Source organism: Marmota monax, unplaced genomic scaffold (genome assembly GCF_021218885.2).
Source record: "Marmota monax isolate L192 unplaced genomic scaffold, Marmota_monax_Labrador192_F-V1.1 WCK01_AAM20220418_F8-fsc00063, whole genome shotgun sequence".
Lineage (NCBI taxonomy): Eukaryota > Metazoa > Chordata > Mammalia > Rodentia > Sciuridae > Marmota > Marmota monax.
This window is the reverse complement of record NW_026693726.1, coordinates 3,662,084-3,806,262: the sequence shown is the minus strand read 5'-3', so window position 1 is coordinate 3,806,262 and position 144,179 is coordinate 3,662,084. Positions and strand designations below refer to the sequence as shown.

General features: G+C 36.8%; 1 protein-coding gene across 1 annotated transcript; it reads right to left on the bottom strand.

Annotated features, from left to right (window-relative positions):
• Positions 1-47,912: 47,912 nt before the first annotated feature.
• Positions 47,913-106,749, bottom strand: Trpa1 (transient receptor potential cation channel subfamily A member 1). The gene is made up of 27 exons (XM_046460561.2): positions 106,516-106,749; positions 100,734-100,893; positions 98,271-98,446; positions 94,572-94,679; positions 92,061-92,169; positions 91,737-91,882; positions 90,643-90,779; positions 89,759-89,807; positions 87,985-88,084; positions 86,745-86,845; positions 85,057-85,226; positions 84,807-84,971; positions 83,219-83,333; positions 82,161-82,327; positions 80,727-80,820; positions 77,702-77,761; positions 77,111-77,209; positions 74,001-74,071; positions 73,298-73,460; positions 69,857-69,946; positions 68,198-68,367; positions 66,517-66,646; positions 65,788-65,970; positions 54,517-54,585; positions 51,210-51,320; positions 49,397-49,494; positions 47,913-48,700 (listed from the first exon to the last, which is right to left on the bottom strand). The coding sequence occupies exons 1-27, from the start codon at positions 106,621-106,623 to the stop codon at positions 48,484-48,486; spliced, it is 3,366 nt and encodes a 1,121-aa protein (XP_046316517.1). The 5' UTR covers positions 106,624-106,749; the 3' UTR covers positions 47,913-48,483.
• Between the last annotated feature and the right edge of the window lie 37,430 nt (positions 106,750-144,179).

The window sequence follows — 144,179 nt, the reverse complement described above, 5'->3', positions numbered from 1 at the left end:
ATTTAGGGGGTACAATTATTTAGGTTTAGTAATCCTTTGGGAATCAGGTAGAAGGTAATACTTCATATTAGCTTTGAGCAGATGGAGATACTATTTGAAAGAATAAGGATTAGGGAATATTAGGTTTTAGGGAGACATGGAGCTTTCCACATGGAGGTGGGTTCAACATGTAAAGGTATTGTGTTAGTCAACTTCTCATCACTGTGACCAAATACCTGACAAGGACAACTTTGGCGGGCACAGTATCACACACCTTTAATCCCAGTGACTTGGAAGGCTGAGGCAGCAGGATCACAAATTCAAAGCCAGCCTCAGCAAAAGCAAGATGCTAAGAAACTCAGTGAGACCCTGTCTCTAAATAAAATACAAAATAGGGCTGGGAATATGGTTCAGTCCTTGGTAACCTCCTAAAAGAGAAACCAACTTAGACAAGGAAAAGGTTATTTTACCTGCCTTCTACCATTTCAGAGGTCTCAGTCCATGATCAGCTGACTCCACTCTTCTGGGCCTGGGGTTGAGGCATCACTGAAAGCATTTCCAGGAGAGGTATGCTATCAGAGTTGCAAGAAAACAGACTTGAACATAATTCTAGCAAGATACTAGAAGAGCCATGGTAAACATTGACACTTAAGAGGGTCCTTATTCTGTGTCAGGTACTATTGTAGGCAATTTACACTTCCACAGCAACCTAAAGGGTCAATGCTAACATTTTTTTTTCTTTCACAAATTTACATAAACTGAAAGGTACTGTGTTAGTCAATTTTGGTAGAACATCATGGTAGAAAGGTGTGACGGAGGGAAGCTTCTCAGCTCATGGCAGCCAGGAAGCAGAAGAGAGTAGGAAAGGCGGCAGGGACAGATATAGTTCAAGACCATACCCCAGTGACCTTATCTCCTCTACCCATTCCCCAACTGCCTACAGTTATCATTCAGTAGTCCATTCAAATGATCAGTCCATTAAATGGATTAATCAATTGATGCCGTTACAGCTCATCATCATTGCCTAAAAGCCCCACCTCTGAACTTCACTGCACTGGGGATTGTGCTTTCAAAATGTGAACTTCTCAGGGGACATTTCTGGATCCAAACCATAACAGGTAGTCATGTAAAACAGTGGCAGAGTGATGCCTTCTGGGTTATGAGTACAGCTTTCACAGAGGAGGAAATGATTCATTCTGCTTGAAGAAGGCTCAAATAATTCTGCTGAAAGAGAAAGGAAAGAAAGGGTATTACTGGCATAGAGGACATACTATGAAAATTAAGGCATCATAAGTGAGCAGGGTGATTCCCAGGACACTGTGAGATTTGGGCAGGGTACATAGTGCATAGCAGGAAGGGGGAGGAAATGAAGCTGGAGGTGAACCAGGAGGGACTGGGGAGGGCATTCACATGATTATGAGCCACTCACTTTTGCACACATGCCAAAAATACCTCATGAATTCCCGGATCCATTGTAGGGACCTACGTATCATTGTACCTTTGGAAGTTCACAGCCAGGCGACTATGAAAATTGCTGGCCAGCTTTAAGGAATCATGAAGGAATGGAAAATCTGAGCTCACAAGCCAGCCAGCTCCAGAAGAGCCTCTTTTCTCAACAGAAGATTCTGCTTTGCACTCTAGCTCTAGAAGGTACCATGGTCGCAGCTGTCAACAGGATATCATCTTGTCTTACAGATTGCTTCCCGGCCAGGGAGATATTACTTCAGAAGAGTAGTGGACAATGACAAACCCTATTTCTGAGCCCCCTTCAGGTTCCTGTGTCTGTCTCTAAGATCTGCTACTGAGGATAAATAAGTCTAGTTTATTGAGCAACTTATTATGCCCTGCTAGTCACCTTGTGTATTAAAGGGCACATTCTCCTCTTTCCTGCCTCTGCCCCACTGCCTCTTGGTTCAGTTCAGAACCTTTCCTTTATGCTTTCAAATGTCACAGCCTGTCAAAGCCCTGCCCTGCTAGGATCCTGGCATGCAGCACACCTGATTTAAGTATCTACTTAATTCTTTGGCTCCTCCCCTGGGCTGTGATTTTTCTTGTCCCTGCACCTAGACCCTATTTCTGTATCAGTTTCTAGAATAGCAGCCAGCACATAGCAGGTACTCACTAAAATTTCTTGTTGCAAGATATTGAGTAGGATATACAAAACAGGGAGGTTTATTTGCTTATCTACCACCTAGATTTCTCTCAGTGTGATTATTAATCAAAACCTCCCACCCATAGTCAGAGCCCCTCCATGCAGGCTTTGGAAATGCAATCCTTATGGAGCTCTATGCTTGGCTACTTTCACAGTGGATCAAGACTACCCCTATTCCCATATTTCAAATGATAATTTTTCTTAATCATGTGTGAAATGTGCTTATCTGTGGAGGAATCCATCATTTCTGATTGTTTATGCAGTTTGCATCCACAGGAGGAAACTTTTACCCAAATAAGATACAGCAAGTCAAGAATCTGTGAAATCCTTTTAGCCCAATGAGTCTTTGTGCCCTTTGTTCATGGAGATTGTGTGAAACAAAGCACACAATATTTCACTAGCCCCACTGAGAAAAGGGGCTTTCAAGTTGTGTTTTTAAAAATCATTCTTGCATATGGGAGAAAACAGAGAGAAAAATGTAGGACAGGGTGCAGACCCTTAGTGGAGAAGGTAGCAAAACTCAGTTCTCTTGAAACAGGGAGTGCATCCATTTGGCTTTTGGGGGGCCTCAAATTTGACCATAAAAGGGGAGGAGATAGATGAACTGGTACCTAGAAGGGGTATAAATTTATGGATGGTAATTTTTACTTTTAAGGGAAACAATGATATTCTCTAAAATAGGAAAAATGTGTAATAAAACGGAGAGCTTGAAGATATTGGTGAGAGAAGAGATCACTGATAGAGCTCTGGCCAGTAGAACAGGAACCACCTGTTAGATACAACCACTATGCAGAGATAAAACACCTGCAACATTTCCCTTTCTCCAACTAAGGCCAATGTATATATTGGCCTTAAAAAGATAAAAGAAAGGCTCTTCTGGAGCTGGCTGGCTTGTGAGCTCATGGATGAGCATGCTAAGCACAGCGGTAAGTATCTGTTTCTATTCACTCAGCCAATAATGACTGGGAACATGTTTAAATGAATAAGTAAATAATTATAGAGGAAATAATTATCTATTGTGCTCACCAGGAGCTTCCAGCCAAATAAGGGAAACCATTCATTATAGGCTGAATGAAACTCACACCCCAGTACTCAAGGTATAGCACAACTCATTAAAAAGTAAAAATCAATCTCATTAAGCAGTAGCAATCACTTGTTTGTAGTATGCATTGGTGTGGAGATATATAGCTGGCAGAGATCATAGGTGTTAGAGAATAAGAAAGCCTTTTCTGAGGAAGTGTTACCTTTAAGGATGGGTATGTTTGGACATGGAGAACTGATGGAAAATGGGCATCAGCTGCAGCTACCCTCTGAAGCACATGGAGAAGAGTGGCAGAAGATATGGAGACTATGAAAGGCCAGGGGACCTGCCCTTTAACCAGGAAACAGAAGTGAGATCTTTACCCTTTATTTTGCAGAATGATGCCCGGAGACTTTCTGTTTCATAGGTTTTATCTTTCCAAACAAAATGGAGTGTAAATTTCCCTTCCTTATTTCCCATTATTGGTTAGGAGACAAATAGGAAATATGCCAATGATTTTATGACACTCTGTTCGGGACAGAGGTCAGGTGAATCCTAGTGTGTAGTAAAGTGGTAAAGATTTGCTCATGGTGACCTGGTGTCTGCAGGTGAGAGCAGTGTTCACCCCATCCCCACCCTGTTCACATTCTGACCTCTCCACTATACTTAACACTTTGTAAATAACCAAGAATTCCTTCATTGAGCAGCTTAATTGCTGCAGATCTGATTAACCGTATCATCTTATTGGCTATTGCTTCTGATTTTCACTCACCAAGCCCTCCCATTTTCAAAGAGAGAATTTCTTCTTGTTGATGTCTCATGGTTTTTCTCATTTCTTGGGCCTGAGTAAAGAGCCACCTTGAATTACAGATTTCATGACAACACATGATTGGAATCATATCAAAAGATCTTAATGATTTGAGGATAAATTCAACAGTTACTGCAGAGTCACAGATTTTTTCTTTTATCTTTTTAGCACAAAGAAGAGAAACAGATTTTTTTTTTTTTTAAACAGGACTCACAGAGCTGGCCTTGCCTCCTTGGACACCCTGTGGATTTTCATTAAATCATGTTACTATTTCAGTTTTTTCTTTCCTGTGGAAGAGAAGTCTTATGATTAATTAACAAGTGATGGGAAACTTTAAGGAGTTTCAAGGTGTTTGGAGTATTATGTTTGTCACTAAAATCATCAAATTTATATTATTGGAAAGCTTTAAATTAGCTTCCAAGAGAGGAAAGATACTTAAACGCTGATTATAGTGTGTTGAAGTTCAGTGTCAGTACTGCTAAGAAATAGATGGTTCATTCAATTTGATTGCCTACAGTTTTGAAGAGCCCCTGGGTAAAGTAAGCTTTGGGGTTCTTGAAAGGGAAGGACAATTACAACATGTGAGAGCTCCAAATACTAAGGGAATGTTAAAACCTAGCTCAAATTTTCTTAAAATAATCGAACTCCAAACTTTAGTGCACAAAAGGAAAAGTAAATCCAATTTTCAGTTCAGAAGTAAACTTGTGAGATTGAAACTCAAGACTTTATTTACATCTAAGTACTAAACTTTTAAAATGTAATTAATTTCAGACAAGACCTTTTGAAACTGTGCTTTCATACAAGTTGCACTGTTTTAATAAGTGACCTGTTGGTTCACAGGAGCAGAATTTGATATCAAATTACATTTTTCTTGAAGAGTTTACATACTATACTATTATAGAGTATGTCTAGGTTAGATATATCTTTGAACAAATTTCTGATTGTGTTAGCATAATTCACACAAATGTATGTTATAATTTTTTCTAATAACAAAATGACTTTTAAAAAAGATATAATTAAAAAGATGGAGGTACATCTTCAATTTCCAATTAAAAAAACATGAGGCAGAAAATAGCTTGAAAAATGCCAGAGCTATTATGCACAAAAGCACCATCTAGTGACCAGAATGAGTAATTGCATGCATACAAAAGGTAAAGCAGTGTGAGGCCTCAGACAGACTTAGGGATCTGTTTTCTCACTTTCCTACCAGTCTCACTGTCACTATCAAATGTCAACAAAAAGTAATTGGTCAGTAAATATTCTCAATTTCACATTCTTATCTTCTTTCATAAACCCTTAAGGATTTATGCACTTTCCTCCTTTCCCCCATCATTTTAAAATGACTTAATAATCTATTAAATTATAAATGACAATAAACTTAACAATGCTCCTCCCAGAATGTTTTTGAATTTTGAAAGACATGACTCTACTATTAAAAAGAGAATTTAATGGGTTGGAAGGCCTTGAGTTATTTTTTTTATAAAAAAAAAGCTTCTCAATTTTTCAAGATAATTGGCCAAATCTTCACAGCAGTTCTCTTGATTAGATGGCATGATTATTAGAAAACCACATGAAAACATAATCTATGAATTAAAATTGCAGATTATCAATACTTTTCTATTGCTTAGAAAGATATTATCGGGGGGGGGAGAGAGAAGTTGGGAGGGGATGGGAGGGGAGGGGGGATAGTAGAGGATAGGAAAGGCAGCAGAACACATCAGACACTAGTATGGCAGTATGTAAAACAGTGGATGTGTAACCCATGTGATTCTGCAATCTGTATACGGGGTAAAAATGGGAGTTCATAACCCACTTGAATCAAATGTATGAAATATGATATGTCAAGAACTATGTAATGCTTTGAACAACCAATAATAAAAAATTTAAAAAAAATAAAACAAAAGTAAAACAAACAAAAAAAGAAAGATTGGTAAGGAATAAAACACTACAGAGTTAGGTCAACAGAATGTGTTATGTGTTATTTTGTACGTAATACCACAATTTTTGTTGTTGCTTTATAATCCATGATGTAGCTTATCCAAAGCTCAGAGATGACTGATGCCTCTTATGAAAGAGAAAGAGATTTCTGAGAGTATAGTCAGACAAGTGCGTTAATTTTTTTTTTTTTTAGTGCTGTCTGGGTTTCTCTTCTATATTTGACGTACAACCTAGTTCTCAGCATGTTTCTATATTCTTCTATGGCTTGGAAAAATGTCATTTTTGTCATCGTGGGGAATCCTCACTATTTGTTAAGAAAATAGTGTCCACAAATGAAATGTAAACAATAGAGGCAGTTAAAAAAACACTGCATTTATCTATCCTAGATCACTTTATAGACCACATAACTGTTTCATATTATTCAACAACATAGAAAGATGCTTCCGACATATTTTGATGAGTTTTTTAACCTCAATTGTATTTTTTTTTCCCAGTGGACACAACATCTTTGTTTGTATGTGGTGCTGAGGATCGAACCCGGGCCGCACGCATGCCAGGCAAGAGCACTACCGCTTGAGCCACATCCCCAGCCCCCTCAATTGTATTTTTAATAAGATCTCAAGTTTTTAGGTGGGGGAAGGATTTTTATATTCCTGAGAAAGTCCTGGAATGATATTCTGTTTATTAATAATGTTTTTCTGTGGATGTTGAGATGGGGGAAACACATTTTAATTTCCTATTTCTTGTCACTTGTCTTTTCTAAAATTTTTGCTGCTGTTTTTTTCCAGATGGTACTTATGTCTCCAGTTATTCACCCATTTTAATATTCACATACTTTGCCATGTAGTTTGTAGTTTTCCCAACAAAGAGGTAGAACATTTTCCCCACACCTTACAGTGGTGCCTTGCTTTGGTCATTGAAATGATTGTTGTAAACAAAGGCCAGGCAAATGCCTTTGTGCCTTCTTACACCTCTGCCACCTCCAGGAGACAGGCCAAACAACCTGCTAGTCCAGGGGCAGGAGGAAACACACACACGGAGCAACTCCCCAGCCAAGCCCAGTCAACACCTGCCTTCCTACACCTCATTGTCTGCTGCTGCAATTTTAGAAGTTGATTGTTATACAGCATCATACTATCAACAGCTACACAATTCTCTGTTGTTCAAGGAGAAAGGTATATGTGTGATACAAAGAAGCAATGTCCAGTGTAATTGTGGGCAGAGAACAGAGACCCCAAGATGGATCAAATGTCTCCTCACAGCAAAACTGTTGTAAAGTTGCTCATTCCCAGGGTGTCCTTCCCATTCTATTTTACAGATATCCTCTTATTTCTTAACCATGGTATTTGCAGGTAAATGAACAATGGATGGAATTGGAGAATATCATGATAAGTGAAGTAAGCCAATCTCAAAAAATCAAAGGCCGAGTGGATAAGTGGATGCTGATCCATAATGGGGGTGGTGATGGGGGTTCGAGAACATGGGAGGAATGGAGGAACTTTGGATAGGGCAAAGGGGAGGAAGGAGAAAGGAGAGGGCATGGGGGTAGGAAAGACAGTGGAATGAGATGGACATCATTACTCTAAGTACATGGTATGAAGACATGAATGGTGTGACTCTACTTTGTGTAAAACCAGAGAAATGAAAAATTGTGCTCCATTTGTGTACTATGAATTGAAATGCATTCTGATGTCATGTATAACAAATTAGAACAAATAAATTAATTAATTAATTTAAAAAAATAACATATTTTGAAGTCTGTTATCCATATATGGAAAGATTGCTAAGACTCTGGTTCAATTCAATTCATGCATGTGCTTTTTCCTAGGATTTTTCCTCTTGCTTTCCTGGGATTAGTTGTTCAAAAGGAAACATATCAATGATATATTCCTTGTTAAAGAAGCCACTGAACTATTTTTCAACTTTCTGTCCTGGGATGTCTACTGCTACCCTTCTTTCTATCTCTGGCCTGGTTCTTCCCTTCCATTACGGTTTTATTTATTACAACAATGAAAACAACACAAAGGGCAGCAATTCTGGAGGGTTCTTTTCAAAGATCACTCCTCTGGAATGATTCAATTTAGTACAGGAAGATTTCAATCATTTTTTTTTTCTGAAGGGGTTAATCCTATGTACTGTTCTATGGTTTATGGAAATTCAGAGTTTTTATGGGAGATATTTGACTACATTGACCAACCAACCCAAGGGAAACAAAGCTAATCGCTGTTCCACTTGCCTCATTCCAAAGGGAATAGCATTTTAGTAGAAGCTGAAGACTCAACTAAACCCATCTATTCAGAGTGGACTTTGGGTCCACTTCTCTCAGAGCCTAAGGTGTTCGAACTGGTCCTGGGTTGTTTGTTCTTTTACTGAGGAAACAATAGTGTACCTCTGTTCTGAGCCAGCTGACACTGGGACACTTGATAAACAGAGAGATCTACCTAAGAGCCACTCAGGGCTGCACAGAAAAGTCCTCACCAAAGACAGAAAAAGATGGACACCTCCTTATGGGACTATGAGCTAGCTGACATTATCTCAGATCCTCTGTATTCCTTCTGCTCACCTCCAACGAGTGGATATATGGAAGAAGGGACCCTATTCCACCTCCACTTAAGTCTCTTCAGCCTGTGCTGATTTGTGGATGATAAGACTCAAGTAAAAACAAAACATTCGAAGTTCTTTTGAAGGACTAAAACAAAATTGTCTTAATTAATTGAAGGAATGGACTGAGACCTGGAAGAAGGACTTTGGCAATGAATAGTGGAGAATAGTTTTCCAATAACTACGCCACATTCTCTTTTCCTTATGGGTCTACTTTCCATATTCTGAATCCTCCTCTTGTGTTCACATGGTAGAGGGAGGAGCCTGAGAGAGTATATGTCTCAATTGCCCAAACAGTGCTTGAGAAATCTTCAAACTTATAATAGGATATAATAAGCCTCTGTGTCCTCATCAGTAGGCTGTAATAGGTAATTCCAGGATAAAAAAGGGGGGGGGGCTTTCCCAGCACCTCATCCTGGCCTGGCAGAAGTAGGCAGAGATCACTGTGGCCTGGTACTACATCCCAGGGCTCACCCACACAGCCCTTCATTTGTCCACTCAGCCACTTGGCTTGGCCAACCAGCTTGGATTTGCCTTTATTCCCACTGTGGCAGCCACTGATGATAATGGTAGTGCATAAAATACTACAAGAATGATGATTCTACATGAGGTGCTTTACCTGCCCGTTGTCAGGTAGTTCTCACTGCAACTCAAGCTTGAGTAGTCCACTTAACACAGGAGGAGTCTCTGGCTGTGACTGCAAGTTTGTCCCATCTAATCTCGGAGTTCTCGTATTTACTTCCTGAGCTTGTGTCCCTCTTTGGCAAGGTAGAGGGACATACCCTGCCCAGGGATACAAGGCCACCCTGTCTTTATCTATCCTTCCTGCCACAGAAGGGTCAGACAGGAAGTAATTTTCCAGATTAGTTATAGCATTTCACAACAGTGATATCCAGATATTCTGTGGACAGCAGCATAATAGACTTTCTCTTCAAAATAAGGTAAGACAGATGCCCTATCATGTGGGCAAGAGGTCTCCTCCCATTCTGGTGGCTCTTGGCTCCCTGCCTCTACTAACTGAGGATTCCCTTTGAGGTGGCCCCTGCTTGGCCATCTTCTCCATGCCTTGCTTCACTCCAGAAGCTCACTCTCCTTTTTTGTCCCCACTTTAGATGACACTCAGAAATCTATAGATGAGACCATATGAGCTATCCATGTCTGTAGGTCAAAAAGTCCAATATTGGGACCTTTCTGTGTTTCAACTTTAAAATCCCAATGCGCGCTTACCAATCCTAGGGAAAATGTAGTGGGGGCTTTATGTCATGTGAGGTCAACAACTGTACATTTTATCAGAATGGAGTTACAAGAGCCACTATTTTAATAAAACTAACAAAAGTCTTTTTATCTATTCAAGTTTTTTTGTATGACATGAATAAGTGTCTTACAGCCTTTCTTTGTCACACTGTGATTTTTTTAACGCCCCTTTCTGAAGTCAAGTTCAGCAGTGTCTGTTTAGCAGTTAGTTATGAATGTCATCTATCCTATTAAATTGGATTTATATCAAGTTGAAGAATCAATAAAAGAAACAGCAATAAGCCTTTTTAAGTAAATGCTAAACCTGAAGAAATCAAGTCAGAAAGTCTTCACACACTTGTTTGAGAAAACCTAAAACCATTGTTCGTGGACAGTTACTTTGATTTATTTCAGGTGTCCTCAATTCTGAGCAATTAATGTCCTGAGAAAGAATAGAGCTTAGCCTTTCAGGGAGTTCTCTTGGAGGAGGGTAGTTGTCCTGAAAGGTTTTTTTTTAGCTTCAGGGAGTTCTGTGCTGCTGCTTGCTCCTCTGGAGTTCTAACCTGAAGCCTCTGGAAGTGCATTTTCCTTATAGTTCAAGTCACACATCCTAAAACCCTGCAGCTGTTCACCTAAGATTGCCAGTAAGATAGCAGCTATAAAACTCAAACCAGAAGATGCGAATTTTTGCACATTTTCTCAGTTCTAGCCTCACCCCCATATACTGCATCCTTCTGTAGTTCCTAAAAGCCCTTGTGAGGGTTTATGACTGTTCCCAGGGAAAGAAGATTTGCAAACCAGTTGGGCTCACCATGTGTCTCGGCTTCTTCACAGCCTATAGTTTGCACAGGAGTGACTTGGTTTACAAATGCTGTGTTTGTTTTAAAGGAAGGTCAGTGTTCATTCGAAGGACCATTCTTGAAGTGACCGGGTCCAGACCACCCTTTTGTTTTTGCCAGGGAACAAAAGCATGGCCTTCCTAGTTCTAACGGTTTGCACTAATACAGTGTGAAAAACTAAATATAGAATACTTTTGTTAAAATCAGATTAGACTAATTCTATATGAAGTGCTTTAATGAAAAATGTTTAATGGTTGAAATACTATAACTCTGGAGCTAAAGTGCAGGTGCAAGAATGATATTCTACACTCCCTAGAGAGCAAACTAGTACATACTGTGAAATACCAATTAGAGGGTACAGTTGCCTGGGTTGGCTAAATGTCTTTTTTCATGGGAAATTTTCATTCTCTTATGAAATAATCATTTTGGGTTAAAATATGTGCCGAATTATGTGGGCATCCTGAGTTATTAAGGAATGGATTTATTTTACAAGTGAGCTGTAAGCATTCTTTGCTGTTTTTATGAGGTCATCGACATGACTTTTAAATGGGGCTCCAGGCCAACTCTGATTCTCACATCAGTTCATTAATTCACACAGCTGTCTCTGAAAACTACAAGAATAATATATACTGCAGACGGAGGGCCAGCGAAGGGGGTGGGTGAAATTTCAAGGCCGTATTTCAATCGGGGGATCCTGCTGACATCATAAACCATGAGAAGACAGCTTAAGCTGTTTGGGGAACAGCAGCAGCCCCCCTGATGGAAATATGGCTGGTTTAATTGATTCTTTTTAGTTTCAGAATATATAGAGTGGGGACACCCAGTCGTTTTTATTCCCAGCAAAATCAGGACATAAAAGGCAGGCACTGCAGGAACGCATTAGCAGGAAAACCCAAGCAGCGACTTAAGGTGTGGGGATGGATTTGATTGTGCTGATGATATATGAGCAACCGTACTGACACATGAAGGGCCCAGGCAGAGTGACCACTCAGAGGTTTTGTTTTATAGGCGATTGTGAACTCATCACCTTTGGGAAGTGTTTTGCTAAATGAGATGTGACTAGGAAGACATGCTTGTGGCATGAGTGAGCCAACTGGAGGACCAAGACTCTTTCTACTTCCTGATTGGTAGCAAAAACTGAATGTGGAAGAATAGATACACTCTGGGCTGGGACTTCTGACAGCTTTTGCCACTTAGAAACGAGAATTGCTAATATCTACACTAAAAACTCTTTCTGGTATGAGTCAATCTTTGGAGGTTTTGACATTAAACTGAATTTGGAGGCAGCTTCTACACAACTAGTGCTTATGAGAATGTCCTGGTTTCTGATGCTTTATTTGGCATTAATACATTTTCAAAAAAGTATATCTGCAGTTGCATATCCTTTACATTCCAAATTTGTTTCGGTTGCGTGGGAAGGTGAACTAACCCTCTCTGAGAGTAATTTTAGTTTTGCAAATAAATCCAGCCAAGTTTTTATGTCTTTAGGTGGGGCAAGGTTTTATGAAATGTGACATTTTAAGTGTGCTCTTCAGTAACTCTCCATTAAAACACTGACACCAGTGTGCATGTGGGTAGTGGAGACTCAGTTGCCCTTATCTCATTTGTATATACAAATGTCTTTCTGTACATGTGAATTGAAGCTTTGCATGAAAAAACAGATGTGTTCTTCAAAAGTATGAGGCTGCTAACCTATAAGAGTGAAAAGATTCAAATTTACTGAAGAGATCAAAATTGAATCTTCTATAGGTACCACTACCTATGTGTTTTTATAGTACTCCTGTACTTAGTTATTTCAAGGACAAATGCTGGGATTTTTTCTCTTGGAGCTTTGTAAATATGTAAAAGCCTAGAAACATATATTCTGAAATCACCAAACACAAATCGGCTCTGAGCTGGCACAGCTGGCTTTACACCCAGTCCCCATTCCTGAACCTGTCACAGCCTCTCCCACCACAGAGTAGTGATGGCAAGGTGCTGAATCCATGAGAACTCTATCTCATCATGGAGAGCATTAGAAACCTTAAGTAGGAAGGACCACTCTCTGATAGTCACATGCTGAGAAATCCAAGTTTAGTTAAATAGATGGTAGTTTGCTTTAAAAGATGATTTCTGTTACATTTGTGTCAAAAAAGTAAATAGAGCATATGAGCATGTTTTCATTTGCCAAAAAAGAATGTTTCTCAGTTTTGCATGCCACAGGTGGGTGGGATAAATGACAGCTTTCATGGGTGAGGAGAACACCATTAGGCAAAATTGGGCAATTTCAATTAAGATAGACTAACCTCATAAATTTGACCAGGGATCAGGAAAATTTATTCCTAGTAATAACTTTAAATATTTGTTCAGCAGCCAATATTCAGAGAGTTGGTTAAAATCAGAAATTGACCAAGTTAGTTTTTTCAGGGATAAACCCCTGAAGTGCAGGTATCATGGAACTGAATACTTACATCCCTCAAAATTCTTATATTGAACTCCTGTCCCATAATGTGATGGTATTTGGAGCTGGGGCCTCTAGGAGTTAAATAGGTCTGCATAAGGTCATAGATTGGGGCCCCCAAGATAATGTTCGTGTCCTTATGAGAAGAAAGAGAGACACCAGAGTACTCTCTTTCTCTCATAAAAATCTTCAGATTTTAGAGTCTTGAATTTTGGATTGTACTAGGGATGCTCAACTGTATGTAGTTCACACCTTACAGCACTGGTATCCACAACATTGGGATGAAAAGATGACAATGAAGAAATCAAAATAACTCTCATAACATGGAGAATATTCTAAACATGTGGATCTTTTATATGTTCATCCAATTAAAAAAATGACTATAATTTTCCTTGGTGAGTAAAAGGTTAAATTAAAAATCTAAATGTCTCTTGCAAGAATATATGATATTGATTCAATATTGATGAAAGCCCTGTTTTGCTCCTTGGGGAGGACTTCTTGCTCTTGAATAAAAAACTGCTCTGGGAGAGAAACAAAGCATTGTGTCAATTGAAACTGTGAATAGTCCCTATTTCCTCTATTTAATAATAGCAAATCATTGAGAGCTTGATTTCCAATATTTTTTCATGTAAGCAATAGTCTAAAGCTCTCTTGAGACTCATATTTTCTAACAATTGACCATTCCTTCTGAGATTAGATTGCTTTTCTTTTTTTAACGGACTGACATAATCCTCTGACTCTTTGTTGGAAAGACAGCAGACCACTTTTGATAGTCAAATTGCTTTTTTGAAAGGATTTTTTCAATATCAATTCTATTTATCCCCCAGAAGCAGCTAGAAATTATTCTTCAAACACACATGGTGGGCTCTATTAATCTGGTGTCTAGCATTGTGGTTCTGTGATGAACTAGGTGTGGAGACCAACTGGACTTCAGCCTTCCCTCCCTATTACGGGCCTCCCTATTCCCTATTGCCCTGTGTTCTCATGTGCCCCTGGTGTGGCTTCCCCACTGTTCTGGAACCCTGAGGAGCAATGTTAAGTAGTGGATATAATCTTTGGCTCTCGTTTCAGACAGACACTGTTGAGCTACTTCAATATACGACATTGGGAACCACATATCTTCATCTATGAGATGGACCTACTGCCTCACGGAATAGTAGTGGTGCAGGATAAATGAGACAATGTATGTGAAGTACCTTCATCTGCACGTAGAGGGCACTCAGGAAATATCAGTTCTGTTCTGTCCCCACACCTGGACCCATTTCTTCTGTTTCCTTTCTCCTTGGTTTCAATTCAAAGCTAAAGGTAGTCATCCCATTGGAACACATATGACAAGGATTTACATATAACTATCAATAACTAATGAAATGGAGTTCAAGGCAAGTGATGCAGCTTTCCTAAGATGATGGAGTAAATGGCAAAGTCAGACTCAGAGTCTTAGGACATCAAGTTCCAGACCCTAGATGTAAAGGTTTGCAGGTGCTGCTGCTGGGATCTACTTCCTCAAAGCATTTTGAGATATAAGTGGTAAGATAAAGCAGAGTGGATGCCACAAATACACACATATCCTTTAGCAAAGGTTTTAGAGGGTTCTCTCTCACTAACAGTGGGGAAGCATGCCTATTTCTCAACACTAGCCATCACTGACTTTTGTTAGTTTTGACTTTCTAAAGGATGAAAAATGTCACTTTGCTAGCCATAGATATTCCTTGTTCAGTTGTAGATCTGATTTACATGTGACTGACTTTTAATGCCCATCTACTCAAAGGCATCTTCTAAAGGAAAAGGCTTACTCTCTAATGGCATAAGAAAATAGCTTAGTGATAATATGTTATTTACAGTTTAACAATGGAATTCCATATACATACAAAATTTAGAAAAGAGTGGCAGCTGTTTTTTGACTAATGAAGTGAAAATAATGGAATCAATGAGCTTGTTGTATGTTTTTTTTTTTTTTTTTCAGAATAGGAAAAGAGATTGATAATCCTTAGAACCTGACAGTAGATTCCAACAGACCTACACAGACCAGCCTTAGGACTCTGGTCGGTGTTTGGTGTAGTTATGAAAGTCATTTTTCTCTCTTAAATAATTTTGTTTTAAGACGTGCCATTTTCTTAATCTATTATAACTTCAGCATAAAGAACTGAGACTCTAGATAGAAGTAGTATGCTTTAGAAATTGGTTTTTCACTAATTGTTATTATAGAACTTTGGGATAATAAATCCCCAAAACACAAAATCAAGTATATACATTTACATATACTTGTATAACTATGTAAATATCCATGCAGGTATTTATTAGTAGAATGTGGCACTGGGACAAATGTGACATTTACAAAAATATTTCCTGTGTTAAAGCAGCAATAAATCTCAACAAATATTGTACCAAAGAATTTTTTTTTTGTATTTGAAGACAGATGATATTCTCTGGATAGAGGACAATTAAATTAGATATTTTCCAAACATCTTTGGAATATTAAAATCACTTCTAAGTAATGCATGAATCATAAAAAAATCATAACAGAAATTCTTACTTTTGAATACAGAATAAATTCCAAATAAAATATTTGTATGTTTTCTAGTATGTAAATACATCAGTATACTAGAAAAATATATCATGGCCAATTATTATGTATCATAGGAATACAAGGGTAATTGACATTAGAAAATCAATTAAATTAACACATTAACAATTTGTTGTGATGTTGCATTATAAAGTAAGAGGAAATTAGGTTTGATCCCCAGTACTGCAAAAATAAATAAATAAACAAACAATTAAGTTAAAATTTTAGAAAACTGGCCATGACATGGAAAAAATAAAAGTAGCTCCTAAATTCACACACAATATCTTAAAATGTTTTACAAGATTCAACTTAAAAAGTAAACTTTTAAATTTCTGAAAAATAATTAAATTGATTTATGACATTAGGATAATGAGAGATTCCTTAACCACAACATAAAATGAATAAAACATAAAGGAATAGATTAATAAAATTTACTACATTATAACAACAACAAAAAACTCTGAGGAAATTAAAATGTCCCACTACAGTCCCATTATTGTGACAGTATAACAATCAAACAAACATATACAGACAAGTCACAAACTGGGAGAGGAAATACAAAATCATAAGCAAAAAAGCATTCACATGAGGAAAATAGAAGTTCAACATCCAACTGGGTAAAAAGGAAAGGATCTCAATAAACAAATTAAAATATGCCCCCCTTACTGGTAATAAGAAATATTTCAATTAAGATAACAATGTGATAAAATTTGACACTCAAAAAACTTTGGCAGGGCTTCTGATAATGCTGATAATTGGTGAGAAGGGAGGAAATGGGGACTTGTCTGCTGCCAGTAGGAATATAAGTTGCTGCCACCATTTGGAAGGCAATTTAGAAATATCCACTGAAATTGAAAAGGCATGCATTGGGAGACCAGGGACTATTATATTTGTAACCATCTGTGTAGGACTGATTCTCTAAACCATGAAGAATACAACTTACATAAAATTTTAAATATTAACTAAAAATAAACAGATTAGAACAAGAAACTGTGCCTAGAAATGCAGACTGAAGCCAAACTTGGCAAGTCCCTGAATATCAAATTAAATTATTTGTAATCAATTGAAGTAACATTGGTAAGCCACTGGATGGTTTTGGAAAATGAAGTAAAAGCCAAAGCTGTTCTTTAAGACCATCTTGCTGAGATGTGGACATCATTTGGAGGAATCAGTGTCATCAGGAAACACTGTATTTATCTGGGAATAGACTAGAGAAAGCTGAATGGGGTATTATGTGAGGAATTGAGAAGATAGACTCAGAAACATCTCATCTGCAGAGTCCATCTCTGTCTGCTGCCAATTCACTGCCATCACTTTCTTACCAATGTAATGCCTCTGGCCAGTAAGAACACTCTGGCTCTCACTAGTCCCTACTGACCTCTTAGCTACCTGAACCTCCTGGATGGCTTGTACATTGTAGCCTTTAAGACCATCCCTGACTCACAACTTCATTTTCCTGGCCTTTTCTGAGATCTGCCTTTATGCTCAATTCATAGCATCTAATTGTTGGAATACAGCTTTGCTGAATTCCCTCACAGGTTAAAACCAAAGAAGCGAAGAAACTGACCTCTTGTCTTTATTGTACGAACATTATATATAATCTATCTTCAGAATTCCAATACTTTCATAAGTTAAACACAATGTCAATGATTAAAGGCATCATATTTGCAAGAAAGTTACTGTCTCTTGCACTAGCAAATACCTTCAAAATATATGTCCTAGAGAATCTTTCACACATGTGAACACAAACACATGCATGAGAATGTTCATTCCAGTATTGTTACTTAGCAAAATATGGATTTCAATTTAAATGTCAATCAAAACAGGATGTATACAATGAAAACATACAATGAAACACATAGAAGCTAAATGGAAGATAATGAATCTCTGTAAAGTCAAGTAGGAAAAGTGATAACTGTGATTTTAAAAATTGAACATATAAGTAATAAAAGCATAACAACATACAAGGGAAGAATTGACATCAACTTCAGGCTAGCAGCAACTCTGGGGAGTGAGATGAGAATGAGACAAATTGGGTAGAGGTTTGGCTATGTCCTTGATGTTTTAGTTTTCAAAAGAACATGAAACCACTTTAAATTTTATTTTAATTAATGTTCTTGTTCTCTTTTTAAGTTATATTAGTTGCATATATATTTATATAGGTATATGTGTGTGTCCATGTGTATGAATATGTACATCATTTATATGTATATATATATATATATATATATATAAAAAATATTTATTTATTTTAGTTCAACTTTTAAATAAAAAAAAAAAAAACAAAGAAGAGACACCTAAAAAAAGTACATGAAACCAATGTGACCAAATGCTGCTATTTACTTAAGATAGGTGTTAGCAAAACAGAGCTCATTATATTATTTTCTGTACTTTTCTGTGTGATCAAAACAATTTTAGTGAAGGAAACTCACAAGCAAAAGCATATGCTTTGGAGTCAAGATGACCTTGGTTTTAAAGAGAGTATCTCCATTTAAGAGCTATATGATTTAGAGAGTAATAACAGCTCACTCTAGTTTTTGAGTTAAAGGAGAAAAAAGTCTGTCACAGGGTCTGACATACAAATAGAGGCTCAATTATCATTACTTTTTTCTTCTTCTCCACCTCACTAGACATGTAAGTGTCATAGAATTTTTAAAGCTTATCTACCCCCCCACACATAAATAATTTGCACATTATTAAAAAATTTTATTTTCCATTGGTACCTGACAGTTAATAGCACCTGATCTGTTCTAAATTTTTATAAAATAAGTTACATAATTCTTAGTACATAAAAATGACCCCCAAAATATTTGAATGTCTGTTATGTTATATATAAAAGTAAATTTAAATTATTTGGATTTTTATTCTGTATTTAGAAAACAATGTATTTTTAAGGTTAACCTTAAAATCTTAGAAAACAACATTTTCTGTGAAAGTGCATTAGAGGAAACTTTTCAATAAATCTAATAAACATACATTTCAGGAGTAGAGGCTAAACTACTACCAAAAAGTCATGAAAACTCTTCTGAAAGACTTCAAAACAAAATTACTCAGATCCCTTCCAAGTCTATTTTCTGGAATCATTTATTCAGTTTAATTTTAGGTAACCATAAATTCTATGAGTAAAACTCTCAAACTTCTGATGTGTATGTAAAAATTTCCATTTTACTTGCAAGCTGCACTGGACCCTCAATTCTTCCTTTTCATTTATAAAAAGGGGAAAGCAAAGCCTAAAGCAATGCAGTTTAACCTTTTATTTAGACATACCCTAAATATAAAAGTAGAGTTTCCAGCCTTCTTCTTTATGTTGGGTTGGAATATTATTAGTTTATAATATGCATATATTATAATATGGATTCCAATTTATTATGCATATAAAGACAATACATTATAGAAAATTGGGAACAAAATTTCAAGCCCATTTTCAAATGTCCAAATATTTTAATTTCAAATTGGCAGGTTAAAATTACATATTGGTCTTACTTTTGATGATTAAGAACCACATTAACAATGTTAGCTTTATTAATGACTACATAAAATACTTATTTTATGTTTTTAATACTTTCTGCAATTTTTTTATAATAGAAGAGATTTCTTCATCCTGTTATTATAAGAAATTCATTAATTTTTATAATACACAGGTTGATTTTTAAAATGTTGACTTATGCAAATGTTTTCAAATGATTATTTTCCCAATGAGAGATTCTATTCTAAATTTTATATTGCCCTTATCTGGTATTATTTGTAGCACAACTCATGCAAATAAATATATTTAACTTAAATCAGTTCATCTCAACACTCACAGAGGTTAGTGTTGTGTTATTTATGGCTCTCTGTAGTACTGCTAATTTTTTCTCTACTTTTGAAATGGGTTGCTTATAATAGAAATGTTGTTATAATCACAACAAAACCAAATGAAAGTCACCTGAGATGCAATGTACCTCTTCCCTGATGTCTGTCATCTGTGACCATGAGGTAGATGAACTTGACCTATCCATCAGATGCTGGTTGTGAAACCCATTGCTTCTTGCAGGTAGGAACATGCACACCTATGCGTGGGTGCAACTTGTCCAGGATGGAATTTTACATTGAAAGAAGTACTTTATTGCATATTTGACCAATTAGATAAAGTATTTCAGAACAAAAAAGTATAATACCTTCTGTAAAATTTTTTTAGATAGATATTCTGTGCTATTTTAATTTTTAACAGGGTTTATGTCCCCAACCCCCACCCCCTCACACATACTCTCTGGTCCTTATCAAATAAAAAATATTCCCCATCAGACTAAAAATGAAGTTGCATATTTTGAAATTTAATCACATTTGCACTTTCTATGATTCAAAGACTGAAGCTTATTTTGGAATTTAAATGCTAATTATGTAATTTTGTAAAATGATTTGTAACTATTGTCAAAATCCCCTTTCAAAACTAACTCCACATGATTGGCAGTGTGAGTTGTTAGAGTCCTGGGTGGTAAGGGATTTGGGGGTCCTCAAATTCTCATGATTTCACTTATATGTGAAAACCACTTTTTAACTCAAATATATAGAGATAGAAAATAAAACAGGGTGGGGTGAGAAAACAGGTGATATAGGTCAGAGGGTATAAAGTAGCAAATATGTAGGATGAAAAGTTGAAAGCTCTGATGTAGGACATGAGGACTATAGTTAACAATGGTGTCTTGCATTCATGATTTTTGCTAAATGTATAGATTATAGCTGCTCTTGCCACAGGAGGGGGAAAATAAGTAATTATGTGAGATGATTAATATGTTAATTTGTTCCACTACAGTAACTATTTTATTATTTAGCTGTATAAATTATATCATCCTGTTGTACACCTTAAATATACACATTAAAATTTATTAAAATACAATAAAATACACCACTGATTGTGGTGTTTGACGCTAATTCTTTTTTTTTTCCTGCACTGCTAAAGTTGTTTCTAAAGTAGGTACAGTCGTCAGTAATTTGAAAGAAGGTATTCAGTGGCCTCAGAGAAAACTTTCCTACCCTGAATCCCTGTCCCATACAATTGCCATATAGCATTTGGTTTCTGCTATTCTAGATTTTTCCCATCACTTTCAACAAGAACTTAGTCCATCAGGGTGACCACCTCCCTAGTTGTTCTTGCTAAAATCTGTGTCTTCAGGCCCTCTGTCTCCCACTTACCAGTGCCCACACCCAGTTGATCCTCTATTTCTCCCTCCCACAGCCACTTGCTGCTACCTCTGAGGATTATACCTCAACCCTGGCTGTTGGAAGTCTGCTGCCATCCTCTTTCTCCCTCAATTCTCACATCTCTTTTGTTCCAGTCACATTAATTCTTCTCTTTCCTGAAATATTTCTGACTGTTTTAGAACTACTTGACTTTCTCTTCCTGGCTGTAATTTTCTTCTGCTCACACTGGAAAAAAAAAAAAAAAAAAAAACCTACTCATCAGTCAATTGTCATTTTAAATGCCACCACTTCTGTGAAGACTTCCCTGACTGCTCCGGCAGCACATCTCCTACAGCATGTACCATATTTCATTATGATTGCTTTTTAACCACAGCCCTCTCTCGCATGAGACCAAGCTGCCCCTGGCCTGTGGGGAACCTCTTACTCAGCTGGGTCACCTGCCGGGCTTCATTGTGCATTGCTGCACCTGGCATACAGTGTGCCTGGCAACAGCAGGTGCTCCATACATGCTTGGTGAACAAATGGCTGACCAAATTCCAATTTAGGAATAAAATATCCATACACTACATCCAAATGTGTTTATTATTTCCCTGGGATTGGAAGTATCAAGTAGCCAGGGGACACTGGGGACTTGGGTACCCTTGAAGGAGTGAAGAGGAGGATCAAAGAGACTGAGGAGACCCCCTGGCCAGCTACCTCACAGTGGTTCTGGGGCCAGGCCAGGTCAATGGGATCACAGTAGGAAGTTTATAAAGTACCAAAAGGAAGAGAAAGGAGAAAGGAAGAAGGAAGGAGGAATTATTTTACAATGTTTAGATCACTTAAAAAGACTGCCTGTGGATAAATACATTTTTTAAATTGAGGTGAAATTCACATAGCATAAAAGTAACTATTTTAAAGCGGAAAAGTATTTGTCAGGATTGAACCCAACTATGATGTATAAACATTAAGCTCTAATAGAAAAGTAAATTTAAAAAATTTTAGAAGTGGAAAATTCATTGGCATTGAGTATATTCACAATCTGTACACTAACCAGGAGTGATGGTGTTTGGGAACTAAATAATGCTTTTTTTTTTTTTTCTATCAGGGATTGAATTTAGGAGCGCTTAACCACTGAGTCACATCCTCAGCCCCCCCTTTTTTTTTGTATTTTATTCAGAGACAGGGTCTCACAGAGTTGCCTAGGGCCTTACTAAATTGATAAATGCATATTTTTAATCCTACCCCCCCTACCTCTATTCCACACAGTATCTCTTCAGCAATTGAATTTATGCCAGAGCCACCTGCAGCCTTCACCTTGAGGCCAAGTGGATGTGAGAAGTCTGAATGCCTGAGAGCTCTGACTTCAGTTTACTTCTGGTACAATTGTGTGATGCTGAGAGAGGAGTGGGACATACCAACTGGGTGGGCGATAGTAGATCCAGACTGAAACCTACCTGTCTACTCTGGAGTCTAGGACAAGGAATGCATTTATTGTGGCTCACCTATGTTTGATTTCAGAAGGAAATGACACATAGGAAGAGAACCCCCTTATTTCAGGGAGGAACAATAAGCACAACCCACATGAACAGGTAGAATTGGGCCAGCTTAATTTCTACCTGGTCTTCCAAAGAAATCTGTGCTTGTCTGCATGTGTGTCCATGGGTGTGTGCAGTATGTGATTACAAACTGGGAATTAGATATAGATTAATGTGTTCTCTCCAGAAGGTGGTAGATATTGGTAAGACTTGTAAATGTGTGAATTAGTTCTATCTTCTCCACACTAATTGCTAAAACACCCCATACAGAGGCATGCAAAGAACAATGCTGGCTAGGAAAAGGAGAAACATACAATAATACAGTCTGCATCTGTTTAAGTATCTGAAATGTGATAAGCACAACCAAAAAACATGTTTCTCTAAAAACAAATATTGGGACCACATAACTATGAATCATGATGCATTATAATGAATGCAACAAAGAATACAAGAGGAAATACCACTGAATATAAAAATCACAACTGGTCACCTATGTGGATATATCACATCAATTTTCTCTTTATTTTTAGATTATATTTATTTCATAAGAAATTCATTTTTGTTTATTACTATTATTATTGTTATTTTAGAAATAACCACAGATATGCATTTTTAACTAATTTATTTATTTTAATTAGATATATATGACAGCAGAATGCATTTTGATTCATTGTACACAATCGCAGCACAACTTTACATTTCTCTGGTTGTACACAACGTACACCATATGTGCAGTCATACATGTACCTAGGTAATGATTCCATCTCATTCCACCATGCTTCTGCCCCATGTTTGAGCCAAGGAAATACCTCTCAAACTACCCTAACTATCCTAACACCATGGTAAGGTTGTTTTCATGTTGTCCATAAATGCTTGGTTCCATGTAATTTCAAATGTCAAAAAGGAATATGCTTCCACTGTCCCCAAAGACAGCATGCCATTGCAGTGGGAATAATAGGCTGTTAGGAGATTTATCTTGATACCCAGTGTGGAGTTTCCTTCCAATAACATTTTCTATTGCTTGCTCATTTTAAGGCATAACCTAATGGATGCTGTGAAACTAAATCGCGTTTTCTAGCTCCTGTAAGAATTCTGTGTGTCTAAATATTAGCTTTGGTTGTCTTAGTGACAATAGTTTGTATTAACATCTCTATGAGGAATTCCGTTGTGAGAGGAGAGTTAAACTGGAATTTATATTTATTCTGAGTTTCTCCTGGGCAGAATTTTGATGAAAGAATCTGAAAAGATAATTCAAAAAATCAAAACTTGGACACTGTCATAGTATAACCAGTTTCTCTCTCACTGTACCTTGAGAGGGGTTAAAAGAATATTTTAGGTAGAAGCAAAATACAAGAGAAAGAAGGAGTCTTTTGGGTGAAACTGGGAACAAATGAGAACTCAGAGTGCTTAGGTGAAATGTATATTCAGGGTGTACCAATTCTCCATCTTCTGGCTTCCTCCACTTCCCCACCATTTTGACTCCCCCACCTGCAAGATCAGCTGCTCCAAGGAGCAATTTATAAAGTTGCAGCTCATATTGTGGTTGCAGTTCCAGAACTGACATGAAATTAAATCAGTCCTGAGTGCTGTAGGATACAAAAGCTACCTTCCTAGTTTACTGAGCCCTTCAAGACTCCTAATAAATCTTAGAAAGGTAGCATTCCACCACCGACTGCCAGTCTCTCGCCTCACAAAAGGACCTTGAATGGAAACAACCAAGTTTTCTTTGAGTCCATATTTCATACTATGGAGAGAAAGACATACATGGAAGCCACATTCTTAAGCTCCCTTTTCCAACCCTGGGGCAAGCACTTCTCATGAGACAATGTAAAATGAGCCCTTAACTTACTCCTCCACCTTCCAAATTGCTGAGGCCACGTGGTAGGAAAACATCCATGAAAAGTGGACTGTACCCACAAAGGTTCTTTATTGCTTTCCAAGAGCAGAAGGCAAGACTTAAAAAAAAAATAAAATAAAATCTGTGAACTGATAGATATGTCTTGGCTACAAATAGGGAGCCCCTAAATTTCCAGGGATACATGAAGCTCATTGTTGAGGGTTGAACACAATGTGGCTGAGAAGGAATTGGAAGCAGATGCTCTCAGGTGGCCACGCTGAATTTATCAGTGGTCAGTCATGTTTTCCAATATTTTAAAATTTAATCTTAACCTTTAGTCTAATCCATCTAAAATCTCAAGGAACTGGTCAGTTGTTAAGTCTTCACTTGATGTCCTGAGAAGCTATGAAGACCATATTATAGGAGGGCTGGGGATGTAGTTCAGTTGGAAGAGCACTTGCCTAGCATGTGCAAGACCCTAGGTTCAATTGCCAGTATCATCAAAAACAAAATAACAACAGCAATCAGAAAAACCAACAAAAACATATTACAGGTATTGGTACTTAATTTTCCACGAACTTCTCTGAGTCAAGTATTATTATGTTCCCCTGTGATGGTTAGTTGATGTGTCCATGATGGTACCCAGGGAACCCAGGGTTTGGGCAAACATCAGAACAGAAATAGCTTATGCAGTTATACTTAAATGTGATTAATATTTAAATCATTACAGCCTGGAGGTGTGGCTCCATGGTACAGCATGCACTTAGCATGCATGAGTCCCTGAGCTCACTATCAAAAAAAAAAAAAAAATCAGTACAGTTTGAATGTAGCAGGATACCCTCAAGCTCCACAAGATGGGTGAGCCTCATCCAATCAGTGAAAGGCCTTAAGAGAAAAAAAGTGAGCAAGGAAGAGGGAGTTCTGTCTCCATGCTTCCTTTGGACTTTGTGCAATCTTATCTCTTCCCTGGTCTCCAGCCCACCAACCTCCACAATTGCACCCACCAATTATTTAACAATTTTTCACCAAATAGTCATGTATTTATACATCGGTGTATCATTGTTTTACCTATATCCATATCTCCTATTGGTTCTATTTCTCCCAAGAACCCTAACACAACCCCATTTTACAAATGGTGACATAGAGGCACAGAGAGGTGGTACTATGTTCCAAAGGCAATGCAGCTTGTTAGTGGCACAGCAGAGCGTGAGTTGCCCTTTCTTTCTGGCCATTCTCCTCTGGTCAGGCTGCAGCCCATGTTCCTCCCTTCCTGTGACCATGCAAGGGCATGCGAAGAGTGGGTTGCATTTAATCCTTTCATCAGTTTCATTGGAAAGCTTTTTCCCTGCAGCCCACATGAGGGAAACTGATTTGCTCAGGATGAATGTGGCCACCAATGCGTTATTTCCCTCAATCTAAACAGAGCCTCAGGCACACTTCATTGATCATGCCTCCAAGCTGAAAGGTCCTCTTAATGCCGGCCCACAAATATTATGTTTCTCGGGCAGCCCTTGCTGTCAGCCACATTTCCTGATCTACTCTGATTAGATATATAAACAGCTTCAGTAAAACAGAGTCTGAGCTTTGCTGTTAAAAATGGAAGATAAGGCTTCCATAAAGATTCATCAACAGCCGAGGTGCTGTCTAAGTTAGGCCTGAGCTCTCAGAGCTCACAGTTCCTTTTTTTGATGTTGTAAGAGGGGTCAGTGGGCAAACCACCATGATTTATAATCATGTTTTCCTAGAGGCTGGTGAACTGGCCAAGGGAGACCTTGGGGAGAAGAAAGGGTTAAAACAATGTAGTAAGCATTTCACAAAGTGGCCTTGCATTAGTGGCCAAGTACAGGTTTGTCATCACTCAAGGTAACCCAGCCATTTTGCATGTGCCAGGAAGTGGCATTTTGTCCCGGCTAAGAGCAGAAGAGGCCTGAAGCCTGCAAGGTGCAAAATCTAATAGAGGAAGATGAAGAACTGTCCCGAAGCTCAAATGAACTGTTCAGTGAGGGCAAGGAAGCCATCAAAGCCAGGTGTTTCCACCTCCAAGCCTTCTCGCCCACTTCTGATACATCCTTGCCCAGAACACGTGAAAGGCAGGAAGAGTTACCTGACTTTACATTTCATTGACATGTGTTTCCAAACCCTCCCCTGGCATTCCTACCAGAGATGAAGTGGGTGAGCTAAAGGATGTTTTCCCACTCCAACTTCTTGGAGAACAAATCCCTTTTGCAGGTATTTTTGGTATAATCCATTTTCTAGAAGGAAAAATAGGATGATCAATATCAGTCTTAAGGTTAGGTGAGTAAAAAAGAGGCCTACCTAAAAGGACCTGATAGGAAAATGTAAGAAGCTAATATAGTGAAGTTTTAATATTAGTATGTATTAATATTTTAATATGTCAACATAATTTCTAAAAGATGTCTTGCTCAGTTAAAGAGATGAGTACTCCTTACTTCAAAATCCACTGAAGAGTTTTCCTAATGAATACACTGTCTACTCAGTATTAAATTAATCGCTCATAGAAATGTAAAGTGTAAATATCAACCAAAAAAACCACCACCAAAATAATAATAATCATAGCCCAGACATAGCATTGCCAACTTTCTTTTTCCAAGTATTCTGTGTTTAAATTGCCTCTGGTTATCATTTCCATTAAGAACATTTTATTATTTTAATTTTGACACTGAAATTGGGACAGACATTCTCTTAGGATAAAGAGCAGTCTTTAAAATGGAGTAAATTAATAATTTTTGTAGAAATGAGCTTTAGAAGTGGCTTCACATATTTTTAAGAAGATTGAAACCCATAATTCTTTATTCATAATGCCAAATATGCCAGTTCCTTGATCTGGGACTTCTTAGTTTCTAGAACTGTGAGAAATAAATTTTTGTTATTTAGTATAAAAAAAATAATTAATTAATTTCTCACATTTATTGAGCACTTACTATTTAGCAGGTACTCTTCTAAGTACTTGACTCAAGTTGGCAGAGAAAATTCTGCCAGCAACTGGAACTTGCTGCTTTTCTCCCTCTATCACTCAGCCTATAAAATTAAACATGAAAAATTTAAAGTTTATTTGAATTCATAGAGTGTTTTACCATGTTGATGCCTGGTTTGGGATAACTAGCATCAAATATAAGCACATTTTTAAAAATTTTTCCAAGATAATATTTTATTTTTATTTTCTTGAAAATATCCTAACAGGTAGTTTCTGTGCCTGGCTGTACCTCAAAATCACATGAGAATTTTTCCAAAGTGACAGGTTGCTGGGCCACATCCCAGACTGCTGAATCTTTGGGGCAGGACCAGGAACCTCAAGCCCCAAAACAAAAGGCTGATTTGATCTCCCACTGAAGAGGTAACTGAATCTCATTAAAAAAAAACAGGCTGAAGTTACACTGAAAAGTAAGGAAGAGCTATAGGGCATTTTTAAGTTGTATTTTAGTTGGTTTTATGCTATTTGTGCTCCTGTGACAATGTATTTCCTTGCTACAAGGTACTCAAATACTAAAAGCTAAAGTGAAACAAGGCTGCATTGAGGAGTAAGTACTCTTGAGAAACTCCAGCCACCTGTCTAAAGTGTTCAGAAAACTGTGTTTTTTCATTTAGGTTCCATATTCTTAGTCTTATTTTCCACACAGAAATGGATTTAATTATTACATTAACTAGACACTTTAAGACTGATGTGGTTCTGAGTGCAGCTATATGAACATGTGGGACTATTAGTATCTCTGGTGGGCAGAGCGAATATACCCCTGAATCTGGAATCAGAAGCCCAGGGTACACTCATTTCCTGTGCACCTCAAATCTGCTCAGCCCTGAGCAAATCCCAGCATCCCTTTAGAATCCCTTCTAGCTTTTGCCTCTTTAGGGATTCTCTAATGTGTAGAGCAACAGCTCCCCGAAACAAAGACTCAAAATAGAGGCTCAGGGCCAGTATTTGACGATGTCTTTAATAAAGACAAATATTTCATTTGGAACAAAAAGTAAATCTCTGAAAGGATCCAGAGATGGATCCTTTGGTAGTCAGTCAACAATGTCAGGGCCCCTACCTATGCTAGTAATGGTAAGGTTACAAAGGAACTGTAAGACTCAGCTCCTTTAATTAATTAATTAATTAGCTAATTAATTTTTTTATAATAAATAACAGAAATTTATTTCTCACAGTTCTAGAAACTAAGAAGTCCAAGATCAAGGAACTGGCATATTTGGCATTAGGAATAAAGAGTTGTGGGTTTCAATCTTCTTAAAAATATATGAAGCCACTTCTAAAGTTCATTTCTATAAAGATTATTAATTTACTCAATTTTAAAGACTGCTCTTTATCCTAAAAGAATGTCTGTCCCAATTTCAATGTCAAAGGTTGGACCTTAGAAAAGGTTCTCAACTTTCATTCAACCCAGCTTGTAATTGGTAGAATGCACTTTGCTTTTATCTGCAGAACCAATGTCTTCAAGCTATTTTAAATGTCCCCACAAAATAGTTATCCACATTTCTTAAGCAAAAAAGGTTTATATTACAAATATTACACTCAGGAGCTTTACTATAGCAGTTAGTTAGTCATTTTGTCTTAATTCCCAAGTAAGCACTGCTGAGATAAACAGACCTAGCAGTTTACTGTTTAAAGCTCTGAAGTACTAATCTGTAAATTCAGAGAGCATTGCAGTCTGCAGTGTGCATTCAGATACAGAGCAGGGCAATCTGTCCTACAGTGCATTTCGTGATCGTAATTTCCTGTTTATTGAAGGTAAAAGCGTTTTGCTACTACAGACGGGAATCAGATATAAGCTGTTTGCACCCACGAGAGCTGAAGTTTCGTTGTTTTTTAAACAAGCTGTGTTTACTCTTAACTCTAGCGTTTACCTTGCCCATTTCCTTCATCATGTTTATGCTCCATTGCTCTATTTACATATTTCTCCCCAAAATGATCCTATGATTGCAGCTGAATGCACTGTGATTTCTTCCCACTACAACGTAACACCCTTTGGCACTGATATCCTCTGGCATTGCTGAGCCATCCTGTTTGCTCTCTGTTGATTCCCCAGTAATATCTGAAATAAGCATGAAGTTGATGAGATCTGGATTTGTAAAATAAAGAAATGAGACAATTCTCTGCATCCCCAAATTTATGATAAATGATTCTTGTCACTGAATCTAAGTTTAGTTAAATTGAAAGGAATGTCAGTCTTCCCAGCTTATAAGCCATTTGACTAATGAGACTGAGTCTTGCAGCTCCTTTGTTACCTTACCATCACCAGCATAGGTAGGGACCCTAACATTATTGACTGACTACCAAACAGTGGCTTTGGGTCCTACTTCTGACTCTAATGTCTTCAGAATGCAATAATGATTGGCAATTAAGCCTTTTGTCTTCAAAGCATATACCCCTAAAATGTTCATTTTTCATTTCTGACTAATCTTCCTATTTTCAGATGTGATGCTGACTAATCTTTCTATTTTCAGATGCGATGCTCAGTGGACTTTCAGAAATGCAAAATAAATAGGTAGTTTAAGAATTAGCAAAGGAGAAATTAACTTGGTATGGAGGGATATCAATATGGGTAGCTGGAACGTATTTTGAGAGTGTCTTCTAATCCTCTAACTAGATGTATGAATAAGAAGTGCACAGTCATAGGAGATAAATAGGCCAGATTATCAGGAAATTCTATAACAGTTAAGTGATGACCCTTCACAGTTTCTGTTTCTGTTCTGATTCAATTTTAACCCTTTCGGTGTGCGGACTTTAACAGAGTCCTGGATACTGTCCCTCTAATATAGTGTTTGTCAACCTCAGGGCTGTTGACATTTGGGGAAAAAGCATTCTTCATTGTGAGAGGCTGATCTGTACATTGTAGGACAATCAGCATTAGATTCATTAGATGCAAGTAGAATTTACCTTGACCCAATTGTAACAATCAAAATCTCCTGCCCTCCTTCTGGGTCTCCCATTGAGTACCACTGCTCCAAATGATACTTCTGAATCCATAGATGGCACAGTAGGAAGCAACTGCCATCTGCATGAATGGGTGTCAAGGGCACATACTTCCATAGATCCCAAGGGAGTCAGCCATGCCCCATCTTATAAACCTCCCTCCCAAGGGAACTCCCAGTCAGGGATAATGAATCCAAACCTCAAAGACTGGTCTGTGTTGGAGAATCAAAAACAACCAGCAGAAGAGACATGGTTCACACCAAAGAACTGAGTGTAGAGGTCCTCAGCAGAATACACTCAGGAGCCCACAGGAGTACCTCCCAAGAGAGACAGCTTTGGTTGTCTGTCAAACCCAAGGAGCAGTAATGTCACCTGATCAGGTAAGACTTCCTCCTCTCCTGTAGGAACCAGAAGTAGCAGACTGAGTATGTAAGAAGGATGGATGGGGGAAAAAGAAAAGAAGCAAATTGTGACTCATCCTCTGTGCACTGTGGCTTTTACACCTGAGGCAAGCCAGGTTAGGAAGGGGGAAACATGTTAAATGAGGCCAGAATTTTAGTATTCAGTACCGAACATTGCATTACTTAAAAGTGAAGAAAAAAAAAAGAAATCTTTAGGGTTAGGCTTAAGAAAGAATAAAATTTCCTTCAACCTTTAATTTACCAAAAAAATCGATGCTATAGCAAGCATATTACCAACTACTATTGTTTGGATCTTGCATAACCCCCAATGGCCTGTGTGTTGAGACTTGGTCCCCAAGATGGTACTATTGGGAGGTGGTAGAACCTGTAGGAAGCAGCACCTTGTGGAAAGAAGTTAGAACATGTGGTACAAGCCCTTTGAAGGGATATTGGTACCCTGGCTCCTCCTCTTCCTCTTCCTTTGTTTCCATGAACTGCATAAACCTCCTCCACCATGTGACTCCACCATGATATACCACGCAAATAGTCCCAAAACAACAGGGTCAGGTGACTTCGGACTGAAACCTCTGAAAGTGTGAACCAAAATAAATCTTTTTTCATTTTAAGTTGATTATCTCAGGTATTTTGTCACAGAAAACAGATGAACTCACCAATTTGAGGCCTTCAAGCTAAAAGTGACAACATGTTCAATCAATTGAATTGCCATCATGAAATTGAACAGAAGTTCAATAGAAAAACAGCATGCCCTGTAGTAGAAAAATATTGGCTTCTATTTAGAGATGGCCCAGAAATTGTCCCAACTCCTTCCTGTCTTGACTTCCTCTCTAAAAATGTTTGATATCCTGGGTATTATATTCTTGTATATTATGTTTCTTTTAATAATGATGAGACACATAACTGCCCACTCTTCTCTCTCTATATATATATTGAGAGAATCTACAAAGCTCCAGCATTGCTGCTTCTGAGATTTTTATTTTCCTATTTTATTTTCTTTTTTCCTTGTGATACTAGGCATTGAACCCAAGGACACAGTTACCATTGAGCTATATATCCTCAACTCTTTTTATTATTTATTTTGAGACAGGGTCTCACTAAATTGCTGAGGTTAGACTTGAACTTACAATCATCCTGTGTCAGTCTCCTAAGTTGCTGGAATAGATAGAATATTCCATTTAACAAAGGAGGGAAATGAACATGTTCATGGAGAGCATGAAAAATATATTATCATAAGACACACATTAATGAAGTTTTAATGTATAAAAATAAAAAGGGAAATTTTTGCACTAACCAAGAAGGCCAGCAGGGACAGGGTTTATAGGAAACCAGTATAAAGTTAAAATATGGAGCATCTTTCTAAGATCTTGCATATGAATGAGCATCTTTCTAAGATCTTGCATATGAATGTGACTTGATGGCTATGTTAGCTTTCTGTCACTATGACCATATACTTGAAAAACTGAACTTAAAAGGAGGGAAGGTTCATTTGGGCTCATGATTTCAGAGGTTTTAGTCCATGGTCAGTTGCTTCTTTTTTATGGGGGCCATGGTGAGACAGCACATTACAAGTGCTTGGCAGAGAGGCTGCTCAACTCTTGGCATCCAGGAAGTGAAAGAGAGAGAGGGAAACAGGAAGGGTCGGTCCCAACATCCCCTTAAAGGGCACACACACCTCCAATGACTACTTCTTTCCACTAAGCCCCACCTCTTAATGGTCCCACCACCTTCGGATAGCATGGTAGGCTGGGACCCCATCCTTCAACACATGGCATTTGGGGAACATTTAAAATCCAAACCATACCAATGGCTGTCTGTCAGATTAAGGCTAAAAATGATCTTGAATTGGGTAAAAAAAAAAAAGTGGATGAAATTGTCATTATTGTAGTCAATTTATTGATTGATAATACTTGGGGTCCCAGTGGACACTGAGTCTGGTTTGCTACTACCTTGGGGACGTTGGACTTACCAGTCTCTAGGCAATAGTTAAAAGAGGCAAATAAAATAATAAAATAGCAAAAAGAAGCAAAAGTAGATTAGGTGATTTATTTTTTCATATCCTGACTTAGGACAGTGCCATTATTAATGACACCCAAGGCTTATTTTGAAATAATTATTATCACTCACTGCCATCTAGTGTTAACAAGATGTATGATTTTTTTCCATATTATTTTGTTTTCCAGAATTCCTTTCCCAACTGTACTTTCAGATGTAAATGGAAAACACAAATCATCTATCCTGAACCTCTAGTCTTGTGCAAAAATGTCTGTGTTCTGAAAAACCATGTGTTTCCTGCACATTCAAACACAACCTGAAGCTCAGAGTCTGCACTCATTCTCTGTTCATGTTCCTGTCCTGCCATTGTTGGTACCAGCCCTCTGTCATGGCCCTTCAGGCACCTCAGGCTCACAGAACTAAATGCAACTGTTGAGGAGCAGGAAGTTTATCACTCAGAAATAAATTGGAGATATGACTAAGAAAAGTACCTGCCATCTTTACAAGTGAGTTTAAACATGCATTTTAATGAAATTCCAACTTAAGAGCAGACTCTTAACTTTGTACTGAAGAAATACTTGTATTCCAAAGGCTCTGAGATATATTTTTAAAAACCAACTAAAAGTTGTTTAGGTAAACATGGAGCTGCTTTCAAGTTTGTCTCATAGCCATAGTAGATACACCTCTGAGCATAAAGAAATGTACTTTGTTTCAAATATCTCCATTTAGTGAGTTATTCATATAATACTTCTATTATAGTTGTTTTAGTAAACTTCCTAAATATTATAGTTGTTTTAGTAAACTTCCTAATAAAGTCAACAAGATATACTTTACCTGAAAATGGGTTATAAAGAAAATAATTTACTCATAAGATACAAATTTAAGTAAACTGAATTTTAATTATATATATTTTTAGTTGTAGGTGAACACAATACCTTTATTTTATTTTATTTGGTGTGGTACTGAGGATCAAACTCAGGGCCTCAATGCATGCTAGGTGAGCACTCTACCACTGAACCACAACCCCAGCCCAAGGAATCTGCATTTATAAACACCATCCTATTAAGCTTCATTGTGAGCAATTACATGATCCTTTCTCAGCAGTGAAACAAAAATATAGAATATTCGAAATCACATTGTATAAGACATAAAAATAATTATTGCTGTGTTTGTGGACCTGTAAGTTTCTCTGAAGATCAAATCAACTACTTTTTCAGGGTGTAGGGATAGGGAAACACACCTAGCATTTGATTGAAAGACATTTCATATTGCTAATGGAAGATGTATTAGAACAGGAAAATCTTTTGTTTTGCTCAGTTTATTCACACTACTTCCACATTTCAGTGCTTAAGAAAGCAGTTTTTTGCTTTGCTATAAATTTTTCATCTGCTATGATTTGAATGTTTGTCCCCTCTAAAACTCATATTGACAATGAATTGACATTGTAACAGCTTTAAGAGATGGAACCACAGGGCATGGTGGTAGATGCCTATAATCACAGTGACTCAGGAGGTTGAGGCAGGAGGATCTTGAGTTCAAAGCCAGCCTCAGCAAAAGCAAAGCTGCTAAGCAATTCAGTGAGACCCTGTCTCTAAATAAAATACAAAATAGGGCTGGGGATGTGGCTCACTGTTGAGTGCCCCTGAGTTCAATCCCCAGTACCCTCCACCTAAAAAAAGAGGTGAGACATCCACCATCATGAGTGAAATTTGTGCTGTTATAGAAGGATGCACATGGCACCCCTTACCTCCTCTCTCACCTTCTCTTCTCTCACCATGTGATGGTGCAGCAGGAAGGCCCTAGCCAGATGCTGACACCTTGACATTGGACTTGCCAGCCTCCAGAACTGTGAGAAATATCTGCTCATCCTAAGTTATCCAGTTGATGGTGTTGTACAACATGCATAAAGATATCATGAAAACATTCTTTTATGGTTCTTGGATTGGGATTCTCCAGAAAAACACCGATAGGACCTACCTGTCTGTGGATGTAGAAAGATTTTTTATGAAGTATTGCTTCATGTGATTATGAAGGTTGAGAAATCTGCAAGTTGGAAGCCCAGGAAAGCTACTGAAATACTTCTAATCCAAACCCAAAGGCCTGAGAACCAAGGAGCTGATGGCATAAGTCCTGGCCTGAGTTTGAAGGCCCAAGGACTGGGGATGCAGGGCAGCAATGTTTGAGGACAGGAGAAGATGAAGGTCCCAGCTCAAGCAGAGAACAAGCTCATACTTTCTCCACCTTTTTATTCAACTGAGGCCTTCTATGGATTGTATGGTGCCCACTCACCTCAGCAAGGGTGATTTTCTTTACTCACTCTACAGGTTCAGGTGCTAATCTCTTGAAAAGTCCTCACAGACATAGCCAGAAGTAATGCTTCATCATTCATCTGGCTTCTCTTAGCCCAATCAAGTTGACACACAGAATAACCATTAAAGCTCTCTTAAGCTATCCTTCTGACATTTGGAAAGTTGTGTTTTTGCTCCAGTCACTTGAGACTGGGTTTTAATGCAACTTCTTGAATCTGAATCAGAAGTCAACCCTCTCTGTAATGGTGTTCTGGGCCTTCCCAAACCAGCTTGAGAGATGATTGTTAAATGTTCAGATTGTTAAATATTTGCAGATATCCACATCATATTCTCTCTCTCTCTCTCTCTCTCTCTCTCTCTCTCTCTCTCTCTCTTTCTCTCTTGATTTTTGAGGTTATCATAGTATGAAGAAAGTTTTATTACTAGTGCTTTTTTGGTTAAACATGGCGGTGGCCCTGGACCAGCAGCTGTTGTATTCAAGGAGTGAGCAGAAGGTTAGGGGAGAAAGGGAGAGAGGACTCTGAGAGTGCTTACAGTTTGTGCAGCAGACTGTGGAAGCTATTAACTCACAGCGAGGAGAGGTACCATAGACCTTTCCAAAGTTTGCTCTAGAAGAAGTTATACTAGTAGAGAAGGGGGTGGTGATGAGCCTTCCAGCATCAAATCTGCAATTAGAGTAATTATCACTACTTCTACCATGATGGCATCAGATGGGCTCTGCTTCATCATTTAAGATTTCTAACTGAAGTTGAGCAACTGTAGCTTAATAACTGCCTCACAGCTAACACAGGGTGTTTTCGCCAGTTTTTTCACTTCTGTGACTAAAAGAACTTACAAGAACAATTTGAGAAGATAAATGGTTTATTTGGTATTCATGATTTCAGAGGTCTTAGTCCATACACAGTCAACTCCTTTGTTCTGGAACCAAGGTGAGGCAGAGTATCATGGTGGAAGTGAGCTGGGGGACAAAAGGACAGTCAGTGTAAGTAGTGAAGGATTGGGTCAGATAGATGGGGGCTAATTCAAGAGGAAATAAAATGCTAATGCCTCCAGAGCACTTTACCTCCTCCAACCTGGTGCCAAGGTTACCTGCCTCCAGGGAATTGTTCCTCCTAACAAGGAATTGTTAATGAATGCTTCCTGGGATGCTCCTTTCTTGCCTGTACCCCTGGAAGTCTCCTTTCCCACCTCTGGCCCACTTTTTGGCCACACAGGCAAGATAAGAGGAGGAGTGGGGAATGAGAATACAGGAAACCTAAACTGTATAAAAGGGGCAGGACACCCTTACTCCTTCAGGCACCAACTTGGACCCTCTCCTCTCCAGAGGAATCTATGTCCCTCTCTTTGTGTTCTACCTTCAAATAAAATGTTTTGCTATAGCCTCAGCATTTCTTGGATGTTCAGTCTTCAATACCAGGGGAACTGGACTTGAACCTCAACACTGTTATCAGAGAGTATGGCACAGGAAAACAGCTCAGGACATGACAATCTGGAAGCAGGGACTCTGCTCAACTCACTGGGGACAATGTACATGCCTCCAAAGCACAGCCCCAGTGAACCCCTCCTTTAGCCACTTCTGCCTATAGTCATTACCCAGTTAATCCATCCAAGTGGACTAACGCACTGATTAATTTAAGGCTCTTATAATCCAATCATTTCACCTCTACATATTCTTTCATATAAGCTTTGGGGGAACAGTTCATATCTAAGCCATAATACAGGAATTCAAAGTCCAAAAGGAAATTAGTAAATTCTTGATGAAAAAGAGAATTAAACACACAAAGTACCATACAACTAAATAATTTGGTTTTCAATCAATCAATCAATAAATGCATTTGCTCTCTAGGGCCTTACAATTGTGATACTATTCCCCATGGATTTCCAGAAAGAAAAATATTTTGGCTGAAATAAATATGTTATTAACTAGTTTCTGTCATACTTCCTTAAGACTGGCCTTTCTATGTAGTATTTCATCTCTTGCAAACTCTTGTGGGTAGCTATACTTTTCACAGATTAACTGATCCAAGTCCTCTCTGCCATTAGCTGAGTCCCATTCTCCCGGAGAATGCTTCTTTTGTAGGACTCAAACCTGATCCCGTAAGATGAGGTACCTGACATCAGAAATACTCTCCCTTTTAGACCCTGCCCTTTGCTCACAGTGTAATTTTACCTTAGAATATGTGGTAAGTATGACTGTCACCATTTCAAATAGCAAGTTTAGCAGAACACACAGCTGCATGAAATAAGAACTGTATTTCCCACCCTCTTTAAAAAGCCATTTTACTAAGCTCAAGCAATGACATATAATCAAAGTATAATATGCAGATTCCGGGAGTCTTCTTTAAGAGATACCTGGCGCAGTACCTTTCCCTGTCCCTTCCCTTTATCACAGCCTGGAACATGGATGCCAGCAATATGAATATGGCATCCATGCTTGGATGGTGGGGAGGTGAGTAAAAGATGCCCTTGGGCAGTCACCATTTTAGCCCTAAGCCACTTACCTCTAAACTTTGCTTATGCCAGAGTGAGGCCTATATTTCTGTTTGTATCATTTTTAAGGTACGATTCTTTTGAGTTTTGCTCTTACAGACAGTCTGTGAGTAGATTAAATTGTACTCCTTTCCTGCTGGGAGCCATTAGCCAAGTAGGTATGACAATTTCCTTGCCAGCGTACCCCATGTTGCAGTGACATTGAATGTAGGTGACCTTGCTCAAGGACCAGGGCGGATTAGGGTGTTCCCGGTTTAGGATAATCAGGTTTAGGGCATTCCAGGTTTAAGATTATTCCTGCTGGGAATAGGGCGTATCCTGCTGCCTGAGTTCCCCTTGAGTTCTCACGGGATTCAGACAGTATTTTTTTGGGAGATAGAAGCCCAGTGGATGTGGATTTGGGCAGAGAACGTGGATTTCCCCAGAACGTGATTGTAGACGGCTGGTGTGAGTTCGGGAATAAAGAGCTGCTGTTTGAATCTACAAGCTGTGTGGTGGCTCGTGATTGTGTGCCCAGCCAGACTGCGGCATGTGTGCCCAGCCAGACTGCGGCACTTTCCCCAAAAAATTATATGTTGAATTACTAACCCAGAGTATCTCAGAAAGTAACCTTATTGGAAATAGGGTCATTGCAGATGATATTAGTTAAGGTGAGGTTATTAAAATGAGCCTTTATCCAATGACTTATGTCCTTACAAAAGGGAGAAATGGGGGCCAGAGATTCACACACATCATGTGTACATGGAGGCACAGATGGGGATGATTCTTCACAAGCTCAAGACTGAGAGGGCCAATACCACCAGGAGCTGGGTGAGAAGAATGGAGCAAATTTTTCTCTCAGAGTCCTAGGAAGGCATCCATCCTGGTGACAACAGGATCTTGGAATTCTAACCTCCAAACTGTGAGACAATGAATTTCTGTTGTTTAACTTGCCTAGTTTGTGCCACTTTATCATGGCAGCCCTAGCAAACTAATTCACTATTCTACTCAATTAAAGGCTGTCCAAAATAACTTTAGCCTAATCTAAAACAATATTCTCACCATTTAGAGGCCAGAAGTTACAGACACATCAGGGGACCACCTGAACTTCTTTCAAAATCTCTCAGCACAGTCACTGATTTGCAGTTTAGTCAATTCCCTATTTATCTGGAATGCCACAGCATTTTTTGTGTGGCTATCCTATGAAATACAGCTCTATCACATAGGCATGTATTAGCCAAACCCAAATGTTTAGGTTATGTTACTTTCCACATAGAGTATTTTTACTCCAACGGACCAATTATATGCGTCTCATCTAATGCACATTTATCATCATTGACTGTTCTTGGTCAGTTATTGAATGAATAAATGCAGGAGTTGGATATGGCTAACACTAAGCTTAGGAATTATGTCAGATCTTCCAACTAAGTACTAAGCCGTATTATTTGCTATGATTCGGATAGCAAATCCCCAAAGTTTCATGTGCTGAAAGAATGGTCCCTAGCCTAGCATTGCAGTGGGGGAGAAGTATGGACTTTAAGAGGCAGAGCCTGGTGGTTGGTTAGTTTTTAATCATCAGGGGTATGCCCTCAGAAGGGATCATGGAGCCCTTATGGAAGTCCTTCTTTGGCTGATTGGTAATGTGATCTCTTCCTCTCACATGTGCTCCTACCATGTCATTATCATGATGTGATACAGCCACAAAGGCCTTCACCAAAGCTGAGCACACACAAAAAAAATGTCAGCACCATGCCTTGAAACCTCTAAAACTGTTAGATAAATAAACCTCTTTTCCTTATAACATTAGCACATCTCAGGCATTTCATGCTAGTAGTGAAAAACAGACTAAATACATTGTTTAGAGATGGGCTCTGAAGTTATGCATCTCTGGGTTCATATCCCAGCATCATCATTAACTAGTGACATGATCTTGGAAGAGTTATGCACTTTTTGTGCTTCAGTTTCCTCATCTGTGAAAAGGGGAATATAATAGTTACTTTCTTATTATGTAGTTATGATTTATGTGAGATACTTTAAATGGTCTGTGCCACAAGGTACTTCAGCTGATTTTACTGGCTTATAAGGACTGAGTCTACATCTGTTTTGATTCTGCAGATATTCTCATCTGTACATCCTATGACATTATATTGATAACTTGTATTAACTGGCTGTGATTCAAATATTCATACCACAGAAGTTGGCAAACATTATACATCAGGGGCTGGCTTACCAGCACACAAATGTTTAGATGACACCAGCAAGTTCTGTATAAATTTTTAACATCATTATTAATACTCAGTAGGTACTTCTGCTCCTTGTGGCTTTTGAGAAGGGATTAGCCTATTTAAATAACTAATTGTGAGTTAAAATAAGAGTGATGAGATTTCATTAGCAACTTATTCTCTCGGGGGAATCAGGGCGTACATTTGTGGTCTATAGTCTTAATTCCTGGTTCCATGACCTTGGGGCTGTTTCTCATTGCTCTAGCCCCTATTGCTAGCAGAAGCCTACAAGTACTTATAAATAGGTACTTATAAATATTTGCTAAGTGAATAAAAATTTCCCAAACTTTCAGAAGGCTTTCACATGTATTTCATCTTTTTCTCAATACTACCTTTTGATATTGATAGGTCTCATTTCCAAAGAGATGTCTGGGTTCTGCTTTTCTAACAAACTCACAGGGGTTCCTATACTGCTGGTCTTCAGATCATACAACCCAATCCCTTGGGCATGCTAGGCAAGCACTATGCAACTGAGCTACATGCCCAGCCCATAAATTTAAATAACTTAAGTAAGGTAGGCCTCCCTCAACTATATCTAGGTGATGAAATAGTGAAAGGACTCAGGGATGGTTTAACAGCCCTTCAATTGGCACATGGACCAAGGTCCTTTCTGTCATTAAAACTCAGGTATGAGGAAGAAAGCCAGGTCTAGTATTGGGTTAGATTTGATAATTTTTTTCTTTCTACCCCAAAAGTCAAATACCATGGGTTATAGATTTTTTAAAACCTCTTTAATAATTCAAAATGCAATACAAATGATAAAAATTGAAAGGGCAAAATGTGGACAGAGATTAAAAAAAAAAAAGGTTAACCTGAGTCAGGCAAGGAAATAACACTGCAAAATGTAATCAGTCTTTGGAAGGTACCATAAATCCCTTTATCTCTTATAGACTCATCTTCATCTTTGTGGCCAGACTCTCTATTCTAGTCTGGGAAACTAATTTTGGCACCTATGTGATGAGCAGCTGGTATCCTCTGCTAGCTGTGGTAGCTTAGCAGACTCTTCTTTCCTGGTTCCTTGGCAACTGTGTTTTAATGACCTTTGAAGGTCACACAGTTCGTAAGCATAGAGCTGGGATTAGGCTAATGGCGGTGTGATAAGACTCCCACCATATTTCCACGGATGATTCATTTCTACCCGTTTTAGCTTGACATATTTTGATAATTTATTTAAAACAAAAAAGGTTAATAACTCATGACTTCCTTGTACAATAACTCATGACAAAACCTTTATCAGTGAAAGGAATGATTTTGCTCAATTTTCTATTTTCCCAATCACATTCATTTTGTCATGCCTGTTGTTTACATTTTCCGATTTATTTGCTTATCTTTGTGCAGTAGTTTAGATTATCTTCTCATACCTAATCTTAATTGGAGAATATTTTGTCTTCTCTTAAATTCTACTGAAATTTAGATTTTCTGTCAGGACTGATAGGTTGTATTTTATTTATGTAGTCTTATTTACGTTTTTGAATTTCTGTGGGTCTTGACACTTTCTTTTTCTTTCTTTCATTCTTTTTCTTTCTTTTTTTTGGGGGGGGCATTGGGGATTGAACCCAGGAATGCTTAATCCCTGAGCCACATCCCCAGCCCTTTTTATATTTTAGTTATAGATAGGGTCTCACTGAGTTGCTTAGGGCCTCTTTAGGATGCTTATGCTGGCTTTGAACTTGGGATCCTCCTGTCTCAGCCTCCCAAGCCACTGGGATTATAGGCATGTGCCACCATGCCCAGCTCTTGATATTTTTAAAAAATTGTTTAGCTTTTCTTATATTGCTTGTTTTGTTCATTCTCATCTTTTGTAAGTCGGTGTGCGTGTGTGTTATTTATTCTGTGTCAATTTAATTATTGTTAGTTCCTAATAATTTTTAAAAGAAAGCATCTATCCTATATTTCTTTAAATTTCAAATGTCAGGTATGAAAGTATCCTTAACTTTGATTAACTTTGATTAGAATAAAATTGACTTCTTTTTAAAGAAAACTAAGTGATTTAGTATGCTTACCATCCTCTGTTCACAATTTGTAATTGTGAAACATATACAAATTGTGAAACATGACCAGTTTGGCTTTCAATCATTGTCAGTGATCAGTACTAAGGATATAATCCGCAGGTAGGAAGTGCTTAGCTTGGTCTTTGAAAAGGAAGCTAAGGAGTGGTAATTTGTGAATGAGTTGCTGCTCATTTTCCCTTAAAGATCTGCAGGTGGATCCTGTGTATAACACCTTAGAATATGCAGCCATATTTCTGATCTGTTAACCTTCGTTGATTAGTATTTACAGATGCTTCTTGTTCCAATGTTTGATTTCAGATATGTTCAGTTAAAAAAAAAAAAGTTTTAAAATACTACAAAACATCACCCAAAGTCCAAAAGAACTGAGGGGAGCATTCTTTCCTCCACATTCCAGCCCTGTGTTTTGCTGCTCTTGTCTTATCTAGTGGGATTGTGGCATATGTCAGGTGTTTCTCCTCATTATGGTGAAAAATGAAACAAAAGGTGCTTTATCCTCACTACTTTATATCCTTAAATAGTCAAAATATATACACAGGCCACAAGAAGAACAGGTTTAAAAGTGCAATGCAGACAGGTTAAATCCAGCTGGGAATTCTGTGGATCATGGCATTATTAGCCAGACAGGTCTGAAGTCCCTGTCTAGAGCAGAATATTTACAAGTAAGGTTAAGCTAAAGCATATTTTTGATGGTGTTGCCTTAAATCTTCTCCTTTGAAGGTTATGATAGCAGCTTAGTTACTAAGTGGTTATGTTTTTTAATCAGCAGTACGTTCATTGTTTAACTTAAAAGCATCTGATCTTTCTTGTCTTAATCAAATTGTAAATTACTCACAAAACTCCACATATTAACAACAGCTCCAGTGTGTAGTCCCAGTTTGCTATTTGCTCATCTGTATCGGTGTAATTCATATATTCTGTTATTTAAAGTGTACCGTTTACACCAGATTTTCATATTTAAGAACTTATTTTGGGAGTAATTCAGTGTATTTACTTGTAATTACTAGATTTCTATTTTTCAGGGTGTGAACTTACATGTATAAATCCTTGCAAGATTAAATTCTGCAGCAAATTGCTATTTTATGATACTTTATGTATATATACATGCAATATTTTTCTATGATAATGATTTATCCAAAGATTAGTTCAGAAAATATTAACAATAAATGAAAACACTCGTAAATTGTACTTAGTTTTACAATTGCCGTTTTAAATATTTAAATGAAAATACCTCATTCTGATTTTTTTTTCACATGACTATTCTAAGTAGGTAAAGACTTGAATCTTAGGAAATATTTTACCCAAGAATCAAAGCTATGCCCAACCTCAAAGACCTACCCATTCTCTGACTCTAGTAGCACATTTTAAAACTAAAAAAAAAAAAACTAAAAATAAAACAGGAGGACTACACAACGCAGCAATTTTGGCTCTGTTTGATTCTGTTTTCAAAGTGGGTTATGGTCACTGTGTAACCATTTTGGGGAAAATGGATGAAAGAAACCCATCTTTTCACAGATACTACCTGATTCTCCACAGGCAAAGAACATCACTGAAATCCTTATGGTGTCCTTAATAACAAAGAAATTGCCATATGTTGACAATGCTTTTTATAAATGCTAATACTTAAACAAACTGTATCAAACATATATGAAAATGTTTTAACAGAATTTAACATTCTCCTTCATTGGCTTTTCTCCCTAGTTAAAAAATAAAAGTAAAACCACTTAAATTTTTTTTTTTTTTTTAAAAATCAGATGTCAGATAGGTGATATACTTCATATTATGAAATTAACATATTGCACATTTCAAAGGTTTGAATCAGTTCTGTGGACTGTCCATTTGTTGATGGAAATATTCAAAATCTCCAATCTTCCTTTTGGTTATTTATTGGTAATGTCATTTACCCACTTGGTAAATTTAAATTCTTCAAATCCATTTTAAGGCGTGATGTGGCAGTGTCTCAAACATGGATGCTACACATAAAGTCAGATCTTGCACACCAAGTGTTAAGTCTATAGTAATCTAGATGAGAGAAAAGCCGTTCCACTCACCCACAAACCAAGAAGGCATGGCAGAGCTGCGCACAAGACTGTGGTTCTGCAACTGTTGGCTTCAGAGGCAGAATTGGGATTCTGTGACTATAGAGATGCATGGGTTGAACACATTTTCCATCTTCAGTGTTGATGAACAAATAAATGTTTTTTTAGCAAATTTATAATCTGGAAAGTTTCCCAAGTGATCCAGGATGGTGTTAAGGGCACACATTTTTACAGTTCAGCATTAAAACCTTCTGGGAGCTCTCTGTTTCTGTCCTGCACCCAGCATTTGAAAAGTAACCATCTGAATCATCAAACTGAACAGCTGCCTCTACAAGAGTAGAAGAGACTTTGAGTCCCTTACTGAAGACTGCACTTTGGATTATGGTAGTTTCATTCCCTCATAAGTCCTATCCTGCATCTTAAGGGCCAAGGGCACCATCCAGAATCATAGAAAACTTTGTACTTACAGATTTATCTCACTGTGAATGGTTTTGTGTCTGGCTCTGGCATCCTGAAAGCAAACTTATCTGCCGTCTTCAACCCCATCTTCTGCCTTCTTTCCACTTCGATTTCTTTAAACAGCTTTGACTCCCTCAGAATCAATGATCTGTGTCTGCAAGGCCTAAGGATCTTGACTAATGTGCAGTGCTTTTCCCATTACCAAGTTGACTTGTAGGCAGGATAACAATTTCTCTGTGGAGACACTTGATTTTCCTCCCCTGTGAATATCCTTAAGAACTTGAGCTGAGGATTCTGCTTTGCCCCTGAACCACACCTGTAGGAGTTCTTGATGAGAAATTGAAATTTGGAGAGCAGGTGTTTCTCTAGACTGCAGAAACTTTGGTTGCTGTTCTAACAGATTCCTGAGTTTCAGTATTGCTTTGAAATTAGCCTGTTAATGAGGTGCAAGTAAGGCCTCCGAGTACTGACATCCTGATGACATTCATTATTTCCATGAGATATAATCACCATCCTCTTCTTCCTCTCCTCCATCTATTTTTAAAACAACTAAAGTTACTACTCATAATGATTTATCTTGAGAGTTTTATGCCTCAGTGTTCAATTTTCTTTTTTTCTTTTCTTCTTTTTTTTCCCCCCAAGATTTGGCTCTGGAGAGGAGACTATGTCTCCTCAAACTGCTACGTAATTCTGATTCACATAAAAGTATCATTTTTATATAGCTTATTCTGTGTATCTATTTATTGGCAACCTAAATATTGTTCTGCTGCCATTGAAATTGAAGCCTCTTTAAATTAGTATCACCATCTGCCTTTGAACTTGCAGGTACAGAAAAATATCTCAAGAGAAGGAGGATCAGAACCATATGGAATTGCCACTTAGGTTTTCCTCATGTAAGGGATCCTACTGCACAAATGGAGGTCTCCATCAATGGGGTCTTCTGGTTCTAGCTCCGCATAGATCCCCAGAGGATGCTGGTTCTTCAGAGATTTTATTTTTGGCCTTAGAAGATTTGCAGTTCAGGATCAAAGTCACCTTTTGCTTCCTGGGAAACTACATAAATGCTGGATTCTTTTATTGGAAGTCCTGGAGTTAGGAATTGCAAGAGGTGCCTCAGTTTTCTGTCTTCTTTTATCTCCCCAGTGGAAATACTCTGGCCTGAAGGAACATCACTATTAAAGATACTGGTGTTAGATTGCTTCTCAGCCTTTTGGCTAAGATTAAAGATACTAGTGTTAGATGACTTCAGACTAGAGGGATCAGCTGTGACTGAGTGAAGTTTAATCCATCATGAAGCCACATAGTTAGTAGAACTGGAGTGATCCTAGAATCTGAGAGATATCCTCATTTGGCTCTGCCTTTGCTCATTAGATGCCATATCAACAATACCATTAGGAAAAGTTTCAGTTCCTAATTCTTGCAGTTTCTCTTTTGTGACACTCAGGATCTCAGAGCTGTGTTTGATAGCAGGCTGGGTGACTAAGTCACCTGGGTTCTGGGATTATAGATCCCGGTTCTCAGATTCTGTACCAGAGGGCCCTGGGTATGACAGCTAAGTGATTTTAAAGTTAAATGATTCTTCAATGTACTTTGATAGGTGTTATTGTTTGGATATGAGGCATCCCCTAATGTTCATGTGTGAGACAATGCAGGAATGTTCAGAGGTGAAATGATTACATTATAAGAGCTTAAACCTCATCAATGGATTAATCCATTTTATGGATTAATAATTTGAATAGATGAATGGGTGGTGGAAATAGGTCACTGGACATGGCTGGAGAGAGTATTTCACTGGGGTGTGCCATTGGGGATTATTTTATCCCTGGCTCCTTGCACTCAAACTCTCTCTACTTCCTGGCTGCCATATTCTCAGAACCTCAGTGACCTAATTCCTCTGGGTCTGCTTCCTGGCCATAATGAGGTGAGCTGCTTTCCTCAACCTTGCCCTTCTGTCATGATGTTCTGTCTCTCCTCAGTCCCAGAGCCATGGAGTGGACTGACTATGGACTGAACCTCTGGAAAGGTAAGCCAAAATACTTTCCTCCTCTAAGTTGTTCTTGTTGGGTATTTTGGTCACAGAGACACAAAGATAACTGTGTGTGGTATTATCCTAACTGTCCTCAATGTTATTGTCCTCAGTTAACAGAGTCACACAGCTAGAAATTAGACATTCTATAGCTCGGGCAGCCAGCATGCTTGCTTTTGCTGCCTGTAGTGTTCTGTCTCCTAACAGTCAAATGTCGAAGTCTATGAATGTTACACACTGCAAGTGCTCACTCTTCAATCTGTTGAGGATGAAGTCACTAAAGAGATATGCTCTTTTCTTTGGTTTTTACTTGATACAGAGTATGGCTTCATGACAAGAACACAAAATCCAGGGGCAGACTGCCCGAGTTCATAACTCAGCAATGTGACATTGAACAATACTGCTCAACCAGAGGTGTCATGATTTCTTTTATAAAGCAAAAATGACAGTCAAAGCACCTACCATACTGATTTTAAGAATCAAATGAGATAATACATAGTACTTTGAGAAACACCTGATACATAGTGCATTTTATGAGCCTTCCTCTGGTTATCATGATTTAAGCTGCTCACATCAAAATGTTGAAAATGGCTAAAAAAATATTAAATGATGATGATTTGCTCTGACTAGCAGAGAGTTAGTGCTCTATTGATGTATGCTGATTTAAGTCTAAGGCAAAAATAAAGATTAAAAAATTGATGAAATATTTATATATATATATATATCAAAGTTCTCTCTGAATGTGAGGTTTATATATGATTTGCTCGGCTGAGGGGATCCCAAAGAGCCTGGGAGCTTCAATTTATATCAAATTAGCAACTAGTTAACTTCTAAGGAAGTATAATGAGTAATTGGTAGAATATGAACATCCCAGTGTTTTATAAGCCTCTTTATCTGTTATAGTAGTTTTCAAAAACAAATTGCAATAGGATATATTGAGCTCAGGTACTCTGTATGCATGATATTGTCCCTTCCTAACAACACTGCAATATGCTATTATTATTTAGATGTGAGGAAATACATCTGGAGTCACTCAACCAACTGGAATTAGTCAATATGAAGGTAAAACGTATAATATTGCAAAACACAAACTCTATTACCATGCTAACCATAGTTAAAATTCATAAAAATATAAATTCAGGTTGAAGCAGCAGGGGGAAAGGCAGAAAAAATGTTGTTTTGGTAACTCTTTCACCACTTAGAAGCAAATCCCTCAAATTGTTTAGGACACAGAGCAGTAGAATAAAGACAGTAACATATTCTTCTGAGGCAGTTTCCTTGCAGTCTCTTTCAGATCTATAATATTATCTTCACTGATTTTTATTTGATTTACATATATGTATTTGTTGAGCATCTATTATGTACAAGGTACTGTTCCAGGAACGACAAAAGATGAAAAACATGAAATAAGATATAATGTGATTCTTTTTCTCACTTGAGATTGGCAGTGACAGTGAATTATGAGCTTCAGGGAGCCTACCTCCTGTTGGGGGATAGAGGTGTAGCAAATCAGAATTACCAAATAGGTCAAAGGGTGGAGGAGAAATGCAACATATGACAGTTCGGAGGAGGCAGGGAGCATAATTAGTGGGGACCATTAGGGATAATTTTGAAGTATAGATGCTATATAAATTGAGCTTTAAAAGTGCTGGAGAAAGGACAGGCTGGGAGGAATAGAATACAGTTAGAGATCAGTGATGAGGTGTGTGTGTAATTCATACTTTGTACTAAACAAAGGGTGTATGTGATGGAAGCATTCTTGCAGTTCTCAAAATCCTAAATGCAATAAAAACTTTGTACCATAATTGCTGAGTAATGACTACACAGGTTTTATATTTATTGTGATCATGGGAAAACAAAATATACAGAAATAACACATTATCTATAAAACAATTCATGCATAGCATAAGGTCTACTAATTTCGACTTCAAATACATGGCTCAAAGTAACATCAGCAAGAAGTGTTGGGCTGTTTACCATCGGAACAGACAGTACACGTTGTGCAACTAAAGGTTCTTGTAACACAGAAAAGCTTTCCACATGGTAGAACTCAATCTAGCACTTGGGACTATTATCTAAGTCATCTCATGTTATATAATTATCAAGCAGGAATCCAGTATTGCTATTTGCATTCTAGCTTAATAGTTAATATATTTATTACTCCTTTATCCTTAAATGTGTGTTCTAGCAAATAAGTTTTCTATTCATTCAAATGATGATATTACCTTTCATTAAAGGTCAACTTGAACATATCTGCAAAGATATTCTCAATACCTAGTGATTGGCAGAAAATATGAATAGAGAGAAATAATTGACTTTGACAAAGAATGCAGGAACCACTGTTTCCCATGGAGTGGCATCAATCAGATTTCTGCTCCTTCCTCACTCTTTCTAGGTGAACTTAGATGCAGTGAGTCATGTATCCTCATAAGAAGCCCCACTCAGAGTCTGGGCTCCAGGTACTGTGTTTTTGTCTTGACTGCTCTCAACACTGAATTCCATCGGCTACTCATTAGTTCCAACCGCTCTTTTTTGAACTTGTCTTGAAAAGAACAGTGGTTATCCTCATCTTCTGTCTCAGAGATGATCTCCATCTTCTGAATGATGAGTTTGATGAGCTCATGCTGCTTCTCCAAGAGAGAAGTGAGGTCCTTCAGCCTAAAAGAACACACGTTTTATGAGTTTATTGTCAGCTTTTCTTTGAGCCCTTCCGGGTATAGGAGGCATTGTAGAACATTCCAGTAATGTTCTCAATTCAATGGGTACAGATTATAGCTTTCTGATAGTCACGGCCCTCCCAAAGAATACACTGCATTGAAGTATAAGTGAATTTCCCAAAGTGTAACACTAGTCCATGGCTAGTTGTTGTCACTGTTGTTCCTAGCTTACAGACAAGCAACTAATTGCACAGAAAGGTTAAGCAATTTTTCCAGGATCACAGAGCTAGTAAATAGTTAATTAGAGGTTTAAAAAGGTAAACTAATGTTAAAGCCCTTGTGCTTAACTGCTGTCAACGACACAGCTACTCCACAGATCCTCAAAGGTTTTCAGAGCTTTGCTTAATGTATTCAGACAGCTCATGACAAATGCAGTTTATAATATTGCCCCTGAGAATCAGGAAATCACCATTTTAATTTTTACTCACTTATCCTTAGATAATGGCAAACCAGTGATCAGCAGCCAAATGAGTTTTTGAGTCTTAAAAAAAGTCTCATGATCCTCAATACCCTAGCTGTATCAGTCAAAAAAATGGCTTCACATAGGAAATAAAGACCAATACACAATATAAATATATACTATATTATTTAAGAGTTTTAAATTCTCAAATATAGATAGAAGGAAAAAGATACATACCGGTATTTCTGTTTCAACATTTCTATTTCTAAACATGTATCAGTATTTGATATTTCTTGTCTTATTTCGTGGCTACCAAAAAGGTAATGAAATAAACGCTGTGGGATAAAATAAAATAGTTACTCAGGTTGAATTCACTTCAGGAACTATTTCCTGAGAATGTACCAATATTCAGCCACTGAGCCAGGTTCACTAAGCACATCTGTTCATAAGCCACAGCTACGGCCCACAGAAAGCTCACAGTCTACTGTGAGAAACAGCCCTGTACAAAGTTATAAGATGAAGTCATATATAAAAGAAAAGTAAAAACATGTACAAATAATACAGACAGCATAAAATGGGTGGGTAATTGTTTAAGGAAAGAGCTAAACTGGATCATTCTATAAATTCTCATGAAAAATGCCCTTTATGGGTGCTGGTATTTCACACAAGATTCACTGATTCTTTAAAACTGCTCCACACCATTATCTGATATGATTGAACTAATGAACAAATTTCACATAGGAAAGTCTCCGAAACATGATTTTTCATGAATTTTGTTTTGATTCAGTGTTCTTTTTTTATTGGGGGGTGGATTAAACTCAGGCCTGGTGCAGCAGGCACGTGCCCTACCAATGAGTTGTACACTCAGCTTAGTGTCCATTAAACTGGAGAAGGTCAAGGGCAGATGTAAAAGGCCAAGAACAAGATCATGTTAGGAGTCCAGGCAGGAGAACATGGCTACTTGCATAGGTCTCCCAGAAAATTAAATGTACCAAATGTAAGAGAGAGGGGGAAGGAGAGAAGATGTCAAGGATGACATAAGTAAATGAACAGTGTTGACATGAATTGCAATGAAGACCTTAGAGGAGGACAGAACTTTCTCGCTATGTTTCTATAGGGGATGGGAAGAGGGGGTGAGACATGGAAGAGTGAAGGTTGGTTTTGTAATGCCAAGTTTGAAGTAGATTCAAGACAGGTAGTGGAAATGTCAAGTAGGCAGCTGGACATAGGGGTCTGGAGCTCAAAGGCAGCTCTCAGCTGGAGAAATGAAGATATTTAGTGTGCAGCCAGCAATTGCAATTCACTTGTGTGAAATAGGATGGGAGTTAGTGTGAAGTGAGAATAAAGCCTAGATAATTTGTAGATCAAACTTGACCATTTTAGGACTCTACAGGAAAAAAGAACTGCAAAGAACTCGGGAAGAACAGTCAGAGAGATGGGAGAGCCCAGCATGGTCAGGATTAGCAACCAGAACATCTGGCTGTTGATATGTTCCCTTGTCCTTGAGAAGGCAATGGTCTTGCTTGGTCTTTGATCACTTTGTGTATTTTATACAGTGGACATTCTCCGTGTGTATGTGTGTGTGTGTGTGTGTGTGTGTGTTTATGTGTGTTCTTTATTGTGTGCTCTATGTATAGACATACACACACACATATATGCACATAATGTACACAGAAATCTTCCAAGTGGCAAGTGACTAGGAAAAAGAAATAAGTTAAACCTATAATATGAAAAATAAGAAACTAAAAGGCTATGACTGGTCTGTCACCTGTCTGTTCTCCCAGGACATGGGCATATTTAATTGTGATGCTGTGGATGAGCTACCTGGAAAAAAAAACAAGTCTCCTTGCCCACTGACTGTCATTTTCACATTGTGTTAATCATATATTTTCTTCATCATCATCATCATCATCATCATCATCATCATCATCCCTACAACTGCTTCTTTCCCACAAGCAGAGCAGAATCAGAGGCTATAACAAGGCACCAATGGATATCAAAAGAATGAAGCATCATGTTGCTTATGCTGCTATTGGTTCAGTGTACTTACCAATATCCTCCCACCTCTGGGCCTGTTGGGATACACGATGGTGGACTTCTGATCTACTTTGCGTAAGAACCAGAGTGGTAGCTTTTTCTCTAAGCTGGTGTGAAGTTCCACCTAAAGTGTATTTTGGATTTATTGATAGACTCATTAATTAATATCTGGAAATCTTATATTACATAGATGTAATCATGAGTACAGAAAAATAAAGACTGATTCCTGTGTCCTAATGTATGCACAGGAGCTGGGCTGGCTAGGATTCCTCAGCCCTTACTCAGTCACCTTCCTCCACCTCTTCCCCTCCGTCATCCACCCACAGGACAAGGGAAACAATGTTTTGGGGTGGGGACAAGCTGTTAAGGGAATAATCCAATTTAGGTCAGCAGGTGTTTAGTTTTCAGGGACTCTGATCAGCATTGGAGGTATAAAGAAGAAACAGACAGTCTTTGCTCTTGGAGCATTATAATACCACCAAATGTCACAGCTGGGGAGAGGATGGTATGAATGTAGAAGGGAGAGTACAGGGTGCTTAACCAGGGGAACATAACGTAAAAGAGTAAAAAAAAAAAAAAAAATAGAACTAGTATGTCTAAGAGTATTCAGAGAATTTTTATGCTATGCTATCAGGTGCTAAATGGTGTACTGAAGAAATTTCTATTTGGTATATAAATGGAAGGTATAATATTTTATCTCACTCAATGCTTCTGTTTTAAGCTTCATTTAGAATTTATTTTTTTTATTTTAAATTTTCCTTTTGTGTTGGCCAAATTCATCTTTCACACTTTTTGTGTCAGTTGCTTAAAAATGTTTATCATAACTTCCACATAGTGAGATTTGCTTTCTCATCTATGACCATATGTTTTTCAATACCTGGATGTTTAGGTGATTGATAGTCATAAATGGTGAGATGGTAGGAACTTCCCTGATCGTACTGCTTAGAATAGTAGTCCCCACTGACCCCTATAAGACTCTGTCTGACTTCCCTGCTATTTTTATGGTGCTTACCCCTCCCCCTGCAACTTCCTACATGTTAACTTCAGCTTCAAGAAAAATTATGTTTTCTTGTACTGTGCTAACAATACCAGTGAGATATTTTCTTTGATTTTTCTATAATACTTTTTCTGAGTTCCTATTGTCCCCTTGGGTCTTTAGAGTAATATTCCTTTCCCCTTGCCATATTTATTTTTTAGAGGTTACATGTTATTATTTATTTACTCAAAGTCAATTTATTCAAGTTTTGAGTTTGCCAACAGAGAGGATATGGTGTGCAAAACCCCTGTTTATTAACTTTATAGGAATTACCAAACTGACTCTCTCAAGTATGGTCCTGGAGGGGTTGTAAGCAGAGGTTTCACAATGGTTGTAAAGAATTGCTTTAAAATAACTCAAGGGAAAGAAGAGAAGAGCCATCCCCTAGCTTTCTAGTCAATGCTGTTGTTGATCCAAAACAAGGAACAAAAAAAGGTCCTAAGCTTTGTGCTGTTTGCCTTCAGGGACCAGAATAAACACAATGTAGGATCACACTTTTTGGCTCAGCCCTCCTGACCCTGTACTTCAGTGGGCTTTCCTAGAACATTTTATCTAGCGCTGTTGTCTATATTATTTTTTAAAATTTATTTCCACTGGTGTTTTAAAGCACTATTAGGGCAGTTAAGAGTCATGCTGGGGTTTATCTATCCCCTCTCCTATCCACCTACCTGGAGCCCTGCACCCCATCTTTCTTCGAGTCCCAACACACCATTAGCTCTTCCTTTTTTTCAGTCTTTCCCCAGTAAGCCTAGATAACAGCAGATCATCTCAAATACCATTTTTATTTTGTGAAGACTGATAATAACTCTACTCATTAACAAGATAACTCAAAGTACTTTGTCATTTTCTGCCTTTTATTTCAAAGTGAAGGTTTTTCTTTGCTGTTTGTGAACAAAGCCCTTTTCAGCTACAACAACCTCATGAACCATGCTTCAGGCAAGAAGACCTCGTAACAGTACCTCACCTGCTTCCCCTAGTTATGCCTTGGGTTTTTGTTCCCACTTACTCCCTTCTTTCTGGAAGAGTCTCACTGCCTTTTTTTTTAGGGGCACTCAGAGGCACTCGACCACAGAGCCATATCCCCAGTCCAATTTTGTATTTTATTTAGACATAGGATCTCACTGAGTTGCTTAACAGCCTCACTTTTGCTGAGGCTGGCTTTGAACTTGCAATCCTCCTGCCTCAGCCTCCTGAGCTGCTGGGATTACTGGGCCCAGCACTCACTGCCTTTTTAAAGCTTACCATCTTTCAATGCTCACTCATCCCATCTTCTCTATGCAGTTTCCCTTAATTGTTTTTGCATTTATTTTCTGTACGTGGTAATCTTTAAATTCATATATTCTTGGTCTCTAGATGTCCCACACTCTCTATACAATACACAGCTAAGTCATACAGTGTAAAGTTTAAGGATAGTTCTCAGTTGAGTTTTGATCTTTCATTCTCTGAATGTGTAATTGCTATGATAAGTAGGCACAGCCTAATATAAGTCATAGATCATATCCCTTTATTCCCTCTGGGTTCTCATGCTAAGTTGTACTATACAGTACACATACCATGTGCTGAAACATTGTTTTTCGAATAAAGTTACATTTTAGCATGGGTTTTTCTTTCTCTAAACTGGCCTAAATTCTAAATGCCTACATACTACTGATATTCTGATGTTCTTGAAGCATCAAATAATCTCACTCCAAATTGAAATTTAAAGATAAAACAATAAAGAGCATAGAAATAACTGTGTTGTGTGATAGGAAACTACCTCATAAGACTCAGTAGCAAAGGACCTATACAAAAACCTTTGACTATAGCAAAATTTACATCAAATCATCTAGAAAAATGACAGGGATATCACACCAGAACAAAAGCCTCATGGATACAATCAAAACTTACATATAAAACCTGCTGTGGGCACCCAATGATTCCATGCCAAAATATCAGGAGCTCTTTTGAACAGCTGGTCTGTGGCAATACACAACACCACAGACCAGTGATGTTCTTGGTCTAGCTACTAGCTATCTGTATGGCCACGTGTTGTCATAAAGAGGCTCAGGTCGTGTCTCCATTTCTCTGCTTAGATTGTTCTGGAACATTTTTCATCATTCTCAATAGCTCTGACTACAGCAGGTATGCCAGTGAGCATGCAAGCAGACACAGGATATAACTCAGTATTGAGAAAATATTCATAATAAATAGGGATATAAATATGTGTTCTCAGAAAATCTGCTATTCTTATATGCAAATAATTATGACACTGATCATTTCAGTAAGCTTTAAATATAATACTTACCTGCATAGCGATCCTCTTCAATGATGCATGTTTCTGTACCTCAGCAATGTCCCCGACAGCCAAACCGATCTGAAGTACAACATAAAATTTAATTATGACCCATCTAAAAATGCACTGTTTTAGTCCATTCAGGCTTCTACATCCAAATCTCTGACTGAGTACATTAGAAATAACATAAATATACTGTTAACAGTTCTGGGGGCTGAAAAGTCTCCTGAATGAAGGCACTAGCTGATTCAGTGATTCCTCCTAGAATGACTTCTATGTGTTCTCATGTAGTAGAGGACATAAGAGTCCAACAAGCTTCTCACATCCTATTTAAACAGGCACAAATCCTTTTCATAAGGACTTTGCCATTATGCACTAATCACCTCCCAAAGGCCCCTTCTAGGACTATCACCTTGTTGATGAGGTGTCAACATGTAACTTTTGCAGGGGGTGTAACCATTCAGACTTCAGCAAGGTCTCTCTGGCCAAAGTGGAGGAGTGGGCATGTGATCTACTAGCAACAGCTGTGTAATGCTTTGCTAATATACCTTACACAAAACTGCAAACCCCATATACCTTTGCAAGAGTATTCAGTATTCATTGAATGTTTATCATGTGCAAAGTACTGTCTTCAGTACAATGATCTTAACTGTTATCATAAAAGCTTAAGACATTACAGATTAATCTGCAATCCATTTTAAGATAAAAAATATGTTCTTTTTGGAGAGAACAGGGATGATATGATATCAAATGCAATTGGGGGTAGCCATGCAACATGGCTGGCAACTCCAGGTATTTAGTTTAACTAAGGCATATAAAAGTGACTTGCCAACATGAGAAAGTTAAAACATTAATCTTAGGGAATAAGGATTTATATCTCACATGTTTGGCAGAAGAAGGTACACTTCAGTGGTAGGTGAAACTCTGGTGAGAAATCCTTCTAGAAATCTGTGACTAGATAGAATCAGGTAAACGGAAGCTGTTGATTTAGATCTACTTAATCTAATTAAATTGACTCATTCTTTTATTTATTTTTTTAGGTGTTTAGTCCCTGTCTATACTGAGCTGGCATCCTGGATGCTGCATCAGAGAGGGAAAGCCAGTGATTGCTCTCAGGGAGTTGAGAGCCCAAGATCTCCACAAGAGAAGGACTTTGTCTGTCTGGTCATTGCTATATGTCCAGTGTTTTGTAAACTATAATATATAGTATAAAATATTTGCTGAACGAATGAACAGTGTGAGAATATATTCTAGAAATTGCAAACTGGCATTGAGAGCAATACATGTTCAGCAAATAGGTTTTAATTGTCAGGATTTTTGTTTTAAATGAGCAAGTCTTTAGATGGGGGTTCTGTCCAAGTTATAGCAGCCTAGATCAAAACTGATCATCTCATATTTTCTTCTTCACACATTTCAGATGCTTGCCTGGGCTCTGAAATGTGAGACACAAAACAGGTCAATTATCAACTATTAATAGTTATTATTCGTTGGATGCTTATCATGTGCCAAGCACCATTTTAAGTGTTTTGTGTTAGCTAATGCAATCTTCATAAACCCCAAGAAAGAAGATTTTATTATCTCTAATTTGTGTCCTCAAAACCATGATAACTTGAAGAGGCAGTGCCCAATTCAGATTAAAGTAATGAGGGGGCGGTGAGAACATTGGTAAGGGAATTCTACCCAGAAGAGATGACAGTTAAGCTGAGTTTTGAAAGCTTTGAGTTAACTCATGGAGGGACAGTTTTCCAGGCAAAGGGAAGAGCTTATGAGAGTCCAGGAGGCATGAAGGAAGCTGGCACACTCCTAGGAAGGGTAGACTTTGGGTAAGATCAGATCAAGATCACAGGGATGCTTGTGAGCATGCTATATTGAAGCTTTTAAAGAGTCATAGAACAAAAATAAGAGAGACATTGGAAGGTCCAGATTTTCATTAGCCATCTCTGTAGTGAAAATATGTAGGAAGGGTTAGACAGAGGAGCCACAGTAGCAGCAACTTAAAGAATGTCGAGGGTGAAAGCCAAGCAGAGTAGACATAGAAGGCAAATAATTATGGAAAGGAATGAGGGAAAGTGCTGGGGGTGGTCAAGAAAATCTTCCCATGTTCTAAGACCATTATGAGATGTTACTGCAAGGTAGTAACAAATTTGGAAGGAAAGATGGCTTTAGTCTTGACTCTGTGGGGTTTGATTTTCCCTTGGGACATGCAGGTAGAGATGCTCAGTGGGAGCTGGGTGCATGCATCTTCATGGTGGTGAGAAGTTGTACTATTGGTAACCCAAATTATCTTGTGAATAGTCATCTTCCCAAACATAAGCCATTATAAGAGAAGAATGTGGGCTTATATTATCCTCTATGATTCCTAGCACTATCCTTTATTTTTCAAGGATAAAAAAAAATCAGATAAGTTTTTGTAGCAGATAAGTGAATCAAAACACTAAGGAGTCTGCATTATTTATTTCTTTCCAGAAACAATGCCTAACACAGTCTGTGTTACCGAATCAGATGCAGAAGAAGCAAGTAGAATGCATACACATATGTTATGGTTTAAATGTGAGGGGTCCCCCCAAACTCATGAGTGAGACAATGCAAGATGGTTCAGAGGGAAATGATTGGGTTGTAAGAGTCTTAACCTAATCAGTGAATACATACCTTGATAGGGATTAATTGAGCCATAACTAAAGTGGTAGGGTGTGGCTGGAGGAAGTGGAAATTAGGGTGTAGCTTTGGTGTATATATTTGTATCTGGAGAATGGAGTCTCTTTCTCTGTTTCCTTATCACTGTGATGTGAGTTGCTTCTCTCCGCCACCCTGACCCACCTTGATGTTCAACCTCACCTCAAGCCCTGAGGAATGGAACTAGCCTTCTATGGACTAAGACCTCTGAAACCATGAACCCTCAAATAAACTTTTCCTCCTCTAAAATTGTTCTGGTCAGATCCTTTAGTCACAGCAACAACCAAGAAAAAAAAAAAAGAGAGAGACAGAGAGAGAGAGAAACTGACTGAAACAATATATGTGCAAATTGGTAAGGGTTAACAATTCCCATCATGCCAATTAGAATTTTCATAGGACTAAAATCCATCAGCCAAGATGCTCATGATTTGAGAAAATCCTCTAGAAAATTCCATGTGAAGAGCACTCCCCTGTCTGCTGAAGGTATCTAGACATTGACTTGGTTAAGGTGGCATCTGAATGCAGCTAACAGCCTCTGCAGGACAGCCTCTTCCCCACTTGAATCTCTGGTCTGAGAAATTCAAGGGTAAAGACAATACACTCTACAAAGGTCTTTGCCTATTCTCTGAGACCCTCTCCAGCTCCAAGAAACTCACACCATCATCTTTATTATATTACTCAACTTTCTACTTCTTTACCTTCATGTATTACCTCCATTACATTATCCTACATATTTATCCATTATTACCTACTTTATGACTGATTTCTAATCATATAAGAATCAGGTATTGATCTGTTTTATTCACTACTTTTTCCAAGAACCAGCAACAGTATTTGGCATATAGTAGATTCTTGGCAATTATTTGTCAAATGAATGCATGCACTCCCTGAGCCTCCTGATGTCCCTGGTATACCCCAGGCACCATGTAAATACTGAATGACAGATTTTGTAGTATCCCTTTTTCCATTGCTTTGGTATGGACCCCTAGATGTCCATATGTAAAGGCCTGGTCCCCAGGGTGATGGTATTCAAAGATGCTGTGAACTTTTAAGAGGTGGGGCCTTGTGCGGAGGTCCTTAAGTCATTGAGGTCATGCCCTTGAAAGGGACTATGAGTTCCCCCCCCATACTATTTCTCTGCCTCTGCTCTAGTTTGAGATGTTATTGTTTTGTTCCTATGTGTGTTCCCACCATTATGTGTCACCAACTGCTGCCCACACCAGAACTGGGCCAGTGCCAACATCATGCCTTTGAACTTCCAGAACTGTGAGCTAAACAAAGCTATTTTCTTTGTAAATTAGTTCCTTCAGACATTTGTTATAGCAACATGAAATTAATACATCTAGATCCAACATGGCGGTGAGAGGGGAGGCAGCGCTTTCAGTACCTCCTCAACAACGGGGTCAGAGAGACACATGGATACGCTTAGATTCGACCTGCTGAGAAACTCTTAGCAAAATTCCACTAAAGAGAGACCGGCCGGGAATCGGTAGGATTTTTGGAGGTGACAGTCTGCGCTAGACGAGTGAATCTCCGCCACACAGCGCAGAGGTCCAGACCCGCCAGCCACTGCCCGCGCGACTTGGCGACTATCGCCTGCCTGCACGCGGCCCCCGCGTCAGGGCGGATAGCCTCCGAGACGCAGCGCAGCAGGAGCGGTGCAGGGACTCTAGGAAGAGGTCTCTCGCCAAGCCTTCATGAAATAGCGAACCGGGAGCTGAAACCAACCAGAGACAGACCAGTCCCACCCCTCCCTTCGGACACTCGGCAAGGAGCCTGGGGCCCACCATAGCAGAGAGGTGACATCACCAGAGTTCCCCCGACAGAATTCCTTCCCAGCGGAATCCACGTTAGCAGGTGTGTGACTCCCACCCCCTCCAGATACAAGCAGCCAGGAAACCTCGGGAATCTCTCTGGGGGCGTGTCTGTAGGGAAGCAGAGGGGATTCCAGATCCCCACCTCCCCTTAACACCAGCGGCGACACCCAAGATCTTAGCCGCCAGTTTCTGGGGGCGTGCCCACCAAATGGGTCCGGAAAAATTAAACTGTTGGTTCCCAGATCACCCCACCACAGCACTGGGGCTTAGATGAATGACAGAGAGGGTGTTCATCGTTCGGGATATAGGACACGCGGTGGGGCTGCAAGTGTAATCAGATCCTTGGGGAACCGTCTCTGGTGAACAGGACCTGGCTGGCTGGCTGGGAGGAGGAACAGGGGGAGGGGCCGGATAAGTGAAAGGGCTCTGGACTAACAGGATTGAGAGACTCCCAGGAGCCACCGTACAGGGATTTCTGTCAGCACATAGAGGGCAGAAGCTCGGATCAGAGGGCACAGCTCCGCCTATTGGAAGAGAAGAAAATGGGATTCAGCCATAGAACAGGGGATGCCAGCATGGCAGAGATCTGATGTCATCGGAGAGAGGCCAAGGAGAGAACTTCATCGGTGCCAGCGGCGACGGAAACAGTTGGTCCCCTGGTAGGGAGGGTGAGTCACAGATACCCGAGTCTCTCTCCCTTTGTCGTCGAGCCAGAGGGGAGGAGCGGGGCCGCCGGCCACGCCCGCAAGGTAGGCAGACCTGTGACCAACCTGCAGATCAGGCCCAGCGGTCTGCAGGCGTGGTAGGAGGGGCAGGGCAGAGCCGCCACCCGCGCCGGCAAGGTAAGCAGACCTGCGACAGACCGGCGGATCAGGCCCAGCGGCCTGCCAGCGTGGTGCACACTTCACCCCAACTGGAGTAGGGGCAGAGCAGAGCCTTCGCCCGCGCCCAGATCAGGCCCAGCGGCCCGCCTGTGTGGTGGTCAAGCGACCCCAATTGGAGTGGGGGCGGAGCGGAACTGACACCCGTGCTCGCAAGGTGGGCAGACCGGCGACCAACCTGCAGATCAGGCCTAGCGGTCCCCGGGCGTGGTAGGAGGGGCAGGGCAGAGCCTTCGCCCCCACCTGCAAGGTAGGCAGACCTGCGACAGAATGGCGGATCAGGCCCAGGGGTCCGTGGGCGTGGTAGACACCTCACACCAATTGGAAGAGGGGCAGAGCAGAGCCCTCGCCCGCACCTGCAAGGGAGACTTTTCAACTATACAAGAGCAATATAAATATATAGGGGGGGGGAATTTCAAAAACACAACAGTTTCACCAAGAAGAAAGAAACGCAAGCAGTATGAAAAGACAAGGAAAGAAAGGACTACAAGCAATGCAGGTCAACTCAACTTTAGAAGAGGTAACAGCTGCAGCAGATGGAATGTCAGATAAAGAATTCAGGATATATATGCTTCAGATGATCTGGAGTATCAAGGAAGACATTAGACAGCAAAATCAGACAATGAAAGATCACTTCGACAAGGAATTACACAAACAAATCCAGGAAGCAAAGGATCAACGATACAGGGAGACAGAGGTTATAAAAAACAAACAAACAGAAATCCTAGAAATGCAGGAAGCAATAAACCAACTTAAAAACTCAATTGAGAGTACTACCAGCAGAGTAGAACACTTAGAAGATAGAACATCAGACAATGAAGACAAAGTATTTCAACTTGAAAATAACATAGACAGCCCAGCAAGACTGTTAAGAAACCATGAACAGAACATCCAAGAAATATGGGATAACATTAAGAGACCAAACTTAAGAGTCATTGGGATACAGGAAGGTATAGAACTCCATACCAAAGGAATGAGCAATCTATTCAATGAAATAATACAAGTAAACTTCCCAGACTTGAAGAATGAGACAGAATCCCAAATTCTAGAAGCCTACAGGACGCCGAATGTGCAAAATTATAAGAGATCCACACCTAGACACATTATAATGAAGATGCCCAACATACAGAATAAGGAGAGAATTTTAAAAGCTACAAGAGAAAGGAAGAAGATTACATTTAGGGGCAAGCCAATCAGGATAACAGCTGATCTTTCAACACAGACTCTGAAAGCTAGAAGATCCTGGAATAACATATTTCAAACACTGAAAGAAAATGGGTTCCAACCAAGAATTGTGTATCCAGCGAAATTAAGCTTCAGGATGGAAGATGAAATTAAAACCTTCCACGACAAACAAAAGTTAAAAGAATATGCAGCTAGAAAACCATCTCTTCAAAACATCCTCGGCAAAACATTACAGGAAGAGGAAATGGAAAATAACAATGAAAACCAACAGTGGGAGGTAGGACAGTAAAGGGGGGGGGGATAATCAAAGAGGAAAACAAACCATGTTTAGTAACATAAATAAACAAATATGGCTGGAAGAACAACCCATATCTCAATAATAACCCTAAATGTTAATGGCTTAAACTCACCAATTAAGAGACACAGGCTAGTAGAATGGATCTCAAAACAAGACCCAACTATATGCTGCCTACAGGAGATGCATTTGATAGGAAAAGACATACATAGGCTGAAGGTGAAAGGTTGGGAAAAATCATATCACTCATATGGACTTTGGAAACAAGCAGGAGTGTCCATACTCATATCAAATAAAATAGATTTCAAGCCAAAGTTAATCAAAAGGGATAAAGAGGGGCACTACATACTGCTTAAGGGAACCATACACCAACAAGACATAACAATCATAAATATATATGCCCCAAACAATGGTGCAGCTATGTTCATCAAACAAACTCTTCTCAAGTTCAAGAGTCTAATAGACCACCATACCATAATCATGGGAGACTTCAACACACCTCTCTCGCCACTGGACAGATCTTCCAAACAAAAGTTGAATAAGGAAACTATAGAACTCAATAACACAATTAATAACCTAGACTTAATTGACATATATAGAATATACCACCCAACGTGAAGCTGTTACACTTTTTTCTCAGCAGCACATGGATCCTTCTCAAAAATAGATCATATATTATGTCACAGGGCAACTCTTAGACAATATAAAGGAGTAGAGATAATACCATGCATCTTATCTGATCATAATAGAATGAAACTGAAAATCAACGATAAAAGAAGGAAGGAAAAAGCATACATCACTTGGAGAATGAACAATAGGTTACTGAATGATCAATGGGTTATAGAAGACATTAAGGAGGAAATTAAAAAATTCTTAGAGATTAATGAAAACACAGACACAACATATCGGAATCTATGGGACACATTGAAAGCAGTTCTAAGAGGAAAATTCATTGCTTGGAGTTCATTCCTTAAAAAAAGAAAAAACCAACAAATAAATGATCTCATACTTCATCTCAAAATCCTAGAAAAAGAAGAGCAAAACAACAGCAAAAGAAGTAGAAGGCAAGAAATAATTAAAATCAGAGCTGAAATTAATGAAATCGAAACAAAAGAAACAATTGAAAAAATTGACAAAACTAAAAGTTGGTTCTTTGAAAAAATAAACAAAATCGACAGACCCTTAGCCATGCTAGCGAAGAGAAGAAGAGAGAGAACTCAAATTACTAACATACGGGATGAAAGAGGCAGTATCACAACAGACACTTCAGAAATACAGAAGATAATCAAAAATTATTTTGAATCCTTATACTCCAATAAATTAGAAGATAGTGAAGGCATAGATAAATTTCTTAAGTCATATGATCTGCCCAGATTGAGTCAGGAGGATATAGACAACCTAAACAGACCAATATCAATTGAGGAAATAGAAGAAACCATCAAAAGACTACCAACTAAGAAAAGCCCAGGACCGATGGGTATACAGCAGAGTTTTACAAAACCTTTAAAGAGGAACTAATACCAATACTTTTCAAGCTACTTCGGGAAATAGAAAAAGAGGGAGAACTTCCAAATTCATTCTACGAGGCCAACATCACCCTGATACCTAAACCAGACAAAGACACTTCAAAGAAAGAAAACTACAGACCAATATCTCTAATGAACCTAGATGCAAAAATCCTCAATAAAATTCTGGCCCCTCAGATACAAAAACTTATCAAAAAAATTGTGCACCATGATCAAGTAGGATTCATCCCTGGGATGCAAGGCTGGTTCAATATACGGAAATCAATAAATGTTATTCACCACATCAAGAGACTTAAAAATAAGAATCATATGATCATCTCGATAGATGCGGAAAAAGCATTCGACAAAGTACAGCATCCCTTTATGTTCAAAACTCTAGAAAAACTAGGGATAACAGGAACATACCTCAATATTGTAAAAGCAATCTATGCTAAGCCTCAGGCTAGCATCATTCTGAATGGAGAAAAATTGAAGGCATTCCCTCTAAAATCTGGAACAAGACAGGGATGCCCTCTCTCACCATTTCTGTTCAACATAGTTCTCGAAACACTGGCCAGAGCAATTAGACAGACGAAAGAAATTAAAGGCATCAAAATAGGAAAAGAAGAACTTAAATTATCACTATTTGCAGATGACATGATTCTATACCTACCAGACCCAAAAGGGTCTACAAAGAAACTATTAGAGCTAATAAATGAATTCAGCAAAGTGGCAGGATATAAAATCAACATGCATAAATCAAAGGCATTCCTGTATATCAGCGACAAATCCTCTGAAATGGAAATGAGGACAACCACTCCATTCACAATATCTTCAAAAAAAATAAAATACTTGGGAATCAACCTAACAAAAGAGGTGAAAGACTTATACAATGAAAACTACAGAACCCTAAAGAGAGAAATAGAAGAAGATCTTAGAAGATGGAAAAATATACCCTGTTCATGGATAGGCAGAACTAACATCATCAAAATGGCGATATTACCAAAAGTTCTCTATAGGTTTAATGCAATGCCAATCAAAATCCCAACGGCATTTCTTGTAGAAATAGAGAAAGCAATCATGAAATTCATATGGAAAAATAAAAGACCCAGAATAGCAAAAACAATGCTAAGCAGGAAGTGTGAATCAGGCGGTATAGCGATACCAGACTTCAAACTATACTACAGAGCAATAGTAACAAAAACAGCATGGTACTGGTACCAAAACAGGCGGGTGGACCAATGGTACAGATTAGAGGACACAGAAACCAATCCACAAAACTACAACTACCTTATATTTGATAAAGGGGCTAAAAGCATGCAATGGAGGAAGGATAGCATCTTCAACAAATGGTGCTGGGAAAACTGGAAATCCATATGCAACAAAATGAAACTGAATCCCTTTCTCTCGCCATGCACAAAAGTTAATTCAAAATGGATCAAGGAGCTTGATATCAAATCAGAGACACGCTGTCTGATAGAAGAAAAAGTTGGCTACGATCTACATACTGTGGGGTCGGGCTCCAAATTCCTCAATAGGACACCCATAGCACAAAAGTTAATAACTAGAATCAACAAATGGGACTTACTCAAACTAAAAAGTTTTTTCTCAGCAAAAGATACAATAAGAGAGGTAAATAGAGAGCCTACATCCTGGGAACAAATCTTTACTCCTCACACTTCAGATAGAGCCCTAATATCCAGAGTATACAAAGAACTCAAAAAATTAGACAATAAGATAACAAACAACCCAATCAACAAATGGGCCAAGGACCTGAACAGACACTTCTCAGAGGAGGACATACAATCAATCAACAAGTACATGAAAAAATGCTCACCATCTCTAGCAGTGAGCAAATGCAAATCAAAACCACCCTAAGATACCATCTCACTCCAGTAAGATTGGCAGCCATTATGAAGTCAAACAACAACAAGTGCTGGCGAGGATGTGGGGAAAAGGGTACACTTGTACATTGCTGGTGGGACTGCAAATTGGTGCAGCCAATTTGGAAAGCAGTATGGAGATTTCTTGGAAAGCTGGGAATGGAGCCACCATTTGACCCAGCTATTCCCCTTTTTGGTCTATTCCCTAAAGACCTAAAAAGAGCATGCTACAGGGACACTGCTACATCGATGTTCATAGCAGCTCAATTCACAATAGCAAGACTGTGGAACCAACCCAGATGCCCTTCAATAGACGAATGGATTAAAAAAATGTGGCATTTATACACAATGGAGTATTACTCTGCATTAAAAAATGACAAAATCATAGAATTTGCAGGGAAATGGATGGCACTAGAGCAGATTATGCTAAGTGAAGCTAGCCAATCCCTAAAAAACAAATGCCAAATGTCTTCTTTGATATAAGGAGAGTAACTAAGAACAGAGTAGGGATGAAGAGCATGAGAAGAAGATTAACATTAAACAGAGATGAGAGGTGGGAGGGAAAGGGAGAGAAAAGGGAAATTGCATGGAAATGGAAGGAGACCCTCAGGGTTATACAAAAGAACATACAAGAGGAAATGAGGGGAAAGGGAAAAATAATACAAGGGGGAGAAATGAAGGTCAGTAGAGGGGGTAGAGACAGAAGAGGGGAGGGTAGGGGAGGGGAGGGGGATAGTAGAGGATAGGAAAGGTAGCAGAACACAACAGTCACTAGTATGGCAATATGTAAATCAATGGATGTGTAATTGATGTGATTCTGCAATCTGTATATGGGCTAAAAAGGGGAGTTCATAACCCACTTGAAGCAAAGTGTGAAAGATGATATATCAAGAACTATGTAATGTTTTGAACAACCAACAATAAATAAATAAATAAATAAATAAGAAATTAATACATCTATCTCCCTCCATCAGAGGGACTTCCAGGAAGCCAAGAATAATTATTTTGGTCAACACAGAGAAAATACAAAGAGAAGCTACTTACAAGTAAATTCATAAGGACAATTGGGACAAACATTGTGAAGACAATAAGTTGAGCAAAGGACAGAAATGGATATGCCAATTCATTCCTCAAAAATGGTTCTAGGAAGGCATCTCGGTAATTGATATCTCCTAGCATCATGCTGAAGGTCTGGATTATGGAAAGTAATGGAGAGCTGAAGGCATCCTGAGAGAAGACAGAAAAGTTAAAATGAAATGCAAAATGTGTATAATGTACATGTATTTCCTGGAGAGTAAAATGACAAAAAATATAATCAGAATACTTTTAAAAAGTCATAGGCAAGGAAGACATGAATGGTGTAACTCTACATTGGGTACAATCAGAGATATGAAAAATTGTGCTCTGTATGTGTACTATGAATCGAAATGCATTCTGTTGTCATATATAACAAATCAGAATGAATTTAAAAATAAAATAAAAGTCATAGGCAAGTAGCTACTAAAATACATTCATAAGAAATATTAATAAACTGCAGCAAAATTATCAAAAAGATCTTTTACACACATATGGTAAATCAATGTACATTTTAAGCCAACTTTTGGTAATAGAAAACATCTCCTTTTCCACTTTTTCTGCAGTAAATATCATTAAAAAGATATATCAAGATGAAAAAGGTAACTATTGTTTATTTTCTAGGCAATTGAGTTTTAAGTATAATTCTATTTTTAATATTCACAGTGATGAAGTCAATTACCGATGCAACTGTCTCACCTGTATATTCAGAAGGACATAAAAGCTGAGTCCAAATGCCAAAAGCAAGAAGACAAATACGACTGTAGACCTCAGCAAAGTTTTCAAAATTACTTCCAACATAACAATGAAAATTCCACAATTTTCAAATCTAGAAAAATTAAAAAATTTATATTTTCTCACTTTTGTGGTCAGAGTGTATTTCACTGCGTGACAATATTTATCATGTATTAAATTAGGTCTAAGTTTCATAGATGAGACCATTGAGTCCATTTTGGGAAAAAAAGACAAAAATTTATGAATAATGAGCCTAACCTTCAGGCTGTTCATCAAATGACTCTCCTCCCACCTTTTGTTAATGTTTACCTTCTATCATTTTTCCACTTGAGCACTAGATGTTACTTCAACCAAGGTAGGAGAGAAAACCCCGAAGCTCCCCAATATCAAAGAGAATCATGGTAAATGCTTGCTAAAGGAATTATAGAGATAAATCAAGTGATGCACCAAGCAGAGACTGATTAAATGAGCCTGTGTTCTTGAAGGCCCCTGTTACAGGGCACACCATACATGATTTGCATTCAAATCCAAAAAGTAATTACTTTTCTGGGATTGACCCCTTTTGTTTTCCCATTCCAGCACCCTGCATGGTAGAATATTGGACAGATAATGAGTGTCATCTGGTTAATAGCTTGTTCTCCTCCTTTGCCAAAGATTACTTACCAAAAGTGAGAATCACAGGATGTCAAAACTGTCACTACCCAATACGTACAAAAATCAAAACATCACATTGTAGCTCACAAATATACATGCGTATTATGCATAACTCAAATAAGACAGATTTTTAAAAATTTGAAAAGGACTTCAGTTAAGTTCCCAGAGATGTTGAAAAACTTGCTAAGGTCACTGAATACGACAGAACAAAAGGAATGACAGTTGTGCAGCCTGACTTGAACCCTTCCGACTCCTGGGCCACTGGGTCTCACCAAGGTGCAAGATCATTGTGCTCCTGACAGTAATGTGGATGGGACAGTGGAAAATGCATGAACCCTGGAGTCAGAAGACTGGTTAAATACTTAAGTCTTGACTTACTAGCAGAGATCTTCAGCAAGTTGCTCATTAAAATGCTTAAACTTCTTTTATATAGAAAATTAATGACATAACATTTATTCATTGTAAAAGCAATGTGAAATAACATTGAATTAAACAACAGTAAGTGTGAGAAGTTGGATTTATTTTTTCTTTTATTTTTAATACCACATTTATTTCCCATACTGCTTATCATTTCATTTTGAACATTTTACCCCAAAGTAAATGCTTGTCAAATAATATCCAGTAAAGAAAGAAATGCCAGAACTTGTACACTCATTTACTCCCTACGTTTAATCTAGATTTCCCTAGCTCAGTGGTTCTTGACCAGGAAGATTTGGCACTAAGGGGGCATTTGGTAATGTCTGGATAGATCTGGGCTGTCACAATAGAGATGGGGGTAGGTGCTATCAGTACCTAGTGGGTAGAATCCAGAAATGTTACCAAACATTTTATAATACACAAGACAAGTTCCTAAACACATACACACTGAAAGAGAATTAACTGAGCCAAAAGTTCAATAGTGCTGAGGTTGAAAGACCCTCGTCTACAAACAGTTTTGCATTTGATATTAAAAATGTTTAAAGGACATAGAAATAATTCAAACTGGCTTTACCTTTGAAGATACAATAAGAAGTTCATCCAATAGAAGTATATCGCAACTGCTCCACATTGCCACTGCACAGTCGCCGGCACATTAACAAATAAGGGCAGCACGAAAATGATGCTAGTTGTGTAGATTAGCCATTCCAAGGCATTGTTATAATCCAAAAAGTAATTCCTTTTCTGGGATTGACAATAATGCACAATTATCACATATAGAGACCCGGTATCTATGGATACATACATACATATATACACATGCATATGTCTGCATATGACCAAGGAGTCACCTTCTGCCATCTGAGTTGCTTCAGAGTCCCTGGGCCCCTGAAGTATGTATGCAAAAATGCTGGAGATAGCCCAGAGTCATCAATTGACCTGGTGCTATGAGATCTGATGCCTAAGAAAATCCTACAAGTTTGCGGGCTTACCCTGCAGAGCCCATTCCATCATAAGGTAACCTCTAGGGGTCAAGTTGGTTTAAGTAATTTCTGAGATCTCTGTGTCCATATAGGAACACATGGCCCTCTCTGGATACATATAAACTGTCTGCCTCTAAACATGTTTGAGACCTTCAGAGATTTCACCAGGAAATGAGAACAAATCATAATGGTATTGTTAAAAGATTTCATATTTGGGGCATTAAATTTCATGTAGGATAGATCATTTTAATATCAGTAAGAAAATGTGGAGACCAAATCTGTCAGAACATATAAACTTAACAGTTCAATTTAAACTATAATCTGTAATTTTCATTTTAAGAAAATGAAAAAAATGATGAGAGATTAAGTTATATACTTTAAATCACTTAAGGTAAAGTAGAACAAGATAGTCTCTCAAAATTTTGAGAATTTACTTAAAATATATAAATGAAAGTCTTTGTAATATATAACAGTAAATAAATGCAAAGCATCATTATTATGAGCACTCATTAATGCAAACATCTGTGCATGTAGGGACACAATGCAAGAAAGAAAATTTTCATAGAAACAGAGGTGGTGTATCAGAGCTATATGAATTAGAAAATAATATTCACAAAATGATCCACAAAAAAGACAAATAATAAAATATTACACCTCTATACAGAAATAAAGGATCCAAGACATTTATCAAAGCAAGGACCTGCAGATCATTTGCATGATACTTGGGTCTGATCTGAACTTGGTTACCATTTGAAAATATAAAGTACAAAGTAAAATAATATGTCATAAAAATGTTCCAAATTTTATTATAACTTGAAATTTTATCCAATAAAGAAAAGAATTTCTATTAGGGAAAGAATTCAAACAGAGAATCATTTGAGTCTTCAGCCAGATAAATTCTTTGTAAAAATTATATTTAAAATGATCAAATTCAAACCTATTATTTTAACAAAACATTAAAAATGATATAAGAAAAAACATATGAAAGTTATTCATAATGGTCATTTGTAGCCAGTCAGATTCATCTAGATCAGTAAAAATGTAATATCTCTTTCTCAAATACATTAAAGCTATAGTGACCTTACCTGAAATCATGTACTTCTGAAAAGTTTATGCTTATTTTAAAGGTCTACATTAGCCAAGCTATGTGATTTTATTATGATATTACACTAGTTTAAATAATTGTTTATCAAGTAGTTTATGTATATTAAAAATTTTGCAACTTTAGAGATATGAAACATGTTATTTACCTGTTGGAAAATCTGAACCACTTCTTTGCAATATCCAAATATACTTGATAAAAAAACTAAAATCATACAAACTTGTATAGCATATGAGTTCTGAAATGAAAAATATATAAGACGAATAGTTATAAAGGATACAAAATAAAACAACATGTTAGTGGCTTCATAATGTCCCACTACTAAGTATTATTTATTTATTTATTTATTTATTATTTTTTTTTAATTTCAGGTTTCATTATTTATTAAATTCTTTTTTTTATTGGTTGTTCAAAACATTATAAAGCTCTTGACATATCATATTTCATACATTAGATTCAAGTTGGTTATGAACTCCCAATTTTACCCCAAATACAGATTGCAGAATCACATCTGTTACACATCCACATTTTTACATAATGCCCTATTAGTAACTGTTGTATTCTGCTACCTTTCCTATCCTCTACCATCCCCCCTCCCTCCCCTCCCATCTTCTCTCTCTACCCCATCCACTGTAATTCATATCTCTCCTAGTTTATTTTCCCATTCCCCTCACAACCTCTTATATGTAATTTTGTATAACAATGAGGGTCTCCCTCCATTACCATGCAATTTCCCTTTTCTCTCCCTTTCCATCCCAGCTCATGTATCTGTTTAATGTTAATCTTTTCTTCCTGCTCTTCCTCCCTGCTCTGTTCTTAGTTGCTCTCATTATATCAAGGAAGACATTTGGTATTTGTTTTTTAGGGATTGGCTAGCTTCACTAAGCATAATCTGCTCTAGTGCCATCCATTTCCCTGCAAATTCCATGATTTTGTCATTTTTTAGTGCTGCGTAATACTCCATGGTATATAAATGCCACATTTTTTTTATCCATTCATCTATTGAAGGGCATCTGGGTTGGTTCCACAGTCTAGCAATTGTGAATTGTGCTGCTATGAACATCGATGTAGCAGTATCCCTGTAGTACGCTCTTTTTAGGTCTTCAGGGAAAAGTCCAAGAAGGGCAATAGCTGGGTCAAATGGTGGTTCCATTCCCAGCTTTCCCAGGAATCTCCATACTGCTTTCCAGATTGGCTGCACCAGTTTGCAGTCCCACCAGCAATGTACAAGAGTACCCTTTTCCCCACATCCTCTCCAGCACTTGTTGTTGTTTGACTTCGTAATGGCTGCCAATCTTACTGGAGTGAGATGGTATCTTAGGGTGGTTTTGATTTGCATTTCTCTGACTGCTAGAGATGGTGAGCATTTTTTCATGTACTTGTTGATTGATTGTATGTCCTCCTCTGAGAAGTGTCTGTTCAGGTCTTTGGCCCATTTGTTGATTGGGTTATTTGTTTTCTTATTGTTTAATTTTTTGAGTTCTTTGTATACTCTGGATATTAGGGCTCTATCTGAAGTGTGAGGAGTAAAAATTTGTTCCCATGATGTAGGCTCCCTATTTACCTCTTTTATTGTTTCTCTTGCTGAGAGAAAACTTTTCAGTTTAAGTAAGTCCCATTTGTTGATTTTTGTTATCAACTTTTGTGCTATGGGTGTCCTATTAAGGAATTTGGAGCCCAACCCTACAATATGTAGATCGGAGCCAACTTTTTCTTCTATCAGACGCAGTGTCTCTGATTTGATATCTAGCTCCTTGATCCACTTTGAGTTAACTTTTGTGCATGGCGAGAGGAGGGGATTCAGTTTCATTTTGTTGCATATGGATTTCCAGTTTTCCTAGCACCATTTGTTGAAGATGCTATCCTCCCTCCATTGCATGCTTTTAGCTCCTTTATCAAATATAAGATAGTTGTAGCTTTGTGGATTAGTCTCTGTGTCCTCTATTCTGTACCATTGGTCCACCCTCCTGTTTTGGTACCAGTACCATGCTGTTTTTGTTACTATTGCTCTGTAGTATAGTTTTAAGTCTGGTATCGCTATACCGCCTGATTCGCACTTCCTGCTTAGAATTGCTTTTGCTATTCTGGGTCTTTTATTTTTCCATATGAATTTCATGATTGCTTTATCCATTTCTACAAGAAATGCTGTTGGGATTTTGATTGGCATTGCATTAAACCTATAGAGAACTTTTGGTAATATCGCCATTTTGATGATGTTAGTTCTGCCTATCCATGAACAGGGTATATTTTTCCATCTTCTAAGATCTTCTTCTACTTCTCTTTTTAGGGTTTTGTAGTTTTCATTATATAAATCTTTCACCTCTTTTGTTAGGTTGATTCCCAAGTATTTTATTTTTTTTGAGGATATTGTGAATGGAGTGTTTTTCCTCATTTCCGTTTCAGAAGTTTTGTCGCTGATATACAGAAATGCCTTTGATTTATGCATGTTGATTTTATATCCTGCCACTTTGCTGAATTCATTTATTAGTTCTAGTAGTTTTTTTTGTAGACCCTTTTGGGTCTTCTAGGTATAGAATCATGTCATCTGCAAATAGTGATAATTTAAGTTCTTCCTTTCCTATTTTTATGCCTTTAATTTCTTTCGTCTAATTGCTCTCGCCAGTGTTTCGAGAACTATATTGAATAGAAGTGGTGATAGAGGGCATCCCTGTCTTGTTCCAGATTTTAGGGGGAATGCCTTCAATTTTTCTCCATTGAGAATGATGCTAGCCTGAGGCTTAGCATAGATAGCTTTTACAATGTCGAGGTAAGTTCCTGTTATCCCTAGTTTTTCTAATGTTTTGAGCATAAAGCGATGCTGTACTTTGTCGAATGCTTTTTCTGCGTCTATTGAGATGATCATATGGTTCTTATTTTTAAGTATTTATTTTGTTTTCCTTTTTTTTCATTTGTAGGTACTGCCCACATTTGAATTAAACCGAAAACCACTGTGATACAAATACTCATCTCATTTAGCTAAGATGATACATACTCATTTCATATTGTTCTTATTAAGAGATGTTCAAAAATTGCCAAATGAATTCTAAAGGATACAAATCTGCAGACCTCTACATTTTTTAAATTGTGGTAAAATGCACATAACATAAATTTGCTAATTTAAAAGCCTTACATTTGATATATACATTTATGTTTTAAAATGTACAATTTGGTGGCATGAAGCAAACTCATAATCTTATATCACCATCACCACTATGTAGTTCTATACTTTTTCAGTCCCAAATGGAAATCTTATGCCCATTAAGCATCTCTGCCCAATTCCTTCTCTCTGTAGTCCCTGGCAACCACAAATCTGCTATTATATAGACATATGTTAAAGTATTACATTTTGGTATTCAAGATAGATCATACATCTCAATTCTTTTTAAATTAGTTATGAATTCATTTACTGACCTATCATATTCCTTCTAACTCCACAAAGGATTTTTGAAGAAATTTGTACCATATGCAAAGTCTATAGGTTATTTAACATATCAAAATCCTGATATTTCAGATTTATTATAACGGTGGTATCACTAAGGAAAAATACATTTTTTATCCTTTATTTGAAAGAGTTGAAGTTAGAAAATACCGTAGAGTCTAATATTTCCAAATGATCACTAGTTTCATTGATGATTCCAGTTGAGTTGAAAGCCATTCCTGGCTTTACATTTACAACAAGAAAGGTCATAGGTATGAGTCCAAGACAGTAAGATCCGAGGTTCATCATGTGGGCTCTAAATCCATAAGCACACCTATAAATAAATAAGCAAAAATAATTGAGTCATTTTAAATAAAGATATTTACTCAGGATACCTGTAGGAAAAGTATTTATAATATCTCTCAGAAATATATTTGGTAAATTCATTGAATTTGAAAACCAAAAACATCTTCTAATTTACTTTATCAATCAAAGAAGGAATATCAACTTCTGAGCAAATTGTAATTCACTTAAAGTTTCTCCAATTAATGGAAGAGCAGAGACTTCAGCCCATATGATCTGACTGGCAGTTGAATGCTTTCTTGTAGAACACACCTCCCACTTCATTGCCAACTAACTGCAGGATCCAGCACACTTCTTCAAGTCTTAGGCAAAAATTCCCTCTCACCCCTCAAATATTTATTTTAGTGTCAAAGATGTAAAATGCCAGCATTTTAATGCTAAAATTTGCCATTGATAATAATTTCTCTTCCAAATTATAAAATATTAAAATATTATTTAAAATAATTGCTTACAGCTTTTAATAGATTTAATAGGTACTTCATTTAAAAAAGAAATACTACTCAATACCTACCATTTCATGAGTAAATATTCTTTACACACAGGGTGATTGAGAAGCTCTATGCGGTTATGTTGTACCATGACCTAAGAAATAAGGAAGAAGCATAAAAATACAATCATATTAAACAACTAAACATAAGCTTGAGCTTTTTTCTAGTTTTATAACTTTATTTTAATATTATAAAATTAACATTTGCTTATACTAGAAAATTTAAAAAGTCAAAAAATAAGTAAAAAATGTTTAAATACAAATGAGAAAGAATTATTTATACAGGTATAATTATTAGATTCAATTTGTCTCTTTTGATTTCTGACTGAGATTCCATGAGCTTTATAGTCTTATACAGGGTTATAAAAATAATTGACTTTAAAGATAAATTAGCAAGGGATACACCTTCATTCTATCCTTAAAGAAATTTAGCCCTTTATTCAGAAGGAGTATAGATAGTAGAATACACATAAATAGTAGTTAAAAATAATCTGTAAATCATAAGTTTTCATAAGCATCATTAGAAACTATGACTATGTTTTTAAAAGTTATTTTTTTCATTATTCAAGAAATACACAGACAAAATGGTGTCATCAAGAAGGCAGAATAGGAAGACTCAAACTATCCTTCCTCCATGGAGACACTGACTTAATTCATGGACCACTGCCTTAGAGAATCCAGAACCCAGTTAAGGGTTCCTGTACTTCAGATGGGCATTAAGCCAAGAAGAACCACATCAATTATAGGAGGAGAATTGGTGGCATTTGCTTAGTATAGTCCCTTCTTCTGGCACAGTGCAGTACCAGGTGGAGTAAAGTTTCAACTCCTGGCTTCTCCCCAGGGAGAGAGAAAGGAGGTGAAATGTACATCCAATATTCTGGTTTTTGGGGGCTTCCCCAGGTAATGATTTTTACTTAATCTGAATCTAAGAATCAACAGGAATAGGCAACAGGAGGGGGACCTGACTGCAAAGCAGATCACTGGGGCTTGGACTAGCACCAAAGAACCTGCAGTATCAAAAATAAACACTAGGCAGTGCTTTGACATCATGGCTTGCTGCAGCAACAGAGAGGCTGCAGTCAGACACATATCAGAGGGAAGTCTTTAGTAGAAACAAACAAACCTCATCATAGAAGATTATATATTCAAGCCTAGATAAAATGAATTCCTAGAAAAGGCTCATGAGGTCTTCAGAATCTCTAGTTGGGTTGACCTTATGCAAAGTCAGACAGTAAAGAATGAGTAAGGTGACTATATAAACACATTTTTCCAAGTTAAAATGAAAACATGAAAAAAATACTTGTAAGAGTAGTTTGCCTAGTTAAACTATTCCTAATATTTAAAAACACTACATATTTTTAATATTATAAAATTATATACATAGTGTTTTTAAATATTAAAAACATTGTATTTGTTTTCTGTGTGTTTTAGTTAAAACAATCTTATTTAAAAAATACTTCCTAAGTGTTGAAAATGTTTTAAATCAATGACAAATGGGATAAATCTACCACTGTAAGAAAATAAGCACATTGTAGGCTTAAATATCACCCAAATTAAATATAGATAAGACTTGAAATATCAACATATTTATAGCTATGATAGAGGAGTGTTTTAAGGGGTCCCACTCTGCATGTAACATTAATGAAACAGCCTCCCACCAGCTTATCTGCCTTAATCTCAGTACCCAATTTTATGTGCCTCCCAATTACTACATCTAGACTTTCAGTTTTCTGAGCACAATAATTTCCCATACCAGACTAGCTGCTCCTCTTGAAGAACCCCCATCAGCTCACTTATAACCATGAAGTTATAGTTAGTTATAAGGCACTACAATCATGTGCTGATGAGACACTCAATGAGTAGGGAGTATATTTATTCAAATGAGTCTATTTCATATAAATTATACTAGGCCCATTATTAAATAGTTAGATCCTAAATAAATTTTACTTTTCCCATCTCTTTCTGGTGGAAGAGACAATGAAGAAATTTTTTTCTCATAGAAGAATAGCAGAAATATTCACAAAATGCTTTCTAAGTATCACAATAGTGGAGTACTACTGAATTACTTGGTTATTGATTCTGATCTATAATATCAACTTCAAAACATAAAATACCCTAGCAGAGCTAAAATCCCTTTACTATCACCAGCACTGAGGGCATAGAGTGCATTACATAAAGTCCCCATTCATGTGCAGCTTTCACATTCCAAGTGCTTAGTGATTCTTCTAGATTTCATATTATGATCTATACCAAAGGGTTTCATGTAGGACAATGAATTTATTTAAAGTGAATGAAAATTCTTCATTGATTCAGACCCGTGTTGACCAATAAAACTTTTGTGGTGATGGCAACATTTTATATCTGAACTGTAGGTAATCAAATTGAAAAAAAATTAATTCAAACTAATTTCCATTTAAGTAACCACATGTGATTAGCTACCATATCAGACAGCATGTATGTAGACCCATGTTTGAAAATCAATCCTCAAATATATTGTTTTTTTGTTTTGCATGCACATAATTTTAAGTTGTTGCCAATATTTGTATATAGTTGTTGCCTGGGCTGGTCCCACTGTCCTTTCAACCAGGGGCTCACATTACTCTACTGTTGCCTGTTTTCTCTGTATCCAGTCTGACTCTTGATTAAGACAGTAATGGGTCATATGCATGGCCATAATTGATTTGCTGGTTAAATTCTGGAATAAGAACTTGTTTAGAGCAAGCCTTGGGAAGTCCTGGACTATGTTGTATGTGCAGAGTGATCCAGACTGGATTTATTTCTCTGGAAGAATCTGAGCCTCTGAAAGGTCACAGTTTATCTTAGAGCCCAGCTACTGGCTGATCTTGGGAACTATGGCTATAAAATGTCACATTCTGCATTTTCCTCTAGTTTAAACTGGAGGAAATTCTTGAATATTTAAGTGGGCAGTGGTGGGGAGCAAATACTAAGTGTGTTGTCAAGTCTTAAATGATCATTCTCACTGAAGTGTGGAACTTTTAAGTCAATGAAATTTCAGCAATGGTAGAAATGTCTGTTTTCTTTATTTAAAAAATTAAGGGTTAGATCACATGGCAGACACAGACATTGAAATGTAAACAGAGAAGCTAACTCGATAATGAAAATAACAGACTTACGTTGAGGACTGAAAGAGGCTCATATATAACACCCTGTATTGGTGTTGTGTGTTTGGTTAATTCCAATGGACACTGAAGATATCTGAAATTGTACTCAATCTGTAGAAGGTAAATTTTTTAGAAAAATTACAGTTACTCTAGGATAGACCCCAAAAGTAGTCCTTTACAAATCAAATATATCTACAATTCTGCTGAAAATTAATGCAAAGAAGAGTGAGTTATTTCAAATAGAGAAAAGAAAATTAAATTATTATAAAAATACTATGGAAAACTATTACTTGATTGCTTTACAACTCATAGCCATGGAAAAAGAAGAATTCTAAAAAAAATCATTTAAATCTTTTAAACCTTCATTCTTCACACAAAACCACGTAAGAAACAACATTAATGGTGCTATTAAAAACCATTAAAATATTTGGGGAAAAGTATAAGGGGAAAATTCTTTCAAGCAGAAAATACAATCATATGACAAACGAAGCTAATACATACTATTCACAATTGAATATAGAACTATAATAGCACTGTGTTTTTCATATTCTCCCAAGAATTTTAATAAAATAAATTTAAATTATCAAGATGAAATAAACTTACATGGTAGTCTCGGCAAGACTTATCTTCTGTGGAAGGTATCATACAGAAATCTAAAAGAACCTTCAAGAGAAAAAACAGCCAAAATATTGGGGCAGTGGGCAACATATAAAAATTTTATATAAGCATTTTATGTGTTTCTTAAACAGCACACAAAGATATTCTCCCTTCCTTTTCTGTGCTTCTTTCACCTCAAGGATAAGTCATAATCCATATCATTCAAGAACAAGATTTAAAATACAAAATGTCACAACTACATCTGCATGACTTAGAAATATCAGATGATTCATAAAAAATAGCTTGAGAATTAAATTGCATTTACTAAAATTTGGGTAAGAGCTACTTCATTAGTTTTGTCTAAGATTTTGTATCTTTATAGGCTTCTAGAGAATATATAGATTATTAAGGATTCCTTTGCTCATTATTTTACAGTGACAATTATTGTCCTTAATTGAGATCTTTCACCTCAGCACTGAGATCTTCTTATGGTATAGGTCACATCTTCCATATTTCTATAGTCTGGAATACTGCATTTGCTTTTGTATTTCAGTTACTGAGCAACACTGAGAAAGTATAATAGTATAAATATAATACTAAAATTGTACAATTTTACTATTATAAATGTATTTATAATGTATTATTATAGATTATATAAACAATAAAATTTTACAAATGTCAATGTCTGTGTCTGCCATGTGATCTAACCCAGAAGGCAGTGGACAGGATAGTGGGGGATAGAGGTTGAAATGAGAAATAGTTGAATACATTCCAGATGTTACACTATGGGAAAGAACACTCATGGGGTCATTAGAGGTAATCTTAGAGTCTGTGGAGATAGATATTTTGGGGACCTCTGTCTATATAAAAGATTTGAATCATCCCAAATCTGGTGGCCCAAAGTCATGATTCTGAAAAAATATTATTGTTTGGCCAGTCTACCCTCTTGGAACGAGGACTGGATATTAGAGCTCAGATGGCCCCATATTTTTTCTGAACCTCTAAGGCAACTGGTCAACCCCACTTTGGTGACTTGAGAGTAGAGAGACTGTGCCCTGAGGGAAGAAATAGGGTCTCAGGTGCCAGAGGGCCTTATAAAATTCCAAGGAAGGCTCATTGGTGATTAGAAAGCAGTAGTGAGTGAGAACAGGCATTTGGAAAAATAAAAACAAAACTAGTTGGTAGTAGTGTCATAAAGGCAGAATGAGAGAGGCAGGTCTAGCTGCTACAGTTCGAAAACTTTGTAATAATTAGCAAAATAATAGGCAAAATATAGGATGAATGGGGTGTGGGTAGAGATTTGTAAGAGCTACTTTTCAGAAATGTATATGTGATTCAAATGTGTGATTTGAGGTCAATCCAAAAATATCAAGTTTCTCAATTTTATTGAAAATATTCATAATACAAAAATAATACAAGTCACTGTGAAAAACTAACTAGGAAATACATAGAAAAAGAAGGAAAAAGATCATTATACCATAAAAAACAATTCCTATAATTATTTTGGCATCAATGTTTTCTGTTTTACATAAGTCAATATGTATAACGTATATTTTTACTGTTATAAATAATGCCACAGGAAGCAAAACATATAAATCTGTCTGTATCTCTGATTATTCGATAGAACAGATACTGACAACTGTAAGTACTGAGTATGAAAGTCTGAGATGGTTTTTAACCCTAAATATTGATGCACCCTTTAATGAAATTTATGTATATAAAAAGTTAATCTGCAGGCCATTGGTGTACTGGACTGGCTCTAACTTACATTATACATCAAAAAAATGTGCACACAGTAAAAGCTTATTGAAAAATAAAAGCAGTAAGTGTTTGTAGTAGTACGAGTAACATTCATGCAAACATCAAAAAACAATAGTAAGCATACTATTATCAACAATGATCCTTAACACTTTATATATTGTATCTACTTTTTGTTTTCTTGCCATCCCTTTGAATGATCAGTGTCAGCACCACCATTTTATTAAAGAAAATAAAAACGAAGTTCAAGAGGGTGTAGTGACTTGCCTAAAGTAGCACAGAACTAGGGTTAAGTCCCAGGGCTTCCAGACCCTAACTCTGGCCCTCTCCCTGCTGTGTACTATATCTTACTGCCTCTACCAGTACTCAAATATATTTTTCCTTATAAAAATCAGATGTTCATATTTTTATGGGAAGCCAGATAACCAAATCCTTAAGAAAAGCATCTTTGTTGTGAATGTTAGCAATTAATGCAAATTTGAAACAATAATAACCTGCATGAAAAATAAAACATATCTAGAGCTTTTATTTGTCCAACACATACCACTTTATAGTCTCTGCTCCAAACTTAGATTATTTGAAGAAAAAAAAATATGTTTACTCTATTTTCCCACATTACACCTAATAACTAATAGGATTCCTTAATGCACATAGGTCTTTATTAAATGCTGGTGGCTTACTTCCCTTAGAGCTTATGGAAAATCAGAAACTTTTATTTAAAGATGGAAAATGTTATGGTTTGGGTGTGAAGTGTCCCCCAAAAGCTCACGTGTGAGAAAATGCAAGCAGGTTCAGAGGAGAAATGATTGGGTTGAAAGAGTTTTAACTCAAACAATGATTTAATCTCCTGATAGTGATTAACTGAGTGATAACTGAGGTGGTGGGGTGTGCTTGGAGGAGGTGGGAATTGGGGTGTGGCATTGGGTGTATATTTGTATCTGGCGAGTGGTCTCTCTCTCTCTCTCTCTCTCTCTCTCTCTCTCTCTCTCTCTCTCTCGTTTTTGACCACCATGATGTGAGCTGCTTCCCTCTGCCCACACTCCACCATGATGTTCAGCCTCATCTCGAGCCCCAAGAAATGGAGCCAGCCTTCTATGGCCTAACACCTCTGAAACTGTGAGCCCTCAAATAAATTTTTCCTTCTCTAAAATTGTTCTGGTCAGATCCTGTAGTCACAGCAGTGAAAAAGCTGACTAAATTAGGTTGTAATTACAATAAAACCATATCACATGGCATGTGTATACCCATAAGGTTGTTGTTATGGGGGGCTTACTTTCATGCATTCAGGGAGGTATTCTACCATTTCCATGGTTGGACATCTATTGCTTGGAGAATGATGAGTAAAAACCTGAAGACATTCATCCCACCTGTAGAGACAAACACAGGTCTTTATCCTCTTTCTCTGCACAATTAAAACTCAAGATTAGATCTTTAGGTTAAATCTAGCTTTAAGTTTATTATTGATACACACTGCTTGCCTATTGGAGCCAATGTGTAAACCAAGATCAATCCATTAGGAGGATCTTTATTAATAGAAATTAGGAATGTGGGCAAATTCCAGAATGGCTGTATAATTATTGTATTTTCTTTAAATGTCTTCTAAAGAAAGCAGGTCTTTATCTTCTTTTTCTCCTGAAGTCATGAAATGGTATTTTCGGACCTGATCATGTTGGCTAGAGATATTCACATTCAAATACATATCAGCAATTTGGTATGTGGTCCACATTTAATAGTTAATTCACACACGCACACACACACACACACACACACACCTAATATACTGAATTAAACTACAAATATGTTAGATATATTAAGAAGCATAGGCTCTGTCAGAACCTTACAGAGTTTACCCCTTTTTCTTCTTGGATGGGGTAAGAAAGAGCTTATGATATCAAGGAGAAACCAAATCTATAACATGAAGCAAAGAAAACCCATTGATCTCCAAGATCCTATAAAGCGATGAGAATCTGATCCTAAAAACAACTCAAATTTTCTCTTTTCCCTATAGGTAAAGTCCATTTGGAATATCTGTATTATCAACATAAAACTTCTGTTTCTACACTTTTATTGGCTTATGTTTCAAAGGAAATGGGTTTTTAAGACATCCCATGCTCAAAACATAGGCTACATCTGCATTGAATATGAATTTGCTCACTTCTTTGTCCACTACTTGGTGACATGGAGCCTGATACATGTCTTGTTGACAGAGAAAAGTTATTTTGAGAAGTGGAAAAACTACCCTCTAAGGTCATCATTAAACTCCTTAGAGTATGCTTAAAAAACTTATAACCACAAAAGATCACGTGTTAAGGAAAAATTCACCAGATGGCACCTGACATCCAGTTTTGGAGTTTAGTTGGCAAGAGTGTTGTCAGGCAAGTTCAGATAGGGAAAGGCAGAGTCACCTGACAATGACCATGGTGCCCCATCCTTGATATCCTTGGATCCCTCCAGTCTCACAGCAGGACTACCAAGGAGGAATTATGTTCACAGAGTTAAAGTTTATAGAATTGAAAATGGAAAACCAGAGGATAAAGCAATGTGCCTGTTGTCACCCAAAAGGTCCACTGAAAATTTGCAAACAACTGACATTTTAATATGTCAACTAAAGTCTGAGAGCCATTTTTCTTTTGTGTTTCTTCTAAGTCTGTGAATTATCCCTGACACCACAGGATGCTGTGTAATGGTGGACAAGAAGCCACTGTACCTTTTGCTCCTGATGGTCGTGAGCACCACCTCCTTCCTCTTATTGTGAAGTGCGATGTGCAGAAAGGAGGCCTGCTGCTTGTTAAGGATGATTTCTGCATCGTGGCTCAGAAGCAGTGCCACCGCCTTGGCGTGCCCCTGGCGGGCAGCAAAGTGCAGAGCAGTGTTCTTTTAGAGGAAACAGAATACAGAAAATGAGGTGACAGAAGCTAATCGTCCTTGGGCCATTTTATTGCCTCATTTCATTGTTGAATTGCTTAAAGAAAATTGATCAACAAAGCTTACGACTTAATACCAAAATACACAAATTTAAAACTGGTGATCAGAATCAAACTTCCAAATAATGTTTGTCATTCAATCATGGTATGGTGTGAATTTCAAGGGTTTTGGGGTATGTACACTGCTTTTGTGGTGGGATGACTGCACAAGGACAAAGGAGAAGCTTTCCTGGTAAGGATGTTATAGGAACATAGAAGAAAATAATCCTGGCAGATTTAACATCTAGTAGAGCTGTGGTTTCCAGATCGGGTGTTATCACAAGCTTGTCAAATTTAAAAAAAAAAAATCAGAGATTTTTACAAGGTTGACAATTCTTATTCTTGCTATTTAAAGATTTTTTTTTAAATAAGAGGGATCTTCTATCTCCATCAGTTCTTGAACAAATGCATATTTCAATGTTTACTCTTCACAAAAGGAGAGAGAACAGAATAGCACAATAAAGGACAGTAAGTCAGATTATTATACTTCAAAATAATACACCCACTCCTGATCTCTTCTTTTCTCCAGGTTGACTAGAGAGTGGTGAAAAATTTATCATTAGACCACAGTGGCCCTGGATAGGTCTCTGTGAATTGGATGAGTGGCCTTAACATGTACCCACCCTTTAGTGCCCTTCTATTTCTGTTCCCCTTGTCCTCACTCCTCACTCCAAGAGCTTATTTGTTAAAAACTCATTAAAAGGCTAGAGATGGAGCATGGCTAAGAATATGGCTTTCCTGCAATTTCAGAGTGTTGTTCTATATCAAGATTTTAAGCTGGCAAGAAGAAAACAAGACATACCCCTTCTTCATCTAGCCGGTCTGTACACTTCAAATTGGTATCGAGAATGACCTTCATGGTCTGAGTGTACCCACTCATGGAAGCATGATGCAAAGCCGTCCAGCCATTGTGGTCACTGTTGGAGATTCAAGAAAAGACATGTACAATTGCTTTGTATCAGTGACATGTGGGAAGGATGCCACTGGGTTCATCATCAGTGGATCTGATGACAAAAGCATAATTGAGATCTAGTGACTCAATATTTAGCATATCACATATGAGATAAATTTGAAGCCCAGTGGTCTTAAACATTCTATCTGTAATGTGATTCACATGATATTTTAGTTAGTGAATAAAATATAAATGATACAAACATATCACCAAACACTTGTGGAGGAAACCATTAGCATTTCTGTATCACACATATTTTTTCAAAACTATAATGTGCTCATACACAGTATTTTCGATATTGTTTCCTTGAACACCAATCCAAAAAAAAATACTCCATGATGGTGGTATTAGTATTCATAGTCCATAGCTATTGCACATGACCTAACATACTTAGCTTAGTTTCACTTATGCTTCTAAGCATTTAGTTCTGTATTCTCTGTGCTATCAAAGATGCTCACTCAATCCCTTTGAAAATGTTTGTCCTTTTTCACAGAAACTCAAGATGTAAATATGATGAATGCTTGTCATATTAGTAGTACATTTCCACATTAGACATAGGGGGGAAAGTGACATAATTTAATTGTAGTGCTAACAAGCAGCTATCTTAAGGTGCAAGAGTCACCTTGCTATGTCGGTTATGATATAATTAAGAAACAAATCTTGGCTTGGGTCCACTTGGGTCCCTTTTCCATATCTGCCACTCAGTGTCCCTTGAAAATAGGAAGAAACTGAGCAAAGCATCCAGTTTAGAATGATGACACTAATTTGCTGGCATCCGTCTTCTGATGAAGAGATGTGCTTTGAAACATTGGGCTAATGAGCTGCTTGCTACCTACAACTTTGGTGAAAGTAGAAGATAGCTCACCAAACCTCTATAAATGTTTCCAGGTTTTCTTTTTACAAAGATGTCATGGCACATATCTTATGATACTTACATATTTTGACTTGGTTTCGTTTCTTGTGTTATATTTCCTTTAAGTATAATGAGGTTCATTCAGTTCACTCTTAATGTTTGCTATTCTCAATTTTTATGCCCATCATTTATTATGTTGAATGAAAAGTAAGTCCTCTGAATGTGTATGGCTTTGTGTTTGTGTGTGTATAAATTTACATGCACACATACCTACACAAATGTAGTTTTGTATCTGCATGAGTAGACGGCAAAAAGATAAAGTAAAATATGAGGAAATGTATTTCAAAGGTTCTCAGAAATGGCAACAACTCTATAAACTTCAAAGTCTTCATTTGTCAACTGAGAATAATACTGAACTCCCTTTTAATATTTGAGAAGTTTTATACACTTTGAGGATTTAGTCAGATGAGTAAAACTAGTTAGTGAGATATAAAGTTAGATAACATAACTAATATATACCAGAAAAGCAGTTTGAAAATGACTAATTACAAAGAACATATGAACGTTCCAGTCATGTGACCTCACCTGAGAAATAATGCACCTTTTTTCAGAAGAAGTTGAACCACTTTATCATGTCCATTTTTTGCTGCCAGGTGGAGAGGGGTCATTCCATGAAGGTCGCCTTCATTCAAGAGCCTCGTGTCGCTTATGTCCTGTAGGAGCCTCTGACAGGTGTTGATACGCCCATAACTTGAAAAACACGGGTTTCATATGTTCAAAGTAGATGTTAAACAGAAAGAAGATATACCTACATGTTGTGTAGACTGACCCTCACCTGGCTGCAAAATGCAGGGGTGACTTTTTATCTTTGCTTTTGGAATGAATGGATACGTTGAAACCAAGCAAGTTATTCACAGAGACAGGGACCCCCTGTCTACATGCATAATGTAGAGGAGTACACCCATCATTGTCTTCATCCATGACCAACTCCTTGATATGTTGCATCTATGGAAAAAAATACACATTCTACATATAATTCTCCTCTTATGCTAATGCAGAATTTTGCAAACTATTCCATAGCATAGTATTTTCTAAAAAGGATCCATTCTATATTCCTCACGGAAAAAATTATAAACAGCATTAAGGGTACTAGAGCAAATTAAATATGGATGAACTCTCATGCTCTATCCCTTTATAATGTACCAATGTTGCCAAATTAAAGGTGCTGAGAAGTCCTGAAAGTAGGGAAATGCAAATAAGAGTTTTATCAACATTTTCCTGACATATTTGACCACACTTCCCTCTCTGACCCTCTTTTTATTGTTTCCCCAAATAACACATAAGAGTTTAATGTGTTATGTTGGGCAAAAAGGGATAGGATGTTAAAAGTAGGTTTACTTTTTCCTTTTATAATAAAAAAGAATAGCAATTAAGTCACTTCATCCAATTATTAAAAATATTTGTTATTTTTTGTTTAAAATATTCAAGCATATATATATATATATATATATATATATATTTTTAATTCTTCATTAAAGGCAATGACAATCTGAAAATCTGTCTATTGTAAAAATATCGCACCCTTCTCATAAATCTAATAGGCACTCAGTAAATATTAGTTGGCTAATATAAATATGGGGATCATGCTTTTAGCCTGTCATCAGTGGGTCAAGTATGTTATGTAGTTGTTTTTCATTACTGATGAAGTATGGCTAGTTCACTCACATACTTGGCCTTTCCACTGATATGCAACTCATACTGGTGGAAGAGTGAAGGAAACATGACCAATTATTCTCACGTGCGCCCCACACAGGTGGTGGAAATGGGGCTCCTCTCAGTGGAATGGGCTGGCTGAGATACCAGCTAAGAAAAATTAGAATGACGAAAAAACCAGAGGACACAGAAAATAATTTCAAAAGTGGGGGCAGGACAGGCAAGCCTATCACACAGATCGAGCCTCTATACTGTAGAAAAATAGAGCCCATGCCTGCTTTATTTATATGGGGGGACATCAAGGACATTCCAGAGAATGTTCTTTTATAAAAAAGGTTAAAGGTGTGCTGCTCAGTTCCCAATGGATTATGCCCATCTCCAGAGCTACTATGAGATATCTTCCTAATAGAGTGGAGGTAAAGGTAACATGCATTGGGCAGTCTATTGCCTTGGGACAGCCACCGATAGTTTGCAATGCCAAACCTAAATCTCCCTGGCTACCACATCGAGAGATGAACCTCATGTAATTCACAGATGGCTTCCGCAAATTACATATGTCTACTTATTATAGATGAGGGTATACGGAAACCTTCTGTATCATCAAAAACTCAGTCCCAAGGCAATTATCATCATTACCCGTCTCCTTACCTTCACCATGATATAAATAGATATTCAAACATAACATCTTTATCTTAAAACATTTTTCAAATCCTAGAATCAGTCTTCATAACAATAAAAATAATAATAAAACCATCAGTTTACTCTCTATTGAATATAATTCAGTTTTGACGATCCATAGTCATATATTACCTGCATAAACTCAGGTTGCAAATTTTTTAATCCATAAGGTTGCTGAACAGTCAAATGTAAAAAATTACGTCCAAGATGATCCTTTATGTCTACTCTGGCACCTAAAAGAAATGGTATAAGTATAAATTCTATTCACTTATTTAATGCGTGTCCTGTGGTGAATTCTTTCCTTAATAAGAGATTTTAATGCCTTAATTTTAATATTTATTTAATTTTAATGTTTATTTTATTTTTTATGTTTAATTTTAATATGTTTATTTTATTTTTTCCACTTTTTGGTGCACTATAGCTATCCATATAGTGGAATTTATTGTAGATATCTGTACATGCACATGCTATAACATATAATTTGGCCAATATCATTCCTCCGTATTTCCCCTTCTTTCCCTTCTCCCTTCCCACAGTCACTTTCCTGTGCTCTTCTGATCTCCCTTTCATTTTCTGGAGAAAACCCCCTACACCTTTCTTTTCCTTTTTCCTCCCTCGCTTCCACATGGGAGAAAATATACACTCCTTGACCTTTTGAGTTTGACTTATTTTGCTTAACATAATGTTTTCAAGTTCTACCCATTTTCCTACAAATGATATAATTTCATTTTTATATGTCTGAATAAAACTTTGTTGTGTGTTTATAGCATATTTTCTAGGTGATAGACACCTAGGCTGGTTCACAGTTGTCTACTGTGAATTGTGAAGCTACAGAGATGTGTGTGCTTATATCTCTGTGGTATCATGACTTCAATTCTTTAAGATAAATAGCCTGGAGTGGTACAGCTCGGTTATATAGTGGTTCCTTTCCTAGTCTTTTGAGGAGCCTCCATACTGATTTCCAATGGTTATACTAATTACAATCCCACCAACAATGTAAGTTTTTCATTTTTCTCCACGTCCTCTCCAGAATTTTATTATTGTTTGTATTGTTGATAGCTACAATTCCTTAAACTTATAGACAATGTTATCCAGAAATGAGGTTAACTACAGTACCACAACCATACGGGACTGACTCACTGAGAGAAAACTGATAAAATGTTTGACAAATACCTGGTGTGAAACAGTTGCCTTCTAAATGTTTGTTCTGAATTTACCTTTCCAAATATTGCTCCTTCACCAGACTGAAAATGATTCTAGACATGACAGTGTACTTATCTTTGTATTCCCAGCTCCCTGTCAAGTGCCCTGTCAAGTACTCTAACCAAATCAGGTACTGGTTCCAAAGGCTTGGCTTGCTCCCTCTTGGTACCTTTAGAGAGCAGCAAATTCACAATATTCCAAGATGCAGAAGCAGTTGCTAGTATAAGTGGAGAGCGTCCTTCAGAATCAGTGCTATTGATATCTGCTCCCTAAAACGAAACAAGTCTTTCAACAAAGGGTTTATAACAGACAAATCAGCTTACATTGCCATTTGTAAATAATATTAATCCATTGGGATAGAGTGTCTATATTACGGCCAGCATGTGACTGATCACAAGATTATTTTACATTTCCCTATAATCCACATCAGAACATCAAGGCATTCTTTCATAAACTCAACAATGAAATAATTCTCACATGTTAGGCTTTGGCTGACATCTGGCAATAGATCTATTACTGTCTAAGCCCTAAAGATAAAATTCTCTGACAACAGTAGCAGTTTATTTCCCACAGTAAGAAATTATTGTTAAATCTCCATGATTTTAAACATCTTCCAAAATTTATCACATATATGATTTAAGACCATTCACAAGAAACTATTTTTAAAAAAGCATCTACTCCATTTGAAATAAAACAAAATAACTGAATCAAAATTTCTAAAGTAAAATTTTAGACAAACATTTATTTGAAAAACCTTATAATTTAAAATCACTGTTTGTACCAGATGCAGTGGTGTACAACTGCAATCCCAGCAGCTTGGGAAGTTGAGGCAAAAGGATTGTGAGTTCAAAGTCAGCAACTTAGCAAGGCCTAGGCAACTCAGCGAGACCCTGTCTCTAAATAAAATATAAAAAGGGTTGGGGATGTGCCTCAGTGGTTAAGCACCCCTGGGCTCAATCCATTGTACTCCCCTCCAACAAAAAAAAATCACTGTTTGTTACAATATTTGATAGGGCAAGAGACAAAGGATCTTTGACTATTTCATGGAGAGAATTCTATACTTTAGATAAGGTAATATAAATAGCTTAAACTCCAATTGTGGATATGTCCCTATTCTTTCAGGATCTGTTGAGTGTAGCTGCAGTGGCAGCACATTCCCTTTGAAAGTTTCATAGTGGTGGGTGAGTGTCCACCACAGTTCACTTTCCAGGCAAAGATGCCAGCCTTCATTTTTGAAAAAAAACCACACGTGACATAAAACAATGGTATCTAAGGAGGCTTTCCAGGATTCTTCATGTGAATATCACAACTGTAGTAGTTACTATTCATGACACACCAAATTCTACAAGTAGAAGTACATTCATTGCCGACATGATGGGACTTCAATAAACCCACTACACATTCATCCAGAACCTCATGGACTCCACTGCTGGGAATGAAAAAGACCTCCTGCTTTCTTTGCAATAAATCTTCAACAGGATTTTTCAATTCCTGCGTCTTCAGGGGTTGAAAGGTGGTACCAAGGCAGTGAGGGCAGAAGTTTAGAATGAAAGGTGACAGTGACAGAGGATGCCTATCCTGCTTCACTTTCAAGCCCCCAGTGCTGAAGAAAGGTCAGCTAAGTTTCCTAAGACCTAAGGAGGACTGATTCACAGACCAACAAAGAGCTCACATGACAAACTCCACACATGAAAAACATTGGTACAGGCATCAAAAACCACACTTCAGTCTTTCTAACTTCATGGTAATGAAATTTGGCTGTTTTGTATTCATATATAATATACCCTAGTTGCAAAAGTTCATAATCCTTCTAAAAAATTTTTCTTTGCTGCTAAACAAGAAATTAGAATGTGGTTTATTTTGGGAAATCCTTACTATGTAATTGTATGATTTTCATATGTAAACAGTAATTTAAAAAATAAACTTATTTGTTGAATAGTTACCGCTGAAATTAAGTATTCTGCTAGTTCATGGTGATCAAATAATGAGGCTCTGCAAAAAGAGAAGTAAGTAATATTAATATAAATACATAAAATAAAGCTAGTACATGTATAAAGTGGATTTAAGTGGCCATTAAATGAGAAGATATAATGTTAAAAAAATTGGTAACCTTTGAAATGTATAATTGGTTACCAGCAGCATGCAAGATGTACCTACAACTCACTTGCAGAGTTCAAAAGATCCCTCTAAACATACACCTTGAAGGGCTCACCTTTGACAAAAACTAACAAAGAAGCATTAGTTTTCCTTATTTTTCATGAAACTTAAAATAATTGTAGAGTGAACTGAAGTTATTTTCACAACATATCACAACTAGTCACATTAATATTTTTAATTAATAGAAGTTTTTAATCTATATTAAAGCACTGCCATAACCAATGTTGATACTAGTGTTGTAAAACTTTATGTTTCCCATCACTAATCTCATTTTTATGTTCCTATTCAAGACTATTTCAGCTGTTCTTGCCCTTTATATATATATTTCAGAATCAGCTTGCTGATTTTCACCAAAAATTCACAAGTGATTGCATGACATTTAAAATGTACTAATTATATTTAATAATTTAATAGTGGTTCATTTTCCTAAAATGATTTCTTCTTAGGCATATTGGCATATTGAAGTTGTGTTCCAAAGGTACATTTTAACTATACTCAAGTCATTGTGTTTCCAAATTAACTAAACATTGGAGTAAAAAAAAAATTTAAATAATCCTGAGGTTCATCCCAGAGACTCTGATAGAATCTGGATAGATTCTCTGATAGAATTAGTTGGCACTGAGATTTTATAAGTTCCAGGCATCTGTACATAGGCTAATAGGAAACTTGCCTGTGAAGCAGGGTCTCACAATTTCCATCAAGGGCATTAACAATATTGCTGTCACCAGAATAAGACGATATCATCAACTTAACGATTTCAGTGGCTCCTTGGGTTGCAGCAAAATGAAGGGCCATGCACTTCCCATTCTATAAAGAGTTTTGATACCAGAATCAGTGTTTAAACCTTAATTTAAGAATATAATTTATAATCAGCTGTGAGTTTCTTCTCCCCAGATCAAGGAATGTCAAATTTATGAAGATAAATCATTCTCAGACGCATCTACTGAAAAGTATCAGTATAAAAATCATAGCTAGCAATCATGCTTCCTTGCAATCTGACAGTTCTTGGTGTATACTACTATCATCATTATCCAAATGCCATTCTTTCTCCCAGGAGTATGAGGACCTTGTCTTATCCACTGTTGTAAGCACCCAGTATACAAAGTGACTTCCAACCCCATACCAACAGTGGCAACTCCTCATTTCTATATTGAAGAGATTTAGGGACAGTGCCCAGAAGTTGTATAAGATTACTAACTAATCTCCTCTTCCACCAGAGAGGACAAGTCTTTGAGGTTAGTTGGGAGTGGAGGGTGTTGTCACCCCAAACCCAAGAGATAGAAGAAAAAAGGGCCTAAGTATCTTTTAATCAAACATGCCTGGCATAAAGTCAGAACCCAGATGCAGTCAACACTTTTTCACATACTTATCCTTAGAAATTAGGTGATCCCTGGTTAAAAGAGAGTACTCTTCAGAATAGCACTCTAACCAAAGATACTCATGGCAGGACTTTAACGTTCCAAGATGACAATAGGAACATAGTATTATCTTTGAGGGTAGGCCTTAACATGTTTAATGACAGTTAGACTGGATATCCTCTTTACTGTATCTGTATTTGCAATTGTTAATGACATACTGCATTTACCAATAAAAAATTGGGGACTTACTCTTCTGGATTCTCTGCAATGGATATAAGGAAATAATATTTATTTTATGCTATACATGTTTTCAGTCTAAATTGACTTTAACAGAACTATAAAGTATTTTGGAAAATATTTATAACAATCCTAAAATAAAAGTATAATTTAGACTGTGAACAAGTACCTCCATCAGGTCTATGTGTGCACCATTGTCCAGGCATATTTTAATCATTTCCAAGTCTCCACTTTGAACAGCCAAGTGGAGCGGGCTGACTTTCTTATTATTCACAAAGTTAATGTGACTCTGTCGACTGTATCCATGTTCTTCACCTTTAGAAGAAAATGCCATTCAAGAGGAATATTTGAAATAATACAATTTTTTAAAAGAAAGGGCACTTAGACTTACATAAAAGGCTATGCGTAAATTCTATTAAATGTTTTTCAAATTAATAGTGTTTAACAGAACAGGTTTCTTTATCATACAGAAGGTAGAAAAGCCTCCACTCACCATGCTTTAATATTATTTCCATGCATTTTTTGGCACCAGAAAATGCAGCTTGGTGAACAGGGAAATCTCCCCATTTATTGGATTTACATAGCTTAGCTCCTTTATTTAACTGAAAAAAGAAAAGGGGTAGTGGGGGAGTCAATTACACAAGTTAACCAACAAATCACAGGGGTAGACAAGAATTTCTGTTATTCAGGCTGTTTCACTCTTCAGGGTCTGTTCAAAAATATACAAAAGCCTTCATGTGATATAAAGTCTAGGCAAAAAGGTAATTTGGGAACTAAGCTAAGATTCTGAAATAGAGATACTTCATGTCTTCCAAAGATGAATTAACTCCAAGATATGATTCCCAGCAAACCAAAGTCTGCAGGAAGCCATCCGTGAAACACATGAGGACCTTCTCTCTGGAAGCCAAGAAGGGATAGGCCTGGCATTGGGAACTTCCCACAGCTCTTCCATGGTGACAGACCACCCAATGCACATGACCTTTCCCTTGGCTCTGCTAGAAAGGTTCCTCATAGAGCACTGGAGATGAGCATGACCCTAGGAACTGAACAGCCCATCTTTAACCTTTTATGGAAAAAGAACATTCTACAGTCTCTTTGATGTCTCCTGATATAAACAAAGCAGGTGTGAGCTTTATTTTGTCAGAGACTGGATCCCTCTGGTCAGCTTGTCCATCCTGTCCCCACTTTTAAAACTACATTCTGTGTTCTGTGGTTTTCTCACAGTTCTATTTTTCCTAGCTTTTATTTCTCAGTCAGCCCATTCCACCAAGGAGAACCCCAATCCCACCACCCAGGCAGGACATGGGTGGGAAAGGTCAGCACATTTTTAAAACATTTTCACAACTTCTATTCTCATTCTCAATTTCTTATACAAATAAAGTGATAAAATTGTCCAGATTCTTTTCCCTTCCTTTATGCAAAATTAATAAAAAAAAATAAAGAAACAAGAAAGGGTAGATAAAGATTTATAAATAATACACCAATATTCTTATCAAGTCATAAAAATCAGGTAGTTTTCACTAAGGAAGATTCTTTCTAAAAAGATGGTAGAAGAATTTAGTATTGTATTATATCTTTTTTTAAAAAAACTTTCTGTTTAATAACTTTATTTCATTTATTTATTTTTATGTGGTGCTGAAGACCAAACCCAGGGCCTCACACATGCTAGCAAGCACTCTCCCACTGAGCCATACCCCCAGCCCTAATATTACATCTTTTAGTCTGAGCCAATCATTTTCAAGTACCATTTTCTATAAGTCATTAAACTTCAATTTTGTTTTAAGCATCTTTTATCATTACATTATAAAATAACTTTTAAACTGTAGAACAGTGGGAGAAGCAAATACCTGTGATCTTGCCTTCTAGAGATAATTTAAATAAAGTTATGTATTTATATGTAAAATTTTGTATACCCCAAAATGAAAGACATAGTTCGTCAAATCATATTATTAAGCAATATGTTAAGTAAAGTGTTTTTGAACAATACAATCACACAGTGTACACCTAAAAATTACATTCGCAAAGAAATAAGATTTTAAACACATATTAATTCCTAAAGTGTTTTCAACTTTACTGTTTTGTTATTACTATTTGTTTTGGTTTATTTAAAGCTTTTTTCCTAAATTCTTGGTTTGAGTGTGATTTTATTTAATTTGATTCTCTTTTTTATTTATTCTCTTTTTGTTTTAATCATCTTACCTTCTATGCTCTAAGTACATGTAGTAAATACGTTAACTCATACTTGTGCATCTCAATATCAGGAAAATACTTCAAAGTTATTTTAAATTTTATTATATTATTCTCTATAATGGTGACAAGGCAAAAATCAATTGATAAAATACAGAACCTGGCCTGGATATCAGGCAGGTAATTAAGGAATATTTGAAAGACAGACATCTTTAGCATTTCACTGGACCACCCCAGGAAACCTTATCAGAGAGAAAGCTGACTCTGTACATAGGACTGTGGCTCCCACCAAGGACCTTTAGTCATTAAAACACTCAGGGATCCCCCTTTGAGAACCTATGGCAACAATTTTTCTTCTGGTGTTGGGAACAAGAATGCTGTATTTCTCATAGCGTTTATCTTATGGACCAAATCAATCTGGAATTGACCCTATACATTTTCCCTTTTTCACATTGGAAGTCAAAGTCAAATGTCTGACTGTCTTTATCAATATATAGGCTGCTATACTTTGTATTCTATATTCTAGTAGGACCATCAACTTCATCTTAAACTTTCCTGCCTGTATTTCTTTTCACTTCGGTTTTCTCACCTTTTCTTTCATGCTCTAATGTTAGTCTCCCGTAAGTAATCAGGTCCATTTAGAATCTAAGGAGTGTACACACATATAAAAACACACAGAACTAGGGTTTTTTCCCCAACCTCTTTTCTATATTTTATATTTTGCTAAGATGGTTAGACAATAAAGAGCTGCTATAACTAACAATGATTCATGTCATATTCATGAAAAGATAAAGCAAAATATGATTAATACACAAACCAAAATTTGCAGTGCTTCACTATTATCCTTGGCGCATGTGGTTAATAATGCTGTGTTTCCATTTTCTCCTTCCAAATTAATATTAGTACTTCTGTGCTTAGTCAAGACCTACACAAAAGAGGAGAAAAACTGTCAAAAAAGCAAAATTATGTATTTCCAAATAAGGACTTGTCTTCCCCTTGATTCTAAGGTCTCTCATTACAGGGACCATGTCTTATCTTTTTTTCATCTTTCTCCCACATGATCTGTCATGAAATCTTGCACATAGTGGATATTCTTTTATGAAAGGAAAAAATAATGATTTTAATATCACATCCATTAAGACAATATTGAATTGTGGAATTGGAAGTAGAATTTTAAATAACGATTTTAAATAATTAACACAGTCTTACTACTTCTCAATTGAAAGTCCCATTAACTAATATTTTCAATAAATAAATGTATGGAGCTATTAGGAATACATGCATAGGAGAAAAGGAAGTGGGGAGAGAAGAGGGGAGAGAGAAGAAGAGAGGGAGGTAGGAATAGTTTCTTTCTCCCGTCATCATTATTCTATTACCTCAATTGCAAGAATTCTGGGAAATGTCAAAGAAAATTCCATTCTTGTCAGTAGAGAAAAGCAAGCACCATGTAACACATGAGTACAACAACTCAATCAGTTCATCTTTGGTCTGGAATAGAGACTTTTTCTATGATATAAAAAGTTAGGAGTCCAATAAAATGGTCCAGTAATTTTTCTGATAGAATTTAATTGAAGACTTGTCCCTTACTCACCTAGTAACTGCAACTGTAACACTGTAATACTGTAATACTGACCATATCTATAGATCTTTAACCAGCCTTTATTTCATATTAAAACTAACAAAAGTGTCTCATATAAGGGTTTCTCTCAAGACAGAAATTTATTAACTGACCTAGTAGAGGCCTTTCCTCTTCCAGTAACACCAGGATAAAACTATGACATAGGTTCATAATTACATTGTTTTTTTTAAAAAAAAAAACATATTCAACAAGTTATTTCTTAAAAACCTTGACTTGCTTAAAATAGTACCTAACCTCCTACTAGAGTCCCTTCTTTAATAGAATCTGCCCAATGTGAGTGTCAGCAAATGAATTACTAATAAGCTCAGCTCATATGAGAAAATTAAACTAAGGTTTCGGTCCACAAGAACACAGAGGGGAATTATTGATGGATGAAGGGAAATGAGATTTTTAAAAGTTCACTTTATGGACAATAGGCACCTTTACATTCTATTCTTAAGAAGTGCTATATTCACATATAAAAGAACACTCTAAACTCTACCAGAAGAGATTGTTTTTCTCTTTGCCCTCTTAGAATCACAAATTTGCAGCATTTATTAGGACATTACTATCGGACTATCATAAGCATGATTTCAAAAGTCTGTTAAATTATATGTGGCAGCAGCTCCAGAGAGAGTAACTCAACTGTGCACCCACTTCAGTTCAGTCATGACCAGGCAAGTCGGGGAGGTTGGCAAGTGAACTCTCTGAGGTTCCTATAATAAGAATCCAGGAAGCCTTGTGGGAGCTTCAAACAACTGGCTGTTTTGAGTTCAGGCCCCAAGGATGAAGACCATTGAGAAATATGGCTACCCCCTAATCCCTGGGCCAGGAGACCCCAGAGAATATTACACTGTCTATGGAAGAATTTGAGGTAATATATTGATGACAACTTTTTACTTTACAACCATATAGGCAGTGGTAAAAAGTGTGGGGAAGGCTGGTGGAAGAGTGAAGGAGATTTCTAAACTGGCCATGGCTGGCTAGGTGGGTACAGGCCAGACCCATGGGCATGACCGGAAGAGGTAGGCTGGGAGGACTGCAGTTCATAAGAATTCAAGGAAACACTCCAAACTCCTCCTCCTCTTGTGTCTGATAAACTAGAGGGTTTGAAAATATTTTTAGGCCATAATTGTGGCTGGTAAGACTAAGTATGGGAGAGAGCATTTCAACTTTCCTATGATCCTATTTTTCTTCTATTATGGTGTCACCCAGGAAAATTTGGTTTATTTCTACATCTAGTTTATAAATCAATGACGGGGTGGACTTACTTCTAAACTTTCTTTTCTATTTCCATGCTATACGTACCTTTCTGTATGTGTTGGTCTGAAACTTTCTTTTTCTAATTAACAATAGCTTTCAACTACTACCTGCCTTTGAATTCCCAAGTCATACTTTTAGAGTCAAGATTAATTAAGTTAATGGGCATCTGTTTCTGAAAAGAGCCTTCAGAGAAAGCATAAGAGTTCCAGGAGGAAATGTGTGACACCACTGGGGGATCTCTGGGTCACAAGTGGCCCAATGTGGAGGACATGGAAGCAGCACCAGGCTCATGAATAACGTAGATATTAAGAAGACTGGACAGGCTGTTGCCAGAGACCTTTCTAATAACCTCCTCAGGGGCTGCTTCAACCTCCTTCAGGGGTACTAATACTTTAGCTCTCTCCTCTACATCTGTATTCAATTGTTTATTCAACACCCACCATGGACCAGCACAGTTCTGAGGGCTGGAGACATTTAGATGAGTAAGACACATTCCCTCTTTCAAGGATAACTAGCCAGTGAGGAAGAAAAGCATACAAACATTTCATGACAACATCATGTGCAGAGTTCCAAATCGGGAATAGTGGGAAGTAGGAAGGGAGAATCCCTTACTCTCTGTATGCCAGGCTTATAGAAGCTAGAGTCTCAGAGGACTGAGAGAAGAAACTTCGTGCTAAAAAGAGATCTCTTTGGTGATTTGTAGACAATTAGGCTTTGGTGTAGATTAGCGCAATAGCCAGATTAGCATCTTCAATATGGTCTCCCTGGGAAAATGTATTTCAAGTTCCAAATAACCTACCTTCGAAATTAACTTGTAGGGCATGATCCTTTTAGGCATTCTTCTTCTAGGAAGCATGCTTGCTTTCCAGTGTGTCTGAGAGATTCTGAACTGTAGTTGAAAAGCCAAGGCCTGGGGCTTGGGGGTGTAGCTCAGTGGTAGATTGTTTGCCCAGCATACACTAAGGACCCAGGTTCAATATCCCCGCAGAGAGAGGAAAAAAAATGCTTGGCCTAAATCTCACCGTTAGGCACTTACCAGGATTTCTTCTGTTTCAGCAAACTCACTGTCAAGACTTGAAAAACAAGAATAATTCCCCAAGAGGAGCCTATGTCTTCTGCTAGCTAATCCTGAGGCAGGCCTCTCACCCTAACAAAATAGCACCTCATAATTAAGGTTTCTGTTTTCACCGAGGCACTTACGGGCTTCTTTCTTGTAGTTATTTAGTTAATGAGGTGCGAATGGTAAAGCCTGAGCTTGGGCACTTCAAGATGAGAACCAAAGTCCTAATTCTTGCTTTCAGCAGTTATGTGATATTAGGCAAGTTATTTAATTCTCTCTATGACTCATCTTCCTCAGCTGTGAAATGGAGATACTAACAATGTTATAGTTTTTTGTAATAAGGACTTAAGAAATTAAAACACAAATCTCTTAAAAAAATGCTTGGTAAATTAAGAGAAGACTATCACTCTCACCTCCACCACCACCATCAGCACCAGGTGGTGAGAGGTAACCACAGTGGTCATTACCTTTCATTTGCCCTGAAGTTTAGGTTGGCCACTTGGCCTAGGCAGAGAGAGCTGTATCTGGTGCCAGTCCCTGCTCCGACACCCCTATGAGAGGGAGAGCAGGCTCACCTTTATGATCTCGTTGTACATGCCCTGAGCGGCTATGTGAAGGGGTGCCATCATGTTGCCATTTCGGAGGTTTGGGTTTGCTCCTTGGCTGAGAAGAAACTTAACACTTTCAACCTGGTTTTTTTCTGTAGCCCAGTGCAGAGGGGTGTTTCCATAATCGTCCATTACATTCAACACTAGGGGAAAAAATACAAAAACATGCATTAAATTTTGCTTGGACTGTGCCAAAGTGCTACTATATTTGGCTGTTAGCTTCTTTATCAGAAACGAAAATGTAGCTTCAGTTCTCAAGAAACCTCTAAGGGCACCTTTAGGGAACATATGAAAGCATGGCACTGACTCTATCAATTGACTAATTAATTAATTTAATTTAATTTCTGTCTATAGGGCCCATAAGAAATGGATCTTATTGCTACATGTTTTTATGTTTACAAATTTTAGGATTGTGGTAAACTTTGAGATTACATAAGAGCAGGGACCGTAGAACAGGCAATCCACTAGATTCCATACGACTAAGACTTCACCGTAGCCTCCAATAGCCCGTGAGGTACCACTAAGACCAATTTTCAGAAAAATGAAGTCTCTGAAACCTAGAGAGGTTGAAAGTCTTGCTAACATCACAGCTAACGAGGAGTTCATATTATCTCTTTGAACCTCAGCTTTCTCATAGTCACAGTTGGTAAAAATAAAATACACAGACACAGAGACATCTTGCAATGTTATTGGGACAATAATATTAAATCATGCCTTTAAAGGTCTTAGCAGAATGCCTGACCTCTGGTGATGTTTCCAAACATGTTAATAAGAAGACATATTCTCCACAGGTTAACAAGATGAGAATTTGAGCTTAAGCTCCTGATGCTGCAGTTTTCACATACTTCTATGATAAAATAAATGGTACTATTTACCCTGTGAGCATAAGAATAATGTGCCTTTTCATTCCTGCAGTGCCCTATAGCTATTGCAAAATAGACATGGCTATCTGCTTTATCAACTATTTTAATCATTGGCAGAATATCCTTATGTCTGGGGAGGGAAAAAAGGATTCACTCATAAATATGAGTTAGGGACTGTCGATAATACCTGGAACCACCTTACAGCTGTATTTCCTGTCTCTCTCCAATATCTCCTTTCATTCATCAAAGTGCTTCACTCTCAAAAACACACACTCAGGCACACACACACACACACACTCTTCCATATTCTGAGAGTTACACACTCATGCACATCTCTTGAACATTCTGTCTGAGCGAGATGGAGCACTCCATTCAGCAAACTTAATTAACAGGGGGCTATGCTTACAAAGTGCTACTTACTAACTAAATATCTTGAATTTGGCTTCAGAACATTGGCACCACTTTCCTGGTCACTGGAACCTTCTAATATAGGGATTTCTTGTAATCACCTTCCTACTTGAACTCTTTGGAGCTATTGATCCTTGTATCATCCATCTTAATAATTTCTCCCTTGGCCTGTGTATCATCAATCTTTCATCCATCACCCTCTTCATCCTTTTTCTGGCAGTTCCTTTGCCATCTGTCACAGTTGGTACTCCATCCTTAGCTACCTTCACTAACAATCTATGGTCTCTTAAAGTGTATTCATTCACTTCCATAGTCTCGTCTACTTCCTATAATAATGGCTGCACAGGGGTGATTCCTTTCCTTCTATTATCTATTGGATATTTCCAAGGGGCAGTCCCCTGGGCTGTTCAATATCTCCATACACCCTCATACTCACGTTTCTTCTGTTTACTCATAACCCCCTTTTTGAGATGGTTATACTGTTAGATTCATCTTCTAAGTTAGGAGTGTCAAAGTCACTTCCAAATCCCTGCTGCTTAGTCCTCAAGCTCCGCCTGTTGTCAAGCACTGTGGACCCTGCATGCACATATCTCCCGAATCTCTCTCTTTTCCTTACTCCAACCTCTCTTTTTCCTTCATGCAAAAACAGATTTTTAACAAGACTTCTACTAATCCATTTTCCACAACAGCAAAGGTCTTATGATACCATCTCACTGTTTAAGCATCCACCTCAGTCATTGCCTACAGATGCACTTCTCACACAAAGCCAGGTGTCAGGCTGAGAGAAGGAGATGGCCCCTCTTTTTGAAGGGTCAGTTTCATTCAATGATTAATTTAAGTGTAGAATAAATAACATCTTCTGAAATAGCATAGAAAGGTTCATAAAATGTACATGAATTTTCATGATCTGCCTAAAAAGTCAAAGAAAGTTTGAGTTTGTGATGTGTATCCCAGATGTTTTTACTCTCCTTTACAGTATTTCAGTGGAAATTTTTGAGCAACACACATCTGCAAGGAAACCAACAGTCAAGAAGGTGACAGTTCTTCAGCATCTTTCATTCTGGTACGAATCTACCCTGTAGAACTGCTTCATACCACTCTTCCCAGGCAATCTAGTGGGAGGATGGTTTACGGAGCACTCACTGTAGCACTTTGTTACCTGCACAAGAAGAGCCACTGATGATCGTCTTCATCAGTTCCACTTGACCTTCTGCGGCTGCATGATGCAAAGGTGAAGCATTGGTATCATCATATTTGCTTAATTTCCTTCGGTTCTTGATAAAGTTTTGTAATCTATGTGCATTTCCTTCAAAAACCACCTACAGGGATATAAGAAAACCCATTACCTTAAACAAGAATATGCAGAACTTTTGACTATAGAGCTAATAGCTTTAACAGGTTTACAATTATCCAAACTGTCACGCTTATAATTAAGTATTTTTTATTGAAGTATATAAAATGCTCACAGACATAAAAAGGGAAAAGCAAATGCCTAAGCACTGATAAGTACATTGAATAAAGTTTTGATTTTCCTTATTGTAAACTTAAATTTGCTGTAGCTATAAAGGCCTTAGAGAAAGTTTAGAAGTGAACTTAAGAGAGGTGCTCTGACAAATAAAAATACTGTGAAAATACAGAGGAATTTGCTTTGCCAGGTGAAAATGTACTTAAACTACAGCATGAAGAATTCAGATTAGATTTAAAGGTTTTTATAAATACAAGGATTATTAAGTCCAGGAATCTAAATTACTGTCTTCTTGGGCTTTCCTGCCTACAGGCAAACTCCATCCAATGTTTCCTTATAGAACAAAGCTAAAACCATCCTCCAACACTATCTTGTGATTCACTTAAGCAATAATTCAGAATGATGCCCACTTCCCCAGGGAATATGTAATGCCTCTTCTTTATTGCACCAGGACAATTGTCAGTATCCTGACAAGTGGTATGTGTAATATATTTTTGGCTGCATGACAAATGTTAAAAATCAATATATAATAGAAGCTGAGTGTGAGATTAAAAAAAAACACCGACATAGAATGAATCATGCAATGGAACAAGATATCATAAAGCTTAAGAACAGACTTGGAAGGGCAGGCTCAATAGGTTTTTAGACCTGCTGTCACTAGTCTGTGAATGTATCATTCCAAATAAATGCCACTTCCACTCACATCAGGGGAAGAGGCAGAGCTTTCTTGAACACCCTACTTCTCTCTGTTTTTTTTTTTTTATGTTAACCATGTGTAGACTGGAGATGATTTATCATGGATGACACTGTGTTTCTCTCTTGTGAAATTTTTAGGTGATAGTGTTTACATTCTGCTTTTGATTCATTCTCACAAGATATGAAAAATTTCCCAATAGGATTTCTCTTAGAAAGCTCATAGCCTAAACATAATTAAATGACTAATAGTTAAATGAAACTTTAAAGGCCATTTTATTTAATGCTATTAAGGTCACTATTGCAAACCAATTTTTTATAAAAGTTTTCATGTTATAAACTTGACTCTATCATCTACCTTACATTATTATCTAAATGTTTATAAATATGCTGGGTAATAAAGTGTATGAAGTTCTTCCTAAAATTAACTATTGGATCCTCTCATAAATACACTGACAATATATTTCCTTATTCAATCATTTGAAAGATTTTAATGTCTGCCTTACACAGAAAATGAAGAATTTTTTAAATCATTAATTACAAAAGTAATTATACTACAATTGGCTGATAAGATTTTTATTCAAAGTGGCTTCTAGAATTCTTACCTATATTTGAAAGTGAGTTGTTAGGTATTATCAATAAATCTGGCTGGATGAGGTGACACATACCTATAATCCCAGAGGCTTGGAAGGCTGAGACAGGAGGTCCATGAGTTCAAAGCCAGCCTCAGCAAAAGTGAGGTGCTAAGCAACTCAGTGAGACCCTGTCTCTAAATAAAATACAAAAAAAAAAAAAAATAGGGCTGGGGTTGTGGCTCAGTGGTTGTGTGCCCCTGAGTTCAATCCCAGGTACCCTAAATAAATAAATAAATAAATAAATAAATAAATAAATAAATAAATAAATTTGATTGGCATATCTAATCCTACTGTTAACAATTTCACATTGTTTCCATTATGATGAGATCATTGATCATATAGGGTTCAGAGAGGCTAGAAATGCCGTTGAGTTATTCTGATATTTGCTTACCAAAGACAAATTCAAATTCAAAGGTAAATTGCAGATTTTAGCCCAAAACTGTGGCTGAAGCCAAAGGCAAATGTGTCCTTTAATGGCCTGTGGTGGCCTCTAGGAGCTGGGCCTTTGCAGATCCCTGCTGTGCTGCTGTGTTTATGCCATCAGCTCTGCAAGTTCTTCACCTGAATGATCAGCACCTTCTTCCTCTCCTGTTCCCAATCCACCCAGCTTCCTGTAGCCCTCCTAAATCCTGCCTGCAAGGAGGTCTTCCTGATGGTGTTAGCAACCACTGCCATCCAACCTCTCTGGCTCTCTCTCCAGTCCACACTGAAGTCTCCCAGGTGTGTGGGAACTCCCAGCACTGGTTTGCTTTACTGGAGTGTGCTGTTCCTTCTCATTTTTTAAGGCTTCTCTCTACTTCAATTTCTAATATGATAAATATTGGCAGCTATAAATCAGACAAACATTCTTTGGGATCCTCCATGTTGTTTAAGTTTAAAGAGGCCTAACATAAGTCAGAGCAAAATAAGGAAAAATTAATAGAACCTCATTCCAGTTCTATGGCTACATAATAATTAATATTATTTCTTAGAGTGACTTCCAGATTACAAATAAGTGACTGAGTAAACATTTGTCTAAAATATTTCCAAAGCTATTTCTTAATGAATACTTCATTATATAGACTCAAAGCAAATGTTCTATGAGACAGTAGCTTTTAATGGAACCCATTATACAATGACTATCTTCTAAAAATGCATGAAACACCCCCAAACAAGAGATCCAGATACTTACTCTAGTTCTTCCTTTGATTATGACTGGTCACATTTGCCACATGATAATGTATGTGTCCATACTCCAATTTTTATTTTAAAGATAACTAGAAAATATCTCATGACTGAAAAGAAAAGCTATCAAACAGTCCTAAAATACTTAAACTAAAGTATCTTAATATAATAAGTAAAAACAAAATTTGTATGCTAGTATTAATTCAGTAAATGTCAGGTTAAAATAAAAATTTAATCTCAATTTTTTAAACTTTTGATTTAACCTCTGTTAGCACAGTGAGCATTCAAGAAATTACTCTTCTGTTGTAGATTCTTAAATGAGATGGATCACTCTTTAACTTAAAAAAACCCTGAGTTCAACATAAGCTATATATATCTTTAGTGACTGCAGGATATAAAATAAGCACCTGTTTTCAAATTTACATATATTCAGTAATAAATCAAATATTCTTCCTTAATTTCATGCCTTATTAAATAAAAGTGTATACCTAAATCCATATGGAAGTGTTCTGCACTTGAATTTGATATGCTCTTTGGAAGATGATACTGTATTGCCCACCCTATTGCTTGAAAGAATAGTTTATAGGTTCTGTTCAGCAATGTGCTGTCAACACAAACCCAACTTCACAATCCTTACAGGAAGTACCAGCACATCTCATGCACTCATGGAAGTTCATTAGGTACTGTTTTGCAGTTGTGAATTCAATATTACCTTGTGAGCTCCCAAGGTATTACTAATGTATTGGACCATCTCAATTCAGAATCTGGTATGTTGTCAGGCTTTGAAGACATTTCTCAAAGAAAGCTCTGAAGGTAAGCCTAGGATGCCATTTAGATAAATTATCACATATTCATTTGATGTTGCTTCCTATTGTTGCAGAGTCTCTTTAGGCTCTTTTGGATTCTGAACTATATGACTGGATTCAGTACATTATAGACTAGATCACTTTAGAGAAGCTAATTATAACTAGGCCTTTTAAATCAGAGATTTCAAATTCATTTGTTTTACTTTGTTTTAATGAAATACATATAAGCAGTAATGGGGCAAAAAAGGAGGAAAACTAAGGTGAGAGATTACAACAAAAGAAAGGTTAAATATTCACATTTTAACTCTCTTGAAAGAAAGTTATTGAAAAAGACAAAGGCATCAGTCTGATCGGTCTTTTTCTATATTTCTCATCTTAGAAGTTTTCTTCCATCCTTCCATTTTTTTCCCCCCAGTACTAGGAATTGAACCCAGGGGCACTCTGTCACTAAACTGCATCCCCAACCCTTTTTAATTTTGAGACAGGATCTCACTAAGTTGCTGAGGCTGCCTTGAACTTGTGATCCCCTTGCCTCAGCCTCCTGAGTAGACAGGATTACAGGTGTTCCCCAATGTGCCTGGTTGATTTTCTAATTAGCATTCATGAGACACTATGTGTATGTACTGGAGAATTAAGTTATATGCCCTATCTTTCAAATTAGAAAGCCACCAAAAAAGCCCCTAAGTTCAAAATTCTCACAGTGTTATATATGTTGCACTGAAATGAGTCCATCCACTGGGATTTTTATGGAATGACCTGTAATTATTGCAGTTAGCAAAATAAAATGTCTAAATCCCTTGATCTGCAGGCCCTAATGTAACCTTAAATAATATAAATGACCCTACTTTATTTAGTTAATAAAACGAAATAAAGACCAATTAAACAAAAATGTGAAGAAAAGATTGAGACTGGGATGTGGAAATCCTTCAGCACATATCTCTAGAAAATGAACTACATAAATAATTTTTGAAATTTTAAAATTTCTTCTGGACTCAGGTTAACTTCAAAGATATAATCCAAGAGATCATCTACATTTACAGACATAACCAATCACAAGTGTAATAGCAAAATACAAAACAAAACAAAGACAACCTAAGTGTCTATCAGTGCAGGACTGGCTAAATAAATCATGATACATTCATACAATGGGGTGTCTATCAGTGCAGGACCTGGCTAAATAAATCATGATACATTCATACAATGGAGTGTCATGAAGCTGCTAAAAAGAATGAGGTAAATCTCAACTGCTGATTTGAAAAGTATACTAAAATGTATTTCATGAGTAAATCAAAATATAAATCTCTGTGACTTCATACTTTTGCAAATAAAAAAGATATATGAACATGTGTGTATTTGTACAGCATCAGTATTTTTTTTCTGAAAAATATGTAAGGAACTGTTAAGATGGTTTCACTGTGGAAAGGGAGTTTAAATGGGAATTTGAAAAGCCATCTTTAATGATATCCTCTCATTACAAAAGAGACCCTCCCTCCTGCTGTCAATCTGAGGAAATATAATGATGGGTTTTCTGGAACCCAACAGCCTCTACTCCTCTGACTAGAAGGATACCATCAGGTGATAGCTTGTGCTGCATTAGGTCAAAAAGCCCAGAGAACTGCATAATAAACAATAACTGCCATCCTAGCCACCCACCCACCTTCAAAATGTCTCCCCCTCCATAGACTTTCAGATTCTCCCCGCCCCCAATCCTGCCCTTCCATTTCATGGATGTCCTTCAGGCATTTCCAGGTGTTCTCTACTTGACACTATTAGACAAAAATGCTTCCCAATCCCCAAGAATCTCTTAGATAGCTATCCAACTTCCAATGTGGTGTCCATGCAAAAGGCACAAACTTTACAACTGTCGCCGATTCTGGCAAATGACAAAGGTACATTTTGGCTCGCGCTCCCAGATCGCAGTTGCCCACCAACAAAAACAAGCTGAACAAGTAAGCTGACAGAAAAGGAATGGTTACTGCGGGGGCGCATTCTGAGCACTGCCCGCAAGCTCCCCAGTTGTGAGGAGCACTTACATTGTGCTCACACCCTGAAGCAAGCATCTCCACTCCACTCTGGCAGCTTCCAGTCCCGGTATCCAAATGCTGCCCACAAGAAAAACTCCAGCCAATCCCCTCCCAGACTTCGGAGCTGGTCCCTACTGCCGATCGCCCAGGGTACCTTAAAGGAGTCCTTGGATTCGTCCATGTCGTCCTCCACGCCCTGATAGACTACGTCCTGGGGCTCCTTCTCCCCAGGGCGTAGCATCTTCCTCAGGCTGCGCTTCATTGGCCCCACCTGGACGCCACCTGGCGTAGCTGCTCCCCAAGTCCGTAAGCTCCTGGGAACAGAGAGCGCAGTCAGAGGGCGCAGTGGACTGCGATCTGTGCGCCGCGGGGTCCGCGCCTAGTCCCACCCAGCTCTCCCTCACTGAGCAGATCTTGGCTGCGGAAAAAAACTCTCCTCCTCTCCTCCGGGTGTGCCTGGAGAACTTCTGGAAGGAGTTCTCAGGCCAGAGCTACTAGTAGTCAGGAAGCAGCCAGGGCGCAGGAAGGAGGAACAAATACAGTGTCTGTATCTGCTCAGGACAGAATGACTGGAGTTATGATAGAAACACTCTGGCCTCTTAAGGAAGAAGCACTTGAGGGAAGGAGGGAAGAGGAGGGAGTAGGAAGTGGAAGAGGGAGTGGGGAGGAGACCGAGGGGAGGGAAAGAGGCTGGGAGGGTGTGGTAAGTGGGAGATAGAATGAATGGATGAATGAATATATAACTGGGACATCATTGGGATTTTTTTTTAACTTTAGAATTTCTTTTTCCCCAACTAAAACTCCTAGTCAGAGCTTGCCTATGTCCTTTGGGGGGTCTTCCTGATTTAGAAATTAGGTTTTTTAGCAAAACTTTTCAGACATTTGGGAGAGTGGTTACATCCTACACTGGTTGGAGGGACTAGATTAAGTCCCTTTGAATCTCAGGTCCCATTTCCTGTGGATGACAATATTAATCCCCCTCATGCTTTGGAGTTAAGAATGGTTAACAAAAAAAGGTTAAACATAATCCACTATTGACTGGCATAATCTTGTTTGCACTCAACTTTGTTTGAGAGACTTATCTTCATGGGTCTGTGCTGTACTTATTGATCAACAGCATAGGTGTAAATCGTGTGCAGTGAAAGGTGTTCCTGATCAATTGAGTGCTAATTTTATACTTGGGTACTGACAAAGGAGACTCTGAAACTACTGCTGCTATTCTTAGACCATGAGATTAAACCTTAAAAGAACAGAATTTAGCTTTGACAATTTTGCTTTGACAAACTGTACTCCTTTAAGACCCTGGATTGTCCAATTCACCTGGTTTTCTCCAGCACCTAACACTAGACCCACACCAATCCAGAAACTAGATACAACCAGTGCTCAATAGAAGTTGGTGGAATGCCTGGCTCCAGTAGGCTGAATTTAATGATAGCAGAGTGGTCATGATGTTATTGAGGAACAATGAAGAGGTCCCCAAAAGCCTGCCAAGTCATATTACAGGTTGCCATCAATTCCACCTATGGAGTGGAATTCCTTGCAACCATGGCATTGAACTTATCATCTGTCCATAATGTGGCTATTGAAAGATTGAAGATGTTGAAGGTTGAAGATATTTAACCTTGCCACTTGTTCAGGGAGTACAGAACAGGGATCAACTACATACTTTGCTATGATTTAGTCAGGAAGGAAAGAATCAGAGGGATAAGTAAAGAAAATAACTTTCGAGCCTCTATTCTCTCTGGCATTTTATCTACACCAGTTACCAGTTACACTTTTTATTTATTTTTTTCTTATACCAGGGATTAAACCCAGGGGTACTTCATCACTGAGCCACATCCCCAGCTCTTTTTTTATTTTATTTTGTTTTATTTTTTTGAGACAGGGTCTCACTAAGTTTGCTTAGGGTCTTGCTAAGTTGCCAAGGCTGGCTTTGAACTTGAGATCCTCCTACCTCAGCCTCCCAAATCACAGTATTACAGGCATGATGCACCATTGCAACCAGACCTGTTGCACTTTTTAAAATGGAAATGTCTCTTAGGAATATTAGGACTTTTTATTTGTTTTTATGAATTGATATGATCAATTGATTTTCTACCAATACTTAGGTGAAAAGGGTCACTAAAGCCAAAGGAAAGAAAAAAGAGTCTCAAAAGGATCATATTAGAAGCTAGGGCAGAGCACATGTCATGGTAGCAAGCATCAGGTTAGGATGAGGAGTCCAGGAAATTCCTACTGTGGGGGGTGCTGAGAGAAGGGTCACTTAAGGCCAACACCCCTCCTTTATAATGTCCCTTCTGCCACCAACACAAAATCTCTACAGAATGATGACTTCTGATTCTAGCTTTTGAACCCCATTTGCATATATACACCCCAACTACATATATGTATTGTACCTACCCCAAAGCATGTATTCTTTCCAACTGGTCCTCTTGCTTTAATGCTGAAAAATAAAGATGATTGGTGTTACAGAGCTGCATATTTCCCACCACATTTCTGCTTGCAGAAAGAGACATTGAAATGTTAATTCACATTTCCTTTTATCTTTGACTGGACTTGCTTATTTCAGGCATTTTTCAACAATGTCTCCCTAAGACCTCTCAGGAATTCCTAGAGCCTTTTTTTTTTATTGATAGTTAAATTATTTCCTACCAACCAAAAGTATCTGTTTTGTAGGCAGGGCTTCCTTGACTGCAAATTACTGGACTTAAGATGCATAATGTAGACAGGAAAAAGATGATATCTGGCCATTTACAATTAGAATCTTATTCCCTTTGAAGCTTAATTATTGATGAGTAGTAATAAAATACAATATTTTACAATAATTGTAATTTCAAAATAGGGATAATTATTAGAGAAAAATCTTCATAGAAATTTCCAGAAAATTTTTCATTTTAATTGCACATCTGCTTTGTCTTAAACTACCGATTTTCTTCCAAAGTGATTGTACACTCACACCCACCAGAGCCTAGTTATCCTCACAAAATTTAATATTGTCAACTTTTCTTTATAGTCATTCTAGTGGTACATAATTGAATGCCATTGTGAGCTTTGTTATTATTTTCTTAATGGCTAATGATATTGTCCATGTTCTCTCATCCTTGTTAGCCATTCTTATGTTTTCTTGAAAAAAAATGTTTTTCAAGTTCGTTTACCTCTTTTGAAATTGGACTGACTTCTTACTATTGTTGTAAAAGTTCATTACTCTAGATATGCCTTTTTTTTTAGATAAATAATCTGCAAATACTTTTCTGAGTCCATGGCTATTTTCTTAACAATGTGTTTTGAAAGTCAGAACTTCTAAATTTTGATAAAAGTCTAATTTGTTAATTGTTTTATGGATTGTGCTGGGGATTTCATATATGGAAAGTTTTACCTTTGTTAAAATTAAAAATATTCTCTTTAATATTTTCTCCTGCAGTTTTATAGTTTTAGCTCTTACATAGATCCAACTTGGGTTAATTTTATGTATGGCTTGAGGTAGAGGACTAAGTTCATTTTCTTGCATATGAATACAAAACTGTTATTAATTGTTTAAAAAAACTATGCATAACTGGTATATTTGATGTTCAATTTAAGTTCTTATAGGTGTCCCACATCCGGGAGAATGGAACAAAATGGGTTAATGAAAGAAAAAATGCTGAGGTTGCTAAGAGCTATAGTAAGAATGAATCTTCTCCCGTGAAACTTGGAAGAAGGAAAAAGAAATTCGTGCTAGTTTAGCTATCATCCTTCACATTGCAAAAGTTATGGCTGGAGTACACGATGAGTGCTTAGTTAAAATGAGAAAAACATTGACTTGTAGGGTTCAGTACTCTTCCTGGTTTCAGGAATCCATGGGTGGTCTTAGACTATATCCCTCACAGATAAGGTGGATTACTTTATCTCTTTCAATGTATTTCGTAAAAATTCACCAATTCAATTCTTTCTACCTGTTTTTTGCTTTCTTTCTTAAAAAGATATTAAATTACTAATTCAACTCTTTCTCTCTTTCTTGCTTTCTTTCTTCCTTTCTTTCCTTTTCTTTCCTTTCTTTCTTTCACGTGATTGAACCTAGGAGCCCTTAACCACTGAACCACATGCCCAATGTTCTTTTATTTAAATACCTTTTATTTAGAGTCAGGGTCTTACTGAGTTGCATAAGACCTCACTAAGATACTGAGGCTGGCTTTGAACTCCCAATCCTCCTGCCTCAACTTCCCTAGCCACTGTGATTACAGGTATGTGCCACTGCACTCAACTATTTTTTTTTTTTATCTTTTATGGAATTGTTTTGATTTTATATTCTTGCTTGAGTACATTTTGGTAACATGGCCTCTTTTGAGAATTGTGTCTATTTCATTGAAGTTGTTGATTTCTAGGCGTGTTCATAAAATTGCCTGGCAACCTTGGTAAATGGATGGAGTTGGAGAATATCATGCTAAATGAAATAAGCCAATTCCAAAAAACCAAAGGCCAAATGTTTTCTCGAATATGTGGCTGCTGATCCGTAATGGGGGTTGAGGGGAGGGCAAGGGAAGAAAAGAACAGATGAACTTTGAATTGGGCAGAGGGGTATGAGGAAGAGGAGGGGGCATGGGAGTGGGAAAGATGGTGGAATGAGACAGAAGTCATAACCCTAAGTACATATATGATTGCACGATTGGTGCAAATCTACATTGTGTACAACCAGAGAGATGAAAAATTGTGCTCCATTTGTGTACAATGCATTCTGCTGTGATGTATAACTAATTAGAAGGAGAAAAAAGGTAGTTAAAATACACACACACACAAATTCCTTTGCAAACCACTGAGTCCTTACAATGTCTGTAATAATGTCTCCTCTTTTCTGTTTCTTTTCTTTCTTTCTTTTTTGTAGTTTGCATCATGTCTCTTTTCTAGCTAATAGTTTACCAGTTTTAATCATCTTTTCCAACAATGAAATGTTGAATTTATTAATTTTCATTGTTATTTTTCTACTTTGGTTTGGGTGTTTTAAATGTATTTTCTCTCTGATTTTCTTTTTGATTATTTTGGGTTTGATTTGTGCTGCTTTACTTCCTTGAAGTAGAACATTAGTTTATCAGTTTTAAATCTTTCTTCCTTCTAACATAACCATTGAAAACTGTAGAACACTTGCTAAACATTGCTTTACCTGTGTCCCATAAATTTGGACTTGTTGTGTTTTCATTTGTGGTTTCTTCTTTGACTCACAAATTACTTTTGGAAGTGTGTTGCTTAATTTCCAAGTATGTGGGATTTCCCCAAATTTCTTTCTGTTGTTGATTTCTAATTTCAATACGATTACAGACAGAAAACATATGTTGTATAATTTCAATCTACATAAATTTAAATGTAGACATCAAAATTTGTTTCTATGGCTAGCAGATGACCTGTCCTAGAGATTATTCGATATATATTTTAGAAGAATGTATACTCTGCTGTTGTTTACTGAAGTTCCTGAAGAGATTAGGTCCAGATGGTCAATAGTGCTGTTCAAGTTTCCTAAATTCTTAAGTGATTTTATGTTTACTCTGCTATCTGTTACTGAGAGGAATAATAAATTCTTCAATTATAATTGTTCAATTATCTATTTCTTCACTCAGTTCTGTCAAGATTTCCTTCATTTGCAGAGAAGTCTGTTTTTACGTACATGCATATATATTAGTGTTTTATTTCCCTTTCACCACTATGAAATTTTCTTCTTAGCCTTTAGTATTTGGGTCTATTTTGTCTGATACAGCCTCTCCAGATCTCTTCTATTTACTATTTGTATGTTATTTCCATCCTTTTAGTTTTGATCTATTAGTGTCTTTGAATTGTTTCTCATAAATGCTATGTGGTTGGATCCTACTCTGTTATCCAGCTTGACAACCTTTCTCTTTGATTACAATGTTCACTCATTGAGTTGCTGACTTTGAAGGTAATTGTTCATATGGTGCCACCATTTGCATATTTGATTTCTGTCTCATGTCTTTCTCTTACTTTGTTCCTCTGTTCCTTCTTTACCACCTTATTTTATGTCCAACATTTTTAACATACCACTTTAACCCATTTATAGATGTTCTTAGTTATTTTCAGAGTATAATGATTATTATGCTCATCTATAAGTTTTCACAATCAATACCAGCTAAGTATTTATTTAATTCCAGGAAACTATGGTAGCATTGCTCCAACACTCCTTCATTTCCTCTACATCTTTATGAAATTATTATCACATGTAAAACATTTATACATATCTACTATATCTATGCATGCTATATAATATCTCCAAAATACTGTTATAGCTATTACTTCAGACAATTTTATATTTTTTAAGAAATTAAAAGAGAAAAGGAAATACGCATACACACAGCCTTTTTATTTGCCTACGTATTTATCATCTAGTGCTCTTCATTCCTTCTTAAAGATCTGAGTTACAGTCTGATTTACTTTTATGATTTACTTTCAATTTGAAGGACTTTTTTAGAATTTCTTGAAAAGTAGGCTTGCTTAAAAAAATAGTAAGAGATTCTTTTTGCTACATGTAGAAGTTTTATTTGACAGCTGTTTTTTTTCCAGCACTCAGAATGTTATTATGCTGGCTTCAGACCTGCATTGTTTCTGAAGAAAAGTCAATAAATTATTCTATTTTTTTATGATAAGTAATTTTTTTCTTCCTGATTTCAAGATTTATTATTTGTCTTTCAGCAATGTGACTATGTGTTTAGGTGTTGATCTCTTTGTGTTTTTCCTGGTTAGTGTTTATTGAACTTCTGGAATTTGTAAATTAATACTTTATATCTAATTTGGAAAAATTTCAACCATTGTTTCTTCAAGTGATTTTTCCATCCCCTACTCTCTCTCCTCTCCTTTTGGGACTTCTGTCACATGTGATAGTAAACTTAATGTTGTCCCATTAAGTTTGTGAGCCTCTGTTCAATTTTTTCCCAAACCTTTTTTCTCTCTCTGCTTTAAGTTAGATAAATTTTATTGATTGATATTCAAGTTCACACCTTCTTTCTTCTCAAATCTTCCGCTGAGCCTGTGAATGAATATTTATTGTCTTTTCAACCACAGATGCCAAGGTGATTTTTTGTTTTCCTTGCTATTTCTATTTTATCATTGTCATCATATTTTCCTTTAGTTCTTTGACTGGATTTTCTTTAACTTTTTAATATACTTATATTAGCTGATTTGAAGTATTTAACTGACAAATGTAATGTCTGTGACTAAGCAGAATCAGTTTCTATTTGTTACTGTTTTCTCTGAATAAGGATTATAATTCATTATTTCTTTATTTCCTTAACAATTTGTGTTTAAAACTAGGTATTTTAGATAATTAATTTTAGAAACTCTAAATTCTGATTAATTGTTCTGGAGGGTTGGGTTTTCTTTTTGTTTTGGTTTCATTTGTTTTGTTTTGAAATATTCCTTTGATTAAACTGTAGAATCTATCTCTCATGTGGTTTGCAGCTATTATTTCTTATCAGATTTTTTAAATTTTAATTTTTATCCTGGATTTTTAGCTTCACTACCCACTTGAAAGTGTATTATTTAGGTTAAAACATTGCTTTTTAAGTGTCCCAAACTTGCTTTTTGCTATTTGCTAAATATATAATTACAGTTACAGAGATGAAAGTTGACAGATTTCTATACATGAATTCAGCTGTATTTTTTTCTTATAGTAATTTGTGAATTGTATTTAAATCTGGAGTTCTACCAGCTGTAAAATTGTACAAGTAATAATTTTTCAAAGTTTTAGAAGAACTAATCTATGAAAACATTAAAATGTTTTGATCTATTGGTGTCTTTGATCTATTAGTGTCTTAATTTTTGACTACATTTTGTGGATGTTTATTGTCTATTTAGATAGATCTCCTGTGTTTTCTTAAGTCAAATTTAGAAAATAGTAATTTCCTTAGAAATAATTCATTTCATATACACTTCTTAAAAAATGAATTTGGATTCATAGTAATCATACATAAACTTCTAAATAATACATATATACACATATATGTGTGTATAAAATGTATATATATACAAATATATGTATATATTACATATTTATATATGAACACACAAATAGAAACTGATTCTGCTTAATCATGAATGTGTGTGTGTGTATGCTTCCCCTTTCTTGCTTTTAATGTTTATTTGAGATATGTGAGATGATTAAATTTTATATTTTTTTAATTTTTCAGACAAGGGCCTATTTTACTGATTTTTATTAAATAATCAATTTAAGGCATTAGTAATAATATTGGTAACTATGTTCTCTATTTTTTGTTGTTTTTATTAAATGCTTTTCTACTTTTATCCTATTTTATATGAAATTATTTGTAACTTTTTGAAGATTTAAAAAAAATACTGGCATTAGTATATTTAGTTTTTTATGTTATTATCTATGCACTTAAAGTAATAACTTGTTGCTTGATATTTATTTTAGTTGTATACAAGGGTGTTTAAAAATTATTGCTTTTCAAATTTATGTCTTAGTCAGGGCTGGGGATATGGATCAGTTGGTAGCGTGCTTACCTGGCATACACAAGGCCCTGGGTTCAATCCCCAGCACCACCAAAAAAAAGTATTTCTTGGTAATTCTTATATTTGTTTTTGTTTAAAGTTCCTTTTCAACAAAAACATTATTGAAAAGATTTTTAACTTTTAAATGGCTGGGATTTTTAAAGTATTTCTTGTTAGTTTGCAATTTTTTTAATGATGTTCAATTAATACATCTTATCTATGTTATTTTGAAAATTATTGGGATTTTTTGGGGGGTCCAATAATAGATAAGTTGTATTTAGCACAGTATTTTAATGCACAGTTTTATATAAATCCATTATATAAACCTATTTCTTGTTCCTCACATCTTATACTACATCCATAGTTTTGTTTACTTGATACAAAAACTTCTGTTAAGGAATTCCACTGAGATTGTGGATTTGACAGTTTAATCATATTTATCATCAGTTTTCCATTTAAATATTTCTAATCTATATTTTCAGATACGTAGATGTTCATAACAATAAAAGTATATTTATGTCTTTTTGGATTACACTTTTACCAATGTGAAATATCTGTTCTTTTTAATACTTTTTTTACTTGAATTTCATTTTATTCAATTAATTGGGTATTAATACCGCTATACCATCTTTCTTTGTTATTATTTTCTTTAATATTTTCTCCATCTTCTTATTTTCAAGATTTATCTGTGCACATTTTTTTTTCATTTTAATGTGTCTCATGAAAGCTTACAGTTGGTTTTATTTTGTTCTTAGCCCAGTCTAAAATTTTCTTTCAATAAATGGAGCAGTTTAACTCCTCATATTTGTGATCACTAATACATTTACATTTGTTCTTTTTATAAAGCTTTTGAAATTTTACCTATTTTTTAATTGCTTTATTTCTTTCTGATGATTAGGCTGACCTTGTGCATTTTTAGCCTCTACTGTTTTAAAGATTGTACATTCTAATTTTTTTATTGTGATTTTCCCCTTAATTTTAATAATCACACTTAAGATTTTGGTCAATTTCAAATGTTGATCCCCTACACTTTTTCTATTTACAACTTAATAAGCTGATAACATTTGCATCTCTTTTCTCTGACTACCTCTCCCATCCACATTAAATATATCCTGCATGTTAGTTTCAAATTTGAAGAATTAAGCTTTATAAAAATACATAGATAATTCTAAATGTTATCATTGTTATATTTTTATTTTTCTGGTTCTTGTAATATTTACCATTTTTTGTCTTGAATTCATATCACCTTTTTCTGAATTTCATACACAATTAATTCTTCCAGAGAAGGCACATTGAAGATTTTCCTATTACTTTTCATAGTATATTTTTATAGATAAAATGTCTTCTATTGATTTACTTCATATTCATTCTTTGTAAGTTATTTTTTTTTCTTTCTCAATTTTTTAAGGATTGTTGTATTTACTTCTGGGATGAAGAATTTTCTTTTGTTCTTGTGATTCCTTCTAATTTAGTGATTTTCTTTGGATCTTGGAAATTTATACGATGTACTAATGTCATCATTTATTTTTCTATACATTGCACATCTCTTCATGGCAAATGATTAAAAAATTCAACTCAATTCTACTTTTGATAATCAAATTTATTCTTGTTTCTCAAAAGTAGAATTTATTGGCCACAAAACTAAAAAGGCCTATGTTAGTACTAACTTCAGATACAACTTTATCTGGGGACCCAATGTCATTAAAGCTGGTTTTCTCTTTCCTTTTACCAGTTTTTTTTTTAATAGAAAGAGAGAATTTTTCTTCCCTTTCCAAGGTGTACCTAGATAGCTATAACAGCACCAGGCTCAAATCTTCCAAGTTTATGTTCACTGGTATGATCACTGAATTTTCACCAGTTCTACAAAAGTTCATGATGTATCATTTGCTCTAATTAGATTATGAATTCAGTCTCTTACCTAGTCACTATGACCAGGAAAACAATTTGATTATGCAGACCTAAGATATGTGTCCTCTGGTGAAGCCAGACATGGATTCAAATGTACCTGAATTACATGGGTTGAGAATGGGGGAAGTATGATTCCATCAACTTGAGAGAAATTTGAGTACAATATTGGAAAAAAAGTGGGGAGGGCAAGAAATTGATACTATTTCTGCCTGACTGAACCAATAAATTATACATATGTATTTTATACACACACTTTCTCTTATTTTTATATTTGATTTTTCTGTGTACATACTAAAATTTCTTAATCTCTTTTCCTTATATTTCAAGCTTACTATCATAATTTTTACTTTTTAGTCTTTTTATGCTGTATTATAGGAAAATTCTTTGACTTGACCTTCCTGTTCACTGTGTTGTCTTTCACTTATGTTTCTCTATCAAGTATCCATATTTATAAGTTTCATGAAGAAATTTTTATTTCAAAGTCTCAGATTGTAATATATTCCCACATTTTCATTTCATTCTTGAGTCCTGATCTGCTTGTCATCCTATTAACCTCATTTTCTCAGTATAATAAGTAGCATTAGTGTCCTTCAAATGCTGAATAATCCATCTGCTCATTTAGTATCACTTGCCTCTTTTATTCACTAAGATCAGCCTCTGGGATTGTTGGGGAGGTCTGATAAGATGCTAGTGTGCTTCACCCTCCATCTAGGTACAACAGCACCTTGTCCTCCCTGGAGAATTACTGTGCCTCAGGTTCCAGTTGCCCATAATCTGCCTTAGCTCATGGGCAAACATCATTGCTCCTGTTGCTTAGTACAACTCAGAGAAAGGTGTAGTGGGGATGAGCTCCCCTCTCGCTGTTGTTTCTCAGCTTGTAACTTCTCAGGTAAACAATTGCAGACACCCACTTTGTGATCAGGGCCTCCCCATCTTTCTTCCCATTGCAGTATTATTTTGCATGGGTTTGTGTTTTCCTTTGTGTTTAATAACTATGTAAGTCTTATCCTAACATCTTTCTCGAATCCTTTGCATTTCTAGTCTATTGGTAGCATCCAACCTTGTTTTGAATTTATTCTTTCTTATACACACACACACACACACACACACATAGAATTTTGTTTGGTCCACTTTATAGGATTTCAGATGGGACAGAAGATAGGTATGTATGTTCAGATAACTATCTTCATTCAATTGCTTTCTCTTAATTTCCATATAATTAAAAAATTCAATCCTATTCTTGCCAAAATGTATACAAAGGAGAATTTTTTTATATAGCCTGTCTTCAAATATTTGAGTGATATTAGAAGAGCATTGGGTTAGAAAGAAAAGGGAAAACTAATGTTTACTGGGATTCTACCACTCATCAAGCCCTGCCCATCTCTCTCTCTCCTCCCTCCCTCTCTCTCTCTCATGATCACATGCACACACACACTCCACCATGATACCCATAAAATAATATTTTTCTACCATGTAATCAGAGATACTTGGTGTACTTTGCTACAAAGAAACCTGAAGCAAATCTTGCCCTTTCTACTTCCCAGAGACCAAGAGATATACACAGATTAACCAACCCAGCCCCATTCCCTGGGTCCTTAGCAACCATGGTCTAGAGCGATTGTTGGAATAGTTAATAAAAATGTAAGTCTGATAAGATTATTTAAAATGTAAGATATTAATAAAGTTAATTTAGTTGGCCCCCAGACAAGGAAAGCCTTCTTAAGAGTCAATTCTATCAAATAAAATAATGTAACAAATTTTAGAATAAAATAAGACATACAAATGTATTTTGATGGTATTCAATTTTTTAAAAATTATACATATTTTATTACTTAATCTGATCAGATGATGGAATTCATCTGTATGTTGGGGATATTTATTTCCATTTATCCTGAAGCAACAACCAAAATTTAGAATTTGTTTCTATGATATATGCCAGTGAATGAGAGATGTGGAAGATTATTCACACTTTCAGTAGTTACAGGATTTGGAAATACAATTAATGTCTGTTATTACAAAAGTCCTCCATGGTGCATGTTTCCCTCTATGCACATAATTAATACCCAGATAATTTAGCCTGGAGCAGTAAGACTATAAAAGAAAGCTCTTTTCTCTTAAGCACCTCTACTATTTAATACTTTTATTATATATGGAGCTTTCAGAAAGCAAAACTACTTCATTATATGAAAATATTTTATTGGGTTTATCTTAAGCAGTAACATAATAATATCTGTAGTTCAAAGTCCATCATCAGTTTAGAGAAACATTATTGTTTGACTATTTCAAAAATATATTAATTTATCCCAGTCTGAAAAAAAAGACTTTTTTAGGATTCCAAATCATAAGACTTTTAGTAAATTCTGTAAACCACAGTTCACCAATTCATAATAAGGAGCTAAGTCGGATTGAAATTAATAATAACAAATATAAAATGAGAACCTCCTTTTGGTTGTACAGTTGAAATCCAAATTGACATTCAGATATATATGAGAATGTAACAATTATATTTATTTCAGATGTCAGAAAATTTGACTCATCTCACTTCTGAAATACACGCATTATACTTTAAACATAGGAAAATCACAAGAAATTGAATTAAAAAGTGCTTACCTTTATTCATGGAAATTGACTCCTTTTACACAGGATTAAATGACCAAATAGTAGAGCACTGTTCCTTTTCTCAGTCAATAGGTTGCACCACTTTTATAGTACAATATAATTATACAAGGGGTGGTTCATTCTAAGAGTCAATATTATGCCTTTTATTAAATTGCCTTATATAAATTATGAGTGAACACTGTATATTCATAATTTGGGCTTTGAAATTTGATAGTTGCCTACTCAAAACCAATCACCTAATTATTACTTGTACATTTGTCTTATCTACCAAGCTTCTCTATTATTCAGTAGTACAAATCCCAAATAGTTTATAGGAGTAGCCATAGGAGAATTATCTAACTTTTGCATAGAACTAATAACCTTTTTACTACTACAACAGATTACCAAGAGAAACAGAACTACAACAGATTATCAAGAGAAACAGATCATCAAGAGACTAAATAAAGGATAGCAGCATTGTCATTTACTTGTTAAAATCTGTTATGCAATAATAAATTGTGGACAAAACTGAACAATGCAAGGAAAAAGTATAAAAAATCAAATATGACAAATATTTTACACCATGAGTATATGTGTGTCTAACAGAAATATGATTTCAGGAAAAAATGAACTTCTAAATTGAACACTTACAAATTACCTTGTAAAACCTTTTTTTAAAATCAAACCAACTTTGAATGTCAGCTATGAAAACTTGAATGAAAATGCTCCATCTGATGTGTTCTCCATTTTCTTTTCCTAAGACATTTTTATTTATTCATTCTTTTAATTCAAAAACATTTACTTTGTAGTAACTTCATATGAGGAGGTATATAAGGAGCTTCCAACTTAACATGAAAGAGAAGTAGAAATTTGAAGCAGAATGTATTACTGTGATAGTAAAGCATGGGGTCTTCTTAATTATGCAAAGCCCTAAACAAATATTCTAAATATGTTTGTGTGTATATGTGTCTATGTGTGTGTGTGTGCACAATAATTAACACAGTAATTTTGCATATTTATGGGGTACAATTGTAGCATTTCAACACATAAGTACACTGTGTAATGATCAGATCAGGGTAACTGGCACATATATTCTCTTAGACATTTATCATTTCTTTGTCTTGGAAACATTCAAAATCCTCTCCACTATCCACTGTGACACACTGAGTTGTCAACCATAGTTCTATCCTACTGTGTCTGATAATCATCCTTTCTTTATTCACCCTCCCCATCCCAGACTCTGCTAACCACGATTCTGTTCTCCACTTCTAGAACAACTTTTTTATTTTCCACCTATAGGCAAGAATATGCAGTGTTTTGTATTGTTCCTGTCCCCAACTTGTTTCACTTAACAAAATGTCCTCCAGTCCCATTCATGCAAAACAGATATTCTTAGCTTAATCAACTTTTCAAATGGTGGTTTAACATTGAAGAGTGGCTCTGACACCTTCAATCCATAGCTCCCTGTGCTTCCATGTTCTTTTGGATTGAGCCAGAGAGGGGAAAGAGCATGGAACAGTGGATTTCAACATACTCATTTCAATTATCCCAAACATTTAGCATAAATAATGAAATGGCTTCCCCTGGTGTCTAAGTTATTCAGGTATAGATGGCCACACTTTTGGTGTTTATCACAGTGATGCTGATCAAAGTTTAAAGTGAATCTAATTATACTCTGAATATAAAAAATAGATCTCTAGGGTCATTGTTTTGGACCTGATATGTTGTAGCCACATAGCTATAACTGCATAGGAGTCAGAGAAATATAGTGCCTGAAAGGAAAAGGAGCAATGTTTGTCAGTAGCCTCTTCCACAGTTGCTGTGGGAAGGCTCTCTGAAGGAAGCAAAGTCCATGATGGATGAGTAGTAAATAGTCAGGAGGAAATTGGGATGGTGAAAGAAGAGCCATGCTAGCAAGATGATTGTAGCAGAAGGAAGATCACATGCAAATCACAAGTGAGAAAAGATGGTGTAATGAAGGAATTTCAACAGGCTCATGAAGGGGTGGAAGGAAAGAGCATGGAGGACCATGGAAACTTTGATAATGGGATTGTTGATTTGGGAGAATGAAAAACTTTATGTTCATTTGAGATTCCTGTATTTTCCCCATAGGATATAAAGCAAGCAGATTAAGGGTGGGGTCAGTAAATTCAATAATGATGGAATAATGGTCATAAGGTTAGAAAGGCTAAAGTCTTCCACTGTGGCAGTGGAGATGAAGGGGGAGGAGAATTTAGTAGACCTCTGAGACAGACACTACTGCAGTTGGAGGGCAATCTGAGGGTGGGATGAGCAAAGCAGAGTCTAGAATGACTTGGAGGTTTCTGACTTCCTGGGAGAAGAGAGGTAAGTGTATTCCTAAAAGGGAGGGGGAAAAACAAGAGTCTGTCTTCCAGAAATCCAAGGGATGAAAGAGTTTTTAAGTGGTAGAAAATTTTGACTTTGCAAAATCTGAAGAAAGATAAAGAAAAGGAAGACCAAACTGTCCTCTTTCAAAGTGAAAACTAGAACGTCACCAGGGACTTTGCTAAGAGAAGTTTCAGAATTCGATTTTGCTATTTTTTTAATAGTAAACTTGGCAATGACAGTGAAAATAATGCATTACAATTATCTCAAATATTTAGCATAAATAATGAAACGGCTTCCCCTAGTGGTTAAAGTTATTCAGGTATAGATCGGAAACACGATTTGGTGTTTATCACAGTGTTGTTAATCAAAGTTTAAAGAGAATCTGATTATGCTCTGAATGTAAAAACAAGTAGATCTTCAATTCAGAACCATTGGAGCTCCAACTCAGATATTTTTCCACATGGAAGACTTTCACCTCCACCCTAATTTACTGAGAAATTTGATGATGATAATGCACATGATTGCTATTACTAATACTTCATGCCGAGTGCTGCTATTGGCAGCAATGTCTCCAAAATTTCAATATCAAAATGATAGAAGAGAATGTTATAAACAAGACTATTAATTCGTAGAATGTATGATAACAAAAGTTTAAAGTATGCAAATCAATAGTTTTTAAACCTCCATGATGAACAATAATGTATTTCAGTTGTTATTTAGTGATCAAAATTAGAAAATTTTTAATAGCAGACACTTCATGTGCATTATATAAATCTCAAAGGATAAAGAACAGCTTATAGAAAATTATCAAAACTGAAATTGGTGGAGTAGGAAATTGTGTTTATATTAAGTAACATCTCAAACATTAAAATGCTATACTGCATTATCTGGAATGATAATATCTCAAAGAACTAAAAGTAATAATACACCTAGTTTATATTTGTTTATACAATTATTTTTCTCTTTAAAAACTAAATGAAGATATATCCTTTGCACTGCATATTCTACAAGAAGCTCAAAAGCCTGGATAATGGCCTGAGTCTATATTAAAGTTGTAATAGTGGATTATTACAAATAAAGGAAGTAATCTGCCTTTTATGTTTGGTGGTTTTGAGTTTTGTGTTTCTGTTGACTCACAAAAATAAGATAAATAATTCCACATTAAAAATAAGACAGAATCCACTACCTGTTTTCCTGGTAGGAAATCAGCAAATACATCCCATGTACCTAGCTATCCATAAAATGCTCTGCCAAACCTGAATTTTCCAGGCCTAGAGAACAAAAGGCTTGGCAATTACATAGAACTGGAGATAAGGAGACCAAAGTTTGAGTCTCAACCTGCCACCTGGCAGTTTTATAACCTTAGATTGGTCATTTCATTTCTCTGAACTTCTGATCCCTTTTGCTCAGAGTGGAAATAATAAAGCTGGCCTCAGAAGGGTTTTGTTAGAAATAAACTAGACACTGTATGAGAAAATGCTTCTTCTGTTCTATTACATAATTGTCTTGGTTTTACAAGCATTGTTACAAAAAAAAACCCCTTATTTATGATGCTGATTCTTTTCAGAAATCTTAGAAAGCATTAGGAGCACAGTACAAGGCGGACCATTTATGAACCTCTGAGTTGGACAAATATTAAACCTTGGATTTTTCAAAAGTGAAATGTGCTTTCTTGTGGTTCTTGGGGATAAGAACAGGACTATTTTTTTTAATTGAGTTGCTATCATAAAAGGGAAAATAAGGCCTTATGTTTTCTCAAAATTCTATTGCAGAGTCACCAAGATACCATCAAGAGTGGACATTGGTCACACTAATTGAATGATCACAATGAGCCTTTTTTTATATTTATATTTCATTAAATGTTTCACATTTATTATCTTATTCAATTCTCACAACTTATGAAGGAACTCCTTAATTTTTCCCATTTTACAGATGAGAAATTAAGGTATACAGTGGCTGAATGACTTCCCTTAGACCAGGATATGACTCTGAAGGGTTGTTAGAGATAAAGATTCCATGGCAACTTTGGTCACCAATTTTAACATTTAATAATCTCCATGCATCAACAAATTGCCCCATCTACACCCTCCATTGCTTTACTAAAATAATTAATTACTTTCATTTGTAAACATTAATCCTTGAGAGTATGATTCATCCTGACTGTGCTCAATAAATACTTCCAGACAGATTGCCTGCTCAAGAGGAAAGCCTTCCAGATATAAATTTCCTGTGTTATGGCTAAAGAAAACAAAACAAATTATGATTACTCACTCGCTCACCAAGGTCTAAAATTTATCCAAATCAGGGTTAATTTTGAATGAATTGCTTATTTCCCTCATTGGGAAATTCCAAGCAGAAGGCCCAGGGAAATAAGCAGTTAATTTGCAGTAAAGGCCAAATTGAGAGACAGAGTGAACATAATTATCTTCTATTCTTAAATTGTCTCTTCATTATTATTGAGAACATCACGGGTAGTATCTCAGTTAATGTGATTGCCCAGAGACACCACACTGAAGCAGGCCGCCATTGTGAAAAACCCACCATGAATTCTCTCTCCTATCATCATTCCATTTGACAGCACCTCTCTAGCAGACAGTTGCAAGAGGTCCTATAGGAGTCACCTCCCAGAACAACTAAGCATGGCAAAAAAAGGTAAAAATAAAATAAAATAAAAGAGAGACAGAAAACAAGAAATTGCTCCCTCCCACTCCAGGAACCCACATTCTCACCCCCATAGGAGTAAATGGGTTCCTTTGAGAGTGTCACTTACTAAAGTGCTCAGACTTCCTTTTTTATGGTTTGCCCAAAGCAGGCTTTTAGGTGGGACCTCCAGGCACAAAGTCAACTTTCAGGCAGAAACTTCCCATCTGATACTGTTTGGGCTGCCTTTTCTTTCTGGCCCCAGTACATATACACAACCATGGCTGTTTCCTTCTCAAGCAGTAAGTTGGGGTAGACATAAATTTTGTGTAGCCATTTTAATTTTTAAAATTCTTTTTAAAAATTTTTGGGTTTTAGTTGTCAATAGACCTTTTTATTTTATTTATTTATATGTGGTGCTGAGGATCAAACCCAGTGCCTCACACATGCTAGGCAAGTGCTCTACCACTGAGCTACAACCCCAACCCTCATTTTAAAAATTCTGTAATCATTTTATTTTATTAAAAGAAATACAGTTAATTGGAAAAAAAAATTGTTGCAAGCCAAGCAAAGGTTACTCCGCAAGCCAAACCAAAATCCCTTTGTGTTGTACTGAGAATAAGGAGAGTAAATTCCACACTTGTTTAAACAGAGAGTAGAATGGTGCTAATCAGGAATAGGAAGGTCGGGGCAATGGGAAAATATTGGTCAAAGGATACAAAATTTCGGTTGTGCGAGATAAATAATTCTGGGGATCAAAGTACAACAATGTCATTATAGTTAATTAATAATGTAGTCTGTACCAGAAATTTGCTAAGAGAGTAAATCTTAAATATTCTCACCACCTAAGCTTGTGCCCACAAACACACAAACCCATGTGCGGGCACACACAAGGTAAGTATGAGGTGATGGATATGTTAATTAGCTTGATTTTGAGAAATCTATCATCTCATACATAATCAAATTATACACCATAAATATAATTTTTTGTGGTGCTGGGTATCTAACTCAGGGTCTTGTGCATACTAAGCAAACATTCCATTCTTGTCAATGACATTTCAGTAAAGTTAGAGGGAGAAAAAAGAATATCCAAGGGCCACAGGGCATGGATTTGATGGCTTGCATTTTTAAGTGGTATCATTTTGAGTTCGGAGTGGTGGTATAAATAAGTAGCTCAGGCTAAGCTAGGACCCAGAAAACCATGCAAGGATCTCTACCAGTAGGAGCTGTAGTCCTCTATCTTTTCTTAACATTGCCTTTTAAAAAGATGAAATTCTTTCTTCACAGATGTTAATCTTCCATTTTGACAAGAGATCAAGTGCTCATACATATTGCCAAATGTTGCCTGATCTTCTGTGAAGTTGCCTCATCGCTGTTTTGGTGGTGTGTAGTTAAGGGTGTCTAACCACATGAAAAACTTACAACATCAGGAAAGCTATCTTAACCATGGGATAAATATTTGGGGAAAAGATAAACTCAGATGTGTTTGTTCAAGAATAGTAACTATGATATAATCTCCATTTCAATTTGTTGATTTTTCCTTCCTTCAGTGACTTTGTGCTATCTTTTGGTGTTTTCTGATACATTTTAAAGCATTATTTTATTTTGATCTTTCAAAAATAATTTGGTGAACCTGCATGTAAATATGAAAAATATCTGCTTAACTATTATCCTCATCTCAACTAATTCATTTAACTAGATCAAGTTTACATTCTAATATATGACCTGATTTATGAATATTCCATTAAAGATGTGTTTAAGATGATGGATATGCCAATTACTCTGATTTCAACATTACATAATGTACATATGAGTCAAAACATCATGACATATCATGTAAATCTGTACAATTATTGTGTATCAAAAATAAATTTTGAAAAACAGAGTGAATAATTATGTCTGTACACTCAAACTATTCAGAAATAAGATTTTTGTATTTGTGTGTTATGTTCTTGCTTTTCACATTGACTTCTGTTTACCCACATGTGATAGATAAGACATGTTAGACAATGTGGGAAAATCTATGTGAGAACTCATATTCAAAATGGCACACTGCAGATAGCCACAGCAACCCACACCAGGTGTGGCTCCTTGTGTAGCTGGTGTCTTTAGCCCTCTTTCTTTGAACGTATTAATTTCATTTGATGAACCCTAGGGAATAAGCTATGAATGGTCTAGATGAATTATGGTAACCTCATTCCATTTTATCAGTGATTGATCAGGGTGTGACCATGTGGAACTTGAGGATTGAGGAGATTGACTGGAGAACTGGGGGTTTCTGGAATAATTTTTCTCCTTTCACTTTATAAAAGGTCCTATTTTCCTGCTCACTTCCTTTTCTCAGCTTTGAACACCACCCTGAGAGGGTTTAATGCTTGGGTCTCCAGTAACTATTCCAGAACACAAAGCAAATAGCAAGAGGATAAAAGCTAGTATGGCCCCACAGGTGAACATACTGTGCATCTTCAACACTATTCCTGAGCTACTGAAGCAACCCTGAAACTGATTTTCTCTGTACTCCTTGATAATAAATAAAATTATTAATAAAAAACAGTACTTTCTTTGTCTTGCAGTAAAAACCATTTATTCTAATACACAGCCTCACCCAATTTCTCACTAAAATATCAACAATGGTATAGAAAAAACACTAGTAACTCAAAATAGTAGCAAAATCTTTATGATTGTTCATTACCCTTTATTCCTAAATTTATAAGATGTCTCTTGAGTGTTGGAAGAAAAGGAAGCAAGTCAAAATTCATCAGGGATTGTTGACCCCAAAGTTGGATTCATTTCTCATATTCTCAAGCAGAAAGTCAGCTAACTGGAAGTTCCTCCATGCTGTGCTTATCTGCTACTGAGACCAATAACAATGATGGAATAAATACTCAATGTAATACTCTGCTTTTGTTGCCATAAAAGTTTTTTATTTGAAAATTTATCCAGGAAAGCACCACCGTATTGCAAAGCCTTAGGACCACTTCCTCCATGATGACTCAAGGCATCTAACTAACATGGAGACCTGCTGAGTAAATACAGGTCATGTTAATATAAATTCCTTTGCCATCATATCATTGGTTTAAACATCCTGTGTAGAGTAAGCACAGTAATTACTTTATATAAATATCCAGACAACAGTAACAAACATGAATAATGAATTATCATATGTCACTTGAATCCACAAAGCTATGATTTACTATTACAGAAAGCTACATTTCCATTTTTGTGCTTCTTGAATTATGATCCTCTTGTAATTCCAAAAATTCAAATATTGATTTTAAAAAGAAAAGTCATCAAGTATCTTTCCTGATGCACATGATTCAAAAATACAATATGCAGTTAAAAAAAAATTAACAAACTAGAAACCTCTACTGTAGAAGTCCATAGAAAGGGGAGTGGATTATAAACAAAGAATTTAGATATATACATGTCTGTGTATACAGAGAATCTTGTCATTCATTCATTAACTAAATCAATATTAACTAACCAAATTTACTTATACATAGAATTTGTAGGGTTAAACTAACAGATTAAAAAATCAGTATGAAAATTGTGTCACTTTCAAGTAGAGAGCACTTCTAGATCCACAGAAGGTGTCCCTACTTACTTTACCCTCAAAACACACCTGCATTTACATAATGCTGTGCAATCTCCCCAGTATGCAGGCCAGCCACACTCCTACTTTTGGTTTTGTTCGACAGATTTGGTTCTGAGACCTAAAGTCTTTACAAAAGTGTCCACACCCCTTTTGCATTCCTACACTTTCCTTCCTTATTTTTGCAAAACTCCTAGGCCTATGAACCTGTAGACACTTACAAGTATTTGTTAACTGATGTAACCCTGCAGGATGCTAGGTAGTCATGATCCAATGGACTCTGAAAGCCTTGGACCACTCCAAGCCTAGTTAGGAAGATGAAATGAGGAAGATGAGAGAAAGAGAAGTTAGGTAATCTCTTTCTCTAATATTGAAAAAGTGTGTATATGCTCAGTTTGGAAACTCATTGACTATTTTTAGAATAAGGAATGATTTGTAGTACAATAATTTTTAGTATAATAATGTTACTGTGGCTACATTTTATAAAGAGTATATATGATTTAGAGATACAGATTGAAATATTTTTGAATGAAATAACATGGTGTCTGGAATTTGCTTGGAAACAGAACAGGAAGTCAAAAGTGAGAGTATAGTTGACATAAAGTTACTTATAAAACAATCATGGTAGCTGAGTGTGGTTATACAATTACATGGTGGCTCACTATGCTATTCTGTATACAGTTTGAACAACTTGGTTCAAATATTAAAAACACACAAATATTATGTTTAAAATGTAAGAGAAATCTCGACTGGTTTTCACAAGTTGCCTACCCTTCCATAACCTGCACTCAGAAGAAGAAATAAAACACCATCAGGACTTCAGAAGACTCACTGTATCCCTTTTAAGAACAGCCCTGCTTTCCCAAGAGTGTCCACCATTATGACTTCTACCATTGTATGTTTTCTTATTTATATATTTTATACAAAAGGAATCATAGAATATATACTTTTGTGATTTGATTTTTCATCCATCTAGGATAAGGTATTTTAAAATTGTTTCAAATTTTGAATGTTATAAATCATTCATTTTCACTGTAACATATATTCCAATGTGTGAATATGCCACCACTTATTTGTCCATTCTATATTATTCATTGATATTTGGACATTTCAGGAATTTTGCGGTTAACAAATAATTCCACCACAAAAATTCTGTTATATCCTTTGGTGAGCTTATGTTCGTGTTTTAATTTGTTGTTTTATAGAGACCCAGGAATGAATTATTGGGTCATAGTGCATGCATATGTTCAGTTACAGTAGATATTACTATTTTCCAAAGAAGTTATATCAACATATATTCATACCTATGATGTATAAGTGTTCTACTTTCCATTTGCCAACATTTGGTATTTTCCAGATTTTTCACTTTTAATTTCCAGCAAGGATATTATAGTATTTGCAATGTGGTTTTAATTTGTAATTCTCTGATAACAATGAATTAAGCATCTTACTATAGGCTGAGTGGTCATTTGGATATCCTGTGTTATGTATATGTATATGTTTAATTTTTTTTAATATTTTATATTTGGGGAATGTCTATGTTTTTTGGGGGGGTTCCAAATTTTATGCTCTTTTTTTAATTTTTATTGTTGGTTGTTCAAAACATTACATAGTTCTTGATATATCATATTTCACACTTTGATTCAAGTGGGTTATGAACTCCCATTTTTACCTCATATACAGATTGCAGAATCACATCAGTTACACATCCATTGATTTACATATTGCCATACTAGTGTCTGTTGTATTCTGCTGCCTTTCCTATCCTCTACTATCCCCCTCCCCTCCCCTCCCCTCTTCTCTCTCTACCCCCTCTACTGTCATTCATTTCTCCCCCTTGTATTATTTTTCCCTTTCCCCTCACTTCCTCTTGTATGTTCTTTTGTATAACCCTGAGGGTCTCCTTCCATTTCCATGCAATTTCCCTTTTCTCTCCCTTTCCCTCCCACCTCTCATCCCTGTTTAATGTTAATCTTCTTCTCATGCTCTTCGTCCCTACTCTGTTCTTAGTTACTCTCCTTATATCAAAGAAGACATTTGGCATTTGTTTTTTAGGGATTGGCTAGCTTCACTTAGCATAATCTGCTCTAATGCCATCCATTTCCCTGCAAATTCTATGATTTTGTCATTTTTTAATGCAGAGTAATACTCCATTGTGTATAAATGCCACATTTTTTATACATTCGTCTATTGAAGGGAATCTAGGTTGGTTCCACAGTCTTGCTATTGTGAATTGTGCTGCTATGAGCATCGATGTAGCAGTGTCCCTGTAGCATGCTCTTTTTAGGTCTTTAGGGAATAGACTGAGAAGGGGAATAGCTAGGGCAAATGGTGGTTCCATTCCCAGCTTTCCATGAAACCTCCATACTGCTTTCCAAATTGGCTGCACCAATTTGCAGTCCCACCAGCAATGCACAAGTGTACCCTTTTCCCCACATCCTCGCCAGCACTTGTTGTTTGACTTCATAATGGCTGCCAATCTTACTGGAGTGAGATGGTATCTTAGGGTGGTTTTGATTTGCATTTCTCTGACTGCTAGAGATGGTGAGCATTTTTTCATGTACTTGTTGATTGACTGTATGTCCTCCTCTGAGAAGTGTCTGTTCAGGTCCTTGGCCCATTTGTTGATTGGGTTATTTGTCATCTTATTGTCTAATTTTTTGAGTTCTTTGTATACTCTGGATATTAGGGCTCTATCTGAAGTGTGAGGAGTAAAGATTTGTTCCCAGGGTGTAGGCTCCCTATTTACCTCTCTTATTGTTTCTTTTGCTGAGAAAAAACTTTTTAGTTTGAGTAAGTCCCATTTATTGATTCTAGTTATTAACTCTTTTGCTATGGGTGTCCTATTGAGGAATTTGGAGCCCGACCCCACAGTGTGTAGATCGTAGCCAACTTTTTCTTCTATCAGACGGCGTGTCTCTGATTTGATATCAAGCTCCTTGATCCATTTTGAGTTAACTTTTGTGCATGGCGAGAGAAAGGGATTCAGTTTCATTTTGTTGCATATGGATTTCCAGTTTTCCCAGCACCATTTGTTGAAGATGCTATCCTTCCTCCATTGCATGCTTTTAGCCGTCTATGTTTTTCTTATTGATAGATACTATTAAGTTGAGATTTATTTTTCAGATATTTGTAAAGAACATTATCTTTCACCCTGTGAATTGTTTTTATACTCTTTTGACACATAGAAGTAATTGATTTTAACATAGTCCTCTTTACCAACATTTTCTTTTATCTTTAATGTTTTTGTGTACTAAGAAATCTTTACCCACTACAAGTCACAAAGATGACTTCTTATGTTTATTTCTAAGACCTTTGATGTTTTACCTATCACTTATAGATCTACATCTATATAGATTGGATTTTATGCATGATGTGTGAGAGATAGGGGATCAAAGTACACTTGCCCCTCACATAAACATCCATTAACTCAGGATGGTCATTAAAATGTTATTTGCTGCTAGTGCACTATCAGGTCAGCCTTGTCATAAATCAGGTGTTTAAATACCTATAAATTACTTCCAGATTCTCTATTCAATCCTACTATTCAATTTGCTTATTCGTACACTACTGTAACTCTGTATTAATACTGTCAATAGAATTTTAATGTCCTTATACTAACTTCAGTATTCAGATCATTCATGAGTTGGCTCTCTGTCTAGTAAGTCCTGATTACATCTGAGATATTTGGCACTTAAAAAAACCATGAAAAGTCTAGTTAACGTAAGTTCCCTTCAGAGAGATTTTCATATCTTATATTTCCTTTCTTAGGAACTGTATTAGGGTTTTCCAAAGGAACAAAACCAATAGGGTGCATATATAATTATAATGGGATTTATTAGACTGACTTACACAACCAGGGGCTGAATAGTCCCATGATAGCCATCTTCAGGCTGAGAAAATTGCTGCTCAGTCCAAGAAACTGCAAACCACAGAACAAGAAGGACCAACCATGTAGCCAGTCCAAGGCTAAAGGCCTGAAAGTGTCTCTGGAGGGTCACTGGTGAAAGTCTATGTTATCAAATCCTGAGAATCCAGAGTCTGATGTACAGTCAATGGCTAGGGGGGATGGGCGGGGGGGAGGTGGAAATGCAGCCATTCAAGAAGGCAAGAGCTTTCTTCTTCTTCCACTTTTTGTTCCATCTGGGCCCCCCAATCTTTTGAACAGTACTTTTCACATTCAGTCCGGTCCCTCTTCACTTAGTTTGCTGTCTCACATGCCAATCATCTCTGGAAACATCCTCACAAACATACCTAGAAGCATGCTTTGCCAATTTCCTAGGAGTTTCTTGATCAAGTTGACAGCCAAGATTAACTAACCATCACAGGAAGACAAGGAGAAAGGATGAAAACCTAATCTACTAAATTATTGCATTAAACAGTGCTACACTGGCATTTTAATAAGACATAGTCTAGGTCTGACTTGTGTATATTTTAAAGCATGTCCTTTAGGGGATTTTAAATGAAAAATTTTTTTTAGTGATGGCTTCCTGAATTTTGAAAAATGTAAGAGATTGATTTCTGCCATCACAGATTGTAAGGTGACCTTACATAGCCTTGAATTTTGCTGAGTATCTTGTGGAGTACTAGCTGACATTTCTAGTCAGTTAAACTACCCAAGGTTCACTCTGCCTCTTAAAGGTATTCCTCCTTTGCATTTTGTACAGAACTAGAACTCAGAAAATTAACACTGAGGAAATTTACCATGCACTTAACCCCTTAACTTTCCTATTAATTTCTGCAACCCCATGTCGCCAATAAAAGTTTGCTGATCCCTCTTTCTTCCCCAAAAATTCTGTCTGTTGTCTAAACTCTGTCTTCAGACATGCACAGAATTTTCAAATACTAACAGAAGAAAAAAATCTGACTGCAAAACGCTACTGCAGAAGGGTCTCATTTCTCTACAACTTAAGTGTATTTCATCCTTGCTTCTATTGCTTTATAATGAGCTTAAAAATCTGGTTTGCATACTTTCTCTGAATTTTTCTAGTTATTTCACAAGGAGGATTAGTCTGCTGTTACACATCCTAACCACATGCCTATTTATCTTCATGTATATAACATAATAAAGTGTAAAAAGAAAAATGTGCCTACAGAGGAGTTGTAATAAATCTAAGATTATGCATATTCTCATTTAAAAAAAAATGTTTAACTAGTATGATCAAAGGTTAATACCTAGTGCTTTCTCCATGCAATTACTGGGAATGGCCTTCACCATGTCTCTCAGCAAGCATTAATAAAGATCCAGTCTGTAGAAGTCAAGTGTTAATTATCTTGTTAAGAATCTTTCCTATGCTGGGCTGGGGCTGTAGTTCAGAGGTAGAGTGCCCACCTCACATGTGTGAGGCACTGGGTTTAATCCTCAGCACCACATAAAAATAAATAAAGATATTGTGTCCAACTACAACTAAAAAAATTTAAAAAATAAAAGAATCTTTCTTATGTTGAGAAGCCCTTCCTTCCTCCAAATTGATGGTATTTAGAAGAATGCACTAGAGGAAGAAAGCTGAAAGGAACCCCTCTTGTCCACCCCCAAAGAAGAAGAAATATTAAGTCTGCAAGAGCAAGTAAGCAGCATCCCCGTCATGGTAGGGGCCTCTGGGGAAATGAAACAATGTAGAAAAGGTAATTTGGCAAAAGAAGCCGAATTTCAAAAAAACAATATTGATTCATGGAGACTCAAAGCTAGCACAAGGTAGCTTGTATGTATGTATTTCCCTACATACATACAATCTGTTCCTGGAAATGAAAGTCAAAGCAACTTCTTGTTGACCAAATTTTGATTTTGTCTGCAAAAAGCAGAATTCAATTATGGAAGAAAACCTACAGTTGATAAAGGAGCTGTGAAAGAGCTTTAGTGGCAAGTTGCAGAGAATCAAATCTAAATTTGCCTAAGCAAAAAGGCAATATATTGGCAGTGTGCAAAGATGAAGCTGTTTGCAGACATATGCTAAAAAATATTGATAAGCAGATCCTCGAATAAAAATTTTTGTGGCTGTCACTGAAACAGATGAATGGTGGGCCCACAGAATGTCCACCTCAAAATATATAAGAGACTTAACTAATCAGTGAGTAAAATGGGTTATATTTTATTTCACTGGAGTCATGGGCTTCCTTGAAAATCGGATAAATCTATGTGCAATTTCTCTAGGGAAAATTACACATAAATACACAGATGAACTCACACTATTTTAAGTAGTTGCAGGAGTCCTTGAAATCCACTGGGTACATGGAACAATAATTCCTCAAATTGTGTAATAAAGGGAATGAAGTAACTAAGCTAAATCCTGAGTAATCCCAGGATCTTTGATTCTTCTAATGTGTGTTGTACTAAAGCTTCTCCTAGTGTCTTTAGACTGTCATATTTTTTCTAAAGATAATTCTATTTCTACTATATAGAAAGAAGAATCTTATTAACCTTAATCTTAGTATGTGTATATGAAATTTTTTAAAATATTATATTATCAAAAATGCTTGCTTTTACTTTAGTACTAACATTTTCCCAAGAAAAATAAAAATAAGACAGTTTGTAACACTACTAGGAAAGGGACACAGTAGATGGTCATACCATTACTCATTGTAATATGTCAGTAAAAATTTTGAGTGAAAAACATCTCTCCACTTGCAAGTTTCTGTAATTATATTGTTTTAACTTAAAAAAAATATTTTGGTACACTTGTTTTGCCTTTTAAATATGTAAGATTTAAATTATTAAATTTAAAGGAGACAATTATAAAATAATAATTCATAAATTAAACGTGTGATTCAGCTTTAAAAAGCATAATTGCACTCAACACAGAGATCAGGATGCCTGCTGCATCTTGGGCACTTTCCACAAAGCCAAGGTTTGCCCTGTATGTGCCCTCTGCCATTAGTGCAGATTGAGCTAGAGGAAAAAACTCAAGAGCAATGAGATCAGAGGCTGAAAGGGGTGAAGTGACTGTGTCCTTCATGTGTTTTGCTTCTTACAAAAATGTGAATTTGAAGAAATGCTTTGAGCATGAGATGTTGAGCACCAGATGCTGAAGCTGGAAATATACATTTAAATATACATTTAAGTAGAAGTCTGAAGTAAAATATGGGAGGCCATGTTAGTGGGTTAAAATTGATTCAGCTATTTAAAGCCATTGAAAAACAGAATACAAAAACAGAAACTATGACAAGCAGAGGATGCTCTAAGGTCTTCAAACTCTTTTTTTTTTCCCCAGTGCCCATCAGACTGCAAACAAAAGTTCACTCAGAATTCCAGTATGGACATTAGGTAAACCCAAAACTGGTCTGGTTGAATCAAGGATAGAATATTCAAAGCCCTTTTGTAAGCATCCTCCACCCTCCTCCACCAGGCCTTTCCAGGGTAGCAAAAGAAACTTAACAAGTTTACAAGGCACTTTGAATATCATTGAGGTAGAGAAAAGAAACACAGGGAAAAATCTGATGCAAGCTGACACTATCCAGTGTCGGAGAATGGAGCTAACTCTGAGACAAAGAAAAGACACACAATGTTGAGAACTACAGGGTGCTCGGAAATTGCTGGACAATCTCCTCTCCCAAGAGACTCGGGTTCCCACTACTTCTACTTCATTTCTGGTCTAAGCCTGTCCTAAAACTAACTCCAGTTTGCTTGTATGTCTAAATACTCTTAGTGATCCTGAGTGATTTTCTATGTTTTACAAAACGGGAACAAATTTTATCTTAATTTCCTTGTTAACTGATAAAATGTTGGTCCGTGGAAAGGTGCTTTGTCCTTCTATGTATTATCCTATGACTCTTGAAAAGTTAGAGAAACTTAAAGGTGACAGATAACGTACTGTTGTTCTAAAGAATATGTCATTATTACTACTCATTCATTTATTTAACCAATATCATTTGAGCCAATTCCACTCTGGACTTTTTTGCTAGATGTGGAGTGTACAGTGGTATGCAATTAATACATTGCCCCAGCCAAAAGATAGAGGAATAATTTGACATTAATCCATGTTCATTATATTTTTTAAAAAAAAATGAAATTAAAACACAATATACCAAAACCTATAAGATATAGTAAAAGTGGTACTAAGAAGGAAATTTATAGCAATAAACTTATCAAAAAATTTGAGGGCTGGGATTGTGGCTCAGTGGCAGAGCACTTGCCTCACACACGTGAGGCACTGGGTTTGATCCTCAGCACCACATAAAAATAAATAAACAAAATAAAGATATTGTGTCCATATATAACTACATTTTTTTTAAATCTGAAAAATTACAAATAAACTACTTAATTATGCAGGAACTAAAGGGCAATAACAAACCAAGCCCAAAATTATCATAAGGTAAGATAAAAAATATCAGAGAAAAATTAACAAAATTTTAAATTTTATACCTAAAAAGTATAAAAGATTCATGAAGAGTTGTTTTTCAGAATATTTTTTAAAATGAGAAAAGCTTAACTGGAAAAAAAACAGTAGACTTGAATAAGTAAGATCAGAGATGAAAAAGCAGACATTATAACAGCACAGAAATGCAAAGGATTATTAAGGACTATTGTGAACAACAAATTGTAAAACCTAGAAGAAATGAAAAAAATCCATTTGGGACACATATCCTCCCAAGTCTAAACCACAAGTATAGAAAAGCTGAATAAATCAATATCATGTAATGAGATTGAATCAGTAATAAAATCTCTCCCAACAAAGAAAACCTCAAGACCGGAGGTCTTTACTACTGAATTTTACCAAATTTTAAAGTAATCTTCTCAAATGATTCCAAGGTATGGAAAAGGGGTAGCCTTCCAAATGCAATCAATGAAGTCAATATTACCCTCATACTGAAGCAGACAGGGATACAAGAATAACAAAACTATAGACCAATATCCCTGATGAAGTTAGAAGCAAAAATTCTCAACAAAATACTAGAAAATCGAATACAACTGCATACACATACACACACACACACACACACACACGATTACACATTGTGATCAAGTGGAATTTACTCCAGAAAAGCAAGGAAGCTTAAATATATGCATATCTATAAAGGCAATACATTTCATCAACAATATGAAGGATAAAAACTATAGATCATCTCAATAGATGCAGAAAAAGCATTTGATAAAATTCAAAACCCCTTCATGATAACAAAAAAAAACCCTACAAAAATTAGAGGGAATGCACCTCAACACATTAAGGGTTCTATATGAGAAACCTACAGCCTACATCATACTAAATTGGGAAAAGCTGAAATCATTTCTTCTAAGATCAGGAACAAGACTAGGATGTCCACTTTTACCAATCTTATTCAATCTAATATTGGAAGTGTTACCCGGAGCAATAAGATAAGAGAAAGAAATAAAGGGCTTCCCAATAGGAAAAGAGGAGGTCAATTTATACCTGTTTTGAGATGACATAGTTTTATATACAGAAGAACCCAAAAACTTTATCAAGAAACTGTTATAACTGACAAATTCAATAAAGTCAGAGGTTACAAATTAAACATATATAATCAATAGCTCATTGTACACCAATAACAAAATTGCTGAGAAAAATTTGAGAAAGCTACTAAAAAATAAAATATCTAGGAATAAATTTTACTAAGGATGTAAATAATGTCTACAATGACATTACAAAACACGTAAGAAATTAAAGAGGATGCCAAAAAATTGAAAAACACCAAAAAAGGGGATAATTAATATTGTTAAAATGTCTATACTAATTTAGTCTATAAATTCAATGCAATTTCTACCAAAATATCAATGACATTATTCATAGAAATAGAAAAAAAAAACAGTTATAAAATTTGTGTAGAACAACAAGACCCTGAATATTCAAAGCAAAGCTGAGCAAAAACAACAAAAATTAAAATACCTGATTTCAAAATATACTATGAAGCAATAGTAAAGAAAACCACCTGGCACTGGCATAAAAATAAACACATAGACCAATGAAACAGAATAGAGACCCTAGAAAAAATCCACATATTTGCAGCCAACTGGTTTTTGACAAAGTCAGCATGAACATACATTGTAAAAAGGAAAGTCTTTTCACTACATAGTTTTGGGGAAACTATTCATATGAAGAAGAAAATCTAGACCCCTATCTCACTGGACTAAAAAATAGACTTAAGACTTAAATGTAAAACCCAAAATTATGAAAGTACTAGAAGAAGAAAACTGCCATAAGACACTGGCCTTAACAAAGATTTTCTGGATTATGAGCCTAATAGCAAAGGTAACAAAACCAAAAATTGATAAATGGGATTATATCAAACTAAAAAAGCTCTGTACAGCTAGGGAAACAATTGACAATGAAAAGATAATAAACAGAATGGGAGAAAAGATAAGAAACTCAAATAACATCAGAAACAAATAACCCATTTAAAAATGCGCAAAGCATCTGAATTGACATCTTGAAAAAAGTATATGAACATATACTTTTCAACATATCAATCTTCAGGGAAAATCAAAACCATAATGAGATATCACCTTACCCCAGTTAGAATGGATATTACCAAAAGGCAAAAAAAAAAAAAGGCTAATGAGGATGGAGAGAAAGAATTTTTATACATCGAGGGCAGGAAAATAAATTGGTACTGTCATTATGGAAAACAATATAGTGTTTCCTTACAAAACAAGAAATAGAACCACTGTATGAGCCAGCAATACCACTACCCGGTAGACATCCAAAGGAATTAAACTCAATGTTTTGAAGAAACATTTTCACTCACTTATTCAAAATAGCCAAAGTATGGAACCAATCTAGGTGTCCAATGGCAGATTTAATGGATAAAGAAAGTAGTATATAGGCACAAAGGAATATAATTTAACCATAAGAATGGAATTATGCAATCTGCACCAACATGAGTGGAACTGGAAGACATTGTGTTAAGTGAAATAATTTAGGCATAGAAAGACAAATAGTGATGTTGTCACTTAGATTTGGAAGTTGATCTTAAAGAAATAGACACTAGGATGATGGTTACTAGAGCCTTGAAAACGTAAGAGGGAAGGAGGGATGGACAAAGGATGATTAATGGGTAGAGGAATGCAATTAGTTAGGAGGAACAGTTTCTGATATTTCATAGCACAGTAGGATAACTATGGTTCATAGCAATTGAGTATTTCAATATAATTAGTAGTCGGGATTTTTCCAAGTTCCCTGAACAAACATATGATATATGTCTGAGTGATAGATATACCAATTACCCTGATCTGATCATTAAATATTGTATGGATATATTGAAATGTCACACTATACTCCATAAACATGGAGAATTACACTGTGTCAATTAAAATAAAAATGGCTTCTTAAAAAGGATTAAAACTTCAATAATTGTACTTTAGGGATACTGCTGTCCATGGACAGAGCATTAGATTTCTCAGGATGTGCATTGAGTTGATAGTGGGCTGGGTCATTCACTGAGGCCCTAAGGAGAAAACCCTGACCTCTTGCACAGGGAAACTACTTGCAACCTGGAACTGGACAGAAGGGACCCGAGGGAGTCTGAGAAGTTTGAGTCAGAAGAGTTTGGTTCTTTGTTGTTATGGTGGTTTTCAGATTTAAATTTTAAATAAGAGGGGATAGCATTTTCTGTAGGAAATGATAGAACAGAAAGACACAGAAAAGCCCACCAAGTTGCAAAATCCCCATCATTAGGGGATAGTCAGGAGCCAGGAATCTTCAGAGGAGACTCTATGCCAGTTATGCCTGCCTTGAACTTTGCAGAAATATCTCAAATATGCTCTTTCTAGTGTTGTGGGGCAGGTTGCTCCGAAAACACACCAAGTCCCAGTTTTGTCCAAATTAAAGACAAAACTGAAGACAATGAAATGGGTACATTGGTATTTCCCAGGGGACTTTCCAGGTTGGCCTAGCAGCAAGCAAGCAGAAGGGAAGTGGGTCAAAATGACCCTAGTTCAGTATAAGTTAAAGAATGGTTACTAATATCTAGACAATCAATCTCTGACAAGGTACATTGACCAAGAAAAATGAAAACCAAAGAGAACAATTTTACGTTGTATAAGAGTTGTTGTTTTGTGTTGCCAAGTATCTTGTGCTGGGTAACTATTAATGGGTACAGAGGCGGGGCTTTCCCATGGGAGAAGCATTTCTTATATGATATGGAGTCTCAGGGTAAAATGGAGTCTGTTTGGTCTTTGCCCATTTGCCTGGCCCATAACACTAGCCTCCTTTGAGAGAGAGAGAGAGAAGTGTTAAACTATCTCAAATAGCCTTTGGGGAAACAATAAAAAGTATTTGGTGTTCTGGGCTAGTGGTTATAAAGGAAGGATAGTGTATATGAGGGATTCAGCTTGGAAACCACTCTGGAAATAATAATAAGAAGAACATCTCTTGGGTAAGTATCAAACAACAACCCCCCCTACCCCCAAAACAAAACAAAATAAAATTAATTAATTAATTAATAAATAAACTCTGGAGCAGGAAGCCAGGTGTGCATGTATGACTGGCCCATTCCATCCAGACTCCCTTGTGCTCTGGCCTGTCCAGATGGCACAAGACATTGTCATTCATGTGGATAAGGAATGTCCTTATATTATTCTAAGGAATACTTATTAGGAGTGGTTTTTATGAAGCTAAAAATTCTTTCTTCTAAAGTATGTGAATATAATTTAACATATAGAGACTTTTCTTCTGGTGTCTTGGGAGAATTGTTGAGCCTCAAATTATGGAAGGTACCAATGGTAGCTCACAATGTCACAAGTACTGCTGTCAATTGGGATTATTCTAACTCTTGAGGATTTTGTCCTCATCTTAGCTTGAGGTACCTTTATTACTGCTGTTGAACTCTATAAGGGAAGCCTTTTCAATTTTACTGGTATCTTCTAAATTACTTTTGCTGGTCCCTCCATAATAGGTTTCTACATTATTACTACCCTGACGTTCTCCTCAGCCCTTTTCTGAATAAGAAACCTCAATTCACTGTGAGAAGGTTAATAATGATGAATCTGTGCTCTCAGAAAGCACTTCTCGTCTTCCTGATGCTTAATGCTGCCCATCAGGTTCTCACCAGATGAATGCGATGAGGCTTTTAAAAACCCATTAGCTTTCCAAGAACAATCTCTCTTCTTCCTGGGACTCAGATCATTTTCACCCTGTTTTCTTCTGGGAGTGGAATCAATAACAAGGGAATCAACTCTTAACTGAATTCCCGAAATTAAGACCATCAGAGAGATCCTCCTCTCAGTCCACCTTGATCTCAGGTATAACTATTTACAGAAATCTCAGTTGAAGTTTTTCCCAGTTACAATTTCTATCAAAACGTAAAGGGTACTTCACCTAGGCATTCTGTCAAGTAATGTATATTAGAAAGCTTTAAGAATAAAAGAGCTTTTCTTTCTTTTTTTTTTTTTTTTTGCAAAAGTTAAAGCTCTGTTTGTAGAACATGTAGAACATGGAGTTTTAGAATATCATAATAGAGTAAAAGATATTGTTTTAAATAAATAAATAAAGTAGCAGTAACAACTGGGGAAAAATAACTAAAGATCTTTATTAAAAAAATTGACTATTGTCACTGAGAGGTCATTTTGTGGTGATCAGTAACTGAGGGATAATATATATTTATCAGATCAGAAAAGAGTTCTATTGACATTGAAAAATTTAAGATTATTTTGGAATAACATGTGTTTGGGATATTAGTTATATGGAGACCAAAGTAAAAATGCAAAATTTCATAAAGGGGTTCGGTTCTATCATATGAAACTTCTCTATTCTATTCTGCTTTTATAGCTTTTTTGATGTATTCTGCTTGAATACCCTAGTGGTAAGAGCACTGAAATGAGACTCAGGTCATTTTGATTGTGATGCACATCTCCTGTGTAGGTTATTTTGCTTCTCATGTGGTCCATTTGGTAGGTTACATAATCTCTCTAAGGCTAGATATCCCCACAGGGGAAACTGGGGAAATGTTGACCTCCTATTTTCATTATTTGGACAATATGTCACAATATTTAAATTGTATATTAATAGATAACTTCTCTTATTATATTCAGTGCCTAAAATACTGTAGCTGCTTAAAAATGTTTATGAACTTAAATACTTAGGCAACCACAACTTTATGTCCATATTATTTTGTTACAACATAGCTTGAAATTATTTCTAAAATAGTTGTTTCCATAAGTATTCATAATTTCTAGATTATGTTCAAGTGTCATCCCTACTGTACAAAGTAATTCATATTTTATTCTAAGTGTTGTTTTTTTTTTTGAGTTAACATCAGAGTATTTATTTTGCTTACACAAAATAAGGACCAGGGAACTTCACTATTTCACCAGTTGAGAATGGCTGTTCTCCCCCCAATCCACATTTGGACCAGATGTGTCAGCTTGGTTTGACTGACTCCAGGTTTTGTTTTGTTTTTCCCCTGGAATATTGTCTCTGTTGAAAAATTGGCTTCACAATGAAGGTGGCAGCAGGAAAATTTCAGAATCCAAAGCTTAAAAATAAGTCTTGGGCAGTATGGGGTTATTTTCAGTCTCTGGGGGGGGGGGAATCATCTGGTGTCTTAGGCCTGGGGACAGAGGCAAAGTCCCCAGCCACCCATCCAGGAGATGTCACTCTCAGTAGCATCTGGTGTCCTGACCTGTGCTCGCCCAGGATGAAGGTGGGTAAGGAGCAGCAGGTCACAGGGGACCCCTGACCCTCTGGGACACAGAGCTCTCCCTGGGCAGACCCCGGGGCTGAGGGTCAGAGGCCAGGGGAGAATCAACGACTGTCTCCACCTGTGGTCCCTGAGGTCCTGGGGCAGGGATGCAGGAGGCAGCTAGTGTCATAAGACGTCCCCATCCCCAGCCAGGCCAGGCGCCTGGCTAAGCAAGGAGAAAGACGGTGTCCCTCCTCAGGGCCTGGCCCCTGCCCCTGGTCTCACTTCCTCTTCAGCACTGCCTCAAAGGGGAGGAAGTGACACCCAGGGGAAGGCCGGGAAGTGAGGCCACCATCACATTCAAGTTCAGGGTGCGACAGCTCAGTCTGCCCCCCAACAGGCCCCATACTCGGCTCCCCTTCATGGGCCACATCCCTTCTGAGAGTCACGCCCTGCCCTTTATAGGCACAAGGCCCCAGAAGTTCCAGGAACACGTCCATGTTTAGGCCCTCGGATCCAGAAGTTCCTCAGGTGTCCATGTTTAGGCCCTCAGACCCGGAAGTTCCTCAGGCACACATCCATGTTTAGGCCATAACATCTGGAAGTGCCTCAGATGCACATCCATGTTTAGGGTCTAGGATCCGGAAGTTCCTCAGGTGTCCATGTTTAGGCCCCCAGATCCGGAAGTTCCTCGGGTGCACGTCCATCTTTGGGCTCTCGGATCAGGACGTTCCTCAGTCCTCCATGTTTAGGCCCCCGGATCCAGAAGTTCCTCAGTTGCATGACCATGTTTAGGCTCTAGGATCCAGAAGTTCCTTTGGTGCACGTCCATGTTGAAACTCTAGGATTCGGAAGTGCCTCAGGCATCCATGTTTAGGCCCCCGGATCCGGAAGTTCCTTGGGTGCACGTCCATGTTTAGGACCCTGGATCCAGAAGTTCCTCAGGCGCATGTCCATGTTTAAGCCCCAGGATCCAGAAGTTTGTCAGATGCACGTCCATGTTTAGGCCACCGGATCCGGAAGTTCCTCAGGCACACGTTCATGTTTAAGCTCCCAGGGTCTGGAAGTTCTGCAGGCATCCATGTTTAGGCTCTAGGATCCAGAAGTGCCTCAGTCCTCCATGTTTAGGCCGTAGCATCCGGAAGTTCCTCAAGCGCACGTCCATGTTTAAGCACCAGGATCCAGAAGTTCCTTGAGTGCACGTCCATGTTTAAGCCCCCACATCCGGAAGTTCCTCAGGCATCCATGTTTAGGCCCTCAGAAGTTCATCAGGCGCACATCTAAGTGTTCATTCAGTATTTTTTGCATAGAACTTTTAATACAAACTGTGATTTTTCTAGGGTAGGTCATATAAAATTATATCACCCATAAAACAGCTGAAGTCATATTAACTTAAGATCATACCTGACCTGATCTCTTGATCTTCATAATCCTGGTCATGAGTCCCTTTGGAAGACAACTGCAGACCTTTGAAGAATGTTCTGAGTAAAATCAGCATTAATTGAAAAGGATTATATTGTGCACTTATGTTCACAGTAGTTTTATTGAAAATAACCAAAAGATGAAAGCAGCACAAGTTTTCACCAGTGGATAAATGAATGAACAAAATGTGGCATATTCATACAGAAGAATATTATTCAGCCTTAAAAAAACAATACAAGGGGAACCAAGATGGT

What these genes read in the sequence shown, in the direction of transcription:
- Trpa1 (XM_046460561.2), bottom strand. Translation starts at nt 106,623, where the DNA reads ATGAAGCGCAGCCTGAGGAAGATGCTACGCCCTGGGGAGAAGGAGCCC. An exon ending in AAAGGTGCATTATTTCTCAG is followed by an intron (nt 83,334 to 84,806) that starts GTGAGGTCACAT and finishes AATCTCCAACAG; the next exon opens with TGACCACAATGGCTGGACGG. An exon ending in TTGTCCTTATGAATTTACTT is followed by an intron (nt 54,586 to 65,787) that starts GTAAGTAGCTTC and finishes GTTGTACTTCAG; the next exon opens with ATCGGTTTGGCTGTCGGGGA.